The following is a 144,179-nucleotide window of genomic DNA, read 5'->3' as shown; positions in this document are numbered from 1 at the left end:
GCTGTAAGGGCAGCTGGAACAAATTACCTGTCCCCACTGCAATGACAGCAGGGCTCCGAAGCGATTCTCGCTCCCAGATGAGGCTCTTGTGGTTGTGGGAAAAACAAAAGGGAAAATATTATGGCCAAATTTTGAAGTGGCTCCGAGCAGGCTCCAGCACTGCAGTTCCAAGGACACCCGTGCCGGGCTAGCTGGCTTGCAAACCTCTCCCCTGGGCAAAGGAGGGGTGCACGAATGGGGGTGGCTGGACCAGGTGCTGCGTGGTCCTCTGCCACTCCAACAGTCTGATCACTAAGCGACTCCCTCCTCCTTTGAACACAAGGGCTGGATATCGCGCACGATGCGAAGGTCCCCTATCACCATAACACCTTCCCCGCTGGCTGGAAGAGGCACGAGCTACTGCCCTTTTCCCCTGTCTGCGGATGGAGCCCAGCACACAGAGAGGGTGACACGGTCACCCCGAGTCATGCAGGACATGAGCCACAGGGCAGCTTGCTGGCCTTGCATTACCCAGCTGCAGGCTAGCTGTCTAACCCAGACCATCCCTTCTCTGCCGCTCTCAGTTGTACTGGTTTGGAATACGTAACTCGGACAGAATTGCTCCTGAATTTCTTTGGTTTGCATGAAAGCAGCAGGGTGAAGAGGTGGCTGCAGTGAGTGCCGTACTGGGCTGTGTGAATCCTGGCTTCTGGGCTCACGGGAAGCTGAATTTGACATCTCTCATGAATTCCTGAGGACAGGATAAGCCAAGGATATCTAAATTCTTTTCAAGGATTTTAATTTGAAGGATGGATTAAAACGCTGGCTCTGAGTTACAAAAGACTAGTGTCATAAGCAGTCACTAATAAGAGCTTCAAACCAAAGGAGCAATAATGCAGCTTGAAAAATTCTAGTCTTGTTCTGTGCTAAGTAGCAAGATTAACTTTTGGAAGGTCTTTTTCTTCCCCAACCTGATTCACTTTCATGCGTCCTCTGCTTCTGCCTGAGAACAGCAGCAGATTTATTCCTGGGTAAAATGTTTCCCAAAACCTTGATATTTTATCCTGTGTTCTTCCCAGACCATTGATAGCGTACGGAATCACCTGCAAGAAAGCAAACGACCTTTCTGAGGGCAATGATCGACCTGGCACCTGGCTGGGAACCTGTTAAAACCATTCTGGACATTTGCTTTTCCAGTGCCATCCTGGGGCACAGTTTCGGTCTCAGTTTCTCAGCGTCAGGGTGGAGGAGGCAGGAGGGGATCCCCCACCGCTCGCAGAGGGCTTTGGTTTCCCTCGCCCCCGAGGAAATCCCCGGTGCCTGGGAGCCGAGCGGCCGCAGCGGGGGTGCATGCACAGCCTGACTGCAGCTTGCAGACAGCTTCTCCCGGGAGATGCTCCAGCGGAGGCTGACATTCCTGGGGAAAGTTCTCCCCGATGCCGGAGGACCCTATGCCCACGGGTCACACGCTTTGGCCCCTCTTGCTGGCAGCTGATGTTGCTGTGCCAGGGCTGGCCGGCGAAGCTGCAGACCTCAGCTTCTAGCGCAAATAATTGTAGTATCTTCTGTCAACATAGGAAGCTTTGGCTCATACCTGCACAAGAGAGGTGGCTGAGTCGTTATCCTTCTCAGCTGTCTCTGCAGGTATTCAGGTCTGACAGCACAGGAAGCTCTTCTAGGCCAAGGGTTAAAATATTCAGGAAAAAAAACCCTAATTAACATTGGCAGGAAAATTCCTGTTTCGTTTGGATTTCGGGAGTCCCCTTTGCAGCTGCTGTGTTATGGCAGTTTAAGCATGACAAGGACTATTAGCAAAAACTCTTTTTTCTTTTTGCCAAGAAATAAATCCCTTTTTGTTGAAGCCAAACATGTTCCAGGTCAAATGCTCAGCTGGTACGAATCAGCACAGCTCCACTGAATCCGAGGAAGTGTGGCAGGACACCCTGCCTGGGCTCCCTGCCCTGTTCTTACAGGGGATGTCAGTGAATTCGAGCTGGATTACAAATAATGTTTGTTATAAAACTAGGAGAATCCTAGAAAATAATTTGCAGGAGAAGAGCTTTTAAGTGATGGCTTAGTTCCACCTCTTCTACAGTAAGTAGCTGGGTTTGACAATCAGGACGTTGGCTTTTACGATGCATGGGAACGTTTGGTGCCAAATTCCACTCAGGACGGTTTCCTGGGTGGGGGGAGCTCCTCGGGGGGCTTGGCCTGTTCTTACAAGAAAGCAAAGGCAGGCACATCCCCGAGCCACCGCTCCTTGCTCATTTTGCTCCCTTGCTGAGACTCAGCAGCGCTGCAGCAAGATGTTCAGCTCCAGGGATGCACTATTTTGCCTTATGTCTCCGTGTGTCTCCCAGCAGAGATTAGGAATATTTGTTGCCACGGTCAATCCAAGGAGCATCCACGGCTGGCACCCCCTTGCCCTGTGCCTGCTGCAGCTCTGCCTCGGAGCGCTGCCAGATAATGAGTCCTGGCTCCCGAGGGGCTGGGGACTTCCAAATGTCTCCAAAAGTCTGTCAAACCTGAGAGCCCAGGAAACAAGAACAGCCACGGCAAGCCCAGACTCGGCTGAAGGCTTTCGGTTTAGGTAACGCGTGTCCCCTCCAGAAAAGGGGCTGGAAAGGGAACTGGAGGAAAGGTGAAGGGCAGAGTCGGGTGTTTCGTTTTCTGCCAAGGGGCAGGTCCAGGCAGGCACGCTGAGCATCCCCACTGCTGTTGAGTCAGGCACGTTTGCTTGCCCAGGTGATGGCTCAACCTCTCCTTCCAGATGCGCAGTCGGTCCCTGGGAGGTGCAGCGAGTCCCTCACCCTTGGACTTTGCTGGTGCCGGTGCTGCCGAAGTCCCGGCTCCCCGGTCCCTGCTCCAACCTCCTTTAACCCCAGCAGCCAGTCACGGTTTGCGCATGGGAAGAAACCAGGCAAACACAGAGGGAAGGGTTTTATGCAGGGGACGGGAATGAATCCAAACATTTCCTAAACCCCCCTGCACATGTCTCCCACCAGTGCAGCCTCCCACCCCGCGGGGGCAAAGGGACCTGCGCTTCCCACTGGCCGTTTGCTGTCACCGTGAGCCTCATTAGCACAGTCCCCTTCCCCAGGGTGAGGGTTCGGGGGGCAGGAGCTCTCCAGGGAGCCCAGGGCAGTGATTTATGGGTGTTTGCACTCATGTGTGCCAGGGAGGGGTGGGAAGAGCCCAGGCAATTCTGCCCGTCGGTCTGGTGGGAGCCTCCCAGCTGCAAATCCCCGCGTCTGAGCCCGGCTGCATGGGGGTTATCGCCCTGCCTGGCTTTGGCTGCCGCCCGGGGACGTTGCTCCCCTCTGCTGCACTACGGGATGTGGGTTGTGGGATCTGGGTGACAACCCATAAATCACCCTGGGGACAGGCAGGAAGAGGTGGATGGAGGGGCGGCCTGTCTGACTCTTCCCACAAAGAGCTCCTTGATACCATCTAATGCTTGTGCTCCCGAGACCCCAGGCTTCCCGTATCGCCGCTCCGCACGCTGCTGCTGGTGAGCAGCTGACTCAGCTGATAACCGGAGGATTACGGCTCCTCGTAAAACCCAAGGTCAAAAAACAGTAGGAAATTCAGAGCATAACAACTACCCCTAACAAAGAGCTGGGCACAGCCCCGACGCGGAGCATCGGGGTCCTTCCGCAGCTCTCCGTGCGCTTCCTGGGGGGGCAATGAGGTGGGGGGTAATGTGTTTCCCCTCCATCCTATTTCTCGGGAGTGTAACAGGAATGAAGGGTTGTGCCTGTCCTTCCCAGGGCAGCTCCACACGCTCACAGCCAGCCCCACATAGCACCCGCTCGGGTCCTGCTGTCCCCGTCCCAGCTCTGCCACCCCGGCCGCTGTCACCTCCTCAGATGAATGCATTCTTTCACCCTGCACGATAATGGCAGAGGTAACTGCTTAAGATTTCTTTTCATCTTTCACCTAAAAGAAAAAGAAATATCCCTGTTTCTCTTGCAGAGCTGCATCTGGAGAGGGCTCATGGGAGCCCTTTTGTCTGAGATTTTGCCTCGGCATTTAGTAGCACCCTCAGGTTCGGTGGATGGAGTTGTAGGTTCAGTACAGGGTTGTTTGGAGAAGGCACACACCCCCACGTGCATAAACACAGAACTCAGTTACATTTATAGAAACGTACCAAAAAAGAGAAGCTTCCCTCCGCTTCCCATTCCCAAACCCCCCAGCAACCCAAACACGGGGCTGGGCTGGAGCGAAGCCCTGGAGCAGGAGGAGAGGCTGCAGCGCCCGCGGGCAGAGGTCCGCGGCCCCAGCGCTCCCCGTGCTGTCACCTCCCGGGCAGAGCGCTGGAGCCGTCCTGGGCTCAGCCGGTCTCTCATCCACCAGCTACAGCGTCGCTCCTGCCCCGGGCTCCTGCCCTGCCCCACGAAGCCTCGGGGAGCAGAAGTACGTTAAAAGTGGGAGTAATCCCTAAATGAGTAAGAAGGCAAAAGATAATTTATCTGTCTAGCCTCTTCCTCTTCATCATCCGACATGGTGATACAGAGAAGCTAGAAAAACATGAAGTCCTTCAAGCACTTTTTAAAAAGAAAAAAAACCACCCCAATTTTCTGGTCAAACTTTCAAAGGCTCAAGGCTTGCAAGGCACCCAAAGCTAATGCTGGTGAACCGTGCAAAAGTGCTGGCGCAGAGAGGTAGGACACAGAGAGCTCCTCAAACACGAACGTCAAACGTCTCCGTCGCTCTGGACCCAAAGTGCTGGCAGTGTCCCCTGCTGTGGAATGCGGTTTGCTTCAGCAGCTGCAAATTCACCGCATCTCTCAAATACCGGGAGTGGGGGCAGCCCCGCTTAACCTGCAGGAATAAAACCAAAGGCTTTAGGCTAGGGAGGGATCGCCTGGGCTCATGCAGTCCCAAACTCCAATTTGGGCTGGGCACCAATCTCTGGGCTTGTTCCTGTGTCTCTTGGGATAAGCTCTTCATATCGAAAGCATACCAGACCTTTCTTACCCCCTTATTCACAGCGGACACACTGCAACAACGCAGTTGGTCCTGTAAAAACAGGGATGGGGTGAATCACCAATTTATTTTTTTTCTTTTAAAATCTGATCTGAAACTCTTTGACATTTTGATATGCATATTCATATTCTTGATTTACATTAAGATCCTCAAAAAAAGGTTGCAGAGGAAGAAACCCAGGGGGATTTGTCAGCAGTAGGATGCTGGGTTTTGTGCAGAGTTTGATCCAGAAATGGAAAGCATCCACTTCTCCGTGGCAGTCAGCAGCTGCCAGTGCTGAGCAGCACAGGAAAAAGGCTGGAAAGAGGCTGTAGACATGACATAGCATTTGCAGAAGATCATGCTTAAACTTCCAAGAAAGATAAACTCTCTTCTGCTGCCAGATCATGATGTAAACTTGGTTAAAACCCCCATTGAACCACCCCATGAGTAGCTGTGGTTGTGCTCGGCACCAGGCACGGCTCCCCACGCCGGAGCTCATTCACGAACTCCCAGGGAGCCCACCCAGCCCCACCGCCCCTCCCCAGGGCAGCGCAGGCATGTCCGGCTGTTCGGGGCAGGACTCACCGCTCGGAGCAGCGTCTCCGGGTGCTCTTACTCACCGCTCGATGATGCTGTTGTTGAACTGGAGATCACAAGTTACCGATCGCATCTGCTCCAGGAGCTCCTGCATCCTGCCGGGGACACAACCAGCCCTTACCCCCGTGCTCTCAGCCTCCTGCTCCCCGCGGGAGCAGCCCCTGCGGAAGGGCTGGCTGAGCTGGCAGGGACACCCCGCGGGTCACCGACGTGCGCAGCGGCGAAGGGCTCAGCGCAGGCTGTCCCAGCCCGGCAGAGGCAGAGCCCTCGCCCCAACGCTCGCCCTGTTGCTCGTGCAGAGGATGAGCGGTGGCAGGTCCCGCTTCTCCCCGGGGAGCCGGGCTGTCTCCAAAACCCTCTTCCCCAAGACTCACCGGAAAGCCATCTCCTGCCGTGCCTGGCTCAGATGGATGGGTGAAGGCGCGGGAGGAATCGGGGCCAAATTCCGTTTCTCCGACTGGAGAAACCTGTCCAGAGCCTGCAGAGACGGAGAGACTTGGCAGCCCCGGCAGGCAGCGGGCAGTTTGCGGTGTCCGACCCCGGGTGCTGCGCTGCCGGGCCCTCTCTGCAGCCCTGCGAGCGCGGCGTGCCTACCCCGGGGACAAGGGGGGGGCAAAACTCGCGGGGAAATTATGCCTACGTAGCCACAGCCAGCACGTCCACTTCTTCAGAACAAACAAAATAAAATAACCAAAGGACCAGGGCTGCAGCTTGTCAGATAGTCCACCATGAGAGCTGGAGGTGAAGCGTTATTTTTCTACTACTGCAATTCCTGTCTAGGGATACAGATTCCCCCGTGCCAGGCAGTCCTCGGGACCAGGGCTGCCACTGCCAAAGCTTCACCCATTCCTTGCTCTGCGCGGTGGGGAAAAACAAGATCTCCAATGTGGCTCACCCACAAAGGACTGCAGCAAGTTGTTTAAAAATACTCCGGTGTTTCCCTCCTTATGCACTCATGCGCACGCTGGGAGAGGGGAGCAGCAGCGTTATCTGGAAGCAGGGAGAGGCTGCGCAGCAGCAGCCCCGGGCACCTACACTCTGCAGGCAGTCCTGGCACTCCATCGTCTCCACGCTGCAGGCGCTGATGCGGTTGCTGAGCTTCTTCAAATGCTTCTTTATCTCACAAACTTTCCTAGAAAGAAAAACGATGACAAAATTCCCAGTCAATGTTCGGCAGCACTGTGGATCATTATAATTTTTTTTCTTTTTTTAATTTTGTATTGCTTTCTGCAAACCTTGCTGGATCAAATTTAAAATCCTGAAGGAAAGCAAATGAGTCACAACAGTGTTGTAATTACGGCTGCAGCTCTGCTAATAGCCACCGTAGGCCACGTTATCCAAACAACACTAACAGCAAATTAATTAGGGAAAGTGTTGCTTATATGAGAGACAGCTCAAGCCCATCACTCCTGCCCTAAGTGCTGCTCGGGCCGGTTCTCTGTGCCCCGGGGAGGACTGAGCATCTACTCAAAAAGGCTCCTTGGTTTTGCATTTCTTTTTGCATGCTCTCCTTTCACATTTGAAGCGTACGAAGGCCAGAGAAGTTCCCCCGCCAGCACATCCCTGGGGCCAGACTCTCTGCAGGCAGCACCATTGACACCAAAGCCCAAAACGCGGCGTCGCGGTGGGCTCTGCCGCGGGGGCTGAGCTGGGCCAGGGCGGTGTGACCAGTGCCCGCTGCTCTGCCCCAGCCTCGGGGGTAAATCCTGTGATTTTTTGGGGGGACCAACTGCCCTGTTCCTGCCACGCACCCGGCAGGCGCGCCCTGAGTTGTATAAAAAAAGGTTTGGTTTGGCTTTAAAAAAAAAAAAAAAGGAAAGAATATTTAAGGTGAACGGTCCGCCTCCAGTCCCCAGAAAAACAGCCACCACACCACAAACCCTGGCTGCTGGCAGGAAGAAACCCAAAACAGGACAATTAAAACTGAAGTAACAATAAATTAAAAATATCCAGTTGTGACTCACGATGCCTTCTCCCTAAGGACAGAAAAACAGATACAAAAATACTCCAGAAAAACATGAAGAAGTTTTTCCTCCCTTGAGCAAAGGTAAAAGCCTGCTTTGGTGCAGACGGGGCTCCTGCACTGCACGGATTTCGTAGGGCTCTACATCCAGGGAGGAATCACCCTGAGACAAAATTCCCACTGAAGCCAAGGGGAGATTTCACTGCCCTGCCATGGGAAAACCATTCTCCTTCTGCCTACACTGGCAGCCCAGGGGAATGGATGCTGCTCTCTAAAAGCAGCCTTGCCAGAAAAATCCCATTTCTGCAACATCTTCTTCCTCTGACTGCCTCCCCCTCACCCCTGCTCTTCGCTGCTGTGATAGGCAGTGGATCGTGCTCAATCTCTGCAAGGTAATTTGCTCTTTGCATTATTCCCCAAACGCCATTTAACAGAAAATCATTCCTGATAAGTAGATCTCTTTGTCTCAATAGTAATTTTGTCCTGATAAAATAACCTTGCCTTGTCAGAGCACAAGGAAACCAGCTGCTTGAGCTCAAGCTGCAAGTTTAGGGGGCTTTTTAAAAAAAAAAAAACCAACTTAAAACAACAGGGCAGAAATACATGGCACGGGATAAGAACCAGCGTACACAGCAGGGTTTCTAGCAGTCACACAGAGCTGCTGCTTTAAGGTCTTATTACCCTTTCCGAGTCCCTCAGCAGCAGTTACCAACCCCGTCATCTCCATCCGCATCCCAATACTGGATCAATAGCAGAGAGCATTCCGAAGCCCTGGTTGTTGGAGCATTACTGGGAAGTCCCCTCTCCCCTTCCCTGAAAGCCAGAGCCCCGAAACCCCGGGAGCGGGCTGGGCAGGGGCTGGTACCTCATCCTGCTGCCGTGGAGGGCCAGGGCCTCCTGGTACCGCTGGGCACAGTCCTCCTGGAAAATCAACAGAACCTTCCTGGCCAGATGCCCTAAATTCACCCTAAAACCAGAAAAAAAGAGAGAAGACTCTTATTTCCTTAAACGTATGAAAATGAACATCACAGTTCACATGGCAGGAGACCTAAGGCTGGTTCCCGAATGGAGAAAGAGGGACGGGATGCTCATCGGTGCTATGGAGAAAATAAAACCTAATTATGATGCAGAGGAGAGGGAGGTTTGGGGGGCCAGGGGACCCAGGCGGGGACGCCCAGCTGGGCTGTCACCCCCACCCCTGGGGCACTTCTTTGCCTTGGAGTTAAGGGAAATGTCCAAGGTTAGACTGAAGATTAATTAAGATAAAGGAGCTGCCTGTTAAATTTCACCATCCCTGGTATATATTGAAGTGTGCATTTTATTTCTTGCCCACATTAAATTCCCCTGGTTTTGGCAGAAACTGAAAGGAGGATTTTTAAAGGCACAAAAGCCATCAGACACTTTACTCCCACTGAAAGTTAAGCAGATATGAAAGCACGGACACTTCCTAAATCAGCATCTCAGCAAATAAATGGCCACAAACTGAGTAAGTACTGTGTGAGCCACAGCCTGCAATGTGCTTATCCCCACAGCCCCACGCAGGGATTTGGCCCAACAGCAACTCCCTGTCCCCGCATCTCACATCTTCCTCTGAAATCGCTTGTAGCTTGAACACTTTGCTGTGAAAGGTCCTGCATCGATGAACCATCACAGAAGCCGCTTATAGGCGCCCTCTCTCAACGTTAGTGACCCAGGAACATTCTACATCCCCTTCGGATTCAATCAGAAACACCAAACTCCTGCCTGGCGCAGCATGGGGCAGCTCCTAGAAAGGGGAGAGGGCTGGGACTTACTTATCCAGCTTGTGTATTTGTTCCTCATTGTAGCCCAGCCCTGGGGAGGAAAGACACCGGTCACCACAGGTTTTCCTGTTCATAACCCAAGAAATGGGCAATTTCACAACACACAGAGATCTCTCACGGGGCTTTTCAGGGCTGCAGCCCCTGGGACCACTGTCACGGCACAGAAATAACTGCTAAACCCAGCAAACTGAAATAACCCATTTTTCCACCGGGCCAGCGCAGCCCCGTGCCTCGTGCCCCCGTGGCTGCTGTCCCCGTCCCCGTCACTTACGCAGACACGTCCTGGCCTTCTTGAACTGCTTGTAGATCAGCTGCATCTTCTCCAGGCAGCTCTCGATCTGCCGGATGCTGAAATCGGGACAGGGAAGAGGCGTGAGGCCCCACAAGACGAAGGGTATGAGGTTGGGGTGCAGTTAGGACTTTGGGGTGAAGCCCGAACAGGCTGTAACTAGGGGACACTGCTGCTACCCACGTCTGTGTACAGGGACATCACGCAATACTCCCCGCGCGTGCACAGGGCTGTGAAAAGCTGTTTGCAAGGAGGGGCCGTGCACGGCTGTTTGGGAGCACGCCGCGGTGTCTGCTCAATCCAGCTGAGAACAGCGAAGCCTTGGCAGGGATTTCGGTAAAGCTGGTGCTACAAACCTTTTGTCTTCATGCACTTGTTGCCTGTGCTTCACCAGTTCGGACAAAATGCTGCCCAGCGCCCCTTGAAAGTCAAAGATGTTGTGGGAGCACTGAGAGAGCTCCTCGGCGACCTGCGGATGAGGAGGAGAGGTTGGGGCCGGCTGCTCCCAATGCTGCCTGCGGCTGCGGCTGCCCCGGCCCTGCGCGGAGCCGCCCCCGGGGCTCACCCTCTGCAGCCTTGTCTTCACCACGGCCACGTCCTTCAGAGCCGGCACCCCGCTGCCCGCAGGAACAGCCTCGTACCTGAAGAAAGGCAGAAAATGAATTTTCCTTAAGCAGAATATAAGCCAGAGGCAGCCTTCACCTGGGCAAAGGAAACCCATCCCGTGGTGGAGGCAGCTCAGAGTCCCTGGGGCAGCCGGGCGGTGGTTTGCTCGGACAAAAACTCTGCGTTCAGGGTAACGGATCTGAGCCACAAGATGCAAAGTGCTGATCCGGTAAAAACTCGCCCTGTTGTGTCCAATTTGTTCCAAAATTGTTAGCTTCATAGGGATTGGCTTTACTCCAGATGAGATGTTGTCTGCCGCCCTGCAGCTGGCATGAGAGTGTAACGCTGAGCGGAGCACGCTGGCTAAGTCAGCAGAAATACGCCCGATCCAGCCCGTGTTGGAAGGGATGGATAAGCCAGCAGCATCCAGCTGCTCTTGGCACTACAGCCCTGCGCTAATCCGGCTGAAGTCAATGGGAACCATGTGTCCCTGTCTTTTTAGATGAAATGGAAATGAAGAGACTTGCTAAATTGAAAAGAATAAAAGAACAGCAACGCAGCAGCAGAGAATTTTCAACTACAACAACGAAACAGAAAAGCAAAATAACTGTGGGACACTTTAGATAAAATGGGTTCAGCTTTCCCTGGGGGAGTGCGGCTGGGAATGGGTGCATTGGTTACGGCGAGGACAGCCCAGGGTTTCTCTGTAATTCAGCCTCCATTGAATGCTCCAGTAGTGGAGCCTCTTCAATAGAAATAAAAGACATCTCATCATGGCCAGGGTGGCCAGGCGGGATGCCAGCTCAGGGGGAATGCAGCACGGTGGGCTGCCAGCCGCCCTCCCTGGCACTGCCCGATGCTCCCCGCGCTCGGCTCTCCAAGGCTGTTTGCAGGGAGCGGGGCCGGCGGTGCTGGCCAGACCCTGGAGGGGACCCGGCTGCTGATGCCGTTATTTTAACTCCGCTGGCAGCAACAGCTCTTTTTCCCTTTCCCACGAGCTGGCAGCAGCAGCCGTGCCTCCTCCTCGCACTCCCTCTGCGGCTCCCGGGGTGTTACAGTCTGAAAACCCCCGAGCAGGAGCAGGGAGCGAGGACTAATTCTGGGCTCCCATGAAACCGGGGTCTGATCATCAAAAACTGAAGTAAAGAGGGAGAAAGCCATGGTGGCTCTTTTCCTGCAGCCTCCACATACAGTGAAAAAGCCTCTTACCTTCCAGGTACCAGCCTATTCCTGGAATTTTACTTATTTCTGATTATTCAGGCACCTTTGAGAGTCCCATATCTTATCTGCAGCAGCCTCAGGGCACCGCCGGTGCCTGCCGCAGCCCAGCGCCTGCATCCCCTCGGCCGCAAAGCCACACTTACAGCACGCGGGTCTTCACCTCAGTGAGCTGCAGGCAGGAGAGCACCGAAAGAGCCCCTCTCTTCTGCTCCAAAATCCTCAAGCACTCCATTTTCAGATTCCCACTGCCAAGAGAGAAAACAGCCCGTCCAACACGTGTTCCCCGGCAGCCCGACCTCCATCCCAGGGCCGGCCATGTGTGGCAGGGGGTTAGGATGGGGCTGGTGGCTCCTCTCTGGCTGCTCGTGAGAAAATGGGGGGCTGGATGCACGTAAAACTGGGTGCAGCTCCCGGGCGGGGGGCTCGTGCTCGCTGGGCACTGTCCTGCCGCTGCACAAGAAGCTCCTGCCCCAAGTGAAATGGGTAGGACAGTGAAAATGCATAATGATAATATTAATAGTAAATAATAGTAGTAGCAGTAGTAGTAATAATAATAATGATGATGATGATGATGCTGTTTTCCTCAGCATCTCCTGAACTGAAAACAGTGACTTAAAAGTAACAAGTGGGGACAGGAGCATCCTCACATCACCGAGTGGTATTTTACTACAGGTCCTCCTCCGGGTCCAGCCCCCTCGCAGCCTGGCACCCTGGCACCCGTAGCGTCCCTTCTACGGGGGCACACGCTGGCCGTCGTGCCGCGCTCCCTCCCAGTACCCTGTGAGGATACCGGTGGTCCTGCACTGCCTGGAAGAGGCTGGAAAACCCCGAGCAGTTGAACTCTTAACACACGAAGCTCTCGGTGCTGGGAAGGGACGGGTCACCCCCCCGCCGCCCGCGGCCGCGGTGGCTCCGGCACTCACATCACCCAGTGGAGACCTCTCGCCAGCAGCTCCCGGCAGCGCCGCAGGGCCTGGGCGATCCGCAGCGCCTGGTGCACGGCACCCACCGCGCTCTGCAAAGCAAAGGGCACTGCCGGGGGCTGCGCCTCCGTGGCCGGGGCTCCCCCGGGCTGCACGGGCACCCCCACCTACCTTGGCTGCACCGCAGTCGGCCACCACGTCCACTTTGGGGACAAACTTTGGAAACTCAAGTGCCGCTGGAAAGACAGACAGCGGTCACGGTGCTTTGGGGAGCCAGCCCGGAGCCCCCAAGCCGCGGCTGCGGACCCACAGGGACATCTCACACCCGCCAAAGCAAACCCCGCAGCCGCTCAGGATTTCAGGCACGGGAGCAGCTGCGATCCCGGAGGCTTAGTGCAGCTCTCCAAGATATTTTGGAAATGTGGATGAAGGCAGGAACTGCCTGCAAAGCCCAGTGTGGCGGGCAGCCGTGGAGCGACAGCACACGGCAGGGGAAAACTGCCCTGAAACCTCCTAACCCTGCCCCAGCACCGTAACCCCTCCACCCCCTGCTGTGCACTGGAGTCTATTAGGATAAGAATTGAAGCAAATCTCTCTTACGGCAGCCACCCTGCATGCCGTGATGCATCTCCACGCCAACGGTACTCACGGTCTCTGTATCTGACTCCTACCACGTCTTCTGCTTGCTCAGCGGAGCTCAGCAAGGTCAGAGGGTTGCGCTCTGTGGTTTTGCAGAAATTATGAGCTTGTAGATTAGGATCCAACTCATACAGATGACCTTCAAAAAAATATTCTTGATGGTGAGGGGCTATATTTGTTTGTTTGAAGACAGCATCTAAAAACTTGGTGGTACTGAAATGAAAAAGAAACGAAAGGATGGGGAATAAGCAATGAGGCGACCGCTCAGATTTCCATCGCTTTAACAGCCTGCCGCCCTCTTCTCGTAGCAAAACATCCCACGAGGTCAGCGCAGCCCCTGGGACAACCTCCCTGGGGCTCTCCGTGTGCCACGCCAGGAGCCGACGGCTGCCGGTTAGTGCACTCCCCAGCAAAGGCTGGTTTGAGCCCAGTTTGTTTTAGCCTGGTTTAACTGTGGTGCAAGGGGAACGGGCGCTCCCCCAGGGTCACCTACTGAAATGGGGGGCTGAGGCTCCTGAGCTCCATTCCCAAATTCACTTTTAGCACAGTCTTGGCATCCTTACGTGTTGTAGGAGTGGATGTAGATGCGATGCGAGGAAGCCTGCTGCAGGGAGAAGACATCGACCACGATCCTGTGCAAAATGTCATTGGTTTCTGCAAAAAACTGGTCGAATCCCCAGCACTTCTCTTGATCCGCCTCCAGGATGTTAGCCAAAATGGGTATCAGCTGGTCCTTCAGCCCCCTGCAGCAGCAGCAGAAGAGATGTTTGCACAGACTGGCATAACCCTGAGCCACAAATGCGGTGACCCGCGGGGCCGGGGAGAGGTGCAGCCCCTCTCCTGCGGCTGAGCTCCCGTACCGACGGAGCCGCTGCCCTGCCTTGCACCCCCTTCTCCCGGCTGTAAAGCAAAGCCCTGGGCTGAGAGCTGTGACATCGGCAGATGAAAAGCTCATCTGCCTCCTTAACGCGCTGTCTGAGGTGGGATGCCCTCTCCAGCCGCGGTGCCAGGGCGTGAGACCCGCAGCAGGAGCTGAGCCCGGCAAGGGGCACTCACGTGGAGAGCCGGCAGGTGACGGGCAGCTCGTAGCTCCACTCGATGCTCCCGTTCTCCTGCCTCTGGACCCCCGCGATGGCTCCGGGAGGCTTCTCAGTGGTAATTTTATACCTGTTGAAAGAAATTGTTTGCAGCTGAAACGAGCCAAGTGACCTCTGTTTGGGCACTACGTCCCTCGGGTTCAGCAAGGAGCGAAAGGGCAGAGCATGGATGGGCTGGGAAAGGCACGATTCACAGAAAGCAAAAAAACACACAGAGGGAAAATACTTCAAGAAACGGTCAAAAACTTTCAAGCAAACATTAACCTTGACTCCTCTCCCAGCTGTTTAGCCACAAAGTCACGAGAATGCATTCTGAGGGCAAATGCGGTAAATGTGGCACAGACCCTTCACCACACTCTCTACGGGCTACGTTTCAGGGCTTTCTGGGCTATATGGGATTAAATGAGCAGTAAACTACAGCGCATAGTCACCCGGTGCTGCTGGCACGCGCCAAGCCGCAGCCAGGTTGTCCTGCAGCCCCCAGGGCCACCAGCCACGGTCCCACCTCCCCACGCCGCAGCGCCCAGCCCTCCCAGCTGGATGCGGTACCTACATGATCTCCTTGTTCCTGCGAGGTCCCCCGAAGGGGACGAAGGGGAGGCTGCCGGTGGCAGCGTGGTAGAAGGTGACACCGATGCTCCAGAGGTCGACAGTGACGCCGTACGCCTTCTGCTGCGGCTTGCGCAGGACCGCTCGCTCGTACATGTCCGGGTGCTGCAGGGATGAAGCAGAGAGCAGCACTGCAACGCGTCCAGCGGGTTTGCAGCGGGCATCAAGCCTTGGACTTGAAAACTGACTGCTCGCTTTGACCTCTTCTACTGCTGGGTCCTCCAAACAAAGCGTGACCTGTAACTCTACAACAAAAATGCTGAGCTCCCCTCTTCGAAAAACGTGGCCCCTTTGAGATTGGGCTCTCCAAGGCACTGCTGCTCTCTACAAGTTGCCCAGCCGCTGGATGGAGGGATGGGGACCAGCTTCCCCCAGGACTCCCAAGGGCCACCGGCCTGGCGACACGCCGTACTCACAAGATATTCCTCCGTCCCGTAGACGGACACAAACTTTTCATCATCATCCAGCTCTCGGGCGGCCCCAAAATCCGTCAGCTTGTAGATGCTCTGCCCATCTTCCCCCATCAGCCGCATGATGTTCCCGGGTTTGATGTCCCTGTGGACAACGCCGTTCTCGCGGAGGTGGTTCATCCCTGCCACTGGGCACAAGGGGGGAAGGCAGCGTTCGTGCGTGGGGCTGGAGCAGTTTGCTCCAGCGGGTTTTGTTTAAACGTAGGAACGTGAGAAGGGACGGAGCGGGGACAAGCCCCAGGGCTGGTTGCATTTAAATGGGGACCAATGTGACTGGGGGAATGGAGAGGATGAGCCCTCGTGCCCTCGTGCCCCTCTGTTGCGGGGCACAGCCTGTTCCCAGAGCTGCTTCCCGGGGCGGGTCTGCAAGGAGAAACCCTCAGGCTTCCCCGAACGCGGATCTCGCCAACCCACCCCGTTCAGGGGTGCAATTTCTGACCGCTCAGCCCAGCCCTCCCGTCCATAGCCCAGGGCTGGTGCCCGCAGGGTCCCACCAGCACCGCGAGGTCCCCAGCCTGCAGCCTCTCGGCCCCGGGCTGCGCGCGATGGCAGGCAGCTGCCCGTCCCGGGCCGGGGCGCGGGGACCCCCGCACTCACCCACGCACTGCAGCACGATGAGGAACTCGGACTCGGCCAAGCCGAAGGCGTTCGCCGGGTCTTCCAGCACGTTCAGCAAGCTGCCGCTGGAGCAGTACTCCATCACCAGCACCTTCTGCTTGCTGCTGCCCTGCGGCGGGGAGCGGCCGTGAGGGCTCGGCGGCTCACAAAGCGCTCAGCATCGCTGCCTGGCCCCTGGCCCAGCCGGTGGCCTGTCCCCCCCAGGCAGGACCAGGTCCCCTCCCTCGGTTGGTGGGTCCCTGGGTTTCTCCTGCTCAGACAAACCAGCGCTGGAGAACGTCCCTGCTGTGCCACACGCCCGGCCAGGGGACAAGAGCAGGTCACGTCCGTGCTCCAGCCCAGTGACCCAGGCACACCAGTGCCACTGGTGACACACCAGTGCCTTCACCCAGTGCTGAAGGGTGGGCTGAGGCTTGGTGCGGAGCTGGAGGACGGCAGGAGAAGGCAGCCCGGGACCACCGCTCCCCTCCCGCGGCTCAGCCCAGTTCCCCCATATCACTGGCCCAGTTGGCACAGCTGGTTTCCGAGCTGAGGTCCCGCTTACCGTCTCCTCCACAGCAAATAATTTGACAATGTTTTTATGGTTCAGCTTCCTCAGCATCTCGAACTCTCTCATCTGGACCTCCTGGGGCCGGAGGTAGCTGGCGTTATTAAAGACCTTCACAGCAACCAGCTCCCCTGATTTCTGGGAAAAGAGGAAAAAGAGAAAAAGGAAATGGGAGGTGACGCCATCCGCGTCCTAAGCAGCTCCATCAGCTCCGTTACTGCTCCCACATCCCGCTCGGGATGCAAACTACGCTGACAGTGTAACGTGCTTTCTGAGCAGGCGTCCCGCAGCCTTCATTTTCTCCACTGCAAAAGCAAACTGCTGTTATTCGCCTCCCTTCCTGGCCCTGAAGCCCACGTGCTACAAAGCAGCGTGTTTATTCAGCTTCATAAAAAGTTTATAGCTGGAGCTGGGGCTGGCAGCTCCCCGCCTGCGCTCTGCGGGACGGGGCTGTTTTCAAACCATCCTCGAAGCCGCCTCTCCTGCCCCGCGCCCCGCAGAGACAGCTTGCTCAATAAACTTCAAAGGCCGGCGAGGCGGAGAATCTCTATTCCAACCCTGGCAAGTGTTTGCATGAAATATGCAAATTGCCAAGGATGGGGTTTTCAAAACCTCTGGGCATTCCCCTGAAAACAGCTTCTTCCCCCCACGGTGCATGGGAGCGCCGGCAGCCGACGAGCAGGACCTGGCCGTGAGCGCCCCGAGAGCTGCCCTCGACCTGCAGACCTGAGCTGGTGCCCGGGGGGAAGGAGCCAAATGAAAAATGAAAATAAAACCCAAAGCAGCCCCCGATGCTGCCAGGAGGGCGAGCAGAGGGGAGCATGGGCATCCCTGCCCCGTGGGGCAGGAGGGCTGGGGGGGGCACGGAGGTACCGGGGCTTTGGGGTGGCTGCCCCCCCCGCTGCCCCCCCCGCTGCCCCCGCTCACCTTGTTGCGAGCTTTGTAGACGCAGGCCGTGGCACCCTGGCCCAGGAGGTCCTCGGTGCTCCAGAGGTAGTTGGGGGTGCTCTGCATCTCCAGCAGCGCCGCTGCGGGGGGCAAGCAGACGAGTCACCCCGGGGACCGCTGGCCTCCGCCAGCCCCGCCACCGAACCCCAGCGTTTATCCTCCTCGCTTGGCAATGCAGGGGAAAAAAGCCGGCCGCAGGACATACCCCGTGGCAGGCGGCCGCCAGCCTCCTACCTCGCCGGCACCGAGCGGGCAGCACCACGCGAAGGGCTGCGCATGGACGGAGCTCTTAGCGCTGCCAAAACCCACCCTGTCGCTGGGACCTGTCGGGGCTGGCAGCGAAACACTGACAGATGCAAAAAAATACGAGCAAACAAACGCCGAGCTGCAAGGTGGTGAGCGGCACCTCCCCGCCCCGAGAACAGAAACCTATGGGATTGCAAAACCCGCTCTGCAAGCATCAGCTGCGGCTGGAGGAGGAAATGCTTCAGCTTCCTGCTCGAGAAAAAAATTCCCAGAGTTGCAGCCGTCCCCAGGCGTGCTGGGCTCCGCAGCCGCTCCGCTGGCTCAGCGGCCAGGGCCGGGACGGACTCTGGTAACAGCAAATGGTGCTGAGCCCTGGCCAGCACACAGCCCTGCCTGGGGCAGGGAGATGGGAAGCAGAGTCAGAGCAGGGTCTGCACCCAGGATCTGCACCCAGGGTCTGCGTTCAGCCTTCGCCAGCCGGGCCGGGCGCCCGCGGTGTGCGTGCCAGGCTGCCCCTGGCACGGGACACGGCCTCGCATGTCGGGATCGTTTGTGATGAGCTGCTGCCGCCGTTCCGCTTTACAGAGCCCCCAGCTGCGCTGCAGGGGTGCTCAGAGGCTGTGCCGGGGCCGGGGTGGTTTAGCTCAAGCCGTCCGTCTCCAAGAGCTGCTGTGCGGGAGTTACAGGTCCCAGAGGCTTCCCGCATCCAGCTGCAGGGATGGCTCCCGCAGGAGCGCAGCTCCCCATCCCTGGGGGCAGCCCTAGAGCCTGACCCAGGTAAAACTGCTCATAATAAAGCGCAGAAATGGAGGGAGGAAGCAGGTGCAAACCGAGCAAACAGCCCTGATCCTTCCCCAGCCACAAACCCATCCCCCATACGTGTGAAGCAACGGATCTGGCCCAGCCCCGGCGCTTGCAAACGCTTCCAGAGGGTTTCAGAGATGAGCAAAGGGCAGAGGGGAGATTTTGGGGCATTCACCAGCTCCCGCCACGGCTGCTCCCGCGCCGCACCACCAGCATCGCGCTCACCGGGGGTCACGCAGTGATTCAGATCGATCAGGTAGATCAGGGACTTCTCATCTCAGTGAGGAAAAGCGAAGGCGGCTGTGTGGGGGCTGAGCATCGCGTTTCCCGCGTGGACACGGACTCTGTCTATCCCACGCCGTCAGCAGGCAGCACCCCCCGATGCTCACGGCAGGGCCACGGCACAGCCCCACCAGGAACCAAACCCAGAGCTACAGCAGCGGCTCCATGGGGTGTCCCAGAGGGGGACCAGAACCAGCCCCAAATCCTCGGCACCCAGCCCTGCCGGGCGAGAGGCAGCAGGGAGGGCAAGCAGGGGTTCGCAGCGCGGGCCTGCAGCTGGCAGGTGGGATGCAGGGCAGGATGCAGGGTGGGATGCGGGATGCAGGGCAGGGCGGGATGCAGGGAGGGATGAGGGAGGCAGGGAGGGATGCGGGAGGCAGGGAGGGATGCGGGAGGCAGGGCGCTCAGGGCACACCCCGCTGCCTGCGCAGGGCAGAGCGGGGCCGCTCGCACTTCCTGCTCGCTTTCTGGCTCAGAGGCGCCCACGCCTCATCCTGCCCAGCCTCAGCACCAGCAGCCAGGGTCTCACTGGCAGGAATTATTTCGGACTGGTGTGGACGTGTGTACGTGTGAGGGCCCTGCCCTCACAAAACAAAGCCTCCAAAGCTATGCAAGCACATCAAAAATCGATACGATACTTCACCAGTCTGCACACAAACTCTGCGCTTAACTGGTTTGCTAATTACTGCTGAGCTTCATTCCAAGCCACGTGTGATTCTGCTTGAGAAACCCGCTGGAGAGCTGCTGAGCCGACGCACCGTGGGGCACGGGCTGGCCCTTGCCCTGAGCTTATCGAAGGGGCGTCGCAGGCTGGCGCCGGCGGGCAGAGCTCACGACAGTCTGCAGCTGCGGGAGCAGAGTGATGTGAGTCTAAGCGAAACTTCCAATCACTTCGATTAAAGTCATTTTGCTGCAGCTCAGCTAACAGGAAGAGAAAGGGACGGGGTGACTTCTTGAAGTCATTGCCAGCCTTATTTTCTATGCATGTGGTAACGGTGTCCTTCAGCCTGTGCTTGTCCCCCTCCAAGCGGGACCACCAACCTGGCCACGCAGCGCTGGCCACGCTCACGCGCGGTGGGTGCAGGCTGCAGATGCAGCATGGGTGCGTGCTGGGGGGGCTGCTGTGCCGCATCCCTCACTCACCAGACAAAAAGATCATCGGTTTGAGCCGGAGGTGCTTGAGAAGCCTTTCCCCACACAGAAAAAAATGCAGCTCATTTCTCATCTCAGGCCACCACTGAAATTGTAGATAAGAGCGGTTAACGCAAGGAAGAGGGGCAAGTAAAACCTCCGGAGGGGAATTCCAGCTGAGTTTCTTCTAGAGCTGCCCAAAGGCAAGGGGCCGCTGCGGGTGCAAGGGTGCATCGTGCACCACGTGCTCACCCCCGCACCCGCTGCGGCTCTGCAAATTCCTGCACAGGAGCCCCGGGAGCACGAGGAGCCCAGCCAGGGCCAGTGGGAGAGGAAAGGGGCCCGTCCTGCGGTTCAGCTCTCTGCTGCGAAAAGAAACCGAAACAAAGATTTTTACAGGCGGAAAACCCAGACTCAGGCGTTTTCTGAGACTTCTGTACACGTTGCTTCAGCTTTTGGTGAGCAGATTCGGGCTGGTGAGGGGTAAAGACAGGAAGGAAATAATTAAAGTATTTTATAACACCCAAAAAAGGTTATTTTCAGGTTGTGCTGCAAGTCCTTTCACACAGTTCTCCACAGGCAGTGCCCAAAAGGGAAACCAACAGGCCTTGATGCCAGGATGGTGCCAGCCCCCGGAGCCCAGGGACTCCAGGACATCCCAGTTACCCCAGCAGCTCTCCACGCTGGTTGCACAGTCTCGGTGGGAGATCCCAGTCCAACCCCAGGAACTCACCCACTGGGTTTTGCCCTTTAACAGAGCTTGGCTCCTTTCAGACCCCCTTACCCCTTCTTTTGCTGTCCTTTTAAATTTTATAGCTTATTTCCTTTCCCTGGTTGCCCCAACAGCAGGTTTTATCCTCCCCGTCTCAAGGCTGACACCCCAATCCCGTCTGACCTGCTCAGACCGTTCACGTCCATGGTCAGAAACCGGTAAATCCCACTTAGCACCAAACACGCAGCGAGACCCCGGGGCCGTGACGTGCCCACGGGGGATAAACCCTGCGTGTGATGTGAGTGCCGGTTTTGCACAGGCTGGGAGAGCAAAAACACGGCCTTGAAACCAAGTTTGTGATAAAAATAATTGTTCCAGCTGGTGGCAGCAAAGCCCAAAAAATAAAGGCCAAGCAGCGTGCTCTGCTGTCAGCAGGCACCTTGTCCTTGGGGGGCCTGGGACAGAAAACCGGGCACAGGCAGGGGAAGCCCACGGCCCCGGTGCTGTCCCCACACTGTCCCAGCTCCTCGGCACAGGCTGAGCAGCCCCAGGGCCTTCGCCGGGGCACCCGCTGCTCCCTGCCTCGCACACCCCTCGCACACCCCTCGCACACGCCTCGCACACCCCTCGCACACCCCTCGCACACCCCTCGCACACGCCTCGCACACCCCTCGCACACCCGGCTGCGGGCAGGGCTGCAGCCCCGGCTTTGCCTTTGCCTGCGGCGCGGTCGGTCCCAGCAGAACGAAGCAGGACCCAGGTGTGGCCCGGCCGCGCCTCCCGCCTCTGCACAACCAGCTCCCACGGTCCTGCCCGGAGCATCACCTTTCCCTCCCTCGCCGCCCCTTCGCAAGTGACGAATCCTCCCATCGCTTACCACGGGGTCTCTTTATCTGTTAAAAACAAACATGACGAGGTTTGTGAGGGGAGGGTCACTTTGGAAGAAATGGTGCGATCAGAAGGGTTTAAGGGATTAATTGCAGTGTCCTCTGCGCTGCTGGACAGCAGCGACTAACAGAAAATCAAAAATCACTTGTTATCTGTGTCACCCCGTTACCTTTCTGACTCCTATTCCATGCTTTAAAAAAAAAACAACAACCAGAAGCCACCTGTGTCCCCCAGAAATCAACGGAGACTAACTGAAGATTCACTCAGACGGAAGGGGAGCAGGATTTACCCCGGCTGCCAGTTTATTGAGGACGGCTCCCGGCTCGCCCGGCCTCTTTGGCGACCCCGGAGGAGGCAGAGCCCCGGCGGGCAGCGCTGGGGCCGTCCTTGGGCCGTCCTTGGGCCATCCACGGTGGGCGCTTGGCTGCACAAGCCGTGGTCCGGTTTCAGGGTCTGCGCTGCAGTTTCGGTGTAACAGGGATGCCGGGCAGGACCCTCCTGCCGGAGTTTGCTAAAGCCCTTCCAGCCGCCCCGCAGCAGGACCAGGCACTGGGGTGACAAAGGCACCTCTGCAAAGGCAGATGACAAAAGCACCATGACAGCCTCAAACTGCAGTCCCCAGGTAAAAAAAAAATTACTTTGTGTATTAGAGGCATAGGTCTGTCCCACCTTGCTGCAAAGTAGACCTGCACCCTGCAAAAAACTGGGTTTTTTTCAGCAAAACAAGCTTCTGCAGCGGAGATCTGAGACACAAGAGGCAGGTAGCACAGAACAGTTGCTGCCTCGCCCACTGCGGATGCCCAGCCTGCTTTAAGGCATTACCATTTTTACGCTGCTGTGATTTGAGCTACTAAACTAATCAGTAAAAGCATCCTGGCTTTCCAGCTCTTGAACCCCAACAGCAGCTGCTTTTAGAGCAGAGGTGGGACATAACCAGCACGGGGGGAGCGGTCGCCCGAGCCTCCTCCTCGCCCCGGTGCCCGGGGAGCGCAGGGATGCTCCGTCCCCGCAGGAGCTCACCCCAGGGACAGTGGGGTCGGTTGTCCCCAGCTGACTTCCAGCATAGCACAAAATGGCTCGGTTAAACATCAAACCTCACTGTAAATAATTAATTCCTTGAAAGCTAAACAAAGAGAATCCAAAATGACAAAACCCTGACACCGTTTCCTCACCGTGCTCTGAAAAAGGCATATTGAAAAACTGAGATGGGGGAACACCAGTAAAAATAATAATGATCTAATCCATAATCTCAATCTCAAATCCTCTTTCCCAGAGATAGTTGGAGACCCATCCTCTCCAGGAAAATGATGAAGATTAAGCATTCCTAAATCAGGTCATTGCAGGGGAAGTTCATGCTCTACCGAATCCTGTTATTACTGGTAGGTGTGTGCAAGCCAAGGGTGGGGAAACGCGGGGCTCTGCCTGCGGCTGGTGCCACCCAAAGCCGCAGTCGAGTCACTTATTCTTCAGATCCCCCTTATTGCCATGCTATGGACAATGCTCCTGCCCCACTGTCGTCAAGCATCCCAGTGCCTATGAATTAAAAAATTGTGTATTTCTGCATCCTGCAGATTCTTCCTCACCTACTTACCGGTGCCAGTCGCTATTCAAAGAAATTTCCCAAGGATTCCCCAAAATTCCCGAAGTTGGTGCTGCCTGCCGAGGACAGCACCCGCCGGCGATGCTCATCCTCTCACTCAAACACAGGCACCCGCGCTCGCAGACACACACGCTCGCTCAGGCAGACACGCTCGCTCTGTACATCACGTACTGGTGTCCATAGGTCAGTATTTCCACCATACCCAAAACATTTATTTCTCCAAAACTATTGCTAATGACAATGGATACATTTTGTTGCCCCAGTATGGATTTAACATTTCCAACACGTATACTCCTAATACTGTACAATACTGTACCAAAAGGAAAAAAAGGATGTACCTCCATATTGTACAGAGTTATATATACAAAGTACAATTTTACACAGTTTAATATATACACCATATATATATTGGTGTAGAAGACATGAAACAATGGAAACTGTTTTAGCAAGAACATTCCATCCCACCATCAAACAACTGCTGTTAATAAAAACCCCAAACCCAACGCACCGTACGAGCCCGAGCCCACTATTGCAGGATTGAGGTTTCAGACCAACAAGGAAAACAAAGATTTCCAGACTTTGCCACCGAACCTTCCTACAGTACAGCAGAACCATGACACCACTGGGATCCTTTAAAATGCGTCAGAGATGGTTTTCAATAATTGCCCTATTTTGGCTACATAGAGCTGGTCTTTTGAAGAACCTGCTGCTCACAAGTATTGCTCCAGCAGTTTGGCACTCTCACGAGTCCAATCCCATGGACTCCAGGTATTCAAATCACAGGACTCTGCCTGGAGAGAAAGGCTGGTGAAGTCCGCTTCAGAAGTAAGGTTGCTATAGTGCCTTTAAAAGGAAGGGTCCATCTATTATTTCCATTGCAAACTGCTAAATATTTACCCTGTATGAAGCTTGGTATATCAAGTATTAGTACAGTAGGGAGCTGCCCTCCCTCTCCACCTTCACCTCTTTTTGGCCCATCGTTGAAAAACAACACTCTCTTGTCTCAAACCGCGTTACAGGAAGCACAAAATATAACAGGAAAAAAAAAAAAATTCTTACATTTTCCAGGCCTTGAATTGCTGTTTTGGCATCTCTAGATCCACCAAAATAGACTCCCAGAACCAAGCCTGGAAAATAATTCATCTGCCTGCTGGCGGGGCGGTCAGCGGAGGCAGAGGTGAGCGATCAAAACCGCCCCTGCGCCGCTGGAGCGTCCGGCCCCGTCGGAGCCTCGGCGGGCACAAGGCAGTGGGTCAAGTATTTTTTTTTCAAGTACCAGGTTGTTGCACACACACAGAGACAAGCAGAAAGCTGATCAGAGAGAGGATTACCTTCGAAAGTGATATGTAAGCTCAAACCCCAAAGTTCAGTCCAGAGCACCAGTAAGTGCTGGGCGTTTTCCCCGAGCCGGAGGCTGGAAGCGTCCTGCAGGGAACAACGTTCACCCACGAGCGAACATCGCTGCCTTCCGCGAAGGCCTCTAGTGCTGCCGGTCGGCTAAAGAAAGTTTTATGTCTGTAACTGCATTTGTGGGATGTTAGCCAAGGCCAGATAAGCCCACAAAAAGGCTCATTATTTTTCGTGAAAACTAAAAATCTCAAAATAAATAAATCCCCAGCTTGTGAAACCCATTTTCTGTTCTGGACAGGTTCATTAGTGATGGGAGTGCCCCAATGCTTCTGTTTTCCTTTTTTTTTTCTTTTTTAAAGCTTGCGGTTCATAGGCCAGTGAGTAAATGTATTTATACTTTGCAGCACATCCCTACACAGTCAGGGCTTGATCCTGCCAAGCGCAGGTACCCCTGGCCTGGCCCACCAAACCAGCACCACACACTTGAACTCGGAGGGGTAACGGGCAGAGGCTGCTCCTGTGCTTAAACTCAAGCCTGTGCTCACCGGCGTGCTGGACGGGGGCCAGATAGCTCAACGTCCTACCGACCGATCGGACTAATTGTCTCGATGGGCATTTCTCCATCATTACCGTTGCCTTACTAGCAAACTATGCCCTGCTGAGAGCATAATCTCCTTCAAGTGTTCCCTCAATACGTATTTCATCAGGCGGCAGGGCATTCCAGTCTATCGGGCACACGTATGTAAAGCATCTGAAATGCTAACTAGAGACATTTATTCCTATTGAAGAACATCTCTCAAATGCTTAACAAATCCCCAGACCTATACAATGCTCAACTGAATTTGAGGTTTTGACACACAGAAGAAGAGAAATAAGGCAGAGAACTCCATCTGCAATGACCTCTTTTGTCTTAATATTGCTAGAGCTCTTCCAAGCGCGCAGGCGAACAGCCGAGCGGCTGCTCACCCTGTACTGACTGCAAGGTGGGGAACTGTAACAGATGGAATTTCTTGCCAAACTGAAGTGTTTTGATTCAGTAAATAAATTTATGAGAACTTGGTTATCTTAACCTACTTTTGTGCAAGAGCACTCTTGCCTTAAAAAAAAAAAAAAAAAAAAAATCAATGAAAACTCCCAAAACCCAACATATGAGGTATTCATCACAGGAAACCCAAAGACTCTTTTTGAACAGGTATCAAAATACATACATATACAACAATTTTTTTCTGCTGTCACAGTGCACTCTAATTATTTAATCACTTTCATTGCAACAAAATATCCAGTACAGATAAAGTGAGAGAGTTTGATCATGTCCCACTGCTTTGACATGAAGAACAAATTTACAAGTTATAAACTGCGAGCCTTTGGATTACCTTAGAGAGGCAGAAATTTAGCAATCATTAAAGCACACTGCTCAATTCCCAACTAGGGAAATAAAACATAAAAGGTTAGAGCTTCAGAAACTATTAAGATTGATCACCTAAAATCGTATTTTATTTTAAAAGTTTTGCTTTGGATTATTTCAATCCAACATCTGATGAACAAGAATCCTTTGTTCATACAAAGCACTATCAAACAGACATACGTTATTCCAGTTATCAAACACTTCTTGTCTTTATATTTGACACAAACATTACATAAAAGTCATGAAAGAGAATTTCCATGGAAGAGCTAATATTTCTTCTGAATATGAAGTAACATTGATACCTCCCCAAGCAAACCACTGAGTCGTACTTGTCCACTCTACATTGGTCTCTTCTACAAGATGCCCACTGGTTTTGCAGGGAGCGGTGCCGACATTTCCAGTTTCTCCTTCCCACCTCTCCTGCAACGACTGGTCATAAAACACTTGTGGCAAATGTTCTCTCAGCCTTGTATGTTCACAGAGTGAAGCAGACAAGCTACAAGTTTCCTTCTTTTGCTTTTTTATTCTCCCGTCTGTGTGTGTGAATTTTCTGCTGGCTGGCCAGACCCAGAGCACGTGGAAGAGGAAGGACGATCTTCAGCCTGCCATATTGCTTGCTGTAAGTGTAAGTGTCAATCACAGTGCACACCAAAATTCCAGTTGAGTTGCTCAATATACAGGTTATCCTGCTAAGCATATTCCCCGTGACAGTAGGATTGTCCCAGAGCTGTGGATGCTAGAGATAAGCACAGTAATTCATATACAGACAGTTGCTGTTACAGTAACCTGAAGTCTTTTTTATCTCTTAATTTCCATTCATACTTCAGACCTTGAAGACAGAAAAGAGCATCTCCTCCAAATGTGCTGTGCGTGGCTGGACACTTAACTCTTAGAAACATGAATGCTAGGCATAAAAATATAAAGAAAATAAGGCATTACAAATGAGTCGAAGTAAATTTACAGAGATCCTGCTCTTGACACAGATTAACTTTGGTCGTTCATGACCAAAAAGAAGACAAAACCAAGAACTCCCTACTTAAAGTAAATGCCAGAAAGTTCTGCCTGAGCAAAAAATTACAAGTTTATTTCTATTTTTCCCCAAAAGAACAAGTGATTCCTTGGTGGTAGAAGTCCATCAGAACCTGAGAGCAAAGGTTGCTGGTCGCACTGTTGGGGATCTTCCCCTGCGAGAGGAACAGGGTAAGGTCCAGTGACAGTCACACACGTACCGCGGTGCTTCCCAAGGGGAACTGCTGCTACAGATCAGCTAAGGAAAAACGAATAATAGGAGTGTTCTCACTAAAATCTTTCCGTGTTCCCCAATTTTCATATGTTCTTAAATTTAGGGCACAGAGAAAGTTGGTCTTTTCAAAAACCATCATTAATACGGATATATTACATCTGTAGAGATGGGGGTGTGCGTATGGGGATGGACAGGGACACAGTAAAACCCTGTTCATTTCTCGGAGTAACGTCCTAAATGAAACAGAAAAGTACATTGAAGAAACTGTTCTTAGAAATGTAAGTTTTGTTTCTTCTTTTTTAATTACTAAGTGCCAATTAAAATGACATTGCAGTCACAAGGAACCTAAGTGTGAGAAACCCACAAATTTAAAAGAAACTCAGCTACGCGGGAGAGGAAGATGACTTTTCTTATCTTGTCCTTGCCTGAATTTATTTGATGAAAACATAAGATGTGCAGCTTTTTCTTAAATCCCGGAAAAGTTTGGGAACAAGGTGAACTGAGGGTCAGCCAGAGTCTCCTCTCTTGCAGGACCGCGAGGTCTTCTTTACCATTGTAAGTGGCACATGCCTTTTTTTTTTTTTTTAAATTAAATAAATGTTAGCATTGAGGAAAATTCTCAGTGGAGTACAAAAGAGTTCATGCAGCCTGCTAGTGGATGAAGCATTTGCTGCCTACCATATAAATACAAATACTAAGAATTCATTCACATGTCTGCGGAGTCCTACGGAGGCATGCCGGTCTACCAACGAACATGTAGGGAAGCCACTCCAGAAGCTGCATGCTGTCACGTCACCGTCCCCAGCAGCATTTCCTACACTGCTCTATAAGAGCGGAGATCCCTAAAGCAGTTCACAGCAGTCACAGCCACCGATTGAAGCATTTGCAACCAGAAAGAGGGAGAAGATACAAAGCTTGAGAACTTCTGATTGAAGTTTTTACAGTGCTTTGTAAACTGGGATTTTGGTAAGGATCCATCTTGATACATGATCAAAACAAGAACGTGTGCGTTAGCAAATGAACTCCCGTCAGAGTACGCTTAGTTTTCAAAAGTTAACTTGTTTTTACATTCAGTCTCCCGAGACCACACACCACATCATAGCCTACGGGCTGAAAATTACACTGAAAAACAATAAAGCTGCTTTTCAATATGGGAGAGCAAAGGGGGAAAACAGCTAGATTGTCCATAAGCAACAACTGGGCTCTTTCTTATGCTCCTAAACCTCAGGAACATGTTTGTTTATATTTGCACAGACACATATTACGTATAACTCCACAAAATCTAAGAGTGTTCCAGAGTAAACTATTTTTCATGACAAGTGTCGACTAAAGGATGAGGCTGGATGGCCAAGAGCTTTGGCCCCAGGGGGAGGAATGGGGGAGCAAACAAACAAAACCAGAGGATGTGATGGACGTCGAGACAGACCCTTAACCACCGTGGCACCAGCGGGCGACGTAATAATAATAATAATGCACAAGAAACAGGCATGTCCAAGCTCCACGTAACCAGTGGCACCAAAACATGCAAGAGACTAAAATCTATCCTATTGTTTCCCTGTGATAAATGAAACACAGAATATATAAGTCACTACACCAGTATTCAAAACATGATGCCACTAAGTATTTCCTTCAGTGGCCAAACACTTGAACAAGGCATCAACTAGAAACCAAGATCCGACTCATCGGTTTTTTGTGTGTTTTCCTCCTCAGCTTCACAGTGACCCGATACTGGATTTCCTAAGCGTGGCATGAACTGTTTTGCCTTACGAACATCACTGGCGGGTACATGGGACGAGGTTGTTACCACTTAGTTTACTCCCAGGAAGCGCTCCCAGCAGTAAGTAGCAGTTCACAACTAACCTTCAGCAAAAGTTCAAAAAAATTAGTTAAATAGGAATTTTAATGTCTTTAACAGAGTGTCTTCATCTGAAACAACAAAGTTATATCCACAGAGCAGCATCAAGTTTATCAGACAGTACAGGACTTGTCAGTAGGCTGCTGAGATGCAGAGGAGGCAACGCCGGGGCTCGTGGCGTTTGTTTTGGGGAAAACTGTAGGCTTCGGCCGAGTTGCCGGAGGTTTCACCTGGGTGGCCATTTTGACCGACTTCACTGGCCTGAAGGTGCACGGTATGTCGCCGGCTGTGCTAGCGCTGCGCTGGAAAGCTGGTTCAGTGTCCTTGAGGATCTGAGTGTGCAGAGGGCTGGAAGGTTCAGAGGTGGGGGCCACCACTGGAGACGTTTTCAAAGGCTCCAGGGTGTCGAGGACAACATCTGGCGTGTGCTTTACGCTGCTTTGCCTTTCCAGCTCCCGCAGCTCGTTCAGAGCAGAGTTCATAGTAGCTTCAATATCCTGCAAACACAAAAGAGAAACCGAGTGACTAACAGAACCCAGACACATAAATACAGAGATAAAAGTCAGTCTTTGAGAACGATGTATTTGTTTTCAGCCTGTAAACACCAATGCTCAAATCAACTGGTGGGTCAAGGACCTTTAGGTGTCAAAGCGAAACCCAGGCCAAACTACACAGCATTACATACTGAAGCCAATAAGCAGTAATACTTTCCATCAACAGGGAGCAAAATAATTGCCAGCACTTTCTCGATGCTAATCTGGTCCTTTACTGGTCCCGATGCTGCTTGGACTTCAAAGACGAGTACAATCGCAAAATGCAGCAATGAACAGAAAAGCATGTGATTCAAAGTATTAGGATCCATTCTTGTACTTTATTTGGCACGTAAGATTCAGAAGAGTAAATTCTTGAAGAAAGGACTGATGATTTTGACACTGGCTGATGGGCCACACACTGAATGCTGAAATCCTTGTGTGCTCTTGCTGCCTCATTGGTTTTCCTGCTGTCCGAGTTGCCTTCCCTTCCCAGGAAGGTATTACATGGGACTCAAAATTTTAATGTTTCAGAAAACACAGAAGATATCAGAAACATACATAGAAATTCAAGTTGGCACTTCTTCTTCCTCTTACAAAATATTACAGTTATTAACAAAAAATATAGAGAACTTTTGAGACAAAAACGTGGCTTTTTTTATTCTCGGCTGTAGCAGGACCTACATGTTTGCTACAGCCTGCGCTGTGGAACCCACTGCTGCGCAGAATTCACTGGAGAGCAGAAGAGCTCAGCCTTTCTGTGACTCACAGTTTGGCTACAGCTTTTTAGCTTCCTTAGAGGTTTTTCAGGGGGTGGGGAAGGTAAATCAGTCAAGGAATGGTGGAAGAAACCAGAGACAGTAATCCGACACCTCCAAGTCTATCTTGAGGCCAGGCAGATTTTACTTATGAAGTTAGGGAAAATATGTAAAATGCGTGATGATTATTAGATGGTGTTTGAACAGATACTACAGGGCAAACAGAAACACTAATTTAACACAGCTTCCCCCCCACCCCTCGTTTTTTCTTTTTTTTTCCCCTCCCCCTTTCTTTCCCCCCCAGACACTTCTCCAGTGAAAACAATGGAGTTAACATTCTGGCAGGAAGAGGAGACAGAACTTCAGTTAGAGCTTAATTGCAAAAACAAAGAAACTGATTTATGTCAACCAAAGCCTTGGAAGGACAATGAAATATGAAGACAACAAGAACTGAGTATTATAGTTCCACTGGAATAAATGGGCTGAAGATACTCATAACGGCAAAATACAACTTTCCATCAGAGTACGTATCGGATTTTTATTTGGACCTTACTCATTACTTGACATTGCTGTTTTGTCAATAAAAATCATGTGTAATTTTCACATATCTTCCCCCAGCTCTTTGGAAACCTACAAACTCCTGAACCAGAGAAGGCAGAGAAGTCAGGTCTCCCAGGGCTGGCTTTGTAATCCGAGACCCAAGCATTCCTTGGCTTTAGATAGATCCATCGCATACTGAAAACAGTTGGTATAGGCAACATACATGTGCAGGCACATCTAACTGCTTGGAGTGGGAGAAAGGGAAGATCCTTCATGGAAGAGGGAAATCGGTAACATTTACATCATTCACCCCATTACTAGCTGTCACTTGTTCAAACCTAAGTCTGACTTTCAATTATTTTCTGTTCTACTTGTGAAAGCGCAGATGCACGGATGCAAAGACACCACTTGCGTTTTTGTTATCAGTCACTGCTGTGGCAGGTTACAGTCCCAGACACAGGAACGGGACGACACGTCTCTGCGTATGGAGATGCAGAGAATATGCAGAGAGACGAAGAATCTGTAATAAACCCGTCTGTGTCAAAATTAGCAAAGATGAAGAAAAATACTAAGAACACCTTTCCCTTTAAGCTGCAGAGAAGGAATTTGAGAAGACGGTTTCCCTGTTGTCTGGTCAGTGTGCGGAGTCAGTCCCAAAAGCAGAACTCTTTGCAAAGTTAAAACACAGCTGCATGTGCATCGGTAGCCTGCCCTCATTTTCAAGGCACTTGTCTAAGTAAATAACTAATGAAAACTAGCAGTATTATGTTCAAAGTTGGTTTCTAATCACACACTGAACCCTGTAAGCATATAAAGATGCCACTGTGAGCACTGTACAACTCAGCAGCCTGCTTTTATTTTGACTGTCCTACTCCATATGCTTCCAATGTCTAACCACAGGCAAGTTTGCACAACTGACAGGAAAATGTTAAATTGACACTAAATACTTTACTTTTCTCATGTCTTGAAGTTATGATTGTTTAATTTTTTGCTGACAGCTTTGGAATCTGTGTAACTTTCTGAAATGGACGTTTTTATTGTGGAAACTAAATTCTGAATAATGAACAGGGCCAAGTTTTTATGGAGGAAGGACCTGACTGTTTATCTTCACTCATGAAAGCAGCCTCAGTGACTTGCACAAAGTGAGGTTGAAAGACTAGACTCAAGCTGTGGAGCAAGTTAATATCGCATTGCGAGAAGGGAATGGATACGAGATTAAATCAGACTTCGCATTAGAACATCTCATTGTATCCAACATCCTTTAAGTTTCCAAACCAAATTTTAAGGCAAAGCACTCCTATTTACCTGTGCAATAACTTCAGGGTCCATGGGCCGATGGTTATTGAAGCTCTTGGACCTCCCTGCTGTCACAGTTTTCCGGATCTGCGGGCTGTCTATCCTGTTCTTCAGAGACGAGTGTCGGCTGATAGAATTGAGGCTGCCGTGGCCACTGATGGAGCATTTGTCTGGAACCTCCTTGGGAAGACTTTGGCTCATAATGGGCTGAGATGAGGGTCTGGAACCGGCTATGGCTCCTGGGGAGGCTGGTTCTGCCATTGAACTACCTAGTCCGTGGCTGTCACTTTGACGGAAGGCTCTTCTGATGCTGCCTGACTCTGGTTTCTTTCTTTGCCTTCAGTCACAAAAGCAAAACAAGTCAATACAAGCAGGTACACATAACGGGCTGTAATTTGAAGATATCCCCCCAAAACAACACAGAGGACAATGGGAAGAGACACAAATGTACCCAGATTACAAATACACCCAGGAGTCATTGTGAAACAGTAAAATTATAAATCATTCCAGTTTAACACTTCTAACAACAAGACTGAGTTTCTGGCAGCTGTGCACATTCATAGCAAAAACAGAAAACTTGGATGGAACGTAATTAACTTGGTCAAGAAGAAAAGAATTTATATTTGAACAAAAAAAACCCTCTGTGCCATCAACAGGTTTTGATGATGTGTTTTTATTACATTAGAAGAGCAGAGCTACAATTTTTGACTGGAGGACACAGTATAAGTCTACTAAGCTCCTGGCCCAAGGCATCAAGTTATTATTTTCAGAGATTGGCAAGCAAAGAACCCCATAGTTTGGGGTTAATGATCATTTTCAGTATTTGCTGGTGGTAATAGATATTTCTTTTTCATTGCTTTAGCAGGACCATGAGGCATTATCTATGTAGGGCTACTGATATAATAAAAGATGATGTCAAATGGATGAGCTGGTCCAAACAATTTGGTTTCTACCCCAGCACCATGTGGTCTGACAGCACGATTCCATTCAAATCATATGAAGGCCAATGCAGCAGAATACTTTATGCCATAGGTCTGAAGCTTGGCATCCATTATACAGGGAAGGATCCATTTATATATAGCACCAGCCCCATGAATAACTGCAAGGAAGTGTTAACTCCAGTAGGATTTTGGCATCCAAATAATAATTCAGTGGGTGGCACAACTGTCATTGCGAAACCATCTGATTTAATTTTGCCCAAGTCTGTTCACACATAGGTCAGAAGATTCATTCCTAAAGAAAAAACAACAAAATGAGTCTTATGCTACTATTGCTAAATATCAGTTTCCCTGGTAAAGGGAAAAAAACTGGAGTGGACATTACCCAGGCTTCTTAAAAACACTACATACAACACTACCAAAACCAGCAGATGGTGAAGCTCCAACACAGCTCTGTTCGTTATACAAATCATTCTGTAACTGGCAGAATGGCATACTTCATTGCTCATACAATAAATATCATAAAAGAAAGCCCAGATCCCAAGCTGATGCAGATTAACATAGCTTCACTGATATCAGTGGAGCTCTGCCAACTCCCATGAACTAAGGACCAGGCTTTGTGTAGGACATTAGCAGGTCCAAACCTTTAAAAAGGATGCATTTCTGCTAATGCCTTTATAGACCACATTCTGTTCAATTAACTGAAGGTTAAAAATATCCACTCCCATAAAACTGTAATTATCATATTAATATCTTCACTGCACAATAGAGAGACGTGAGTTTTTTTAATACTAAGGAAATAATCAGAAAGATATGGGGGATAAGTCTGCTCTAGAATAATTAAATAACAGATCAAGAAATTTAGTCTGTTACTAGCATAATTTCCCATGTTTTTTATTATGTTGAGTGTTGGCTAAAGTAACAATTTCTGGTTGAGGAGGTAAAGGTAGAGCAACAGGGAGGTGTGTTGTTTCACTGCAAGCGTATGATTAGTAACCTAAGGTGAAAAGTGCTGGAGAAACGAAAGAGTGTTACAGGCAATACCAGATGGTGGGACTTAAGGTATCTCATTTAGCACAAAACGTAACACTAGTTTCTGAAGAAATTGTCCCCCACCCCATAAAACAAAACATGTTAAATGTAAACGAAACATAACAAATCACAGAACATAACAAGGAATGGGAACACACAATTACAAGAACTCACTCCGCTATTCCCCTCCCTATCTCTGTGTGCTTTGCTTATAAAATCAGGCATATTTGGGAAAACGGGAACAGATGGCACCCTGGGGATAGGAAAGAGAAGCCAGTGGGATTTTAAATGAGCATTGGCCACACTGGTGACAGAGAGAGAGAGGACAGCAAAATGTGAGCAAGTTAGAAGACGGGGAAGCAGAGAATAATGGTGGCAGCGCTCATTAGTTAACCTTTTTCAGGGAAGGAAATATTTCACTGGACTCATCACCAAGATCTTTACAGTTAAGTAAAATAATGCAAGGCTGTTCTTACTTGTTGATGTTTGCAAGGTAAATATCTGCGACGTGACCCCCACTTGGGCAACTGGCACCAGCTCTAGCAGTCACTTTTTCTTCCGGTGGCTCAGAATTTATTTCTATTTCAGACTTCGGACTGGATCTTTCAGAGATACCATCCTCACTAGGAAGGAGGAGGGAAGGAAATCACAACCAAAACAGGACCAACAGCACTGAATTTCAAATACAGCACTGTGTATGTAAACATACGTACAGGACAACAGCACTGTGCTAGCATCTTTCTCTTAAGAATCATTACGTATCTTTCAAATGAGAGCGCCTGATTTCTGTGAGCAACTTGGAGATCCCAGCTCTGCATCTTTAACAGGCTGGCAGCACCAGAACAATTTTTATATCGTGCCTCCACATACGTGGACACCTACGCCTCTGCGGAGCTCTGCTTGTTTCAAGAGGACTCCCTTCTTGCAGGGAAGGTCGAAGGATGAACTCTCCCCACCTGCTGTCAACACCTTGACACAAACACTCCATTCCACACCTGAGTTTTAAGCCAGCCCATCTTGCAGATGGGCTTAAAGTGTAACATACGTGTCTTGAACGACGATATACTGATGAGGAATAAGGCCGTCAATTCCATTGTGGCGTCCCTCCCACCAGTCATCTGAGGCCCGCTGATAGAGTAAGAGAGAAGCTCCTTTTTTAAAGGACAGCTCTCGTGCAGTCCTGCCAATGTAGTCGAACTTCGCTATTGCTTCTATGGGCTCACACTCTAGGAGATAGAAGGGAATAAACAATAATTCACTAAACACTTGGGCTCAGGTAAGTATTCAACAGTTTAAACCTACCATAAAACAGCTTATGACGAGAGCATGGAAGGGGATAAAGGTTGCTCCTTGAGGCAGCAGAGGGTTGAAGCAGTGAGATTCAGAGGGGAACCCCTATAATAGGAGGATGTTGCAATTTCAGCATTTACCTAATCTCCACCTGGTGAACACGTTCACGTTTTCCAAGTCATAAACCCACTTACAGCAATTCAAGTGTACAAAGATAGAAGTGGCAATGGCAAAATTAGTATCTCATTAAAATAAAAAAAATTCAAAGCTGGGTAGCAATCAGATATGCTCCAGACAAAAATCTGCCTATGGTACGCTTTCTTAAAGGCAGCTAAACTAAACCTCCCGGCAGGCAAGCAGGAGTTGTTATGAGCATTTAGGGAGGGAAACATCCTCCAATTCCAAGCTGCTTCAGAAATAAAGCATCTATTCAGAAGGAAATTTCTGCTGCCTGTGAGGTTCACCTGACCCAGGAGACTGGATTCTGGCACCGTGGGAGGCCGTGCTATTCATCGAACTGTCATGGAAGCTAACAAAAACATTCAGTGCCTCCACCGCTGCGGTTTGTGCAGCGATCAGGAGAGCAAGCAGCTCCCCTGGGTGCCGTACAGCTGGGCTGCACCGTGCACGCCGAGCACAGCGGCACTGCGCTTGGAGGTGCACAACGTGCTCCAAATCTGACTGCTCCTACTTGGAAAGCTCACAGAAGAACTACAGCCATGCTGTGTCTGCAACCAGCCACTAATCCGGGTCCCTGTAGGACTCTGATTTTATACAGAGGGACAATATGGGCCTTTAGACACTCAGGAAAATCAGTATGAAATTCACGTGGATTATTTTTAAGACTTAGAAAAATCTGCCATTGGTTGAGTCTAAATGTATATTAAGCCAGCTCCCAATTCTAGGCAGGAATCAGGGGAACGAAGATGAGCTCAACCACGCAGCCCCAGTGGACTCCAGCCTCTAATTACTTTAAAAGAGCTTTAACACAGCCAAGCAGTCTATGGAAATTGAGTTCTTTCCTGGAGAAAGAGATTTGTGGTCCCTCTTCGTGGACAAGGAAAGATACGCCATTTCATGCAGAGATCTCCTCTGCATCACGAGAAGCTTCTACAGTGCAAGAGCCAGCCAAAAAGGAGTGGAAGGCCAAACACGAGCCACAGCTTTTACAATTATTCCTTGGGACAGCATACACTCAAGAATTAGGTCTCCAAGGCTGCCCGTAGGCAGGCAAGGTAGTAGCTGGGCTTGAGAAAATATATAGTGTAAATCCGTCTGAGCGAGCTGGTGCTGCAGTACCACCGTCTCATCAGCCGCTCTGAGAGCTGAGCAGAAGCATCCCCCACCAAAGAGCCCCATCAGGATCTGTAGTTACGAAGACGAAGTGACCGAGCGCTGAGGGTAATCAGCAACAGGATCTGCTAGACCGACCCCCCAACAATTAATTTCTCCATTACGAAACCAGACAGCTCAGAATTCTGTCAAATCACACATTTCAGGTAAGCCTGTGGTCAGCCTCACATGAATCCCGTTATCAGCCCTCAGCAACCAGCGAGAGATTTGCAAGGGTGAGAAAAGCCTGGCCCAGGTTTGCAGCTTGCGATAGCTGCCTCGCTCCAGACTCCCCAAAGCACATGGTTATCTGGTTTTGGCTCCTTCTTTCCTCTCGCTTGTTTTGCCTCTGGAGCCAGCTTCTTCATAACACTAAAAAAACGCTAATGCTGTTTTTTGGTGTCCCCCTCCATTTACGAAGGGGATGGGAGTGTGGTTTTGTAAATTCCATCTGTTTCATTAAGAAGTGTTTATTGTTCCAGATGAGTGCGGCACTCAGGTTTCTTATGTTTCCAATTTGCTTTTTAGGACTCTGGCTTTCGTCCAGAGAAGTGATTTTAGACTCTAATTTCCAGTAGCTTTTTCCTACTACACTTATGCTCAGAGAAGAAAGCTGTGCGAATGAAGAGCAATAAGGCTAAGCCAAACAATTATCCCTGCCAGTCTGACAGCCTGTGCAGGAAAGCAGCAGTTTAAAATCTTTCCACTCATATACATAATTTAATGAACACACGACCTGCTTGTCTTTCAGCATTTCTGACCTCTTATGCCTGTCTCAAACCAGAGCGTCCACTCACTCGTACCCTGAGGCTGACAGTGAACAGGACGGATGCTCTGCAAAACACGACCTCTCCCCCGCCCCAAAACTGATTCCTTCCTTCAGTGAAGGTGGCTGGGATGACAGCTTTACTTTGAGAGGACTACTGCCAGCCTCACGAAAGAGCTAAAGGAGCAAGTGCTTGGTCACATCTTAAGACTGAAGGAGTGAGAAAAACCGAAGAACATCCGTCCCACTGAGTCGTGGAGTTGTACGCTGCACTTCTGACAAGTACGCCCGAGGTGTGACACTGCTCCGCTCAATTACAAGGATGTGAGACTCCTTAGTTAACCAGACCTTACTGCTCCCTCAAAAAGATAGAGGCCCAACTCCCCCCTCTGCTTTGGTGCCAAACGCTCCCTCCCAAATGCTTCCTATGGAATATTCCATGTAGGTTGCGGAACTCCATCCAAAATGCCTCCAAATTTTACCTTGCTCAGGGGCCCCACGCAATCTAGTTCCAGGGGCTGTAAAACAGTGTCCTTCTCTAATCTCTAACTGCTCTTTTTCCTATCATTGTGCCCTTGCAGCTACATGAGCAATCGAAAAATCCCATACAGAAACAATGCAAGTACACCCCATGGTGTTTCAGCCTGCAGGCTTTAGTCCCAAGGTTTACAGATGCGGGAAGAATTAGCCTTTCCTTCATTACAGCAACAGAGTTGCTCCTTCTTTAGGTCCAAACTCAAAACTGACATGTTTTCACGCATTTTTAAGAAGCTAACACTTTTCAGAAAGAACACACTGTTCAGGACAGACAGCAAACTCATGGCTCATTCCCGTAGGCTTTGTGTTTCCTCCCAACAACCTTGGTGAGGAGTCGCTGTGACAGTGCTTGACCTTGCTGAGGGAGAACTGATTTTCCAGCGTTTCTAGCAGTGCTCAATATCGTTTCCTTTGTTATTGGTGTGTGAACACCATGAAGCCAGCAGGAGCACAGCAATGCCATGGGAAAGGTTTGTTAGGCAACTGCTGGAGGAAAGAGAGCAAAAAGCACACAGGAGCACATGGCAGGGCTATCGAGCAAATTCCTAAAGATCAGCTCAAAAAGGATGCCACCTAATTTTAAGGGTTTGCTACCTTCCCGTCTTTACAACTGAGGCCATCACAAGTAAAACCATCGCAGAACTTACTTGGACAAAGCAAGGGGCCAAAACCCAAGAATAAAACCATATTCTGTCCCGTTTTGGTCAGTCTGCTTTACATCCAGCATTCTGGGGACCACCGTTTCACATCAGTAACGTAATCTTTTCCTCTGCTCTGCATGGAGCTCACATGCAGCTGTTTCCCCATCACAGAAAAAGGCTTCGGAAGTATCAACAACAGACACTCCAAGACTGCGGTGTCACCTTTTCCTTAGGAAATATCGTGAAATTCTCAGCGTTGGCACCCCTTTTTTCACTGAGCAGACAAGAAGGGTAACAGAGTTTGCCCAAGACGATCCAAAAAATTAGAGGCGCCACCAGGACCCTCTAGCCTAAAACCTGGCTCCCAGTGGAAGAAAGTTTTGTACTTACTTTGCTTGCTTCCTTAAAACAGAAGCACTGGGGCTTACGGCACTCACAGTTCCCTTGCCTAAACTACTGAAAAGGGAAACGCCTGGCACATGCAGAGGGGAGTGGGAGCACACGCTGAAACATATCCAGCCTTTGGCTCTACACTTCCCCCATGACTTCCAACTCTAAGATCCTTCTAGGGTACAGATGAGCTCAACTCATGCAAGCATGGAGTGTGCCCAGGCCTGCTGCTAAGATAAGATACCCTTGAAAAAGGGATACTTTAAAAACAGTCAGGTAACTTCTAAAGATTCCTGTTGATGCCATACCTTTCTACTTTTTGGCATCAAATGCTGTTTGTGATGTTTCAAGTGACTATTCTGATTTAAGCTCCACTTTGGATCTAACTTTGAACTTAAATTGCAAGGCACTATCTTCTCTGCCTCCCCCACAGCAGGTTGCACCAGTTAACCAAGGAGTTAGTAGACTTCGCATACCATCATCACTGGTGTGGTGTTCAGCCGTAACGTCCTGAACTGAGTCTTCTGTTGAGGCTCTCTCTCCGTGAGGACTTTCGCTACAACAGAAGGAAACAGAGAAGATGCTTTACACTGGTAGAAATTGAGCTTCCTCATTTACAAAAAATCAAAGATAACTTAACTAGGAACATCCATATTGGAAGCCAATATCTAGGTTCCACTGTGACAGACACTTTGTGGATGCATTTGCACATACTGAAGTCAGTGTGTCTAAAAATCAAGCTAACTTCTTATTTGATCAAGCAAACTGAACATCTTTGTTAACCACCCTGTATGCTATCAGGAAAGTCCAACTTCAGATCTTATAACCCGGACCTCTGGAGATGTTCAGAAGTCAGATAGCAGTGGCATGTTGGGTCTAGCTCCTCTCTGCCATGCCAGAATTATTCCCTCAGCTGTATTCTCCATTGCTCTAATTAGCTCATTAGATGACTGATGAGATAGCTGCAACTTCCTGGGGGAAATTATTTCTCAATACATAATGATATTTCCAGGTCTGAGTTTGTCATCTCCCTCCTTCCCTTTTATCACAATCTTAAATTGTCCCATTCATTTCACTGAATGACTCCCATTGCCAGATTAATTGCCTGGTATCTTTATTTACAGAGCACCTAAACCACCACGAGTACTTATTTACGTTTTGCATGAAGAAAAGCTTTGAAAGGATCAACAGAAAACAAGTGGCAATCAAAGGTTATGTTTTTGTAAGAAGCTACACGAGCAGTTCCCTCAGGACAGGAGCAGAAAGGAAACTGGAAGAGGATCCGTTGCCTCTCCCAAGCAGCTCCGCAGACCTGCTGCCAGCTGGCAGCGCTGCCTGCCTGCCCTGCCTGCTCGCCTTAGAAGAAAAAAAAGTGCTCACTCCTCATCTTATCAGACGCTGTTGCTAAAGACAAAATGCGTTTGCTGCACTCTTACACTGTAACTCGCTAGAAGCGATTTTTAATTCTCTTCACACAGTAATAACTTCATCCCTCGTTTTGGCCTTGCAATGGTTAAGGTAAGTGATCATGGATGTAAAGTGTTCTCCTTTGGTAATCTACCTCCTATATTCTTCTAAAGGAGTGCAAAAAAGAAAAAGGAGAAGGGGTAAAAAGTTTGGATAATTCTGGCGTCATATTATGCTTAATCCACACAAAGCTGCCACACCATCTTCTGAGTCAGTACCTCAGGAATCAACCTTTCCCATCCTTTGCAAAGCCTTTATGCTACTTAATAAAGTTTACAGAAGAATTTGAAGCCAAATGGAGGTCCCAAGAGGAACACAGCATTGAGGGCTAAAGTTTCATGCAGACTGTGAAGTAATGTCGCGTACAGCCAATGCTAAAGATCCAAATACTGCACAAAGACCCTGTGCCTCTTCCTATCCATGCCTCCAACAGCACTTTCCACCAAAAAAACTGTCCTTGCTGCAGACTCAGTCTCTCTGTCATGTCAGCCCCGGGATGCCGCAGTGGTTAGTGGTAGGCTGCTGGGTTTCACCCCGAGGCCTCCGAAAGTGCAAGCAATATATACTGCCAGAGGAATGCAATGCAAGTTGAGTATCCATAAGCTATCTTCTTCCCTGCAATTCCGATGGTCTCACTCGCCGGTATGCAGGACTCCTGGACTCTCCCCGTGCTGTCCTCGTGCAGTCTCAGATGGACAGACAGATGCAGCACAGTCCTAGGCCTGACCCAAAGGTAGTATTTAAAAAATGCCTGCAGCACAGCCCTGAATTTGTCATAAACTCTGAACCTTGCCCTCCCCTCCTCTGCCCAAGGCAAGCCATTTCAAAGCTCCTCGGCAGCTGCCGACTCGAAGCGAGTGCCGCTCGCAGCAAGAGCGCAGGCACGGAGGTGCAGAGCGCACGAGCCGTGGCGCCGAGCCCGGGCAGCCTCCACGCCAAAGCACCGCCTGCGAGTTCCCCGGCACAAAGACGACTCAGCTCAGTGAAGTGGCACCGGGAGATCACAAACGTAGCAGGCTCCGTTCCCTGATGAATCAGCTGAACTACAAGCATTCACTCTGCTGCTTGCACGCTTTGCGGCAAGGCTCCCTACGGGCAATAACTAGCAACTATCTAAATACCAGGGCTATGAGAAGGCTTGAATGGGAACCAGATGCTTCTTCCTGACTTTAAACAGTCTCCCTTGCTTGCTTCTCCCCTTCCCTGCTTAATAGGGTCTCAGGTCAGGGTGGTTAGGAAGGGTAATGAAGAAAAACCAAATGCCTTCAGAAAATTGATATTACATTCCAGGACATTTTGCCTCCTACATACTCACGTGAAGCATCACCCATACTACAGAGTGTGCTGAACAGTTCAGATTTTTATTCCCTTCACCCTAAGGCACAAAACCTTTTGTCAAAGTTAATATGTTTCTCGAAGGTCATAAAGATTCTTAAATTTTTTTTCTACAATTCTTTCACATATAACATCAGCTAAAAACATCAGAGTGAAGGGTAAAACTAACAGAACTTCCAAAAGAGGTGCTGGCAAGTCTTCTGCATGCAGCAGTTAGTATAGAGGAGCCTCTCCTCACTGCATGTATGTCGAGTGAGCTGGTAGTTAAAGCTACTCTGAAACAAGTCGGGCAAACAAGGCTAGCTCTGTCACCAGAGTGACTTCATTTTTAAAATGTATTTATTTTAGTATATGAAAATAATAATTTGCATTCCTGGGACACTGGAGGAGGGAAGGAAGGGGGAGAGAAGCAGGACACAATTTAACATTCCTCATTTTCAGAGGGAGAGATCAGCTTGGCCAGTAGGAAAGAAAACACCTCCTTTCCTTCCCCCACTCCCCAACCTTCCACCCCAGATGACAGGAGCCGCTCTGGCTGAATTGTTTCCAGATGTGGCTTTCAGACTGAACACGCGGCCGGGCCTCTTGAGCTTTAAGCTGGATGGAAACGGTGATTTTGCATTCCTCCCTCTTCCCTCCCCCACCATCAGTGCTGCCCTGAAAATTAAACCATGCCACAGCTTTCTAGGTTCAGTTGCAAGTGACCCCCGCGTCTGAAGCAAAGGCACTCAAGACAAGCAGAAAAAAAGAAGCAAAAGCAGGAGAAAAAAGAAAAAAAAAAAAAGAAAAAAAAAAGATTGATTTTGGCAGCTACCGTACCAGAACATCCAAGAAAATCCCTACACAACCCTACCCTTCAAGATAAGCGAGCTAGGTTTGACAACTGAATAGCTACTTTCTACCAGCTTATTTCTTTTAAGTTGACGACTCTCCAGAGATACCAGAGCCATGTTCTCTTCCATAAAACAGATTTTTGAAAGGCTGGGCCAGATGCTCGAATCCAGAATTAGACAATGCAGAACGCATGACTGCAGCATGCTAATCCGTAAATAAATATCCACCCATCCATCTTCTCCTCAGTGGTATCTATCATACCAGTAATCCTCGGTGTTTCCACCTCTGCTATAGACTGGACCCTCCAGCTCCCTTGGTCCTGGAAAGATGTTCTCGTGTTGGATGATGATGGTTTTGATCAATTCATTGACATGAGCTTGGCAAGAGACTTGATCATGACCTTCAGGCACAGACATCAGTGTTGGCCCAAAGCAGATGGCTAAATTGTAGGGATCCATCATGTTCTCTTCACTGAACTGAGATAAACTGCAAGACAGAAGTGGGGAGGAGGATTAAGAGCAGAAACCAACATTATTATCACCATCGCCTGCTGCAAAACACACAGCTGAGCTGGGAAGGTTTGCTTTGGCCTTCTGCTGTTTAAAGCTGATCAGCTGGGACATGAATGTGTAAAAAATGTCTGTGTAAAAAATGAGATACTGATGGCATTTACAGAGAAATGAAATAGAAACCCCAAAGGGAGTTTGAAAGCTCGAGACTATGCAAGAAGTACTGGGTGCTGACTTTACAAGGGGAGGACATTCTTCTTTCATCTTCCTCTTTAATTCTTCTGTATTATTGTTGTTCATAGCCCAGCACTCAATACCAGAGTTATATCAGGACCTCTCTGCCTAAATGCCCATGATCAAGTGTGCCGAGTGTTACAACCTTTCTCCAAGGCTCAGGAGCTTCTCAAGTGAGCCTTTTTCGTGACTCTTCTTCAGGACTTCCCAGCAAATCTGAATCTTATAATTTCTATATGGTGCCTTTTTTTAAAAACACAATTTTTATCTGACTAAGTTTTGTCCCAAACTTACAATTTATGCCTTTCAGGTACCAATTAAAGATTGAACAGAAAACTAAGTTCCAATACAATTCCCCTTGAAACTCCCTGTTTTCTAGATCACTACGTAGAATAATTAAAAGCTACTGAGACTGGAAAGTCATACATTTCAGTGACTCCATGAGTGACAACTGTGAAACAAACCCCCTGCTTTCCAAAGTGAAATAACCACTTGAATATATGGATAGGTTTAGTAAGTGTCCTGCTCCATTTTAATACAAATCTTTTAGAAAAACCTCAAACCCTAACATTGTCTCATTTTAATGTAAGGAATAAGATGTTCATCAAAAATAGCTGATGAACTGGAGCTTTACAAAAGCAGACAGTAAGCCTCAGGTCTCTGTTAGGTCAAAATATTTTCTTACAGTTGTATTTCTCTTTCACCTAAATGGTATTCAAAGAGCTTTGACAATGTATATATAGCCTTCTGATTAGGACATTTTTCCTTTATGCTACCTCAGGTGTCAAGACCACATTACTGGAGGAAGCTATTGACTCCTTGCTGCCAAGCTATCCAACGAACCAGCCAGATGCAGTGGACTGTTTTAAAAAAATACACTCACTCTCCACCACTCACACTACTTGTACATAGTGCTCCTTGCTGGTGCAGAACCCCATTTCTGACTCTTTCATATCACTTTTTGCTTAGATTACCAGCACGTTATTCACTTTCCTTTCTGGAACTCCTTTGAGATTGCATTCGTATCATTGGGATGAATTTCGGCAAGGCTGAAAAGCCCAGGAAGGCAGATGCAATAGCAAGCTACTGTGGCATTTGTACCTTGAACTGTTGCTCAGATCACACGCAGCAATGTTAAGGCTGGTTCTGCCATTTATCATGTTTATACCAAGTCCTACAGCAGGGCCATAGTGCTCTCAAGGATACTCACTGATTGAGGAATGCAAAGAGGTATCTCATTACAATCAGAGTGGTCTTCGGCAGGTTCAGAAGCACTTTCCGGATGTGGAGCGCTCTCTCTTGTAAATTATCCATTGCTGAAAGGAAGAAAAAGCACCACAGAGTCATCGTATCACCATACCCACAACTTGCCACTGAGTCCAAATGCAACCAGTACACCATGATGGTTCCTGTGTAAACTACTAACAAGGGCAGCCAGCACAGCAGCAGCAGCAGGAGGAGGAAGGAAGGGTCTGCCCATTTTCCGGATCCTCCAGCACTGCCCAGCATGGGAACGCAAAGGCTGCAGAACCTGATGGCGAAGCCTTTGACAATGAAGGTCTCTGAACACGTGAAACTTCACTGCAAGTTCCTTCCTAGCGTGGGAGCACTGGATGTCATCTGTTTCAATAGTTCTGGCACAATAGCTCATTCAAGTTAGCTTAGAAAGGTGGGTGTTTAAAAAAGAAATTGTGTAACACTCAAAGGAAAATTAACATAGTTAAAGGGTGAGGCAAAAAGCTCTGTGTGCAGCAGCCTACTGAGAAGTAAGTGGGCAGCATAAATCATCTCAGAAGGGAGAACTTATTTGGAAGTAGATTTTTCTTTTCATATAATGTGAATTCAACTCTGTAAATGCATTTATCAGCAGAAGAAAACCATGAGCCATTTTAGAAGCAGTTATCTTCTGCTTTACTTCAAAGGCTGCCACCGCAAAGGCCATTTCACTACTTGGACAATAGAATCATTCTTCAATTCTGAAGGACATGGCAGTAGTCAGGCCTTTTAAAATGAGGTTGTTCACGTACAAAAAACACAAACAACCCTCTGCCCACCAGAACCACCTTTAGAAACCATCAAAAATGTTAACAACTGGACTGTGACTGCCCTCATGATTAATATTCTTTAACAGGAGTCAATAGATGGCCCCTCATGGTTATGAAGCTAAAAGGTATATGACTACTACCTTGCCAGCTAAAGAGAACATGCAGAAGCATGGCAGCAGACATACAGTGTGTATCTACCAACACTAAGGAAAGCACGCAGGGCAAGAAACCCTGCTGGCGATCCCTGCTTCTGAGAGGGCATTTCTGACACCTTCTGATGAGAGGTTTTAAAGATTATTTTTCAGAAGTGGAGGTTTTTGTTTTATTCTGTTTTAAAAGAATCCTGTCACGAAGCACTGTCTCAGAAAAATCCATGACATAGCCCTTAAAATCTATTCATTTCTATCTCCTTGTTCATTCATAAAAAAACCTGCTATCAGAATAAGGATGGCTGTAAGCACGTAAATGCCCAGACTACGGCTAATAGAGGCTAGGATACCAGTGCAACAAACCCAACCGAAGTAACCATAAAAAGATTATTCTGGAGCCAGGAAAAAGGGGGAGGGAAAGAGAGGAAAGTGGAAGATGAGATTGGAAAAATTAATCCTATCTCTTTTCAGATCTTCATATACTTACTGACACAGGCAATCAGATCATGAAAGATATCCTTGGGGAAGAGAGGGTGCTCCAACCCTCGAAAATAGAGCTTCAGAACTCCTGCTATTGAATCCATGTCATGGTCATTCTGGTCCCCAGCCAATGGATCTTCCCCTTCATGACAAGCAAAGAAAAACAGGCAAGAAAAATCACAATACTGCAGAAAGGAATCAGACTGGAAGGATGCACCTCAGCTGGAGAAAATGATTTATGCAGCACGAAGTTAATCCCACCTACTCCAACTGCACTACAACCAGCGTGAGGTAGAGAGAGATCTCTCCTGTGCATCGCAGTCGAGAAGGGAAGCCTCTGACAGCAACCCCAGGAGACCTGAGACAGCTTTCCATCAAGCAGATTACAGCCTGACACCGGAGCGCCTGGCTCACGCCCACGGAAGGTGGTGAGCTCCTAGAGCGGTAGTAACACTTCCAGGCTCTGTGATCCGGGTATTTTGGTAGGGAGTGAACTTCACAGATCCACCACGGAGGTGAGCATTACTCGAGTCCAGGAGCGGGTCTTTATGCAAACTCACAAGAGAAGCTAAGGTGGATTCAGTGCACACGCAAGAGGGCACTGAGCATCGTGCACTTGGCTCAGCAGGATGCAGACATCTTACGTTGAACTGGCGGGGGGGAGTGTTTCTGGGACAGATAATTTGTCACTGCAGATATGCCACAGTTTGTCTGTATTACAAAAGAAAAGATGCCCCCTTAACGAGTCGTTCCCTAGGGAAAACTCCCTATCAGATATAATTAGATTTAATGATGGGGCAATCCTCAAATTGAAGCTATATATATCCATTATGTGACTGAAATTACCAAAGCTTGCCTATTATCTTAATAACACACAGGATAATAAATGGGCCACTACAAACCAGAGCATTATCCTTGATATTAACTGCCACCAAGGGTTCTGGATGAAGTAATAAACTGCAGAGACATTATTGTTAACTTTGTCAGTTCTGTATATCATATGCTTTGCAGAGACAAGTGAGATGAAGAAAAATAAATAAATAAAAAAAAAAATCACCTTTTAATTTTTGCATGTTAGTGCTGGAACAACTGGCTATTTTCCCAAGATGACTGGTGTTTCCTTTATTTAAAAAAGAGGTCTTACATTCTCATATCAAGCCTTTACCTTAGGAAAAATTTCTTTACTGAAAGAGTGGTCAGGCCTTGGAACAGGCTGCCCAGGGAAGTGGTTGAGTCACCACCCCTGGAAGTATTTAAAAGACGCGTAGATGAGGCGCTTAGGGACATGGTGTAGTGGGCATGGGGGTGTTGGGTTGACGGTTGGACTCGATGATCTTAGAGGTCTTTTCCAACCTTAATGATTCTATTCTATGATTCTACCTGCAGCCTATGATACACATTTCTGCTTCCTCTATTCTTAAGGATTTTAATTCTCAGGTAGATGGAGATGAAGACAGGTGAAATTAGATGCCATGTTTCATACATGTTGTCATGAAACTTCTCTCCTCCCAAAAGCAAAATAAACTTGCTATGCCTAAGTAATTACTGCTCGGCTCTTCCAACAGCAAGCATAGAAACACACTAACTATATTCTTTTAGAGTGATGTATTCAGGGAATTAACACAAGCCCTGTTGTTTCCAGTGACCCAAGCAAGACTGGGGAGTTGGGCTGCAAGGGCTGCCTGAAGAGCAAGCTCTTCTGAACCTGCTCTGCTATAGAGAACAGCCCAGCTAGAAGCTGATGAGTCAGGAGGCTCCCAGCCGTTCTTTGCCTTTGTATGGAATGGTTCTTCACATAGAAAATCAAATCTATTAAAAGCTATGTCAAGTTAACAGTGTCTTGAAATTTACTCTCTCGCTTGCTGATATTTAGAATAAATGTAGCCAAGCTGTGCCTCAAGAACATGGAAAACACAGAATTTCATCCTCTATTCACAAAGAGCTGGGGGGAGAGGGTAGGAAAATGTGGTTACATTCAATACTGAATTCTCTATATTCTTTTAGGGTTACAAATAATCAATAAGCTATCAGACATAAGAGAAGATTGAATTCAGAATATTTATTACACGGACATTCTACAAGATATAAAGCATAATGCCAAACAACTGAGTATTCAAGGTTAATGAACACTAGAAAAGTGTTTGGGCTAGACTCACTTAGGAAACACAAAAATCAAACAAAATACAGCAAAGTTGCATTCAAAACACGCCATTTCAGAATATTTAAACAAATTAATACATTTGGCAATAATTTCCAAGATCCTCCTTACCTCTCTCAAATGCATTTTTTATGTCATTTACTTCAACTTGTGACCCAGACACTCTGAATATCCCTTCATGCTGCAAACCTGTAAGACAGTAAGAGATGTTGATAACAATAAGATAAGATAAGCTGGCACCTTCATCAGCTACAGCATGTATGATAAAGGAAACATAAGCAACACAGGCAAAAGTATGCTGTTTTAAAAGCCGTCTTTCCCTTATATGTCCAGGTACATACAGAATATGTAAAAACAGAACTCGGCACCATGGAGAAAAAATATTAACCCTTCTTCGTAAACTGACAGAATAACTGGGTTATAACAGCCATGCATGTTATCTTTTACCCTGAAGGATCCCCAAAGGATTTTACAACCCAGAGAAAGTCATAAACTAACGGTATATCAGCCAGAAGTAAAATATGGCTAACTACACAATTAAGCAGTTTATTTTGCAAGAGCAATACCGCAAAGGCCCAGAGCAAATCAACCAATTGAAACGGAAGCATTTAATTACCCCAGCATGACCTGCTATCTAGGGTTTTAGGATAGTCTTTAAGACATTCTTGCTAAAAAGCAAGCATTAGCAACGTCATTAAAACCAATTATCAAGTAGGCGAGATGTTCCAATATACTACCATCATAACAATTTTGTTGGTACATGTAAGATGAGCAACAACCGTTACAAATCAACTAACAATGTATATGCTTCACGTAGGGAAATCAACTCCCATTCATTCAAGCCTTTTAACTGTAGACTTTCTGAAACAGGGAATGCTGCAACATCTTTGCTTTATTTATAATAATGACTATAAACTAGTAAGCTCTCTTGAATGCCTCTCTGGCCTCTTCCTCTCAATTTCTGTGACTTTTTATCACAACGCAATGAAACCTTTGCAGTACGTGGCTGTATCTGGTAGCTGTAACACACAGCTATAAACAGTGAAAGGAAACAACCCCAAGTGCAGAGAAGCAAGAATGAAAATGACATTCATCCCACACCTACGCAGCAAAACATTTAGAAATGTCAGGCTACCTCCAACAAAATTCATTCCTGCAACATAAGTGCGTCAGGCAGGCAGTTTTGTCATTTCTTCTGCCCAGACTGGATTTGTTGTATAAAAGTACATTCCTTCTAATTACAAACTGTACCTGTAAGGCCACAATCTGACATTCAGAGCAAAAACCAGTTGAGTCTGTTGGAAAATCTTTCTGTTGGGAATCTAAGCTAACCCAGGAATATGAGTCTAAAAAATAAAATCTCCTGATGGCCCCAATTTGGTTTGCATTGCAATGTGGTTTCAATGATTTTTCCAGCAAATGTCCAAGTATGGCCTTAATGAAGGATTATAGCACTTGGTTCTTCCAAGTGATGATGAGAATGGGACTCTAGATTATAGTTTCTAAAATGGTAATTAAACAAAGAAAATGAAGCGGGACCTACTATCTGGCTCTATGTCTTGGTTAATGAAGATAAATTCAACCTCTTTCTACATATGTTAATTAACAGCTGTTTCACATGCTACTAACAAATGATATCGATTAAAAATGAAAACAAATTACAATAAACCTATAAAATCTTTTACAGCATTCAAGGCTGCGAAGTTAACCTTCGAAACAGGTATAAATCATCTCATTGCGGCAATAAGTAAGCAATTAATTCACTACTTGACCTCCTACATTCAAATACTTAAGAGTATTCCTCCTCCTCTAGGAAAAGCATGATTGTTGTTGGGGAAGGCCACATTTCAGGGCTCAAAGCAAGGTGAGTGGAGGTGAGGCATGAGGATGGGAACCTTATTTTACAAGAAACAAAGGGATATTGGAAGAACAACATTTGCAAGGTCAGTTATTTGCAATAACCATTTGGAAAAGTGATCTCACACACAATACCAACAACAGAGCCAAAAAGTCAGTGATAATTTCTTTATATTGCAGTCTCTAGGATTCCTCTGCACAAGCACCGTACCCCGAGCTACTCTGAACATTTTTCAGAAGGCTTCTATATCACCATTCATTTTATAGAAATATGACAGGATACCTTTTGTCCATAAACTTACCATGTCTGCTAATGAATCGTATGCAGCTCTCCACGACCAGGGGAATGGCTTGTGAGGAATCCTGCACAAAGAGAAATTTAAACAAGAAGAGCAGTCAGAATACAGATGGTAAAAATGGAAGGGAGAAGAAAAGAAAAAAAGGGGGGGGGGGAAAAAAATGGAAAGCAAATTTATCCTCTCATTTGCCATATTCTTCTTCCATGCAGTTCCAGATGTGTTTAATTTCTGGACTGATTACCAAACATCTCAAATATGAGCCATTTCAGGATTGCATCAAACTCCTGCTTTTTGTCACAAACATCTAAAATAGCTCATCAGTACCCTGCGGTCACAATCCACTAAGCAAGGTGCACCATACAGGTACCTGCTCCTGGAAAACACTGTCTTCAGTACAAACCTAGTAAAACCTTCTAGATTGCCAGTTTCCAGCTTAAACAACGTTAAGTGAGACTTTCAGTATGGAAACAAGCCTTTACACTTCCCCAGTCTCTGCTTCACAGCATCACAGATTACTTTTCAGACAACTGTATTTCTGCAACGTCTGCAGTTAGTCCTCCCATTTTGGGGAACGGCAACTAAGCAACAGAAAAGCTGCAGTTGCTTAAGGTCAGATGCCAGTGATTAAAATTACCATTAAAACTTCCAAGTTTCTGTTTATGTATAGCCTCTTCTGCAGTAGTTTGGGACAGCAATGCCTCTAATTTATATCAAAATGCTCACTTGTTAGGATGCTACCGTATCGCATTTCAATCGGCTCAAAAGGATGAGAGTCCTCTGCTCAAAAATATATATAAAAAACCCCAGTTCAACCATTTTCCCAACTTGTTTAGGTTTAATGTGTTTTTGTTTTATTGAAATGTCATAGAACTTGGTCATATAGTGACAATTAATAATTTCCCTACTAATTAGCCATAGCCAGTTAGAACTAGTTTTCTATATGCTGTACAGAACACCACCAACCAATTAAGAATACTTCAGAAGCCATTCTGCTGTCAACTGGCCCCTGAGGACATGCTTTATTAATAGTCGTCCAAACAGCATTATAACTCCCCTAGACTTATTCTGGAGTTTGACAGGAAGAACCCGCAGAGAAGCACATATTCTGGGTCCCCAGCAGAGATTAAAACTCTCAGAGCAGTTTTGTTTCAAACTGTTAGGTCACAATCAAAATAACCCATTAAAACCACATGCAAGTGATTTCATGTAGGTTACTGCGAGCTGTGGATTCAGTGTTTGCAGACAGATTAGTTTTTAACTTAGGTTTCCAAATCAGAGATCAGTCTGTCAGCTCTACTTGAGTCAGAATATGTTTGAGACACCTCAAAAACTACTTGTGAAAATGGCAATCAAGACACACACATACTTGCTTTTCAGCATAGGAAAGGACCATTTTTAGAGCATAAATAAAGGAACAACTAAGCTCAGAAAATGAAAAAGGTTTGCCTCTGCACACCAAAAGCACAACTGCTTTCTTACTTAATTTCCAATATGCAGGGATCCTAAAAACTACAAAGCAACACCCCAAGACAGACTGTATGAAATGAAATTCCAAGCCAAATTTTGTCTTTACAGTATCAACAAGAAATATTTTGGTTTTTCCCCTATCTCAAAGAAACATATTTTAGCTCATCAGGTACTAAAAAGTAACAGATTATGCACCACAGCCAGGAAAACAAAGCATCGCTGTTTTAAGTCTTTATTACAAGAAGGCACAACAAGCAAGCAGTTACTGGTGTATTAGCATTGCAGTGGGATACCAGTGAAAATAAAGGAAAAGAGGACAAAAAACTAACAGCATGAAACCCATAAACCGTGACTGTCCAGACAGCTCAAGGCTGTTTGCCATTTTTGGTTCCAGGTCTGTCAAAAACAGAGTAAAATGATTTAAATTTTTGTCAGAGAAAATCAATCAAGGCTGTGGATCCATGTTTTACTGATTTCAGTTACTGAATGAGCAGACACCAGTTCCACTTGAACAAGACTGAAAAGGTCCATGTAAGAGAGAGAGGGAAGGATAAAACCACTTTCCCGTTTTCCATCCATCCTCCTCTACACAAACACACACCTACCCCTGATCTGTTACTTATGGAAATGTTTATTACCTGCTTCCTTATGGTGGAGCTGCGCCTGCCGCTGATGAGATCAGAACCACCCATTGGTGCAGGAGGGAAAAACAGAACAGAAAAGTCAAGACAATCCTCTACTACCATCATTCTCCTTCGTTCGGTATTCCAAACCACACATACTTCGGAGGGGGGAAGGAGCCAGATATACATGTCAATCATAATGACTTAGTCTCATTCAATTTATGGAACTTCAGAAAGATTTTAAGCGACTTTAAATCACTAAAAACCTGAAACAGACACAAGGGAGTCCACTGCTTTGACAAAAGATTACCCTTAACATTTTAATTCCAACCATATGGAATTCTGTTATATAGGGGTCCTTGTTCAAGATTAAGTTTGTTATAAATCGCACATAGCTGTTCTCCGAAAGAGCCACTCTAGAGAGGGGAGAAGCAGGTGGGAGCATGCTGGTTCCTACCGTGCTGTTAACAGTGGCCATTGTGGAGTCTTTATTATAGTTTCTGATAAGACTTCAAATAAATAAATAAAACCAACCCCCTCAAACACCAGCACACACTAGTCAGGCTAAGTCTTTTCAGTATAAACTGTGATGGTCTCATTTATGCATGTCGGTAGACCTTAATTGTAGAAAAATAGGAAAAAAAGCCTTGCTTTGCCAGGATTTTTCCCTCAAAATTTATTACTGGGGTTTAACATTCCTATAGTTTCTTGTAAAAATGAAGCATGAGAGATGATAGTAGAGAGGCCCTAATGTATCATTCAAGCCAATTCCCTGCTAGGGCAGATGGTTGCTGCATTATAAATAAGGTGATTAGAACTGTGATTTTTAAAAAGACTGTACAATGTGTTAATTCAGGGGAAATTCCTTTTATAAAAATCAAAAACACTGAATGAAAAAAAAAAAAGAAATCAGATTCCATGGGCTGTCACAGACAATAAGGTCTATTTTAAACTATTAGCAGTAATGATTCTTTGATATTTAAAATTGTTTCATGATGAACAATATTTTATTATTACAGATGTCAGGCTCTAATTAGGACCTGTCAGCTTTGCTTTGCTGTAAGGAATGTGAAAAGTAGTAATGACTCCAGATCGGTAGTAATCACCTTCCTTTTGTTAACAAGGCAGGATGATGCACAGCCCCTACTCCAGCTCTCGTGCCCAGCGGAGCCCCTTGAATCCATCACTTTGGAGATGGAGATTTGTTATGTTTTATAAAAACCCCATCAGGAGAAGCTTAGTTACGGTTCTGCGATTGGTCCTAATTATAAATGAAAAGTTTATTCTGTATGACCTCCATACTGCTGCAATCCAGTTCCACAGCACAGCAGAGAGCACCAACAGGATAAAGAGTTTTCCGATTTATGTTACTCAGCCCCGTACACCAACCATGTGGATAAACCCTGCAGAGTCACGGGCCCATCTCCCTTACAGAAATAGGAATGCGTTTACAAAAATCTTAGTTCGAAGAATACTTCTCTGGGTGACAGTGCCAAATTAAACAGTTTCTCACACCTGCCCATCCCCTTCCTGATCTGGATTAAATGCACCGGGGCAAGAAAAAGTGCAAGATCTCCATGTATCTTTTTCCCCCCGTCCCCTTGGTTATTTTTAACTCCAATCAGCTTCCCAACCTGTTGCAACAGGCAGCCCTGCCAGCAGGTGTACGGTCACAACTGCAGCTGCACAAGGCAGCAACCAGCAAGGAGAGGTGTTTAAGCAGGCACTGCATCAAAAGAAATATTCATTACTCAGCTGACCAGAGGTCACTAAACATACGTATAAGCTGTGCCATCACCTTGCACTGATGCAGGTAATAGCGATGGTATTTAAAGCCATATTAACTTGCAGGAATTTGCTTACATATTAGCTAAATGAATATCTTTTTCTAACAGATACATATCCTCAGCTGGTAACTGATCTGGAATGGCAGTGACCAATTTGCATCCGATTATCCTTAAAAAATGATTCCCTGAGCCGCACCTACCTGGCAAGGGAGCAGTCAGTCCTTTGACCTGTTAAGATGACAAAGAAATACAGCATTAGGAGAAAGAAACAGGAAAATACTTTCAACTGCTTTGTAAAGCCAGTTTTGGAAGGACGTGGAGGAGAAAAACCATCAGAGAGGGAGGGGGCAGCTCTGAGGAGCCGGACAGGGGCTGCCTCCCCGAGGAGCACAGCTGGGGAGACCACGAAGCCCACCCCTGCCGGCACAGCTCCTCCGTGGCCGACCAGGAAACACAGCAAACAGCTCAGGCTGCCCGAGGACTCTTTCTTTGGGAAGCATTGTTTTTGAAAATTAGTTCCCTGTGCATTGTAATTGTTGACTTCTGCTGCCAAAAAACTGGGCTTGTCAACCTCTCCCTCCCTCCCCCTTCCCAGGGGAATTGGTGGGGCGAGAGATTGTACTTTATAAAGCCACTTAGTAAGATTGAAAACATTCACGGATTTGTTAGCCCCCAGACTGAACGTGCTGGCATTAAGCTATTTTGGGAGACAGACGTTTAATGATATTTTCCACAAACATATTTATAAAAACGTTCCATTAACTTGCACTGAGTTTGCAAGGAAGCAGCCAAACTAACAACTACTGCTAATGCAGGCATCATTTTAAAATAGCACAAGGACTAAGAGAGACAGAGCATGTGCCTTTGGGAATTGTACAGGCCAGATCTTTTGCTGGTATAGATCATCATCAGTGAAACCATACTGATTTACAATAGCTGAAAATCCACCTTCCCTACGATGTCTTCCTGCTCCTGGGGAGATGGAAGAATGAACAAGGGAAACGTCTAATTGCTGATGGCTGACAATTAGTTGAACACATCTCGATAGCCACTTTCCTCTCCCCATGTAAAGCCAAAACAGTGCATAATTTACATGAAAATGTTATTCTGAAGCAGAATTTCCAGCCATCTGTCCCATTTCCATCATAGAATATTCATATATATAAATTACATGGCTGTGGCAACATCAAGGGGCTCCTACGTTAGGGTGACAAATGTGTACAGTAGGCAGGGACATAATTACTTGCAGATAGGAAGACTTGCTGCTCTTTTTATTACTGGAACTTGTCATCTTTAGATTAAGGTAATTTGCAAGAGGACTAATAAATGTCACCTGAGGATGGGGCAAAGAAGAATAAAAATCGTAACAAAAACATGAATTTTCCAGGGACTGAAGACACGCAGCTGTATGCACATTTTTCAGTAAAGCTTCTAACCACGCTCCAGGGACTTGTGAAAGGAACTTTATTTGCCCATTTCCCAATTAAGTGACATTTTATGGATAAGCTTAGGCACAGTCCCCAGTTTGTACCATTAACCTGCTAACGTGGTTTTCAAGACAAAAATGTACCTCCCTTTCTCAACTCCTTTTGATCTCACAGATGACAGAAGCGATTTTTTTCAGAGGCTGCTGGAGCTCACCCTGACACACTGGATCCCTTCACAGAGTGACTAAGAAAGCTCCGGTATTGCAAAGCAACCACAAAAAACCCAGAAGCAGCCTTTAAATCTACATAGCGATACAGAAATCACATTTATTTCCTTTTCTTTTCCCCCCATCACAGCTTGAGATGGGTTCAAGGGGCAGGCAGGTTAAGAGGAAATAGGTCTCGGTATGCAGAGGTCAGCTATGATCCAGGAATGTGATTAGTCACAGGGGCAGCATGGGTGTCATTTGGAGATATTTAGAGGCAGAAGAAAAATACCCTAAGGACACAGATCTTTGGCTTCATCTACCCTTTCTACAGGACAGCTCAAGAGACGAGCAACTTTAAACAATAAAGCTCAAAACGATGGCAACATCCTTTCCTTACCTTCTAGTGGTTTGGGTCTGATAAACATGAAACTCTTAATTACTGTAGCAATAAGCATTTTATTTTTATAGTGCATCTTTAAACTGAAAGCGAAGCACTTCAAAGACCACATGCTGTTTAAGTTTTCATTCAGAAGATTTGCACACCATAAACTGTGGGGAGTCCAGTTAAGTTACATATCAAAATATAAGCCCTGCTCCAGCATATAAACCCAGGAATGAGTTGAGCCATTTTTTGACCTGACATTTAGACTGTTAAAACCTTCTTCTCTGCAAATACGAGGCAGATAGGTTTCTATGGAAACTTGGATGCATAGTTTAAGTGTGTTTGGCCAACAGGATTTGCCTATACCATGAAGGGAAAGAAATCTTCCTTTGTTCTGACGCTAATAGCAAATGCATATTCAGTTCTGGCTGCTGCCCCTTGCCTAATGCCCTCTAGATAGGCAACATATTTTACATGCTCTGAAATTTGTTTGTTATTCTCCTAATAAAAGCCCAAGCTCACACACATTAGTTTGGTCTGGATTGAACCCACAGAGGTGAGAAGCAGCTAAACTACCATGCAAATGAAACTTCTAACCAGCCTAACAAGGCAATACTTCTCAATTAATCCATAAACTGTAAATCACAAGGTTTACCCCAATACAGATTATTAAGTGAGAAGCAGAATGTGCATGTATGGGGAGAGGACAGGATGAACAAATGGGCACATGCTTCATTTTAACAAATAAGCGATGCACATTAGTGATTCATTAAGCATTTTCCGTTCACCATTAATCAAGCAGCCATGTAGGTCATTTGGCTTCTCCATCATGCAGATCGGAAAAATAAATTCATAAAACATGAGTATGTCCACTTTGCATCAGTAATCCAAGACTGTTACACTCAGTCAGCAGACTAATTCAATAAGTGCAATAGCCTGGCTAATAGCAGTGACGAGCGGGTCCCAGACTCACTTTCTCCCAGGGTCTTCTGAAGAAGGTCGTGTTTGGCTTGGAGCTTCGTTATCAGGTTCCTGCCTTCCAGATACTCCTTCATTTTCTGTGAAGGTGGAAAAAAACAAGATCATGAGTGGGCAATACATTTCTTAGATTGCATCTTTAGGTTACTGGATTCTGAACATAACGCTGAAGTACAGAATTACACTGAAATCTACAGTGCCAAAGATGCACTAAGTCCTCCTGCTTTATGCATCTATGCAAATCTGAAGCTCGGTCCATACGTATCTGCAGTGCAATTTCTATTGTTTCACTGTGGAATCAGCTGAATGTTTGGCATCTTTTAGACATCTGAGAAGCTGTCATGCACCTCTCCAGACAGGGTGAAATGGAAATGCACTTCCCTCACGCGTCACAGGCAACTGAATGAGCAATCTGTTTTAACAAACTAAAAGGCTGCTACTGTGCTTATTCTCTCACTTAACCTCTCTCACCCCACTTTACTTGTCAAATAGTGTGTCTGCCTCCACGCTGGATGATACACAGGGTTGCAAGGGGGGGCACGAGACAAAACAAATAAAGATATTATTTAAGTTCAGATTTGTTCTCTCAGTGAAATATTATGCAATCATGCAGTCATTTTTCCCACTTCTTTCTGATTTTTCACAGCTCTGCAAATGCCAGTTTTTTACAGCTCTTTCATCTCTTATTTTGCAGTTCAGAACAGCATTATTTATCTTCACCGTGCTGCAGCGCACAAAATACTCTGCTGCAGCCATCCACATTATAATTAGGACATGTTTACACTCAAAAATACATAAATAGCACATAACTCTTCAAATACCACAGGCCATTCTTTAGAAACATGAGATATTTTAAAAATTCAGCTAGCAAAATGAACACAAAAAGGATTCTCATTTGATAATGAAATGATCCAGTTCTTGTCTTCACCCTTCCCCAATTCTATCCACTTTCTTCCAGTTCTGGTCTAGCATTGCCAAATCAGACTGCAAATCCTTAAGGTAAAAAAATGGTATTTTAGCTAAGAGAGTGCCTGGACCTTGAGCAATATATACATATACTGCGACACTACTGAGGGTGGGGGGAAACCATCCAGGAGCTAATGGAGTTTCCGCTATGGGCTCCCCAGCAGTAGCGTGTACCGACACGACAAAAATGGCTGAGCTGGGGCTTTAATTAACTGCCAAAAGTCTGTGTTTTATGTCCCTTTGGTTGACAACATTAGAAGAAAAATTTCAGAAGAATTAAGTCCCTTCAGAGACTCTCAACACTTCCTGTTTCCTATACTAATATTTCAACTTTTTTTTGTTGTTTTAGAAGAAAACAGGAAGCGTGATCACTGTGGCAAAAAAAAAAACCAAAAAAACCCCATTTTTTTTGGCATTTCCCTGTAGAATCTGTTCGCCAAGCCCCACTGTGTATTTTGCTAAATCAGTTAAATTTTTGCATCAAATTTTGACAGAGGAAAATATGAAGAGTATAAACTGCAAAAATAACCAGAGAATTTGAAGTGGGGATTTGAGGATAAATCTGGTTCTGGGAGGTGCTGAGCTCCCCATCTCAAAGTCACGATCAGGCAAAGAGACAGAAGGGCTAGAAAGCTCAGCTCCAAATAGCTCTAACAGAAGCTCAAAGATCAGCACATCAACTTGATTTGGAAGAGAGTTAAGCTTCCCTTTGAAGCAGATATAAAAACTTAAGCTCAGCCTACTGGTGGCTGCGGTTCAGCGCGGGGCAGGCGGATTCCCTGTGCGGGGCTGCGGGCAGAGGCACGCTGCTGGCACCCGCAGATGCTGTGGCTGATCGCTCCGGCTTTGAGGCATTTGCAGCGGTCACATTAAGAACATCCCCTGCCCGCAGACGGGTACCAGGGATTGTTCTAAAGGAGAAAAAGATAAGGTTCCTATCCAGTGCAGTATTTCATGCGTTCTTTCTATTTCCTCATGCCTAACATTCTGTACCCTGCCTGTTACCAGTACGCTTATGAAAAAATAAGTAATTTCAAAATAAGGCTTCAGGCTTTTTTTCAATGAATTACAAAGATCCACTAGCATTTGATTTCTGGCTTAATAAAAACAGTCAAAAAAAAGCAAAAAAATCAAACTATGGGAGAACTCCTAAGGATTTCATTTCTGACAGAGCACAGCTGGAGTCAGACTAAGTACAGTCAGACACAAAGCAGTAGAAACATCAAGTCATGTTATTTCTGCGTTGTAAAAATTAAGAGGTGAAGATCTGTTATTAGCCAGAGACGGTGAGCATTTTGCACCTACCATCTCCTCAAAACCACGCAACTTTGACATTCTACCCAAGCCCAAACTCATTGCAGTATTTTTCCAGCGAGAACCAGTTGTCAGGTGGCATACATAATGAAGTGAAATGCAAACTAGACCATATCTTCCTGCCTTGTGGGAAAGGAGATTTTATGCTTTTGAGGCTATAAAGAAAAGCAGTTTCTGTCACTATCCCACATCCTTAACTGTCTCCAATCTGGAAAGCTCAGCAGTTTTCCTCCCTCCCTCCGCCCCCCAAGAACGACTTCAAACAAGGCAGTCAATTGAAGGAGTGGGTGAATCAGATCCCCGCTCCCCTGCGCCGCTGCTAGAGACTGAATGTGGGAACAGTGGCACATTGACACAACCAGCATGACATTTCTGCAGGATTGATTAGCGGGGGAACTTACCCATGTCTTAAGGGTTTGGTAATAATAAATTTACATTAATTTTTACAGCACTTCACAGAATGAGCATTGTACTGGGTTTTAATCTTCCTAGAGGAAAAAATAACATTTCGACCAAGAACTAAAATTGTCCCGTTTTAGAGGTAAAAAGAATCGACTCATTCATTCCCCTTTTCACTTCTCAGGTAGGGCGGAGTGCCAGCTGTATTACAATTAGCAGTACGATTTCAGTTCTGACAGGCATCCTCACGCTAGCTCCGACGTTTCTGGCTCGGGAAGCAGGACTGTAGCCATGGCAGCGGCGGTACCCGCCTGCCAGGCACCCAGGACACCTCCCCGGATTTTGGCTCCCTGAAGTCACTGCTGCTTCCTTGCTTTAGCTACCTGCATTAGCTTAGCGCTAAGTCAATCATCATTCCTATGCTCTTCACTGACACGGGGAAGTTTAAGCTTCTATTCTGAATACAAATCTTCCTTCAAAGCCCTAACAACAGAGCCATCTCGGCACCAGCGTGCAATGAGATGCCTCTAGTGGAAATGCAGCTTATACCAGCGAAGAGATACTACAGTCAGTACGCCTGCAATTAAATTCCCATGGCGGCATCACTATATTTACCTAAGAGCTCTGCCTAGCTAGCAATGCAGTACATGGAATTTCCAACTTGAGTTACATAGTAATAAGGAATATTCTTTCAAATTAGTATTTTTCTTTCAGTTCATATCCCTCAGCGTTTAGCACATCTTAAGGTATGAAGGGATTTAAATCTCTATTCTGCACTACACTCTGTTTCTCCCCCCTACAAAAAGAATGCCTCGCCCATATTGCTACCCAGCTCTGCCCTCAGTCTCATTAATATTCATCTGAGCATTTTCTCATACACTGAAAAAATTGCTCCTTATAGATTCAAAGCTTGAAATCCTTATAAAGGATATTTATAAGTCTGGTCAATAGTAGATCAATCAAACATCTGATTAGGCTGGTTAAAGAGAGCCTCCACGAACAGCTTCGTTCTGTGGATAGTTATTTTACCCACGTTGCGCAGGACATGACAGATTGCACCTCTGCTTACTGAGACGGCTCCGCAGTCCTGCTGGGACCTCCCTGCGCTGCAGCAGGATACTAACACGATGAAATGGAAAAACATTACATCCAAATAAAGTAAAGGGTTCGGTCTTCTACTTGAACTTACAATAGTCCCTCTCTAGAGAGGGAACGCTTAGAGTTCAATTAAAAAAATCATTTTTCTACTTTCATAACCCTAGGCAGGGTGGTCAATCCCTTCTTAATTGAATCAGTTTCTCCACCCACTTTTCTCAATAGCCAGTTTCACCTTCTACAAAGGCTTTTTAATTTTTCTAAGTCAAGGCCTGACAGAAATCATCCTGCCAGCTAGTGTAATTTGTGCAGAAACTCCAGACTTTTAATCAGCGACACCATTCTTGGAAGAGGAATGTAAAGGGCAGTAAGTATAGCAAAAGATGCCCAAAGGAATGACGAAGTAACCAGGATAAGAGGTATGATTTTCATCTGCTATTTTGAAATATTTTTAAAATGGAAGCAAATTCAACAGTTTAACATAAACCTAATTTAGGAAAAAACATATAGTCTAGTATGAAATTCAATATAAAAAGCTCTTAGCATCTTGTAAAAATGCATCGATACAATTAAAAGCTGAAAAAAGTGAGCTGAAATTGTAAGATGATAATAACAAGAAATGAAACAGCTAAACATTCTTTTAGTTTGTAATATTTTTGAAAATCAATATTTACAAGCTATTAAGTTCTTTCTCAGACAATTCCTTTTTAGCTGCAGAAGAAATCAAGTTTTACACAATTTATCCACAGACTAAGTTTGCATCAACAAAGGTATCCCAATATATTTGTAAAGAATTCAAAGCACCCGTTTTTAAAACCTAATACGCTTACTCTGCTTGTCCAAAATCAATTACAGAAGCATTTTTGTAAGATGATAGCCTCATTTTGCACTCTCTTGTGAGTATAATTCTAAATACATTATACATGCTAATACTGAAAATTAACTCCTTACTGTGAAATAGAACTGCTCTGTCTCCTGCTGGTTGGCCCGTCTCTTGGCAATGCTCGGCTTGCTCATGAACGTTTCCGAGACAGTGGATTTAACAGACTCCATAGAGTTGCTGTACTGAAAGCAGTCAGAGACATCAAAGTCCTCTATCGTGACTATATCCTGGATTGTCTGGAGTGTAGCTTCCATAGTCTTCTTAACCTGTCCAGCAAGAGAGTACTTAAAAAATGAAGACAGTATGTTGAAAGTAAAAAACAGAGGTAGTAAGTACCCTGGAGCATTTTACTAATAAACAGATATTACTGGTTTCACTTCCTGTGTGCCATAACTAAGGTGCAAGTTTTGCTCATTAACAGCACAGTCCATATAAACAAAGGGCTGGCAGTACACAGAACCTGCCAGCAGTAGGAAAACATGTGTAATCTTACAGACTGGGATGAGAAGGAGATGTAAGGAAATTTAACCTCAAAGCAAAGAGTGCTGGAACAAAGATCTTATAATTGTCTTCTGTAACTACATCTACTAGGCGTCAAATGTTAGATATTAAAAACAGGACTTTGCGGCACTGTAAATTTTTACTGAAGGCCAGAATCATCCTCCTAGACTTAAAGGAGTCGCAAATTTTGCCCAAGGAGGATTAAAAATGCTTGAACACCGAGGTGCAGATTAGGTATTTTGACCTGTTCCCAAACAAATGCTATTGATCTAGTCGTCTCATCTTAGATGACCTATTAAACAAAAATTAGCTCTTACCTTAAGTTATGCAAATTCACTGCCTTTACTTCAAAACATTAAATTCCCCTTTTTCTATTAGCTATTCAAATACAACTTTTGCAACATAGCCAGCCCTATCAACTTAAGGATGGGAAAAGAGATACGTGTGGGTATTTTAAAGAATCCTCTCCGTGCACCCAGTTTTCATGTGAAATCACACTAATACACTGCTGGCCTCAGTTGCCTTATTCTTGAATTTTACAAGTCTTCATAGAAGAGGATCACAGAAACTAGATTCTTCCTTAATTAGTCCCCACTCCCTACTGGAAGTAGTAGAAGGGTTTTTGACTGTGGTTGTTTAACTCACCTCTTCATTTTCAATCTTAAGCGTGGATAATCTAGACTGCAATTGTTGGCACCTCTGCACTAACTCACTCTGGACTGGTTGTTGGGCACATAGCTGCGACTCCTGGAAAAGAAACAGCACGTTTTCAGAGGGCTAGGGAAAAAAACCGACAGAATCAAGAACATTGCAAACAGTTCATTATATTATTATAAACAAACATCCTCCAAAGTGCTTAATTTTAAATCCTTGTAGCCCTGGATTTCAACCAGTGGAAAAGGCCTGTGTTCTACCAAATAGTAGTTCACTTCCCGACTGTGCTGAAAAGTGAACAAGAGAGAGAACATGAACATCAAAGAAGAACTAGCAAAAAAGGTACTTTCAGTAATGTAAGCTTGTCGTGAGTTTTGAAAGTCTGAAGGTCCTCTATCACAGATATTAGGCTAAATCATACCCTAAAACCTCAAGGAGAAGTGAGTGTGCTTGTTAGCACATCAAGAAGAATTTGGTTCAATATATTATCCAGGCACCCTGAGGCAGAGGTATGAGTGGCTGAGCTTGTTCAGCTGAACTACCTGTACACAGGTACGATTCACTATTTAATGAATGCAGTGAAGTAAAAAAGAACAGATTAGGGACCTGTCAAATATGCCAGAACAGTGGGCTTCCCTGTACTGTTAAGAACGAGTCTTATTTCACAGCATGAGGGAGCTTTTCCTTTTAGTTTGGTATTTGGGGTATTTTTAAAGGAAAACATTGACCGCATTGCATAAGGCTATTGTTTAAAGACAAAAATTGGAATTGGAGTTTTATCACGCACATGCACATATACCATCATATATTCAATCTGGTATATGCAGGACCATTGCAGTAAGACTGCATTTATAAACATTCATTCGGCCTTGAGAAGAACCAAGATAAATGATTCAGTGGATGTGAGCTGTTAACTGAATGACAGTCTGAAGGTAATTCTTTTTCTTCCCATGATCTTACAGGATAGTACCAAAGCACAGAAAAACCGAGAAAGGTCATTTGCAGTCTGAGGGTTTCACTTAAGAGGGAAGAGACAAAGACAAGCCTTAAGCAGTGACTGTAAGAAGAGGCTGGCTGCAAGAGACCATCCTTACAATTTTTCCTCAGTGTTCAGGAGGATAATCTAGAAATCCAACCAATTGACCTAAATTATTACATTATACATTTAGATTGTGAACCGGTTTCAGCTTGTGTGACTTTAAACAGTTCCCAGACGAGTAACCACATCTTGATAAACCTATAAAGAGATTTTCATTGCCAAAAATGAAAGTCCTCTGACGGCCTTGTCTCACAATGAAGATGCATAAAGCACCACTACAAACCATTTGTGCTCTAAGATTACACAATCAAATGCTTCAAAAAAGAGCATTTAAGTCTCTTATCTTGTTGCCCCTTCAAATCTCTAACTTCAGAGTCTGTTTCAGGGTGCAGACGTTAACTGTGGCGTGAATGAGAGGTTAAAACAGTGTTTCCTTTCTACATTTAGTATTATACCTAATTAAGCATTTTCATCTTCAGTAGCTTTAATAGCCAAAAAGTGAGAGTCAGTCGTATTCAGACATCCATGCCATGAGCCTCTGCTTAATCTTCAAATCAGCTCCCTTTTCCAAGGCTCCCTTCTATCTCCCAAAAATAGAGCCAAACAGGTGGCCTTTTAGTGGGCCTATCTATCAAAGACGAGGGAAGTAAACAGGCGAAGCTGCAAGTGTTTACAGAGCTAGAGCCGGAGGAGGAATATAAACTGACCATATCACCCATATGCGGCTGAAACTCGAACTTCATGGGCGGACAGAAGACATTGTTGTACATCTCCATCAGGCGCTGCTTATCACTGTTGGCATCCAGGTTCTCAACGGCGTTTTCAATGGCATCCAGACCCTCATGCTTTGACTGCTCCAGGTTTAGCTCAGCAGACAAGAATGTCCTGAGAGCTCTGTTGAGGCTAGCGTGGTATCCCAGGTCACAACACTGCTGGAAAAAGACACACAATTCCATATGAATAAGTGAAGAAATTCTGTAATGGAAATTAAAATGTTTCCGAAGCCAGAAGTTACATAAATGGATAACAAGTCGTGGATATTTTATCATCTTCTGGGTACCAGAGCGGTCTCACATCTCTCATTGATCACAGAGGCATCTTGATTAGGGGTCCTCAAAGTTGGCCCTAAACAGAATTCTCAACCTCTAATCCCATACAAATTTCAACATCATGTTATAATTAGTCTCCAAGACAAGTACAGCTTAAACTATTATAACACTTTGTGGAGTTCTCATGAAGTACTAGAGAGTTCATTTCATGCTGTTAAAAAACCAAAAAGTAACCTAGAAGTGGGTATGTTCAATGCATTTCTTTAGATTCTAACCTTACTTTCAGGGGCGCTGATTCCCATTGAAAACACTTCAAAAACCTTAAATAAAATTATTCAAAGTAAGAGGAAAACGATGCACTAAAGTACTACCAGGAAAAAAAAGACACAGGATTTGGATCATCTGCAAAGGTTAATCTGCATCTAAATTATTCCACCCAAGATACAGAAAACTGCTTAATACAGTGTACCTCAGGAAGCAAGAACATGACCTGTACATCACAGACATAAAGAACAGAGTCATCCAAAAAGCAAGCAGCGATCAGTTGTGATGACTTCACTGCTGGGGTGAAAGAGAAGAGCAAAAACTTTCAAGCAGAAAGTGGTTGTGGTCAAGAATTTCCTGGCTATTACTGACACCAGGATGATGTCACTGGAAGACAATCAAGCAGCTTCATCTCCACCATGGCTACGCAGCCAAGTCTTAATGTTTCAGAAGGGAGAAACGCGTTTTTCATTAGCTGATCAGAAACAGCCTGAATTTTTCAGACATCTAATAAAGTGAGCAAGAAAGGAGCCCACCTTCTTGGAATTACAAGCAAGATTACATACGCTAGGAGAATATCCAAAAAGAAAGAGACCATCTGCTTGATTGCTGTGCTGCTCTGTAAGCAAAATTCACATGAAATCTCCTCCTCACCCATCATTTGGGTCTCATCACTGTCATTGTTTGCAAACGCAAAAAAAAAAAGGGGGGGGGGCAGGGGGAGAAGGGGTGGAGGGAGAGAGAAGAGAGAGCAACTACTGGACCATTCCCTGCTTTCACAGAATTTGTCACCAAGCGCTGCTAGATGCCTGGCTCCTGTGCCAACAAGCTGTGGCAGGTGTGGAGGCTTGTAAAAAGAGCTGCAGTTGCTGGTTAGGCTGGAGGCAGAGAATTAAAGGACATTACATTCAATCAGAAAGAACAAAACTAGCCAAAAAAAACCCAAAAGAAGCTTGATTGAGAATTTGCACGTGTGGAGGCAGTCTTGGATCAACAGCCACTCAAAGCTACTGCTCTTTTGCATGCACATCACAGTGCCATCCTCTGCAGTAATTTGGGGAAAGCTAGTTGGGCCAACAGTCCAGCCAGGATTAGAATCAGCTCAGATTTAACAGGAGCAGTCGCTCCTTTTCCCCTCCTACTGTGGGCCAGATGGTTGCACACCCACCCAGGGCGACCAGCTTGTCCTCCCTGCGCTCGCCCTCCTCCAGCACACATCCGCGTCCAGAAGGAAGGCTGATCTGCTGCACAAGGGGAGTTCGCTGATGGGACTGCGAAGTCAAGTGAGACTTAGTATTTTACACCCTACCTCACTGAGCAGCAGGACTACATTAAGACGGCAAAGTTTTTTAGCTTTATGTTATTGAAGCCAGTGACAGAAAACATTTTTCAGCCCACTCCCCCACTTTAACATTTTTAAGAGTCCGGTGTACCATATTTATAAATGTATCAGTCTTGCCATCCCTTTTCTGGGTTATATAAACGTTTGATGGAATCGTTCTCCAAGGAAATAAATTTTTTATACGAATTTAATGATAACTCATTCAAATTCACTTCCCAACATGACAGCTGATTAACCCTTTGCCAGTTAGCAGTTTTCAAACAGGCCCAAAATAGAAGATTTAAGGAGAAAGAGCCCTCTGTTTTAAAATGCAATTTACATTTGGAAGGTAAAGTATGAGATCCTGGAGTAAACAGCAATAGTATACCTATTCCTAGAAAAGTAGAGGAAGCTTTAGGACTCACACATACACACGCATTTTTATCTTTTTTAAAATTCTGTCCTAGTGACCCTTTCACAAATATGAGTTAATACAAACTTCCCCATTACTGTAATATTTCACTAGCATCAAAGAGCTGCCTCAGTCCCCAAAGTCAGGAAATTCAAAACTACTGGGTTATGTCAGGAACAATTTATTGCTCTTAACTCACGATGAAGAATTAGCTCACTGTTATCCTTCCATGCACATTGGAGTGGGAACACAATGTGTTGCATAAACATGACAAGTTTAATGCTATTTGGCCTAACACAATCTACTTCTAAGTAACTTTGAAGATCGCTTTTATATTATATTTCGAAATTCAGTATCAAGTGATTAGGTCAAGCAAAAGAATTAAGACCTGGCTTAAAAATCACATTTTTATTTAAGTCAGATGCATCAGATAACCATCACTGGTTATAATTGTTAATTTTCGATCCTTCGGATCAAAGGCATTAGTAAATCTATATTCCCTGCGTCTTAACAATGAGATAACTGGATTCCATCTCCTGTGCTCCCTGGCAAGTCCCACATTTTTCCATGCCTTCTGAAAACAGAGCAGATAATACTTTTCTTTTAAAGATTATAAGAACTTGCAATGTAGTGTTAAACTGAATGCTTCAAGGAACACAAAGGGGTTAACATGGGCACGGGCTCACCCAGAGTCACGATGGCTCCTCTCTAGGAAGTGTCAAATCCACGTACTGCAGAAGCTTGGCTTCTTGTCTTGCACCTACCATGCCCCAGAGACGGCTGAGACTATCTAGTGAGCGGAGCACTTCCTTCAAAGCTGGATAACCTACATTTGTCAATGTACTACTTAAAAGATCTCAGGTCTCTGCTTAAAAATTGTTACGGATTTATGAAATCCAAATGGATTCTTTACTATATATGACTCATGAAAATGTACTAAGAACAGTCTGTTAGCAGACAACTGAACCAAGCACATTTGCAGTATTTGGGGGAGACTTATAGATAGGATTTTAAAAGAAAAAATTAAGACAATTGAATTACGCTGATGTCAGTGAAATGAATCCCTATCTTGTACGTTTCAATATAAAAATATACAGAAAGTTATCATTTGTTAAAAAAACAAGATGGCACAGTTCAAGTTGAGCAAATGTTAACCAAAAAAGGTCTCCTAAACAGGCAGCAGGTATAAACCAAACATGTCTCTTAGTACAGCAATTTTGCAAAACGTGACATTTCAAAATAACAGTATTTTTCAAAACCACCTAGCACTGACAATCCCGACCTCCAAAGGACAAGTTTAAATAAATACCTAGCAGAACTGCACTTCATGAGATTTTACGATCAGCTGAATAAATGTATTACATATACTGCTAGGTATTGTAATAGCTGACTAATTAATAGTGATCTGAGTGCTCTTTATTGCCTGTGTCTGGAGACACTTCTGTTCATTACTCCCCCTCTCCCTCAAAGAAAGTTCCCTTCAGGCTTTGCAGTTGAGTGTTTCTGACAGTGGCGGCAGCGGGCTGTCCTTGGCAAGCAGAATAATATCAAGCAACAGTCAGTGACCGAGACACAACACGTTTGGTGCATTCGGTACTCTAGTTCTGCAGGTGGGTAGTTACGTATTTGTGAAAAATCTCAGGATTCCTAACTGGCTTTTCTGAGTTTTCAAAGAGGAGAGATTTGGGTTTTTTTGTTGTGCATTTTACTAAAAGCAGAATTGATGCCCCCTGAATATCGGGGGCATCATTCAGCTGCAGAACAGAGAGCTTGCAGGCAGCTGGGGAACGAGCTCCCTCCACCTTCTGCTCCATTACCCAGTTTCTGCAGAGAGCAGTCTAAGGAAAGGGGGGACTGGTTGCTATAGCCAGTTCACTTCTTCGTTTCTTTGCGCAGACAGAGAGGTGGCGGAGTGGAAAGCAGTGGAACCTCCATCACTGTTGACACACCTCTGACACCTTTCAGAACCGGACTGAAAGTGCTCTGCAATCCCAATGACAGAAGAAATGCATCAAGTTGCTGTAGAGCTGGTGGGTCAGGGCATCAGAGAATGGAAGGTTTAAAAAGCAGGGAGGTTCGTGCCTCTTGTGAAATATGCTAGAGAAAGCATTAGCCTTGAAATATATGGAATTTTTCAAAACAAGTTAAAAGCAGCTTTCGAAAATGCTTCTGTCCTCGATTTCTTTTACCAGCCAGTACACTGTTTCTACAGTTAACCTTCTTTTTTTAAATGTGCTTCTGAGTTACAATCTTGCAGGTTTGCTTAAAACAGTAAATAGAAAATGTCAAGCAACAGTGTGATACTGAAGCTGAGTTTCATTTTAACTAAGCAACTCCTCCTTCTACACATCTCAATGCCAGGTTTCTTGTGCAAGCTTCTACCTGTTAACCAAGTTAGCCATCTAAGAAAAGCTCACTTAACAGCTTAATGACCAATTATCACACCTATTGTTACCCTCTAAGCTGCCCATCCAAGACCATCATTCCACAGCTGTACAGAGGTTACCAGTTCTGCTGGTATATAAGATGTTGAAGGAGGCGGCACATATGAGGGTTAATGGCAATGATATTCATTGCAGGCATCCAAGCAGCAGCACTTACATCAATGAGATCAGACAGGTCATGAATGTAATACTTGAATACAGATGCATTGGTGGCTTCCAAAGCTAGCAGATACTCGTTTCTTGCCTTAATAGCCTTCAGTCTATTTTCTGTGTACTTTGCTTGGCGCTAGAAGAGAAACCAAAACCAGAATATATTTTAAAAACAGGTGCAGCAGGAGTAATAGCATTCTTAGTAACACCAGAATATACTGAACAAACCTTACCCTGCTCACACAGTTTTTGTTCATTTGGATTCCAGTTTTATCAAGACTCAAAGACTTAGAATTTAGATTAATTATTTAGATGTTTTTAAGCATTACTATACTAGACAGCTTTGCATTTAAAGTCTTCTCTTAAAACAGACCGCAAGTTGGGGCAGATTAAGGGAAGAATGAAGGAACAAGGTGGGTTTATGAGGTTATGGCCCAGCTCCAGCACTACCGGAGTGGCTGCTAGAAGCCCATAGGGGTAGTCTGAGGGCTGCAGCAGGCACTCCACCTCTTCCAGCAGAAATTAGACCTAAACTTGGTCCTTTCAGAGCCTAAATCAATCCAAAAATAACTCTTCACCTTCTATTGGCTTGAATCTTAGCGCTGAACTACTTAAGTGATTGACTGATTGCTAAGGCAACTGGTTCTGCCCATGAAGTCAGTTTGCGATTGCATGTCTCCCTGTAGCACAGAGCAGATCCTAAGCTGGCATGAAATGGTAAACAAAAATCTTGTACTCTGTACAAGAAAAAAATATGTTAACCGTGACTTCCAAGAAGGCAGTTGTTACCTTCATACTTCAACCTCGTTTTAGCTTTCTGTGCCACGCCTGTATAATCCGGGATAATATAAAATGCATATCTGATTGTCCTAAAAGAAACCTGGTGCTAGCTTTTGCCTTTCCTAAATCTGAATGTTTGAAACTTGTACAAAAACTGAGACTTGCATTTGAATGTCACGAAGGATGGAACTCAGTAGCTCCTGTGCTGAACTACCGCAAGGCCCCCTCCTCAAGCACTCTACACAGGCAATAGCAGTGCTATGGAAGTACCTTCTCCTTCATTTTCTCTATTTTTTTGACAGAGCTTCGTCGAACATGTTTTTCTTCAAACTTGACGTTGGAAGTTGAGTCAGGGGAGCGTGGCGTCTGCTTCTCCTCTTGTTTCACCGACTTCCCAATCTGCTTTTCTTCCTGCTTCTCTGCCTCTTTCAGTTTGCTCTGAGCACTAATGCTGTCAGCGTTGTACATATGGTAGGTTTTCATAACCTGCAGAAAATGATACACAACAGTCAGAGAGCACCACAGTTTGATTTGCTGAAGAAGAAATGGGCTTACCTACCAACAAACTAGGCATGTTTTGCCTTACTTTATCTGTATGACCAAGTCTCAGGGAGAACAGTTATACACATATCTGGAAAGCTCACAGGCTAGGAGGGAGGAAAAAATCCTAAGAAAGAAGTCACAAGCTGCAACACCTTTTGTTTTGTTTTGTTTTTTTTAAATTTGGCCGGTGCACTCCCCAAAACTGTACGTTTCTTTAACATAACTATTTCATAATAGCTGTCCATCATGTTCATATTAAATGCAAGATATCATACTAACTAAGCAAAGGCATTTGGACAGTGACCAGCAAGTCTGGTTGCTAGCTGGGAGTTAGAAATACCTACACAAGCAAAATACTCAGGGAAATTTCACATCTCAAAAAAGCATGACAGAAGATGCACAAATGAAAATGGGTCTCGAAATGAATCTGAAATCAAAATGGATTATTTTGCAGCTGCTTCTTTGTTTAACTTTGGCATGCGCCTTCTTGTACAACCCAATAAAGGAGTCATAAAAAACCAAAAAAAGATACAGACTAAATCCAGCCTCCTTACTATTCAAAGAAAATTATATGCCAATGTTGGAAAATGATAGCTTTTCATCAGCAGGTAAGGTTTCAGAAGGGATGCCTATCAGTCTTTCATCTGGATGAATCAGTCCTTTAAACATCACAAGTCTCGAGGAACTATATGCAAATCAATAGTCTGAACACAATGGCTGCAAAAGCAACTCAGGTTCGATTTGTTTAAATCAAATCTGATGTGTAAAAACACCTCTGTTCACCTTATGTAATAAAAATATTAATAAAAGAGTGTGGTTCTTTCGCTCAGGGAGACCTGGACCCCGTACTATACAGACAACCTTTATTATAGCACATTTTTTATAAGTAAGTATAGATAAATATCCCCCAAAGTCACAAAAAAACCCCATTTGTTTCACAGGCTATTCATGTCTAGCTTTGTGTTCAGAAAACAGAACCAAAAAAACAAAGGGCATAATATATAAACTAGCTTTTTTTATCCATGATTGCAAAGCAATTCAATTCACCAAAGCAAACATTATTATGATATAATTTTGATAGGGGCCAAAAAAATGCAAAGTTGCATAAAGACACCCCAATAGTGTCATTCCAGAATTATTAAAGTTTCCACTTGCAAATCGTTTGATTCATTTTAGATGAAAACCCATTTATACCTATTTCACCTTAGTTTGAACCATAACATAATTTTACATAAGTAGAATGCATGCTCTCTCTTTATGCAGTGATCAGCAAAGGTTCTCAGATACAAAGAGATGTTGTATTTAAACATGAAAGAGAATGTGAACGCAGCCAGTATTAAAGAGAGACTTTCTGAATAATTTACACACACACACCCTTTCAGCTCCTGCATACGCTTAGACTATAAAGCAGGCATTTATAATAATAGATGCAAAGTAGTTTCTTTTCCTCTATCACTGAAAGTGGAACCGGCAGAAAGCAAGAGAAGCAGAAAAAGAAATCACAATTTTGATGATCTTATCCTGCTGACAGTGCCACATTGGCAACCACAAGCTCTGCCTGCCCTGTGTTTGGTGACGGGGTTACTGTTGACTCACTAGTGCCTGCTGAGGGCAACAGCACAGTCAAGGACGGATTGCACAGGACAATTCAGGACAAAAACTTACAAGTAACAAGCCTCTGGATTTCATCCGTGCAGGGAAACTAAAGACTTTGTCCATTTTCATGGACATGCATTGTGCCTGAAAACATGAATACTGTCAATCCTTTAAATACCCAGCAGAACAAGAGGTTGGTTTGTGGAAGTACTTCTTAAAGTACCAATGAAAGCAATTCCACCAGTGATTAAATTGAGTCCAGCAAGAAATATCTTTTAATATGATGAGCAGAAACGGCTTTTTCAAAGGAAAAGAAATTTTCTGGTGAAGGGACAATTTAAAATTTTACAGCAGAAGGAATGAATAAATAGATACCAGATTCCTAGAGCTGACATTAAAAAAGTTAATACCCCAGCTTTGGTTATCAAAGACTGAATTCTGGAAGATCTTCCTTCCAGTGATAGAGAAATTATCAGGACTCAGTATTTGGCTCAATGATCTGTCAGAGCCTGGCATGCAGAAATTATTACTTATGTCTATGTAAAATCCACTAACCAGTCACCTTATCAACTTAAATGCCATGTGAACTTGGATTAGAAATAAATCTCAGTTCCTAAAAGCCTGTGTTTAGAGACAGCTCTATATTCTTCCTTAGGATCCCATCCAAGTACATGACTGAAACGTTGAATCAGATTGTGCCCTCAAATAAAAAATAATTTCTAGAGTAGGCAGCACTGATGACATTCACAAAGGCACTGCTACATTTACAAAGCCACCTTCATACCCAAAGTAAATTCTCTGCCTTTCAGGAACATGAGCACAATGCAGTTTGCTCATACTATCGTAAACCAAGACTGTACTAACAACTACAGCGACAGTACATCGAACACAGGTCAGCTTCAAAACGCCTTCAGCTCCCACCGTACTGCTCGTTCTTGGCTTTCCTGTCGAGGAACACAAACCCTCTTTGCCCACAGAAAAGACTCAGTAATGCTAAACACTCTAACGCAGAAGAGGAGGAAAATCATAAACTGGATTCACAGTCTCACCTCTTCAACTGCCACTTCAGCAGCAAGAACACTGGTGCGTAATGAATTCCCTTTTCCTACTCCTAAGTTCTCTTTTTTCCTAAAAGATTAGTCTGAATATTTGGCGTCGATGCTTTAATGAAGCAATTTCCTTCTATACCTTTTGTTGATACGGGAAGTTTCAGGGACACCCCCCCATATGCTAGCATTGATATTAATACCGAATTTCATCACAAGATTGATATACCATGGCTCGAGAAATATCCCTGGATCATCTTTTGAAAGAATGAAGGTGGTAACATGTACCTCAGTGTAATGACCCAATATATCATTAGGGGAGGACAAAAGAAAAGACATTTTGAGCAACAAAACCGTGTGTAGGTTCTGCTTTTAAAACAAGAACTAGCTCAGTAACAGCTGCAGAAAGCAAAAATTTAATCAAACAACAAGCTTTTCCATTCATCTACGTAAGGAGAAAAATCCCCAAGCAGCATATGAACTTTTATGAACACATTCCTTCTCCTTCCCGAGGCAATGCCTCTTTCTTGGTGTCTCCAATGGATATACTGAGAAGCAAAAAGCACAGATGGAAGACTATTACTCTAAAGGGAGCTGTTTTGCTGAAAGAGTTGAGGAACAAATAAACACAGTAGGTCCCCCCGCTGAAGCTGTATGCTGCCTTTTGTATGCTCAGACCACACAAAACCACGGATTGAAGATCTTTAGCGCATTTGGAAATGATTCTAATATCTCTTACTCTTTTTAAAACCAACACTGCAGCTAGTAGCAGGTGTGTGCCAAGGTGAGATCTTTGAGAAGTGGAGCCAACACTTACAGAGCTGGAACAACGTAAGGATAGAGTCAAAAAGATTTATGGTGCTCTATAGACTGGTGAACACAAGCTGCCTCAAACTGCAAAGACTGCAGACATTTATCAGTCTTGGTGCTCAGTCTCTGCTGTAAGAGCAGGCTGGGAGAAGTCAAATACTTCTTCCTTCTGCCTGAAATGGAGATGGAAATTGCAGATGCCAAGAAGTCAGTTTGATTTACCGTATAGAGTTCATTCAAGACCTTCATCAAGTCTTCCTGGAGCTGCAATCCCACTTCCTTGCTCTGCAACAAAACAGAGAAATGAAAGTTAATTGGGGAAGACGGTAAAAAGGCGGAGGAAGTGAGCATGCTCCGCATCTACAAATAATTTAGGCTCAATTAAGCACCGCTATTTATGCTAGCAAATCCAATAGCTGCTCAGCCCAGAGCAGCTGGTCAAATTGCACAAACAGTATTAACAAACTGAAATGTTATATAAGCACAGTGAGAAAAGCCTTACAGTATGGAGACAGGGAAATTTCCAGAAAACGTGGGATTTTCAACATTACAAGCCTGGAAACACACAGATTTGCCCATTTTAGCAGGATCAAGTAAGAATATGAATATAGGACAGCTTGGTATGGAAGCTGAAGAAATGCAGGATAAGAAAGCCAACAGGAATGATTTTCCTTTATTGAACATCATATGACAAAACAGGTAATACTTCAATTTTGCTGATGTAAGGTACCTCTTTGACAAAGCCAGACTCCGAGGCTGCGATGACAGTGGGCCACCACCTCCTTCACACTCCCATCTCTCTAGGCAGTTCTGCTGCTCTTCCCTTTGACCTTACATCTCACTCCCAGCCCTTCGGTACTGCCTGCCAGCCCCTCCTATCCGTATTCCTTTTCCCTCGACCACAGGCACATCACGAGTTGCCAGTTCCACCCCATCATAACAATTCTTGAGGAAACGAGGTTGCTCAGATGGGGTCTGGCAAGGTGTTACAACTTATGGAGACAGATCCAGGAGGGAAACCTTATCGCAGTGTCTGCCAGCTCTCACTTGATAAGCCTTGTGCACAGGTTATTATCTATTTCCCAGATTCACTAGGGCAACAGTCACTCTTGGATACTTTTGGATACTGGAGTGCTTGCTGAAGAAGCAGTGTTTGTCACAGAGAGGTTTGGAGGAGCAGGGAGATGTGCTCGACAGCAGGTCTTTTTGCCTGTTGGTACTGCAGGAGATGCTTTGATCCAACTAGAGTTTGTGCTGACTGTATTTGAAAGACCACACAGAGCCGCAGTCTGTTTTTGAGCACAATGTTAATGTCAATGTATTTATTTTTTTAGTTTTGTATGATAAAGCCAGAGTTTAAAAAACAAACAAAAAAAGAGTACATGCTTTCAGATGCACAATCTCTCCTTTAAGTCTCCATGAGATTTACCAAAAGTTTACCTCTTCTTCCACAAACATCAAAATAGCCCGCTACACCCTCCAGCCTCCTCTGGCAAATGTTCCTTCACTTCTGTATTTCATCACAAAAAGAACCACCACATCAACATTGGAAAAAAAAAACAACCCACATTAATCTGACAGGGCTTTACATTCCCACTTCCATTCTAATTTTAAATCAATATAGGATTTACCTCAATAGACAAAGTAATTGGCTTTTTTTTTTTTAAAAAAAAAAAAAAACTACAAGGATTACAATACAATTTAACCATATCAATACAAATCATTCTGTCCTGGGGGACACTTCCATTAGTCTGCTGCCTAGTTAAACCTAAGGCTATATGACTCATGAACTTGTTTCCTTCACTAAAACAGTAGAATGAAAACAAAAAAAAGGTGCAGATAGACATGATTGGTTGTCAAAATTAGCTGACACCCAAACTAGCCTGCAGCTGAGTGTCAGATTTTAAAAATATATTTACTTATTTAAATTCCCTGCTAGGTAACGAGCAGCCAGCACTTCTATGTTGTGTGCAATTGGACTCAACTACTGCATGAAGAGCCAGTGCTGGCACACATTTGGCTTTAGCTAAATATAGGAACAGATAAGCTTCTGGGTTTTTAATAAAAACACTGGAATGTCCAAAGATGCGCATCCATAATTACCGACGGACAGTACCTCTGTGTGCAAAGCCCTCTTTGAAGAGGCATTTCTGCATGCCATATAGCTTGTATGCAAAGGAGAGCGAAGCAACTTAACAATGGTACAATTAACCTTCACTTCGTTAGAGACAGGATTTCACGCTAAATCTGACACTGTTCGCATTCTGAAGAGCTTCCATGAGAAAAGCTGAGAAATTCAGACGCATCAAAAAGCACATTGAGCCAGCATTTGCTGACACACCTTGCAAAGCAAAGCGAAGGTGCAGCCGCACACTCCAGCCTCGCCATCTCCAGCTGCCACAGCACAACGCTGCCATGCACACAAACCTTAACAAATCCGCTTTTTCTATCGCAGGAGTATAAATGATCAAGAAAAATCTCTGTATTTGTAATACAATTTACATCTTTCAGCCTACAGTTATTGAAAGAGAATAAAGCCAATAGTTACAGTTAGACCCAAACAGATGTTTCCAGTCTTCCGCTGCAGACTCCAAGAAGTGATGTCCCAACTGTTATCCTGTTCACCTGAACAGGCTGCTGAAATGGTTTTAACTTACTGCTTCAACCCTGTTCTGTGTCGCACATTATCACGCCTGATCATCCCTTTGAAATTCCAGGAAAATCCATACCCATTCCGAGGCGGAGCTAGTTATCATCCCAGCCTCGTAGCAAGCAGCCGAGATTGCCACATATTACAAAAATACCAGAGCTGCTGGGTTCAGAGCATTATGCAATGCACCCTTTAAGGTGAAAACAAGGAAGAGGAGGGGAAATGGGAGAGATCAATCATCAACTATTTATAAAGCCATATATTGGGCCAAAAACACAATTGAAAGGGAAAGCTCCCTCAAAAAACCCAAACTTACGGATAACGGGCAATTATTTCTTACATGAAGCGTGGTACAGCCCACCACAGGAGGAAGAGGCCTTCGAGTCAACCTCATAAGCTGGGTACCAGAGAGCGGGAAATGGGGGTGGGGAGAGAAGTATAAAACAGAGCTGCCTTTGTCAGCCATCGGACATAATGTTTCTCCCTGTCTGGTGGAAGGCAAGGAATCGTACCAGCAGCTCCAGAGAGCGCAGGGAAAAGCTACGGGGATGAGGTCTATCCCCAACGTTTTCGTTGTAGCATCTCCTCCAACGGTCGGAGAGATGGGAGCAGACAGACACACTGGGATTTGTTACCTTGTCAAAAACAAAAAACCTGACCACACACACTATCCGGATGGAAAGGACGGATCCATCTCCAAGTGACATTCACTAATGACGTCTCTGCTCGGGCTGCACGGGAGCCAGCCAGCTTCAACAGCTTTGCTCCTATAAAATGTTTAACCAGAAAAAATCCCAACAGTTACTAGCATTTAATGACAGAAATCGCAGAAATGCAGTCTTAGCTCTTGCAGTGCAAGCTTTAACGTTTTCAAATCCCTGTCTGTAATTTCATAGCTTTAATCATTCTGAGGTGCAGGAAAGAGATAAAGCACACCGAATTCCACTTTTTCTGAGATTTTTTTAATAAAAGACATCCAGGTGACTAATTGGAGAAGCCAAGGAAGAGATCAGATGTCTTTTTTCTCTACACTAACATTTCTATTCACAAAAAAACAGGCAGGCTTAAATACTCATAATCTAATAACTATGTTTTCTCCACATTTTCCCACTAATTAGAAAGTGCAAATGCATCTACTACTACATGTAACAAGAATAACTTTATTCAGATTTTACTCATTCACTACCTACTAAGGCAGTGTTTGCCTGATTGAACCTTCATGCTCTGCATGTTATAAGTATATAATATCTACTGGGTCAAGCAAATTTGATAGGTTCAAGATTATTTATGCCTACAAAGTTCAGGAAAAGAAAAAGATAAAGAGGTAATGCAGACAAACCCACACTTACACCAGCATTTCTGGCTAAGAACTCAAGATAGCGTTAAGCCATGAGGAAAAAAAACCATACTGATAAATTAAAAAGCAAAAAGAGAAAGATTATCTAATTCAATTTAAATAATTTAATTTTAAATTATCCTTTTTTGAATACCATCCAGTTCAGCAGTGCTCAAAGTTTACTGTGTTTCTGAGATGATAGATGTTTTATTATAGACTGTTTATGTATGTTGTGACCCATTCAGACCAGCCTGGCATCGCACTGTTGGCAGCGCAATGGGACGTACAAGCAGAAGCATCCAAGGTCAGGTCCTCTGCATTTTCATACGTTCCAGTCCCATGTTCCTAAACCTGCTCCCCAGGTGGCCAGATGTGCTACTGCAAAAACAAGGGTCTGACGCAAATGCTGACAAAGGGGAGCATCCTGCTTTTTCTGAGGAGTCTTTAATTTAAAGAAAAGAAAAAAGTTGGTGATTCCCAATCTCCAAGAGAGTTTGCAGAAACAAGATCTACATTTTTTCCATCTCTGAAAGCAGAAAAAAAGCTGAAGCTGCTGCTTATCACTGCAGTGATATGGGTCGCAAAGATTTTATGACTGCCTTTTTCTCAACATTGGAGATGATTAATGAAAGTGACTGGCTGGGTCTGTTTTAAATGCCCTGAGCGCTGAACTTTTCACACAGACGGAGCTTTTCAGCAGCACGCTTCACTGTGCTGGTTAAACTGCCTGGACTGGACCAATCATCTGCCTTTCACCCAGCTCTTTTCAGCCCATTTGCTAATTTCTTGCATAAAATTGCTCATTCACTGTACAAACTGCTGAAGCATCAATTATGCGAAATAGATTAAAATGAATATTTTAATGCATATTCAGGTTGAAGAAGAAAAGAAGAAGTGTAAGTGCCAAATTGTCAAAACACAAAACTCTTTGTGCTTCCAAATGAGCTCTCAAGAAAGAAACTGCCAGATTGCTGGACTGGAAAAAACCTTACATTAAGATGAAGGTAAGATAGATCACAGGTGTCATGAAAACAAGAGCTATATGATGAACACTGTTAATGTAATGCTGCTCCCCGTACTGATTTCACCAAAAAAAAAGGTTTAGGAAAAAAGCTGAGCTAGCTGACCCTGATAAATGAAAATACATTGGAGGAAGCAGAACAGTTAGCTTGGGAAAGTCGAAAGAAAATGCCTTAGACATTAGCAAAAAAGCTGTTGCTCAAGTGTTGTAGAGGCTGGTGGACCCGATGCACAAAGAGAACTTTTCTGGGGTCCCATGGAGTTCAAAGTGCATCCAGATTAAAGTTTGCTGATCTTAACCATTGCCATACAGGCATAAGAGATTTCAAGATCATGCTAGAATGTGGCGTGGAATTACAAATAAAATGCATGCCAAGGAAAAACAACAACATAGTCTCCGCAGTTGCAAACGTCTCCAGATATCAATTTCTATTTCAACATCAAATTCTATATAATGTTTTTCAAAGGCAGACAGAGTTTAGAATGATTCATTTTGTAAACAATCTTCCAGGAAAAAGCAATAAACAAAAGCAAAAGAAAATCTGATAAATTTTATTATTATCTATTCCTGGCTGTACCTGCAACTAGAGTCTATCTGTACATCCTTTAAAAAGCCTGAGGAAAGGCTTGTGCAACAAAATCTTATCTAATTGGCTCCAATAATAAACTGTGTGTGTATGTGGGGAGGGGGTGTCCCCACAAACCTTGTCTCTTTCTTATCCCATCAGGGCTAAACACTTGTCCTCTTGATCTGGGAGATTATCTAGTTTGATATGCATCATTAGTGCTCTTGGAAGATGGCAGAGCATGGGAGCCCACCGCACGCCTGAGGCTGGGGAAGGGGGAGAGCAGGGCGCCAGCACAACCTCACCTGTGCTGCTGCAAAGGTACGCGCTGATCAGTGATAAACACAGGCTTCCTTTTCTCTGCAAATCAGGAAAATTATCAACAGCACCCAAGAGAACAAGAAAGTTATTTCAGCAAGGTGACAACAGTAACTGTTGCCCAGGAGTGCTAACTTGCAACCTCAATATTTTTCTCGCCAGCTGCCTTTCTCAAGCCTTTTCTTCAGCCCAAAACAAGAAAGCAAAAGAAGCTGCCCTAAGCATGCGTGCGTGCACATGCATACACATACACGCTCACACATGCACACATACTCCTTTGTTACAACAGGGTGTATATGCACCATGTGCAGAGCTGTAGGTTGCTGCCACCCCTCTCTGGAACATAAATTCCCAGTACGCCGTGCCAGCTTCTCAACGGCCTCTTTGTTCCAGCCCTCCTCCCCTCCACCTCCCCTCTAATTTAATCAAGATGTTTTTGGGATCTACTGCAGCACTCGCTTGGCTGTTCCGCATTCCACCAAACATTAACGACTTCAGCTTCAAAATATTTAGGGGGGATAATAAATATGAGAGCTAAGGAATGCTGTCAACATTTTATGCCCCGGATCTCAAGCCTCAGTAACGCAGTTCCAAATCTGATAGAAAGATGGTACGGCTTCAAAACAAACATACCGTGAAGTTCACGAGATGCTTTCTGTATAAACTCAACAACAGCAAGGAAGCACTCAGAAACCATTGGTGGATGAATGCGTAACACATTGAGATAAGAGATTTTATCTAATATGTTGCCTAAAATTATGTCAGCTAGTGACAGGGCTGGAACTGGAACCCAAATCTGCTGATTCTGAAAACAGCTCTCTAACAAGACCATTTCTCTACATCTTTTAAAAAGGAATAATTAAATATACATAGGTGGAAAACAAACATAAAATGTTCTCATGTTTTTCGAATCAACAGTGGGAGCTGGGAGGCAAGTGGATTGAGACCACTTGCTGAGACCAGTGAGGAAATTTGCAGAAGTGCAAGATCCTTTTTATTCCTGTCTAAATCAAGGTTACAATACAGGGTATTTATTACGCATTAGTTAACATCTACTTACAAAGTTTGTTAAAGAGAAGGCTTGCCAGGTAAAATTTTCCAAGATCATACATGTAGCACTGAAATAGAATTTGCTATTTAAAGTTCAGAATTCTTTATAGGTAGATTCTTGATAATGCTCTTTTTTTTTCTTTTAAACAGGCCTGCCTTTAATTCATTTGCATGCAGTAGCAAATATGATTTATCACCTTCATGTTCTCATCTAAACAATCAAGTAGCTTCACTGTACAGAAGTACTCCATCATCACCATCAGTTTGTTATAATTGTTTGTATTTGTTATAAATGTACCCCTTATTCTACAAGGATGTACTCTCAATGAAGCCTCTAACCTAGCTGTAGCCTGTGCAAGTTTTATGCACATTTCTCTCACAACTTTCATGGATAAAGTGCTTGGCCATTTATCACATGGCCTGACAGAACAGGAATTCTGTAAAACTTCTTTTAAAGCTTCAAACTCTCCAGAATTTAAAGAAAAGCTAGGAAAACAAAATCTATGTCATACAATATACATGCATATTTTGGGTGATAGATCATCAGTTTCCAGTTTAATGATCCATTATGCACTGGTCAGTCATATTTAAATTACAGTTGTATCATCTAGTTTTCTCCACCATTTCACTAGTGATTTGTTTCACCACTATGTCAGTAATAAGGAATTTTCCTTATTACAGCGGAATACTGTACTCTGAAAAGCCATTCCTACATGAAACCACGTCACACCGCTGCCTCCCATACTCTGGGCTGAAAGAGTTGCTTCCGAACAACCCCCACACCCCCTTTTTCTCCTTTTTTTTTTTTTTGCAGAATTCTGTGCTGATCCAATTGAATCTTGGGCTTCAGGCACTCAATCCCAACAAACCAAGCAATTTTATGGCTGAGAGCATTCATTCTTGTTGTGAAGCCAGCTACATTTGCCCTCATTGAAGGAGCCGCATGTGAAATGGGTTTCAGAAGGTGGCAAGACCTACCAGCAAGTAGTGAAGTCCTGTAAAATATTGGAAGTAACATTCTGTAATTCTGCTCACAGTTTTAATGCTCTGCACGACAGTTTTGTGCTGGCGACTTCCCCCAATAGCCTTTTTCAAAGTGCTGTGATTTATCTCTAGGAAAAACTGACTGGAGGGATCAGAGTCAGATGAACGACCTGGAGTGTAAAAGTGCTGTTACCTTGTTCCTGGCTGACCTGAATTCACACTGCAGCAAAATAAGCATTCTGGTGTAGTGAAAGACCACAAAAGCATACAGGAAACCAGAAACAAAATGCAGTAACAGTGGACTACCTGCACACATTAAAAAGGGCCAAATGCATCATATTCCTTGCCCAATCTATATGCAGGAGTGACATTTTTAGCCTGTAACATATGTCGTAAAATTACTCCAGCTGTAGCCTTTGGTATTCAGTACATCATCCTGGGCAACAGACTCTGATCACATCATTATGTCTGACCAGGTACAAAGTGTTAGCAGCGTAACAGAAACCATCCACTGCAATTACAGGTGGGGGGAATTAAATCTCTAACTCAGAAGCAGATTTATGTACTGCTAACTCAGATAACAGCACCACACAAATTATTTCACTCCCTCTCCCTTCCCCCATTCCACTTGTTCTAAAAATAAGCAGGTAGGAAAACTGGGAGATTTCATTTCCCCAATGAGAAATCAGAAAGTATCATTTCACAACTGGCCTCTGTGTCCTTTAACTTTTGGGAAAACAGTAAGAACTCAACATTACTATTGCCTAAGGCACCTAAGGCAGAGGAAGACACAGTGGGTAAGGATGCAAGTGTGAGAGCAGGGATATAGCATGTGCTTACCAACTCTGCTCCTCAGTGACAGTTTTACTTATGGCATTTGTATATTTACGTGTTTACACTGTTATGGAGAAATATTTTTACAAATGCCCAGCATTTTTGCCAGTGCATTTTTTTCAAGTGCGTGGCTTTTCCACGTGTGGTGTATTTTAAGATTTTTCATACCCTGGTACCAATGCAGCAATAAGACATACTGCAGCTGTAAAGTAGGCCATCTTATGCATGGACCCCTTAAGAGAATTAATAATTCTTCTTCCTTGATTACTGCAAGGCTTTTAACCAACTCATTGTGCATTTTTCATTTCACACCAAACACTGTGCAGTGTACTAGTAGATAAACTGGTTTTTTCCACGATCGAAGGTATTAAACAGGAAGCAAATTTCAAATCCTCAGTTTTGTTTTCTTCATTCTTTACAGGGTTTTCTCCCCATAAATATCATAACTGAATTTGATACAATAGTGTAAAGGAATGCTACGCTCTCAGAACAAGATCTGTAGGGCAACCACCCCTCCCTGTCCCGACTACTCTATACTGAGAGGACACGTCTACCTGAATGAGCCAGAAAGCAGGGCAGGAGAGGGTTACTGCTCCGAGCATCTCCAGTGAGCCTCCCAGTTAGCACTGCTGCAAAGAGCCCCAGGTTAAAAATAGAGCAGAAGATGTATGTTTTAAATGCAGTAGGACCAATGCTGCACGAAAGGTACATGTACAGCAAGGCAGGCAGATGCTGAGAAGGTACCTGGCCTTGTTTAGAGAGACAGCTCTAGAAAGCAGCCGATAACAGCCACTGCCTATCCTGAGGCCCCTCTAGACACAGGAACTTATGCATATGCAGAATAAATCTGCCTTTCTGCCTATTAACACTTTCCAATTACTTCACAATTTTGTTATGTAAAAATCTGTCAAGTTGAAAAAAAAAAAATCCGTTTGTTCAGAAACTACTCAAAGTGACTGAGGCTTCCACAGTCCATTCTTTTAAAAGGGAGAAAAGGGGGAATCAAAAGGGGAATCAGCTCAAATGGAAGAATATTTTGAATATATGTGTATAAATATATAAACAAAAGGGCCACACTGAAGGAGGATAAGCAGGAAGAAATCAAAGGAGTGCTCTCTACAAAAGTAGATGGAGGAATGAAAAGGAGCGTGCATGAGAACAGGCGCTGACATCAAAGCAGGACGGTCTTCCAGGAGAGGGAGAGGTGACCAGAATAGCAACGCCAGGTTGGCACACGGGCTTTCAACTTCAACCTTGTACGAACCCCAGGGCTAAATCATTAACTGTTGGACAAATAAGAAAATATTACCTCCTTCCCAAGGTGTAACAATTTGTTGTTAGGACAATTCCACCAGTTCCCTCCCAGTTTTACTTGCTCGAGAGAGCGGTTATTTAATTCACCATTTATCTTCCTTTTCTTCTGTAGTAGCACAGAATTGCACTGACACCATTCCTGGGGCCAGCGGTGCCGCTGAAGCCAAATGCCAGATTCCCACCGACGCCAACGGGATTCATCTGCAAGACTGCTATAGCAGCAAGCCCCTTATTGACAACATCTTTTACTGAAACTTAAAAGTGTTTCCTCAGGAGCAACCAAAACAAAGGGCACAGAAAGAGTACAGTGTTCAAAGAATACCTATACTTTAGGTTGCAAGTTTCCAGTAGGATATAAAACCATGTTTGGTGCAAACAGCCCAGCGCTCAGACATGTAAAGGTTTTGCAGGGAGAGCGAACCGAGGAAGTAAACAAATCCAAGAGGCAGGAAGAAACGGGGCTGACACACACTGTACATCCAGCACCACTTCAGTGCTGACTTTGGCAGCAAACACAGCATGCCTTATCAGCAAAGATACGTTTGAAGTGGCTGGCAAGCTTCCATCTAACACTCAAACAAATAAGACCCTCCACATGGCAACACAGCCCTGGAGAGGGATCTCTTCATCATAAGACACGAACAGAAAAACTGCATGAGACAAAGCCACAGACCATGCAGCTTCCCATGACACTGTGAATCCAAACACTGCAAACATAAACCCTCTGAAAACCTGTGTGCAATGCAGGCACCACCGCTGGAATTTCAGAAGTTCACCGATTTCAAGACAGACCCGTCCAAGCTCCACCGTCAGCACTGCTGTGCCCTTCGTGTAACTGGTCCGAGGGGTCCAAGAGTGAACACGCGAGAATCAGTCTCAGCCTGAGGATTCTCCACCACAGCTGGAAGAAACAAACCCCATATTGCCACCACTACTGATGCTCTTCCGGACAGAGAGAGACCTGGTTTGCCCACCTCAGGCTCCATGCTGCTCCAGCTGCAACACAGCCAGCTCCCACCCCGCTTCCCTCCGCATCTCCGCTGCCCTTGAGGATGTGTTTCCTTCCCAGCGCAGACCTTATCACATCCATCCAGGCCCTTTGCAGCCTTAAAGCTGGATTATAGCTGCGTGTGGTACTTGGATCTCTCTCGTTTGAAATAGCTCACCACTTCAGACAGTGCAAGATACAGCAACTCAAGAGTTTAGCCACAAAAGGGATCTTAAGTACATCCTTTTTACCCTGTCTGTCCTTCCTAGCTCACCTGCTCAATCCCAGCATGATACAAAGCACTGATTCGAAAAAGCCCTAAATTATAAATGGCCCCAGAAAAGGATCTCATGCCTCAGGATTTTACTTCAACAACCCTCAGCAAACGAGGATCTCTATATCACTATCCTCTCCATATTTCATAGCATTATTTACAACCCAGCGAGTAGTTCTTAAATGTAAGTTACTAGAGCACCTGCAATCAGACACATGTATAACTTCTTTTAGAAGGTATTTTCCAAACAGAAGTGTAAAAAATAATGTTCCTCAGACTTTCAAATAATAAAGTGTCCCTGTTTTTGACACAGATTCCCTGTGTAGCATGAGACAGAGAGCTCCCAAACCTGCAGCAAGATCAGCAGCACAATTCCAACAGCTACAATTTCCATTGGAAAACAGTAAAACCCAAGCTCTTGTGTTAACCAAACTTGAGTGCCCTAACAGCATCACAGCTAAGGCTCTTCCTCCTGCAGGCTGCATTTGATTAAACTGCAGTGCATTTTAGCTTGACTGTACTGCATGCATTAGACCAGCCAGGACATAGTGTAGAATCACTGAATGAGCTGGAATGACCGCATGGCACAAGAGAGGCAGGAAACTCAGGTCTCAGAAGTAATACAGCCAGTTATTTCACTGATGTAGCCTGGGTACGTAGATCTGTGGAAAGCTACATAAATCTGCTGAGATGTAGCACCGCACTAATTCATCTATGCCATTCAGAGCTTGTTCACATTTGGTTTTTGATTGGGACCTCTGAATTTGCCTTCCACAGCTTCATGGAAAGTTTTGCAGCATAGAACAGTAGCATTATTTTCCATGTAGCTCTTGTATAAACCACATCTGTTTCAAGACTGCTAAAAAGTGCTCAGTTTTCTGGGCTGTCACATACTATTGTTGCTCTTTTCCATTAAAAAATGAGAAAGGATGTCTCGAAAGTTTAAAAAAGGATGGGAGAAGCTAAGGGGAGAGGAAGGAGAATGTTCTTTTAGATTCTCATCAATATGACTAATTTCCCTTTGGGCTAGCATGGTTTTAACTTCTGGTTAGAGGCACAAAAATATATGCCACTCCTAAATATCTTGCTGAGTCACCTAATTACTCCCCTTCAATACCTACAGATACTGATCAGAAAGGCATCCTGGCTTTGCCAGCAACTTGCTGAGCAACCCTGGATAAGTGACTTCATCCACTTGTCCCAGTTTTTTCATCCAGGAAAAGGTACCATTTGTCTGCTTATGGTCCAGAGATACGCTGACGATTGTTTGTACTGCTCTTGGGATATACTGAGTATTACAAGCATGCTACATAGGGGTTTTATAAATGGATAGCATTTTTTTAAATCCATGGAATATAAAGCTGGTTTGCAATATTTTAACCACACACCACATCTGTTTTCTAGCCTACAGTAGCTTCCGTACCAATTCATGCTGCTTCTTGCAGCTCAGGAAGGTAAGAGATTCTAGTGAAAAAGCACAAGTAGCGGCAGACCCAAGTTCAGCCCCAAATTTCTCTATTTATCATCTGCTATCTTATTCAACTATGTGACACTTTAGATAAGACGGGACGCAATTTTTGTTTTTAACCACCCAGCACAAGTGGAATAGTAATCTAATACCTGTTTTGGCCTTCAGCCAATTTGGTATGCCTAGCAAACAGTCAGACAAGAAGTAGTTGGAATTTAGTAACAAGTGCCTTTTTGTTTGCACAAATTAATATGGAGTTTGTGTTTAGTCTGTGAGAAAGAAACCAGAGGGGTATTTTATTGTTGGTCGGTTATTTGTTTGTTTTTATTCAAGTCCTACTGCCCAAAATAAAACAGGGCAAAGCCATGCTTATACAAGGGGCTGAAAATTAAGATGCTAGTTTCCAGCCAAACTGGGATAATATCAATTTCCATGTGCTTCTTTGTCGAGGCATTTTCTCAGCCACCTTCCTCAAGCACAGCCGTTGTTGAAATTCAGTGGGGAGATTACTTATCCTTTGGAAGGATTAGAGGAATTGAAGAGTAACTGCCATTCAATAATCCCGTGTAAGTACCTAATCAACCATAATGTAATTACCAGAAAGTTTTAAAAGGTCAAAAAGGCCTTAGCGTGACGTTACTTGAAAAAGAGAAGGTTCCTCCTCTGCTTGGGCAATGTCTCAAAAAAAGAAGTCAAAGAGAAACAGAATGGAACACTTTAATATATTTTTCATGCTCTGTTGCCATCCATTAAAAACTCAAGAAATACTCATAGCAAAGACCAGGAACAGAACAGTGCACTTGCACTTATTTTCATTCTCTTATAGAAATCAGTTGCCAACACACACAAATACCTGCTGTAAAAGAGCAAATGCATCCTGCTCTCCAGGTAACACACAACAAGACGCTGCTCCTTCAAGTGCATCTTAACATGAAACATCACACACAACATCAAGCACTGTTCATTTTCTAGCAGTCTAAACTGACTGCATTAGATAGACTCTATCATTTAAAGCAATATAGAGATGTTAAAAAATATCTGAACGCTCTTTCCTCAAGACATTTCAAAAGACTGTCAAGACCAGAGCGACAAGCCAACGAGGCCTCCAATTACTGCCAAGAATGGACCTAAACAGATTTTAATTTTAAAGTCACACGCTACTCACATGACTTTCTTTTAATATACCAACTGACACCACTGAAGGCAAAAAGACAAAGATGAAAGTACACTAGGAGTTCTTTATTGAAAGTATTCCTCCTCCATTTCTCTCTCAGAGACAGTGTGATTTAGGATGAGTCTCCACAAAAGTATTCTTTAGAAAGCTCGAGTCCTTCTGCAATCCCCTTCTCTAGGCCTTGCAATAGCAGAAATAACTATCCAAGATCACGACACATTGCAAGGGGGTGGGGAGCGGGGGAAGAGAAATTGCTTTGAAAGTTAGAGTTGCAATGTTTTTAACGTGTTAACTAGCAGATGTTACAGCCATTGACAAATCTCTAAAGAGACTAGGCATTACCATTTAATAGGAGTTTCAAAGCTTCCATATCGTGTTTCTTCAACTGGAAGAACAGATTCTTAATAGAAAAATACCCTCCCACACTGTCCCACCTTTTTTTCGAGGTGGAAATCAAGGGGAGAAAAAGAGGACAAGGCTAACAAAAGAGACCTCAGCTGCATTTTCTCCTTTTTCCAGAGAAGGACAATACATCCTTTTATTATCTGGCTTAGTAGGAATTATCCCTAATTTTTCTTTTAACAGTAGTTTCTCCTCTGCAGTGGATATAAATTTGTCTTTGGAGAGTTGTTCGTGATTCAGAGTTGAAGACCTGGAGGGTTTCTGCTTATTTAATAAAAGTTTCAAAATGCATACAAAACTGTGAGCAGGTTAAGAGGAATTTAGACCAACAAACCTCAACTGATCACTTTCAGGAAAATCTAAAATACTAAAACAAGAAAATAACTACAGAAATCAGAGGTAAGTCCAGCACAGTTATCGACAAAGAGGAAAAAAACCTCAACATGTGTTAGGCACAGCCAACAATAAATTGATCCACCAGAAGTAATAGCTAAAACTTGGTATTTCAGAAGGGCGAAACAAAAATACATGCGTTGTAGCACTCAGTTACCTTCTTGAACAGGCGCCCCGAATCTTCGCTGACCTGGACAAAGCGCGGGATGATGTTGTTGAGATAGATGTCACTTAGGGTGGTGTGATCCCTGCTCTCCCGCTTCACTTGATTTAGCAGGAGATTCCAGCAATTGACGGGTGATAGCACATTCTGATCCTTCCTATAAAGGACACAAAATAGAAACAAGAATTGGATAGGACTTTACCTGAAGTGGACAAAATGATTCTGTTCATGATGTTCTTTATCTATAAATGCTAGCTACAGGATGTATGGATTTGCTGAGGGAGAAGAAAGCAGACAAAGGCTATAAAATGGCTATTGCACATACAGAAAACACGCCCTCAATTACACATGACTACATTCACATGGCCATGGGCTTTTGTCCCCCAACAAACACATCAGGCAAATGCAAGCTACAGTATGCCAAGTGTAGGCTCTCATTTTTTTCTTTTGAATCCAAGATTTTGTGCATAAGTTACAGTGCCTGAGGGAGAGCGATGGCTCCAGTGTCTGACAACAGGTTTCACAGAGCTGTCTCAGCCATTGTGACTTAACCACAATAAAAAGATTTCAAGCATCCAGTTAGCTAAATAGCATCTGCATAGGAAACAAAATGTTATGTTTCATGTACAAAAACAATTATGTGCAAGCATGTATATCTGTCCTGGGCAAAAGAGAAAGCAACATTTATACAAGCTTTATTTTCGCATCTTTGAACTTTCTCCACCTTATTACGGCTGATTCACTCTGCACCCTGCAAATAAGCAATACAAAGGGCAAAAGGGGAAATGAGATGAACCTCAGTTTATTTGGATCAACATCCCATCTACTGAAAGGAGTAAGTCATTTCTTAAGGCACCATCTCATACTAGATGAAAGCAAGGACGTTAGCAGTGATTTTGAATGGTCCTCCAGCAGCCCCACAGCAGTGTTTGGAACTGGCAGATCTAGGTGTAGTCTTAACTACATCATTTACTTCTCTCTAGATCTGTTTATCATTTGTTTACAGCACAGTAATATTTATTTAGAAAAGAGTAAGTCAGAGCTCTGGTGGAAAGCCAAAGCTCTTGTTGGTTATTGTACACGATTGTATCAGGTTTCTTTCCTCTTAAAAGAAATGTCGTTTAATTTCCATTGAAAAAGGGAATATTCTGCACTTAAAAGAACAGCAATCTCTGCTGCAAGAAATGTCTGACATTGTGAAAACGTGAAAATTAAGCCATGGCAGACTTTCATTACCCTTCTCATGACATCAAGGGTTGGATTTGTAGTGCAATATGGATAATTTTAGATAAAGAAGAATAGTTTCAGAACAGCTGATCTTGATGCTTTGTTTCTTTTCCTTGAAAAAATGAAAAGCTCAGGAAATGACTGCAGCTTGTGATCTGGACTGCTTCAAGGTTTGGAGCATGTGTGTGTGTGTATAGTGGGAGGGGGTATAAAAAGGATTCTGGGCTTTTGGTCCTCCTGGTGTTTTGGGTTAAAAAAAAAAAAAAAAAGAAAATGTGAGTAGGCATTGATTTTATTTAGAGACAATTTTTTCCTTCGTACTCTAGTGTCCTGTATTGCAGATACTGCTGACATGCAAAGCCAGATGGAATGATCAAAATGCAGAACTGTACAAGGTTGAAACTGCCAGATGTTAAGCTATATAAATCAAATAGTTGCCCCCCAATCTGCAATCAGTGCTTGCAGCATACCGTTTGTTTTGTTAATATGCCAGAGAGCTAATTAGTAACTGCGAGACCTGGCTAATAGAATTGTGAATCTACAGGTACTGACCAGGCTACAGCCAGCCCTCGAAGGGCACATGCGCAGATAAGGAGCCATATGCTCTGACCCCCGCTGAAACAGAGATAAAAGCTGCCACCACAAGAGAAGGTAACATACACATTAAGGTTGTGTTTGTTTTTTTTTATTTAGGTGAGATAAGAAACAACATGCAGCTTTCTTCCACTAAAAAGAGGGCAGGAGGAGGAAAGACATCTCCAGAAAGAGCTCCTCCAAGGAGCAGTGCCAGGTCAGAGGTGTACACACCATCTCTACCAACACACTGTGGTTCAGGTAGAAGGCAGGAAGCAAACTAAATAAGATAGTATTGTGGATGGTAGTAAAGAGAAGTTCAGGAAGGACAATATTAAAAGATGTTAAAAGTTGGTTAGTTTGCTCCTTTACACCAATGATATAAAGTACTTTATACACTGACTTAGTATTTGCCCTCTAAAGCTAGAAGAGGTACTGCAAGTGAAAATTAATCACCTACCATAAAAAGTTTGGGAATGAAACTTAGGAACAAAAAGCTCAGACTCTGCACCAGCTGATCTTGTTCTAGCTGTTCGAAATCATGCCTCAAAACCCTTAACAGCCTGTTACTGCTTCATCACTTTGCTGCTTCACTCTTTTCCTAAGACCAGTGCAGCCGCAGATCTCCTCTATGCAGCCAGAAGTTGTCCAGCTGCGTGCAGCCTGCTAACTTGCCTTCTCAGGCTTCTGCACGAAGCTGCCAACCCAAAAACTCAGCTATTTTGATCCTTAGTACCTCCCATCGCATTCTCCATCTCGTTACAAATTTTTGCTATCTAAGAGCACCTGGCTGTTCATAGATGCCCCCACTGCGGTATCAGTCCAACCCCTTGAACAGCTTGAAAGAGCTGTGAGCAACAAGGACCAAGGGTGATGACTATAGACAAGAATACATGCAAGGGACCAGAGAGCAGCATGGGTCGAGTGCCTTGCTTTCCAAAGAAAACTGAAGCACCAAATGGGAACCAGAAGAGATGCAACAGTTAACTGGACAATTCCCAGCTGTCCAGGCTGCCCTACCACAACACCCAAAGCTATTCTAAGGCAGCACATAGCACGAATACCAAGAGCCCATGAAAAGCATGGTGAGTAAAATTGCTGGTGTCTAATGGCGCCAGATGGGTTGTTGACACACTCCGTGTGGTTAGACATGAAAGGCCATCCTGCAGGAAAAAATAATCACAACCCCACATGCTTCCAATCCGCGACCGGGATTGTCACCTTCGGGTCTGCGCAGCGAGTGCCGCACCCTGAGCTCAACCTGATGCAACCACAGCTCTGCACGCTTCAAGATTTTTTGTTTAAATTCCTTTAATTTCTTGGTGTCTGTTGGTTTCACTAACCCCTTCAGTACTTTGTTAAAATGGTCTGTCTTGGTTTTGTACAGGTTCAATGTTTTCACGGCGAGGTTTTTGCAGGAAACGAGACAAAAACTCTCCTTCATGATTTGATAGTGACAATTTTCCTAGCACTGGCAAAAAGCAGATAAAGGCAGGCCTTAAGACAGAAATGAAACAGAAAAGGAAAGAGGCAGTTACTTGCTTCAAACCTTCCAAGTAGCCCTTAAAACTACACACACATTAACTGTTAAAGCACCTCTAAAAACGCAGCATTTTCTGGGGTGGAACATGGCAACAGTTTTCACAACACAGAGCAGAAGTTATACAACTGTTTACAACAGACCCTTTTCTATCATAACCACAAGCAGATGGCAGAGAAGCAAATTGCGATTTTCATTAACCATTTCAATTCTCAAAGGAGCTGGCAAATATACTCTGCTTCCAGTTTCATGTCACCACAGAGGAGGGATGAAAAAGGGAAGAAAAATATGCAATAGGGACCGCTGGGTAAAATCGAGAGTGAGCTCGATTTCCACACATTCTGCAGAATGACTGGAGTCAGTATTCACCCTTAAGAAGTAAAATTGATGAGATCAGCCCAAAACTTTAGGACCTGGATATGAACTTTCCCAAAGTGCTGGCGATTTCACATTCATAACAACTGTTTGACTCAAATTTCCCCCGCAAGGAGAGGAGGAGGAAGATGCCAAGATCCAGGTTTATTTCAAGCACTATTTATACTCGTTTAAAGATTGTGTGATGATAGTGAATCTGGAGAGTTTATTTAGGTTAGCCTAAATTACACCAGATCACAGCAATTGGGGGTGTTTGGGAGCAGGAAGAGGAAGTTGTGCACAGATTTTTAAGGAACCACAAAGTATGAAGCTCTGTGGTTTCTCGGGTGTTATCTTGATTGGGTCCTGTGCAACTTCCACTTCAAAGGTTTCAGTCGATCTCAAAAGATCAGAAGGGAAGATTGAGTCCCAAGTATCTGAAACGTCTTAATTAAATTACTCATTCATACAAGGAACTCACAGACAATCCAAGATTTATCTGCTTTAAGGCAAGCAGGAGAGAGCGACAAAGGCCAGCGACGCTTAGTTGGGCATTGCAAGGTAACCCCATTCAGAGCAACAACAGAAAAATTATCTTAAAAAACAACCTCCTCCCTCCACACTAGATTAAAAACAAAACAAAAAAACCCACACCCACAAACCAGGAATAGGAATATTGGGTTTCCATAAGGAAAAGACAAAGGAATGAGTCAGATGAGAATGAAAATATTACTAAATAGAAAGAGAGAAACATTTAAATTAACACAGGCACGTCACATCATCCGTGTGAACAGAAAACTTCTCCGACCATCCTTCCTTCGAACTGAGGTTTTTAAAGCAAGTCTCCTGCTGGTACATACAAAACCTGAGGTTTCCTGTTCCACCTCCCTGCCCTCCCCAAATATTTGGGATCTGTTTCCTAGAGGTGTGCAACAGACATTTCCAGACCTGGTACATCCCAAAATAGCGATCAAGATTCTGGGAACTGAGAAACTGATTTATTTCCCACTCTGCAGAGTAACCTGCACGCACTACCTTTCCCATCTCAACAGTGACCCACGGGCTCAGGTCTCTGAGCTCTACAGGGTGCACACTCGGCAGTATTGACCTCATGTCCACCTGAACTACCCGCTACGATTAGATATGAGGTGAAGGGAAAGATGAAAAAGTTATTTTCAAGTCCACCCTGCAAACCATCAGAGCTAGAGCTAGACCAAGGGTTAGAGCAGAGACGTAATTGTTTCTGTGTATACTTTTTCAAACCTGCCTGAATTTTGTCCTCTGCAGTGTGCTCCGTAAGAGTAGCTAAAATCATACCAACCAACGCAGCGCGATACTGGGATTGCTGATATGATGAAAAACACCACAAAGATCCTCCCTGGGGTTTTACATCAATTTTTGCTGGTCATGAATCCCTAGCTTTCTGGGCTTAATGAGGTCACTGAATAAATGAATGCTTCATGCTTAGAAAAATCTTCCAAGTGTTGTTATTTGAAAGACTCAGAAAAAAATGTTCAGCACTCAGCTCCATCAAAAAGAATCACAGATCAAAATAGCCTATGACAATATTTATCAATTAACACAATAACAATAAACAACGTAACTGAAGTCCACGTGACCCAAATGCTTTTGTCAATACCTCCCTCACAGCCTGTATCATCTCTCCTTTAAAGAAATCATTTCACTTTTAAGAAAACTGAAGTTGAACTTCTCTGCAAGCTGCTGATTCAAATCAACGTTTGATTTCCTCTTGAAGTCTTCCTGACACAGCTCACTGTTAACTGCAGATTTTGAGAATTACAAGCATGGACATACATGCTGCTCCCTGCCCTTCTCTTCCAAAAGATTCCAGTTATGAACATCTGTTGTTTACAAGTGCTCAGCCTGAAGGTTGCCAGACTTATTCTGCATCTTCTACTTCAAGGAAAAGGCTGCCAGAAAGCCATCTGAACTTCATGCTGGGATATCCTGGACATTCAGCTCCCCAGCTGACAATTGCTACTCAGTATCCTACTTCCAAAAATTATCTTGATTTAAAATATGGCCTTAAAATAGCATTGTCTTTTCTTTTTTTTTTTTTTTTGCTTTTTGCTTTTTCTTCTCCCCTTTTTTTCAATTTTCTCCCTTGAAAGGAATCACTCAAGGTTTGCCATGGTTTTTATATTGTTAACTAATTTTTTGAATAGGCAAATGCCTTTAGGACAAAATCACATGAAATAGGAGAACTGAAGTCTGGAGTTAAAGGTCGCAGGGTTTCACTGCAGTGGGAGAGAGCCTTCCTCTGAGGATGGAAGTCAGACCCACACCCAGCGCTGCTGCCTGCAGGGACCCCTGAGACCCAACAGACAAGATGGACACCTGCTGAGATGGGTGCTCTAATTTAACTGCTACACAAGAGACCTTTAGTTAGAAGGAGCGATGACTATACCGAACTTGTGACCACCAAGTTCTTGTAACAACTGGAGTTGTAAGACTTGGGCTGTGAAACGCATTTTTTTCCCCTCCAGTCCTTACATCTTGTGCAAGGATATTTATCAACGGGTATTGAAGATGCCTTACCAAATATATAAGTTTTATATGACTATTCTCTTTAATAGTGTGTTCTAATTGAAAAAACATTTTTAAAAGTGAATAGGCAAAGTGAGGTCCAACAGCCATGACAGAATAGTTAAAAGCAAGTAAAACCTGGGATATGTCCAACTGTCATCAACTCGTATGTCACCTTGGCTAAACCAATCTGTTCCCCTTCTTCAAAGATATAAAATGAGAATAACACACACCTACCTCTGTAAATCATTTTAAGATGGTCCAGGGAAGCTAGCTTCAAACTGTGCAATGTGCAAGCACCCTTTAAGTCCATCACCAGCTACACACAGTTTGCTGTCAAGACCCAACCACCTACATTTCAAAACCCATATGGAAAACATAGCCACCTGACCAGCTTACCCTCTGATGCAGCCACATCTAAGAAAAATAAAGCCCATGCAATGCATTTGTTAGAAACCCAACACAAGCCTGCACTTCACATTGCTCTTGCTTTTGAGTGTGTGCTTTCACCAGCTTGGAGATGGATGGTGGAGGAAGCCACACAATCCAATTTCAAGGGTCAGACTGAAGCCTCCTGCCCTTGACAGCATTCCCTTAAATGAACACATTCGGAGCAACTTGGCAATTACATAATAGCTATTGAGTATGAAATCACATGCAAATTACAGGGTTACTGCCTGACAGATTCCCTCCTTGACAGTGTGTTATGAGATCTAAAAACGGCAAGTGACATGGTAAGCAGTCACTGAATGATATGGTACCTTCCGACATAATTATCATGTTATCGAAAGAACATGCTATTACTGTATATTTATAGGGCCACAGCCAGGCAATTACAGAGTAGCCACCCGCCTGTGCACATCTCGTAGTCATGTAATACCAGGCTCCTTAGGAGGAGAGATCTGATGGTTGGCTTTGATCAAATGGTCTTTTGGGGGCTTCCAAATGAGAGTACAGCTTCAGCATCTACAGAAAAGATACCAGCCAAGTTACTCTTCACTATTCAGACAGAGCAGTGTTGGGGATAGGTAATTATAATTGGAATTGCTTCCTTACTGATCCCTGTGGTATTCTGACACATTTCTGAATGTTACAGCCAGCAGACACAAATGACCGAACCAGTAATAGATGGAGCTACCCAGGACAGGCAGCTTTACAACCGTGTGCCACTGCTGTGACAAATACTGCCCACAGTCCCTATAGTTAAAAGAGTTATTTTTTTCCGTTATTCCAACTCTTGACCAAATTAACAACTTGTACATTTGGGACTTAAACCTTGCAGTGGTGACATATTCCAAGATCAAGATGCTTTTCTGCCAGGAGCTACCTGCTGCTAATGTAAGCAAAATCAGGAGCCTGAGCAGTGTTAGCCCTCTCTCTGCAAAACGAAGGGAAACAGATGCTCAGTAACAGGTTTCAGAGTATTTCGCACAATGCACTGGACTTGACCAGAAGAGCATGGACATTTAATTTAGAAATTCAAGTGAAAGTTTTATGTGCTGATAAAATCACCTGTCCAATTCAGGCTACACTCAATAGCTAGGATATTTGAGGTCAATTTTGTCCAGGTACAACTTTATAAAGCCTATCTAAAGTACAAACAGCTTAAAAACTGGGGGCATGGGTCAGTGAGGAAAATGCATTAGAACAAACAAACAAAAAAATTTTTAAAACCTGCAGTATCACAGCCAGCATATTTAACTCACATGAAGCATGACACCATGTAGGATTCTGTTCAACTATTGTAAAACCTTCCACATTAAAAATTCTCTCTAAATCTCAAAACAGGAAGTAAGCTGTATACAATTTTCCCAACACTGAGAGCTGAACACAAAAGCGTTTCTGATGGGATGTTTCATATCATGTAATATAAAGGAAATCACCTCAATTTTCACTAGGGATAACAACGAAGTAAACTGAAAAAGACCAATCATAATGCAGAGGAAAACTATAGTTCGAGACACCATTTCTTTAGTGACATCTTAAAGGCATATGCAGAATATGCGCAGCTTATTGTTATAAGAACACTTTCACTGTAAAGGAAAAGAAAAAAATACTTAAGACAATTACAGCTCTATAGATATTCAGAATAACTCTTCTCCAACCTGTCAAATAGCTATGCTTGGGAGTCCTGCTTTCCCGCCAATGTAGCACAATGTGCGTTTTAAATGAGAACTAAAGTAAATGACATCAAAGCTGTACAAAAAGGAAACTAAAATGGTGCCTACTTAATGGCTTTCACAAAATGAGTTTCTAGTGGAAAGGGAAAGCTGATATATCCCCATATCCCTCCAAACACAGCAACAAAAACACAGATAAGGACCTGACCCAAACAATGCTAAAAGTTACATTGCACTTCGGGCGGAGGCAGACCCAGATGGATCCTCTCAGACCGATCTGTCCAAAGCAGAAATGATTCACATCCCAAGGCTGCTTTTGCTCGGTGTTTTCCCCCAGCTGCTACCCTGACAACAAAACCCAACAAGCTCGTGCACTGCCCAGATGTCAGCTACAGGAGACCCGTGGCTGTGGCTTTGTGTTGGCCACCTGCTCACTGGGCTGATGTCTCCGTGCCCTTCTTCACCCACAGGTCCTCTCCTGCATCCCCCTTCCTGGGAAAAGCACCTGCGTGCCTTCCTCCAGGCAGGAGTCAGTAGTAAATCAGATGGCTTTGAATCCACGAAAACACGTTTGATACGCGTTAGCCATCCCAACTCAAACAGCTAAGCAGGGAACAACCAAAGCAGTATGGTCAGACCTACCTGTAAATAATGTTTCAAGCAGGTGAGACAACTGACTGTCAATAAGGACATCTTTAAATTTTAATTGAGTTCCATCAGCTTAGTATCTAGGGATTCCCTCCCCCCACCCCACCCAAATGGCACAGCTCTATTTGGAAGTACTATTGGCCTTATTTCTGTACTGTTTTGAAGTGATAGTAGCAGAGATACAACACTTAAATCCTACACTGAGTATGTGTAGGATATTGAAAACAGAGTGCTGCAATGGTAAATCACAGCGTATAACAGATTAGAAACAGTTACTCTTAAAAAAAAAAAAACAGACCAAAGCCACTGGCACTGAAGGAAATCCTGGCTTTGTCCATCAAATCTGGCGTACAGCTTTGCCCACCTTCCCAAGAAAATTACTCTTTTTAGATTGTGCCAATTTTTACTGTTCCATTACCTATTGACAACATATGACCTACCAGGAATTACTGAAATGAAACTAGCGACCAGGCTGTGTGGAAACATGAAATGGGTTCTGCGTTTATCACAAACTCGGGAAACATTTTATTCTGACATCAACAACAGTGCTGACACCTACATTCACTATATCAGCTCTCTTTTTGCATTCCTACCCTTGCGACCACATCTGTAGGAAAAAAGGGCAAAAACAAAAGGCAAATACTCTACTTGAATTGCTGGTCTTTGGTGCTCCTAGTTTTAGCCAGGAATCTCTCAGCCAACTTCTCCAAATTCCTTGAGTAATCCATCTCAATCTCTGCCTTCTTGCGGAAGAAATCCTGCAAGTCCTGCAGTAACTGGACCCGAAGCTCACACTGTTGGTCAAGGCATTTCAGCTGCTCTACCAATTGGGCACGGATCTCTGTAACAAATAAAAGCACTAAAGATTAAACAAAATCCCATTAGAGAAAAGACCATAAAAATTCTCCAGTAAAATATAGTTAGAAATATATTCCCTCATTAGTAATATGTCAGCAAAGCTCCATTATGATTAACTATATCTGCAGACAGAAAATAATTGCGATTGCATCTCGGATGCACCAGTCGCAGGAAAGCCATCCGCCAACCTGCAAGCCGGTGCACACATCTACAAGCAACGCTTTTCTGCTGAACAGTGCATCAATTACAAGCGTCAAGTGCATTTTTGGCATCAAAAAGACGTGGTCACTGCCTAAAAATGTACTGAATCTCAGTCTGGAAAAAGGACTGAATGCTGCAATACCCCACGTCAGCTCAGAAAATCACTTCAGGGAATTTCTGTCAAATTCCTTTGCAGACTACTCTTGATGCAGAAACAAGACGTTGCGCATACTGTGGCACTCCCCAAAGGCACCAATTTCGGATTATTCCGTTAGTTACTGAGTCTCCAGCCATGCAGCTCTCATTACAAACCAAGCCATCGAAACAGATAAAGACACCCCTTCGGAGAGCCAAATGGTAGCACTTCCCATTAGGGAATTATCTCCAGGAAGACTGTTTTTCTTTTTAAAATATCTGCAAGTAAGATATCTATGCCTAAAGGACCCATAAAACACACAGACATAGGTGTTAATATTATTATTATGCATAATTGTTACTGAACATATCTATCTGTATTTACACAATATTTTACAAACAGTTTTCAAACATTTCACAAATATGAGAACTTCTCACATTAGCCCTTTAAGCCAGGGTGGTGTTCTCCTTATCTTACCAATTCTGAATTTGAGGGACAGAATAGCGAAGTGATGGACAAATAGGGCCAGAAAACATTGCAGAAATGCATCAGTCCCTTAGGCTAAAAATGCAGAAATATTCAGTGATGCAGCTAGTAGAGGTTATTTGGGTTTTATACAGGCAATAAACTCAACATGAAAACAATAAAATATGCACTTTCATCTAAAGATCTTTGAGCAATCAAACTTCAGGGATGCCTGCTATTGCTTGACTGTTATTGCTGCTCTTTCCAAACATGTGTTGTTCCAACCTGAATTCAGAATCAGCAATAAAATAAGTAACATTCAGGTCTTCAGAATGCACAGCTTTGTTTATGTCTATGCATTGCAACTGCAGGCACTCACAACTTTGTCAACACAAGTGAAGATGGGTAAGTATCAGTTTCCAAATGCAATTTTTTAATCAACTACTTCATTGCTAATTCCTGAGATATATAATAGAGGCCAGCTTGGCCTCCTCAGTATGCTTGTCCCTTTGCCCAGAAAAAGCATACCATCTGGACCTCCAAGAGCTTTACTCTTGCCATGCACTCTAAGTATCAGTTGCCTTGAATTGTGCTCACATCTGCGGGAACAAACAGTTTCAGGGGGTCCAGGATTTGCAATGAAGAAAGCATGCATCTTTATTTTAGGGACTCCAAAAACCAAAACACGTGGATACAAATACGGCTTCTATTTAGGCTTGCCAAAAAAAAAAAAAAAAAAAAAAAAAAGTGGCGTTTTAAGCTTGAAGATGACCTTGATTAGCACTTTAATTCAGTAGTACCACTTCTCTGAGACTGTAGTACCCATGAGCTTCTGTAGCTTTCACTGCGAGGAGAAAATACAGGCAGCAAGGTCATAACACAGAACGAAACGTAGTCATCAAAACCGCGACGTGTGGGCAAAGCTGGTCAAGTTTATTTTTTTCTCAGGAGAGAATTTTAGAAAATGGAAAACTTCCATCTCTTCATCAGGAAATACAACTACAGGCAAATACACAGGCCTGAGTTGTCCACATACTTCTTTAATCAAAACCCCTTCATCACGCCCGTTTCTCCGGGCTCAGGGAAGCCCCAGGTACACGTCCCTCTCCAGCCCCGGCGGCTGCAGCAGGAAGGGTGCAGGTTCACCCCTGGGCAGGGCCCAGCACCATCTGGCCCTCCTGCCAGGGCTGGCTGCAAGGCCACTGCAGAAACGAGCCCAGAGGAAGCTACGAGGAACCTCTACCCTACAAGCGCTCACAAGGGCACAACCCTCGGTCCGCAGGGAAGGTGACACGGGGAGGCATGAGCAACACCAGGTAAAAACTGTGCATTGCGTTTCTTGCAAGTTGTGAGATTTCTTTGTTGTTTGCTCAGTTCCAGCTAGCAAAAGTATTTCAGGATTAGTAGGGGCTGGAAGGGGCAGGGAAAGAACAAATACGTCCATTAGATCTGCTAGCACTTATTTAAAAATTTGCTGCTTGATGCTCAACATATGCTACCTTCTCCATTCAGCTTAGTCCCCAATTACAGAACTACTAATGGATTTGCAAAACTCTGCATGAGTGACAGGTTTGGTCCCGTGCAATGCAAACAAGACAACCCCATTCTACCTGTGGCGTTGTCATTACGACTTTCATAAAGAAAAGAAGGTGAGGTAGCTAGACGATAATAGCACCAAAATGCGCAGTAACGTAGTGTTTCCTTGCTGCCTACTCCTTAACCTTAACACTCATCTGCAGGTCTGATATTCAAAAAAGAACATCCTTCAAGGAAAGAGGTAGTGTCTTCTCCTCCACCCTTTCCTCAACAAAAGGGATGGTCCCAACATAAAAACAACTCTATGACCGTTTCAGAAGTCATTGGGCAAAGACACTAATTTTAATAAGCTGTGGCTTAGTTCCTAGACCCATGGAAAGGTATCACACAAAGAAAATACTTGAGCAGATTTGGCATTTTCTGCTAAGCAGATAAAGAACGAGACACGGAATTCAAATGCAGCAAATACCTTCATTGAATATGATATATTTGTGCATTTAGGGCTTGATCATCTGCACAGTGTTGTTTTTCAGAAAAAGTCAGCTACACTATTAGCACGGATGAACAGTAGGCACCACATTTAAAAAGAAGATTGGAATAGAAATAGAAAATACCAGATACCACTCAGACAGGTAATGATGTGGCTACCTACCCTTCCCTGTGCTACAACTGATGGATCTTTGAGGGTGACAACCTGGCAAACTCTGAGGTTCTCCACCAGTCAGTTTCTCGACTGAGAAACTAGCTCCAGGAGAAAAAGCAGAAAGCCAAAGGACCATTTCAAAAAAGCTAGTAGTTCTCAAAGACTAGAAGATCAGCAGAGCACACGTATTGTAATATTAAAACTACAATGAAGCTCAAGGTCTTGGTTCTCAAGGTGGGATACTTCACACACAGCTCTCCTGCTAAACAGCAGTAAGAACTAGTAACCTCTTCCTTTAGTAAGAAATGTGATATCAGTGCTTTTTCTTTATAAATAAACTCAGTGTTTTTTGAGGGGAACAGTGACAGCTGATCGGGCTGCCCACAGGGGAACAATAAGCTATTCAGCTCCCGCTTATCGAGTCTGTGGCACTGGGCTGGAGAAGGGCAACCTTGCTCATCTTTTAAAAAACACACCACACAGTACTTTGCCACAAAATAAAAACAAGAATGCAGGAATTTCCTGAGGTTTACTGGGCTTTCTAGAGTATAAAGTGTCTGCTTGTTTTCCCATTGCTTACACAAGCAAAAGATTTTTTTTTTCAGACTTACTCTGAGAACATACCATGGCAGAGTCAGAGGCTGTGCATGCTCTAACCCCTGGGTCACCCTATTACACAGGACCTTTTTATGTCTGCAGTCACAACAACCACTTTAATTTTGAATTCACTGCTTTCGCATCTTTTAATTTACACAGGTTATTAGGTTAACAGCCGCTTTAAACACCAAAAGGCCTTCCACCTCCTTTCCTCTTCTAAAACTTGTAGACCTTAGCGATCCCACCCACTGTGATCATTCAAGACAAGGAACAGCATCCTAAAGACTGTGCTCCTGCTGCCAATGCTTCAAGTGCCTGAAGGTGAATAAGCACATTTAATTCAAGGTCAAGATGCCTGTAGTAGAATTAGGATTAAACACCAGGTATTCTTATTCTCACACTAAGCCTTCTGTATTGCAGAATCCTTTCTATTGTATTTCAAACTCACGTGGCTGACAACTACATAATTAAAACGTCCCTAGGAGCAATAGAAAAGTTTTCCATCTGTTTAAAACAAACCATTTATTCACTTCCATCACCAGATCATAAAGTCACCTAGGTCACAGAGGGACAGAGTATTGTATAATGCTAGACAGTTGCATAATTTTACTTTTATCCTTTCTGCAACTACCTTTTCAACATTCCCTGTAGCACTCAGCAGGCATGTCTAGTTATTAATGAATTCAAAGGGTAAGGAAGGATCTTCTACCTTCTATATTTTAGTCACATTTGTCATTCTCAACATCTACAATCTATTTGACTTTTTTTTTTCTTTTTAAACTTTGAAGCATATAAAGTATTGATAGGCACAAACAATACTGCATTATCATGAAGGTAATTGTCCTTGAATAAAATGCTGGTATTTAAGCAATGATGCCTCTAATAGTTCCATAGAAGTATATACTTCCAACATCACCAGTAGTTTCCATCATAGGCAAGCTAAGAGAGGCACTACATTTTAAGGTACCATCATACCTGGTCATATCTTTAAAAAATCTGGACGATTGCCGTGAATTGATTGTTCATGCTTGAAAAAGCGCGCTAGTTTAAACTAGATGAGTGTCTAGGTGCCAGGTTACATGACAAATCCAAGGTCCCAAAAGACACCTACCCTACAATCTTGGGAAGGACCCAGTAAACGGAATTAATAGTAGGTTATCCTTAATTTTAAAAACTGATACTTTTTTTACACTTGAGCAGATTATAAGATTTGTGGCGCAATTATGGACCTCTACTGAACAGTGGGGGCTTCCCAAGCTACAACACACAGGAACAGTTTTCTACAAAGCTCCTGGCAAGAATTTGCACTATCATAAGACAATTACGCCCGGGGCAAGTGGATATATACTCTTTTGACTGGAACTATACCTTGCTCTTCTACAGCATGCAACGTTCAGCTTCTGCAAAAGAATTTACCAAAATGATTTTTTTTTTAGGTTTAAGCATCCTATAAACTAAAGTTGGAAGTACGGAAATAATGACATTTCTGTACCAACTTGTTCATTCCTTGGTAGGTCATGTACAGAGCTAGGACGAACTCAGACCCAGGAGACCTCCTTGCCCAGTCATCCCGTGAGCTCTGAGCAACATTCCTGCTCCAAGCAGGATCATCTCCCTAGGCGGGGTTTCAACTCTTCCCAGTGATAAGCTTTAACTGCTCTAACTGGATAGCAACACGGTGAATCACAAGCCTGCACAGCACAGAGTACCAGGAGAAGGCACAAGCAGCCTGAGCTGCTTTTCAATATCTAGCTGCATCTCCATATATCTGCACTGTAGCTTTCTTAAGATGTTCCCACCCCATCCTAAATGCCATGCTGTATAAAAAGATGACAAGCTTGGGAAAGGAGTGGGATGACAACAAAACAGAACCACCAACCCCCAGCTCCCGCCCAGATTAAAGAGCAATCCCTCTCACCCACACAAATCCGCTCCAACTGGCAGAGCTGAACTCCAAAACCTTCCACGCTCTCGCCTTGACTTAGTGGTCCCCTATGGCTGCTTTGCAAGGAGCAGTCCTCCTCCCATGTTAATGCCATATAAGCTCAATACAAGCAGGAGGCACGTCCAAATCAAAGCAAAACAAAATCAAACCACAAATGGGAAGATGGAAGTCAGCAGATTCAAAACCTTCGCACGTAGCTCAGTTACCCCTGACTGTTCAGGACCCCTGCCCAGCACATAAGCAGCAATTACACAGAAGGATTGGAAGTCACCAAGCATTAAATTGCATGCACAGCTCTAACACAATCTTATCTTTCAGGCTACTCAGCAGCATATGAAAGACAAAACAGTCCAGAATGAACAAAATCTCCACTTCATACAGAAGGCTGAAGCAGTAATTTTAGATCTTGCGCCTTGTCTGTGATAGGTTTCCTAAATCCCCATCTCCTGAAAGCTGCCATGCACTCGGGTGCCGAACGTCAGAGTAAGACAGCAGTGGCACAGCATCCACCTGCCTCCCTTGCCAAGCCCGCTGACGTTTAGGTTAAGATTACAGTTTAGTTTGAAGTTAACACTCCATTCAGTTTCAAAAAATTAATGACAATGAACACTACAGCTTCAAGTAAAAGTTAAAACCATTTAAATATAAATAAGTTTTAGAAAATGGTTTAGATTACATATTTTTACATATTTCCAGCACATTACTAATTGTTCAGAATTGTTCAACATTTCCCCTACCAACATATATAAGAAAGGCTGTACTCCAAAAGTGAAAAGCTTCGTAGTTTTGTGAAAACAGCCTCAATATTTTTTTGGTACATGATTACAAATAGGGTTATGACAAATGACAGACAACAACTCAAAAACCCTGAGCTATGGCTGGGAGGTTTAATGACTTAGAAAAGCCTTTATACAGTAACAGTGAGAATTTCACGGAACAAACTGCATTGCTAGCTGAAAGCTGTTGATCATCACAGTCTTAAAAATCTCACTAGTAATCTAAAAACTAGGCTTTGAAGTGAAAATGATATAAGAGGAGGAAATACAGTCTTTTGTTTAAGACCAGTGCCAGGAGGGAGATTCAGGTTCAGGTTCATAATCCTGTCAGAAACTGCATGCCCTGGAAAAGGTAAATTTTGCTTTGAAAAACAGGGTATTCCTTACCCATTTGAGAAATATTAGCATTGGGTAATACACATGGACAAGAATCCCTTTATAGTTATAAATACATAAACAGAATTGTAGGAGTTAGTAGCTGAAATTCTTTCTAATACAGATTGATAAAACTGTTTTGAGGTGTAAAATGAGTACATGAAGTTTTGCATTAGTGAACTAAAAGAAAAGGACTCGAGACATGCATAAAAGCAAAAATTAAAGCTAGTCTCAGTGAAGTACTGAGGACACTCATCTTTTATTTTCATACCTACATCATAATATATTTGCATCACTAATTACTTGGGTCTACCAGCTTTTCTAGGCACAACAAAGGTGTCACTTAAAGGAGCGAGGCAATCGATGCTTTCTGCCTTTATTACAGTTGTATAATGCCTCCATCATAACTGGTAGCTTGGAAATTTTATAACTTTAAGCACCCTTCAACTAGAATTCCATTGAATGCAGCAAGCCTATACACTGGTTTTCCATACCCATACAAAAAAACCACTCATCTGCAATTCACAGACTGCAAACTGATGCAAGGCTTCAGATCTGCAAAGCTTTTAAGCAAATGCTCAAAATTATGCAATTAAGCATGTTGACAAAGTTGCCAAGGCATTTATTTAATCCACACAGAATTCAAATTAAATATTTATATTTTTTTTGTCTAATGAAATAGCTATGAAAGTCGTCTTTGCTATTATCAAAACACAGTCCACGCTGTTGACTTTTCAGGGAGGATGTTTAAAAACAGAATCCAGATTAAATTACCCTGTGCAGGGATTCACTGCCCTAAATCCAACAGCAGAGCATGGGTAACTCCTCCTGTGCACAGGAGCGAAGTCCTCATCTTTGTAACTAATCCAGAGTGCGCATAAAAACCCTGATAAAGGTAACATGTCTAAGTACATCAGGCAATATTATATTTTTAGGTTCTACAACTGTTTATTCAAAACAAATAGAAGTTTATCAATACATTTCAAATAAATGAAAACCCAAAACCTGCATGCAAGCAGCAGGCGCGTTACAACTACTTCTGCCTACAGGAAGTTTCACAGCTATTTTAGGATTGTCTGTACTCAGTTAAAGGTTTCCCCCAGATGACATCAAGCCAAAAAAAACCTCAGACAAACCTTTGCTTATGCTTTCCCACTTTCTGAATGCTGGATAAAATACTATGGACAAGTAGTAAAACTACATTTTATCACTGTTTTGCGGCATGGATTTATATAATAAAGAATTTAAAAGTCATTTTGACACACATGGACTATTAGTGTAATCAAAAGCAACACAGCACCCACCCCCCAGTTCATACTTTCAGTACTCAGAAAATAGTATGAGCTGATGAACTCTTCGTAGCCTCCAGTAACGAGCATCCCGAGTCCCTGTGCGCTCTGGGAGGCAGAAATCGCTTTGGGCCCATTAAGCAACCTGAAATAATACGTTCTCCAAACAACTTTTTAATAGTTATTTGAAGGGCTTCCTCTCATGCAGGGTGACAAAGCCAACACTGCATAGATGGCCAACAAACTGGTGAACATTTTTAGTGTAAGGGGTTTTTTGCCTGCTTTAAATGCCCCTTCTGCTTCTGGCCCAGGGCAAACCAAGTCTCCCGGAAGCACGAGACTCTCAGGTATTTTCCATCACACTCTCTACTGACCGCTCAAACCTTTCTCCCAGAAAGAAGAGATTCTTTCCCCAAACCCTGCTGTGTTAATTACAAAAAAAGGTGGTTAGCAGTGCAAGGAGCCTGGACGTGTGCTCCCAGTTATAGGAAGTCAACAACAGGGAATAAATGCAGTAAGGAATAAAGCTAAGCACATGCTGGACACATTTTCAATCAAATTACTCCCGATTTCTCACGAAACCAAGGCTGGCTACCACTAAAATGTAAGTTTCTGGGTCCTTTTTGGGAGAGAGGACAGGCGTGGGGATTTCCACTGGGTATTGCACAAGGCATTTGTGCTCCGAGGAAGAGCAGTTTAACTCCTGCTCCCCCACCAGCCCCAGGACCACCCCTGTCCTCCCTGACCACCCTCTGTTTCCAACACGGGCTGTGCTGTCCAGCACACTATTGACACGACCATTTAACATTTTAAACACCATGAGAAAGTATGAAGGAATGAAATACCAAGTCCAGGGAAGGTTCATAAGCAGTGATCATCTTGGGCTTCCCCATAGAGCATCAGAGTGCGAGAATTAATCAGACTGACCAAAAAGTGTGGGAAATGTACAGAAACACCCTTCAGAAACCACGTTAATTCATTTGCAAGCAATGAGCCGCCTGGGCGTGGAGAGAGGGAGGGAGGGGAGCCAGGTACTCCTGGCTCTTCATTTCAAAACAGGAGGAGATTTGAATGAAGAATGCTGTACTGCAGTGTTTCATGCTGCACAAAGGAAGTTAAATTCCTCTGTAAAGGGAGAGGCTGGCACTTGATTTCAACAGAAATCTCTCTTTATTTTAGAATGGAAATCCATCAGGAAGAGACAGCAGAACAGGTCCGTGAGACAAAAGCTGAGTTACGATGCTGCTGACCCACCTGAGCTCCGCTAGCACAGGGCACACTGGCTCCCGCCCCACGGTTCAGAAACACCCCAGCCCCGTGCCAGGCGCGGGCTATGGGACACCTCTGCACAGGACCAGCTTCATTCATTTCTTGATGCTATCATGAGTGTGCTCCACAGAAAGCAGGTTGGAAAACTGTACCTTATTGAAGAAAGCCAGAAAAAACAAAGAAGAAAAACAAGCAGCTAGAACTACGTCCTGAAATCACCATGAAGCAGGAGACATAGGATCATTCTCCACTTCATCATTCTGCAGCGTGCTAGTACTTCTCCTATGCATTACACAAAACACACACACAAAAAAAACCAAAAATGGAAAAGTGGATTGTAAAATGCAGAATTATCAGCATTATCTTTGGTTTCAGTTCAAATGCAACAAAAGACAAAGTGGGCTGGTTACCTCTGCTTTGGCCAGTCGATGAAGAATCAGCCTTGATGGTCTATGCCATTAGCTACCTGACATCAGAAGTTAAAAAAGAGATTTTCTATTCCTAACTTCTGCAGCCCTGCTTTAGGCTTTTATACACCCATCTTCACAGGCAATATTAGGTACCTAGTGGCTCTTCCTACTGTCCAAGTAGGACAACTAATTTCCATTCCAAACACTCGTACTCCTTTAATAAATAGTTAAGCCTGTGCCTCACTTTCTCCACTTTTAAAGCTATGCAGGATACCTGATACGAGAGCTCTGTGAGCATTTAATAAAACTGAAGCCTAAATAGCATCCAGCAGCTGCAGAAATGTTCACTTCCCACTCCCCAAAACACACCCCTCGAGTCACAGGTGGCAGAACTTTTTTCAAAAGAGCTCAAAAATATTTGGGTGTCTATTTTTTTTTCCCAAATCTATGAGTACTCTAATTCAGAAAGGTGGACTTTAGGGTTAGGAGAAAGGATAATTTTTTTTTCTTCTCATTTTTAAAAATAATTCTCCCAACTATTGTTTCTAGTAGTTTCTACTGTGCTTTCCTGGCCTATTTTAGAAATAGTTTCTCTTTGCAGCTCCACAGCAGCCCTTCATGACCCCTGGCCTTCCCCCTGAAGTCTGCTTCCCTGCTACACAACGTAGAGGAACTGTTTAATAGCCACAGCTCCAGCCCAAGACTTTACATATGTCTTCGTTCTAAGCGTTAAGATTTCCTCTACCGGTGGCAATTAAAACAGAAGTGAAACAACTGCTTCTTTTGCCTTCCAAAATTTTTTCTCAGTGTTTCAGCTGCATTATGTCAAATATTGTGAGGGGTTTATTTTAATGGTGGAACAATACTAAACTGAATTGAATTATTCATCAGAAACGTGTAATGTGATCATTATTTCTGGCATTTGCCATATGTTCTTACTGCCTCAATTCATTTCAGGAATTCCCAGTTAAACTCACTATATGCTATACATCACTAGACTACCATGTTCATACGCATGCACACACAGAAACATAGGTGAGAAAGTAGCATCCATACCCACACAGACAAATGAAATCCTCCATAGTGCTAATTTTTTCCTCAGGAAAACAGCCCAGGGATGAACCAAATTCCCCAGACCCAATTCCCAGCCGCCTTTGGTCCTACTGCAAAAACTTAGTTAATTTGACATTATCATTTTCCATTTCTCTATCTGTCAAGGGTGCTCCAAAGGTTAAGTAAAGTTTGGAAGTGCTGAAAGATACAAGAACCCAGAAGCAGTATTAATATGAAAAATTATTACCTCTTCCCAATTCATAAGATCTGATTGTTACACTCTTACACATAAAGTATTTCATGCAAAGTAACATCAAGTGTATTCTTCAAATCAATAAAATCGCTAGAACAAAAGTGGCAGTTTATGACTTACATGTTTTAATCTCTTCAATGAAAGGAAAATCCTTTGGTGAATTATGTCATATATTTAGAGATACAAACAGAATGACTAATGCTGGTGTCTAATTTAATTTCACCTCAGGATTTCTTCTCCTCCCTCTCCTCTTTGGTAACTAACATGTTAACATGCATAAATGATCGAGAAATAAATGAAGAGGAACAAAAAGGGACATGTAAACACTTCTCAAGCACAGCACAGTAAATTTCAAAATCACTTCCAGTAGACTGCCAAATTCCACGGTTGTCTTAGGCAGCTAGGGGAAAGACACATAAATGTGGGGTTGGTTTTTTAACTGCATCAACAATTTTCATCCTTGTTTTCTGTTTAAGCTGACATTTTAAAGAACCAACACCAATTTACCTGGAATATTTCTTAAAGACCCAAAAGAAAGCAAACAGGATGAGGCTTCATTTTAAAATCTGGTAACTATATAACAGTGAAAGATAACCCTGTGTTAGTACCACTATTCCAGAAGCATCCTGAAGCTGCCACAGAAACGAACATCTTTCCCTGGTATTGCCAATACGTTCCCCTCCCGGTTCTCAGTCTCGTTTAGATAAACCACACTTCAGAGCTGCTGCAGTCCGAAAGCGGACATCTGATCTGAAGCCCTCCCACCTCCTCGCACACCTCCCAACTCCTGTAGCTGAGGGTCCCCAGGAGATCCAAAGCTGGATGTGCTCCTGACTGACTGTCACATCGCAGCGGGGACAGACCCACCTGGTCGGTCACGAATAACCCAGCGAGCGCCCAAGCCAGCTGCAGGCCAGCAGCCCGGAGACTTGTACAAGTGAACCATGAAGGATCTCGGCAGCCCTCCTCCTTACGTTCCCGTTTCCCTTCCCGCTGCAACACCAGGTAAGGCTCTCAGTCCATCGAGAAGGAAGACGACTGTCCAAAGAAGTCAACAAGGTGAGTCAAATATATCTCAGCAGCCCGATCTAGTCGTCACTGCCTCCCTGTCGGTCCCGGCAGAGACACTGCCGTGCGTGTTTCTGGGAGGTTTTGAGAACTATTAATTAACCATAAACATTCCAGGAGAGGTGAATAATAAGCATCATTACAAACATTTCACAGATGACTTCAACAAGATCAAAAAGGTCCAAGTTATTTGCCCGCAGTACCAGCAGACACTGATGACAGAGCTAGTTTCCACCGGAGCAGCCTCTTATTTTCCTCACTGTAATAACTAACACCTGCCATTAAACCAAAACCATTACATAAAATCAAAGTAATGCCTCTTTAAACTGGCATGAGAGTTTATGATAAATCAGTCTTAACTGTTTACATAAGAAATCAAATTGGAGCATTGTTTTTAATTCATATATAGCACACCTAAAAAATAGCAGATATAAGCTTAATTTAAAACCACAAAAAAGTTTATGTAAAAATCTTGTTCCAGATTCCCTGTTGCTTTCTGGCTCAGTCTTTGTTCACGTTCATAAGACGTTTACACCAGAAATACTCAATGAAAGCAACGTATCCTAAGCAGGCTTTTCCTATACAATCATAGGAAACACAGAAGTCATTCCTTTAGAGTTATAAATATTCAGCTGTGTAAGTGGAGAACTGCTGTCTTTAAGGGAACTTACATTTTACTCTATACCACCTCTTGTAAAGAGGGGAAATGAATATCTGACAGAGCCTGCAAATCTCAAATTATGTGAATCATCATTTTTCTATCAGTTCTTTGTCAGCTACGGCAACACCCATTAATCAGTGCAGCTTAGACCAGACCAGGAAGAAGAGATGCTTATTTTTCATGTGTCTTTGTCAGAAAAACTGACATTAAAACTCAGGTCCTCCTTTTTACACACACACACGCACACTTTATCATTTAGAAATCATTTATGTGGCTCCAACTTTTACAATAAATTACTCAAAGTTCAATAAAAGCAAACCATACCACACCACATAACACTCTTTGGAAGATGCATACGGTTCTACCTAGTTTTTGCACAGTAGGTAACCTGCAATAAAAATAAAATTAAAATTCCCTTTGCTTCCCCCCAGTCCCCTCTAGGGAAAACCACCTACTTCCCAGAAAAAGCTTTTTCCAAAGAAACACAGATGCAACCCACCACACAAATTGCAGCCATTCATTAAGATGATCATGTAGAAATATGACTAATAGTCAAAAGAAAAACCCCATTTTTTAAATATATATAACTTTGAATCAGTTGAAGCCAGAGCACGAGACACAAAACCAGGTACTAATCTGGATTCCCAGTATCAATTAGATAATAGAATCAACAAAGTATTCCCTGAAATCAAGCATCCTGTACAGCAGACATCAAGTAAGTGTTCACTGAAAAGCAGAATGTTGTCCAGTGTCATTTCCTTCCACTTCTGAGAAGTCAAAAGGAGCCTTTTAATCAAACAGACGGAAATGGGAACAGAGGGAAGGAAATAATCCTGCTCTTATAGAGCATTTGAAAGACTAGGCAAAATCAGGGAAAAAACACTTGTTAGAAATATCTGAATAAAGCTGCGCAAAAGTTAAAAGCTTTGCAGGATCTGATGCTTCTAGAAAAAAATCAACCCCTAGATAACAAAAATTATCACTATTAAAAAAAACACATTAGGAAACTAAAGTCTTTCAGCACCTATCAATGTCAGAAAGCTCTTCCCTCTAAGCAGAAACCAGAGCAAGTGACGACCGCACACATTTTCCAAAGGCAGGAACAAAAAGCCCTTTTGTGCAAAAGTGGGCGAGAATCTTGTGTCTTCGTACGTCTCAAAGGACGAGGAGGGGGAGCACAGGCAGGGAGGTTCTGCTTCAGCATCCTCAATGCACAAAAGAGTCTGCAACTGGGAGCTTTACTCTTCAGATGACAACAGGTAGATTTTAGTTTCTGCTGCTGATACCCAGAGAAATGGAAGAGCATAAGTACATCTGATAAACTGAAGCCTCTGCCTGGAGATCTGCCTCCGAGCCTGAGCTGGCAGCAGGCAGATGGGCATGACCGCAAGTTGCGGAGGGGCTGGGGTATTTCACAGAAAGAGTGGAAAAAACCACCTGGATACACAGTATGGGGCATGTCCTGGCTTCCCCTCATGTCTGCAAGCACAGGAACCTTTCCTGACCTCTATGCTGCACCTAAGGAGTTTCCATGCCTGGCCAAGTGCTTCTGCTGCCAGTCCCCCAATATCTGACAGTTTATCTTCAGTGGTTTGAAACCCCTGAAGATCTGCACTACATCTCTTTTTCTTTTCTTCTTCTTTTTTGGATTGGACCCCAAAAGACAATACTGAGTTTAGAAATTTTATTTTTCCATGCAGACTGATCCCAGCAGGGTAGGTCCCGTACTGGGTCTCCTCCGTACAGCTCGAGCTCTACTCAAGCCTTGATTAGCAGCTCACTTCATTTTTCATTTGCTTAATGCAACCCCACAAGAAACAACTCAGTTTCTACGAAACGCCACCAAAAAAAAAATATTAAGGTTTATTAAAGCCATTTGGGCAGGAGGAAACCAAAGCACCCGTAACCCATTCACTGTTGCAATTCAGATACTGGGTGTGACTTATTTACCCTTCCTATTTGAAGTTCCAGCCATCTGCCAAACGGAGCCCCTGTACGAGCATCGTACAGCACCAGCCAAAGTCAACATGGAAGCCAGGAGCGAAGCGTTCGGCTTTGGATCTTCCGCCAGCCTTGCTACAAGGAATGTTTACGTTGGTTCATTTACCAGTGACTTAAAACAACACGCCCGAATAAACCAACCAACCAAACAGCCCAGCGCAGAAATAGTAGAAATAGCTAGGAGGCTTTTGAGTGCCAACTATTTTATGAGCCAGTCATTCTCAGTTTCAGTGTGAATTCAGGTTCAGGTTACTTCAAGACATCTCTCCATCCTCCCTTTGAAAAAATCACTTTGAATTAGAGAAAGGAAACATCGCTCTGTAAGTCTTTCAGTGGCATGACAGTTTATCCAGAGATTTAAGCAGCCCAGGAATATCCATGTTTCACAGTCTCATTAAAATGCCAAAGATGGTGGAGCATTTTGTTTGTTTTTTGGGGGGGTTGTTTTGGGTTTTTTTTTGAAATGTACATACTTAACAAAAGCCTATGTCAGGAAGGGCTATGAATAACACTGTCTTAACAATACGGAGCAAGAAAATAAATGGTGTAGTAAAATCTCCGTTGATAAAGTTACATGTGTAACTTTCAATAAAACTTATTTGATTTATATGCTGACAACACCTCAGATAACTTATGAAATCCAGTTATTGACATCCTTGAATTATGAATTATCAATACAAGACATTTCATTTTCTTTTATTGCTCATTGCATGTATAAATCATTAACGCCACGAAGCTGTGACTGACATTTGTAAATTTTCATAGTGGTGGACCATTATTATCACGAGACATTCCTGCGAAGAGCCAGGACAGATGGATTTGTTATCACCATTTAAAATCCAACATTTTCACAGGAACATGAGAATAACTTACAGTGGGAAGTGAGCAGTGAAAGCTTCAGATGCTCTGGTACTATTTTTGTTTTCAAGAGAATGAATGGTAATTTCCCATTAACATGAGAGATCTGTTCTTTTACTGCTATAAAGCCATCAGCTATCTGAACAGAACGAGTAACCTTATCAAAGCAAAACACTGTACCTTACAGTCGGACTCACACCGAGACCATCTGGACAAAACATTCAGACAAGAGCTTTAGAAAAAAACAACATCTTGAAACAAATTGCCAGACAGGATTACACAAAATGATCTGTCGAACATGTTAGAGACGGCCAGAAAATCTTTGAAAGTAGACAGAGGGTACGAAACGTGTATCCTTTTGGGATCCACATACGACTTCTCTCTTTACATTTCAGCGTTTTCAGATATAAAAACCCGAGAGCAGGTAATGCACTGGGGATTAAAGGAAGCCCGTGGTCCTAAGGTGCCTTAAGAGCCATTAAAGGATCAAGTCACCATTTGCCGTAAAGAATCAATCCCCACCCACCCCCTTAAGTTATTGCCACGTAGGAGCAACTCCGGACCTGATAGCCCATCTTCATCAGCTGCTTTTCTAAGTTAAAACAGCAATCCCCAACACGAATGCTGCGCCACTGTTTCTTCTTACCAGAAGAAAGAAACCAGAAAAGAAACACTCAGACCCCGGCTATTCTTGCTCATTTCTACCTCAATTTCCCCTGACAGCAATCAGCAATGGCTCTAGCTACTAAGTAAAAACCCAAATCTTAGACTTGATTACCCAGGGTAGTTTTTATCCTTTATCTGCCAAAGCAGATGCACTGATACAGATAAACCACTGAATATAGTTCATTTCATATTTGCCTTTTCCATTAATGAGTCCATACGTCATTTGCCAAAGGACATACAGATAAAGTCAGCTGAACTTTCCACTACTCCCCCTGACAGCTTAATTACTGTCTCAAATTTGGAGCAAGCCATGACAACTTCACATTTGTTTCCATATTTCATTTTTATGACACTCCAACATCTGCAGAGGATGCTGTAATTAAAAAGGAATAAAATTATGTTTAAAAAAAACCTGGACGCAATCAGCTTATTTGCCTGAAGAAAATGGATTACATAGCAAGTGAGCAAGTACGGATGCTCTTCAGCAAGAGCGAATAGTCAGTCAGCAAACTTTAAAGTCCTGAATTACACTCACTACTGCAATTCCAAAAAATAAAGCTTGTGAAAAGCAAAGTAGTCTTTTTCTTAAGTATTTCATTTTTTTAAGAACGCCAGGCTTTTTTATTTGATAAATTCCAGCAGTTTGTTGGTAAGTCACTTTTAGGGGCAAGCCAGGGTTGAGGGGAAGGCAAAAGGACACCATGTAGAAGAAAACCAAAAGAGAAAAAGGATAAATTGAAGTGTATTTTTGCTATTAAATGTCCAGTATCATTTCAAAAGTAAAAAAGACACTAGGAAATGCAGTGAAGGGGCAGTACTGATACTGCAGTATCATTGCAAAGGAAGCAAGAACACAAATGTAAAGTGTTGTGTGTACCAACATGGCAACAGCCCATTTCACTGCAGGACAAATTCCTACCCCTTGCCCTGTCCCATATTTATGGAGTACAGCAACTAAGACTCCCGTTCCTAACCTTGCATTCTCCCTTGTTCTTCCTCCTGTGTCTGCAGACAGGGCAGACAAAAAAGAACTGTAAGAAAATCCCCTGCATTTAACAGCACTATGTTCAGCACAGCTGCTGACGTTACATTTGGCTGTCCCATAGCATGGCTGGAAGTTTACTCTGTGTTGGACTGGGAATACCATCACACTAATGAGATAAGCATAAGGCATCAATCATTGCAGCATTCCTACTTACAAGTAACCTACACTGTAAGCCAGAAGTGCAAAACCTCCTCAAGAACAGGATGTCCAGCTTTTAATCTCCTTCTAAAGTATAGCTAAGAAACCACTGCATGGGAAGGAATTCAGGCCAATCAATCTGAAGACAGCCTGATACATTCCAGCTTTCCACCTCACCCCACCTGAAAAAATTCATTTTTAGCCACTGTGACACTCAGCAGCACTCCTGTGCATCCTTGTAGATGATGTACAGAAGGACTGGACTGAAACGAACAGCTCCACATTTGGAGCTTGCATCAGCAACATACTCAGCAATGCAAATTATCTTCCTCAAATTCAAGAGCCTGCAGAGGAAGAAGTCAATGCGCCTGGTGACAGCAGCTGCTTCCCCTACAGCCAAGACCAACAGCAGCCACTGGAAGCAGAAGCATGCAGCAGCTTTCTTACAAAAAGCCCCAACCTAAAATTGAAGTTCTAAGAGAAGCTACTTCTTCCCCCTACACTCTGTAGGGAGGATTTTAGATGACCATCCGCCAAGAGGAGAGTTTCAAAGCAAACCCCCACCACTGCAGATCACTCTGAACAATGTTATGGTTTAACCCCATCACTTCTCTGCTCAGTATCTCTTACTGCAGTTCAGTTCAAAAACCTGTATTTCAGCACAATTAAAGGGCTGCTAGTACAAGACTGCCTGATGGATACACTCTCCTGATCACCATATGCTTCACCCTAAGTGTTGATTCTTGCTGCAGCATACAAACTACCTAAATTTTAAGTTTAATATTAGTTTGTACTTTCCTTGATTTCACAATAAACTCAAAATAGAATGAACAGAAAATTCTTTCCTCAAGAGGTTTCAGTTCCCTCTTTTCGAAAACTGCGTCAATGACTTATGACAAAACTGTCCCTTGTCCGACATGTTCAGATCTCCAAAAGCGGACACTTGCCAATTATTCTTTGGGGCTCAACTTAATATTTGTGAAAGTCAAAGATCAATTATCATTAACCATATAAAACTCCAGATCAAAAGAGAAGAAAACAGGATACAATGCTGATTTTGGAGAAATAGACCAAGATACCACTCTGTAAACAAGTCAGGTAAAGAGCTATTAAAACTATATTCAAAAAATAAAATTCTATTCAGTGCTGTGGGACAGTTGGAATTGTTTCTTAGGTGCCTGATATGTCACTTCAGGAGACCCAAAATGACCAGAGGGCTTGCACTAGGAGATGTTCCACTTTGTAGCATCATGCCTGAAAAATGCCTTTATCAACTGTGAAACTGGCAAATTTGTCTTCTAGGACCTCCTCCTAATGCCTGAGAAAATGATGTTCAATTGGTGTAGTTGCTGCTTTTTTCCTCTAAAGCTTGGGAAGGTAAAGGGAAAAAAGCACATTGAGGAAACCAGAGTTGAAAAAGGCACTTCCTACAGCATATTGTGAAAAATATAATGCAGTTGTCTATCTATGGCTTCAAATAAGATTTTATTTTGCAATATAAATATTTAAGCACTCTCTTTTTCCCTGGCCCGTGCAGTTGTCAGAAATTGCATGCCCTTGAAACTGAGGCGCTCTCTTGCAGGGACACATCTGTGGAGATGCGTAACTCTCGTAACCTGTGCCAAAGGAATTACGAACGAACAGCCTACTTTCTTGCAAAGAAGTTACACCGGCTCAGTCAAAAAAACCTGTTCCTTAAAAATTAAGGCTTTGTTACTCCTAAGCAGAGTGATGGACTGAGTCAGCAAAATGCCAAGAAATCCTCTTCACTTCTAACATCAGTCAAGGTCAAGATGAACTCTACTCAGCTACATTAGCTTCCCCCGGAGCCCTGGGAGTTTTCAGCTTTTGAGTAATACATACACACATCATCACCCTTCTTTTGCATGCGTGAACCTCCTTTTGAAAACAGAAACATTAACAAAAGAGTATCAAGACAGCCATATTTTGAACTTAGTTGACTCACCTTTGCAAAAACTGTCACCTTCCAAGCACTCAATGGGGAAAATGCATACAGCCTGTCTTAAACCTTATCCCATACAAGCAGAATTTGTAAGTCTGCTTTAAAAGCAGTGACTTAGCAGCCGTTTTCCTTCATAACCTCCACTGTCTCCAGCAAAGAAGAATAGTAAGAGGTCTCCAAAGAGGAGCATAAGAGGAGATCCTGAAACACCTCTGGCCCTCTGAATTAAAAACATCTCTCCCACACAATGGCCCAAACGCGATACAGCATCTACAGCTTTTTATTCCGGCTATTGTCATCTAATAATAGCCCTGCAGAGCCCCCACAACCCAGTGCTGGCCGTATTGTGAGCTCTCACTATCCACCACCCCATCAGAGAGCTATTTAAAGTGTAAAACAAGCAAGTTTCTCTTTGAATGTCAGCTCTGTATGGGAAGTCAGAGCTAACGCAGTCTTCCAAGATTGCTGGATTTTAAAAACTCTACCCACTAACTAAGCAGTGCAGAGCGGATCTCGTACTTAAAAACAGTAGTTGAGGAAATAACTTCCTAAGAGAAACGCACTGGTGCAGGTCTGGAAAGCTGCACACGACAACACCCGTGTCCGTAAGCCAGCATCCTCCCAACGGGAGCCAGCTGCTACTGCATCCAGACCACCGCGATTTTCAACCTCATTAAGATTTTAAAGACCATCCGTGATAAATAGAGGCACAGAGAACTACAGGAGGGAGCCTGCGCAGTGAATTGTCCTCATAAGGTACATATATCCCAATTAGAATCATAGAATCATAGAATCATTAAGGTTGGAAAAGACCTCTAAGATCATCGAATCCAACCGTCAACCCAACACCACCATACCCACTACACCATGTCCCTAAGCGCCTCATCTACACGTCTTTTAAATCCTTCCAGGGATGGTGACTCAACCACTTCCCTGGGCAGCCTGTTCCAAGGCCTGACGACTCTTTCAGTAAAGAAATTTCTCCTAATGTCCAGTCTAAACCTCCCCTGGCGCAACTTGAGGCCATTTCCTCTCGTCCTATCGCTGTTACTTGGGAGAAGAGACCGACCCCCACCTCGCTACAACCTCCTTTCAGGCAGTTGTAGAGCGCGATGAGGTCTCCCCTCAGCCTCCTCTTCTCCAGACTAAACAGTCCCAGTTCCCTCAGCCGCTCCCCATCAGACTTGTGCTCCAGGCCCTTCACCAGCTTCATTGCGCTTCTCTGGACACGCTCCAGCACCTCAATGTCTTTCTTGTAGTAAGGGGCCCAAAACTGAACACAGGATTCGAGGTGCGGCCTCACCAGTGCCCAGTACAGGGGCACGATCACCTCCCTGCTCCTGCTGGCCACACTATTTCTGATACAGGCCAGGGTGCTGTTGGCCTTCTTGGCCACCTGGGCACACTGCCGGCTCATGTTCAGCCGGCTGTCGACCAGCACCCCAGGTCCTTTTCCTCTGGGCAGCTTTCCAGCCACTCTTCCCCAAGCCTGTAGCGTTGCATGGGGTTGTTGTGACCCAAGTGCAGGACCCAGCAAAATTACCACCACTGCCTCCTAGTATACCTGCAATGAGCCAGCAATTCAGTAATTTTCTGTTGAATTATCTGAAAAGGTTTGTGAAAGTATTAAAATCCCACTATGCTCTCTGATTCAGCACCATACCTATGCTGATGAAGATGACGGGTACTAAGTAAATCAGGCAAAATCATACAGCATGTCAGTCACAGAAGTTGAAATCAGAAGCCACAGCTGTGCCTCTGCTTTCCAAGAACAAGACAACACTAGCTCACCTCCATCATTTGTAATGAAGTCAAAATATATCAAAACCAGTAGGCACATACTGGGAATGAATGCCATCGCCTAGGGATACTGCACACATCTCAGCACGACTTCATAATTATTTATGAAGTGATATTCCATTCACAAAATAAAGCAATGTACTTGGGCTATTTCTATAAACATTAATTTTTTTGATTCGTAATTGGCACAGAAATATCAGCCTTTTAAAAAAACACGTTACTTAAGCCCCAGGAGCCCCCATCACAGCCTCAGTGCTCATAAGACATCTGCAAAAACCCAAGGCAGAATTTCTCCTTCTATCTGCAGCCGTGCAGAGCCAAAAGCTCCTCCCAGCTCCAATCTGGGTCCAGAGGAGCAGAAAAGTGATTCATCCTCCCACTCTCCATCCAGGCTCCTGCTTCGCTGCCAGGAGGAGTCAGAGCCCACCACCTTTGGCAGCATGGTGCCATCTATCATCGAGACAGGAGTCACTCCCAGCTCTTCCGACAGTGTGAACATTTGGTGACATTTCAATTGCTACAAACACGGAATGAATTTGAATCGGGACCGAAAAAAGATGAAGGTTGAGTCATCCACACTGACTTCTCACTCATTAAAATAGATTTTACTTCTTCCCAATTTGCAGATCACTACGTGTGAACACTATATGAAAGAAAATATAATTGAGGAACACCTCAGCAAGCAGAGAAAAAAGCCAGCCCCCAAAAGTGAACTCACCGATACCCAGCCTTCTTGCACTTACTATGCTCACTGGACTTCTCACTTCATCTAGAACAACAGGAGAAAATCGAAACTAACCTCTACCCAAAACAAAATGACAGCAATTAAGCCATAAACAAGTTGCTCGGCTTGATAAAAATGAGTTCAAGCCCTGAGCTTGTAGAATTCAATGGCATTTTCAAGCCTTCCTAGGGAGGAATCACCACTTGCTGTTAAAACTCTCCCAAGGCCTGAGTGGATGGTTACAGAACTGATGTACAAAAAAAGCTGCACCTAGCTGAGCAAAAGAACTAAAATTAAACTCCCAAAAAACCCCACACCAGAAAGTAGTAGGTGTATAAAAATATTAACTTAGGCAATGAAAGAAACATTGCACTATTAGTTTATTTAGACTAACCACATTATTAACCAATTTGCCATCAATAAAATTAGACATACCCACTGTCACCACTATGCAGAGAACATCCATTTTGTAAAACATGTTAGCATGAACAGTCTAACCTCAAACCAAGCTAAGGCACGTAGAAAATGAAATCACCAAGGAGCCAGGCACTTGCTAAAATTTTAAGTCCACTCTAATTACGAACAAGGCAAAGCGGATTTTTCTTCGCTCTTGACACACTCTTCCTCAAACACATCCGATTGCTTTGTATCTTTTACCTTGTCTATTCTAGTCCCAACTGACAAGAAAAGAAGAAAGCATTAACACCTTCATCTGGATTAACAGCATTTGGGAGCATTGAGAAAGCTTCCTAAAAACACAGCTTTTGACAAGAGGGGGCCCCGCAGCAGCCTCCCTGATCCTTTTCTTGCTGGACAAAATAAACGGTCAAAAAGCAAGAGGCAATTCCCAGCACCGTGCCTTAAAACCAAGCAGAAGGTCTCTGCAGTGCAGGGGCTCTTCTGTTTGCTCTGGCACAACCCCTCTTCACTACAAACACAAAAAAGACATCCCCTGGGACCGGGCAAGGCCACTCCAAGGAACCACAGCACTCTATACACAAGAAAAGGACAGGGAATCAGCCCCAAATTGTTTGCAGTGACAAGCGTTTCCTGCTTGCTCTGCCACCAAGAGAAATATTTAAGGTTAACAAACTTTCTCCTATTTAAACTGAAAATCTTCACAAAGCTCTGAAGTTCAACTTCAATGGGAACAGTGAAGGTTTGCTTCAACACTAAGTATTTCTCACAGACATAGGAAAGTGTCAACAAAACCCCGGTAAAAGAGGCAGCAAAATGAGCATCTCTTTCAATATATTCAACTGGCCTCTCTTCTTGGCAGCTTAAAGATTTAAAAATTTTAAAATATAAATTTGACGTCTAGGACTGGCAATCTAGTATCTTTGCCAGCACTGAAGTTCACATAAGCCTTTAACTCCTAAAAATAAATCTTAAAGAAAACATTCATTCACGACTCAATCCCAGTGGACCAAAAAGAACTTTGGAAGAATCATAAAAACTGGCATTAAAAATAGCAAACCTGTTTATTTGTGTTAGGAAATTTCAGGGGAGTGTTTATTTCCTACTTATTACCCAAACCATTTCCCAATGGCAGAAGTCAGGGAGAAAGAAAAGAGAAGGGAGAAAGGAGTCAAAAGAGGGGACACCTATAGAGACATTTCAGCCACCTGACAATCCAATTCAAGGCTGCACAAACTTCGACTCATTCATGGAATTGTTCTTGACTGTTCTTCGCAGTAAACTCCACTGAGTTTTATTTGAGCGGTGAGCTGCATTCCCCCGCTCCCTGTTTCCACTCAGACCAGCGAGCGCCTCTTGACTTGACAGCTGTCTCATTCAAAACAACACTGGGATTTGTCATTCCATCACCTCCAAAAACACCAAACAAGAACAAAAAATAAAAAAGTAAAAAACCCACATATACAAGTATGCAATTATCTCCTCTGTCCAAGTAACTTTTCTTAAAAAGAAGAGACACAGCCACGCAGGCTGCATTCCCAGACAAAAAAAAAAAAAAATTCAATGTTCCCTCAACATCTTTCAAGATCTGTAACTGAATCCCATAAATCTCACTGGAGACCTTGATTTAGGTCATTTCAAGTAATTCACTACCCTTTACTCCTTTTACCTACTTTCAGTCTACTTGGAACACAATGCCATTCAACTGTGCAAGATCTGCTGAAAGACCTAATTCAGCAACCTAAAGAACACAGACTCCTCCAAATAGACCTGAATTAACAGCACCAAATGCAGAAGGATGCCTTTCCTCACCCGAGGGGAAAACAGTACCTACAAAGCTCTGACACTGTCAAACCAGTAAAAATGCTAATTTAGGCTGGATGTTCTTCCAATGATCATAAAACACGTAAAGCTATTCGAAAGGAAAATGGATGGAATTTTGAAGAGGAAAGTAAGTAAATTGTCGTGTATTTATTACATGCATGTTATAAATACATCTACAGTTATGCCCACAGTTATACCCAGAAATAATTTGCTTTACTTAGCTTCAAAGTAGACAAGGAATAACATCTATAATGCCTAAAATATGCTACAGGAAGTTTCAGAATCAGAGAATTCTGCAAAAGACAACTGGCTTTTGGGCAGCTTTTTTTTTTTTTTTTTTTAATATCAGAGATACAAGAGTTCTCAATTATAAATATTATGTATGATGTATTAACATCCTCACTTTCACTGATAGGCGAGGGTTCATCACAAAGACTGAAAGTAGATTTAAGATATTAAGTGAAACAGGACTTTAGAAAGTGATGTAGTAATAAAGCAGGAACCGTAAGAGACTTACGATACAGCTGAATCACTCTTTAGCACATTGAACAGAACAGGCATTTTGTTTGGGCTACTTAAAAAACAAACTCACCTCTCCCAAGTAAATAAATACTTCATACATTGAAAGATAAAAAAATAAAAATAAAAGAGCTTTCCACATATCTGATAAAAACCACTCTATGTAAAAGAAATGAGAACACCAGTGCTCTAAAAAGTTAATGGTCAACAGATTTTAATATTATTGCCATAAGCTAAAAGCATGCGTAGTGAGGCTTCAGGGGGATCGTTGTTTTGTTAACAAAATAAGCTTTGAGAGAGGCACACGACTAGATGCCAAAAAAAAAAAAAAAAAAAAAAAGGAGGCAGGGAAAGACAAGGAACCTGTTTTCCTTGTACATCAGAGAGCCCTTAGTGCAGAGAGTTGAATTTATTCTTACTATCGCTGTCAAAGATTCAAAGTAGTTCTGTAAGCACAGCATACTTTTCCATAAGCAAGGCTGGCTGAATACTGATCGCTTTCAAAAAAAAAAAAAGAAAAGTCAACTTACTCTTTCCCATAGCTACATGCAGCTGTCATCCTCTGCATGCACCTTCCCATGTAAGGTCTCAAAGCAACCTCCTTCTTGAAAGGAGAGGCAACAATCTTTTAGAACTGACAAATGTGTTTAAATAGTCAACATATAAATAACTTCTTACAGTAAGGACAACAGCAAACCTTTCATAAGATCCAGAATCCTTAAACTAAAGGTAACAGCAAATTAGCAGCACTTTCATCCCAACCATAGCAGTTGGCCATGCTGCTCTGGGTTTGGTAGAGGGTGGGGCATGAATGAGAACTATTTGCATGAAGCCTAATCATAAAACCACTGAAACGATGTGAGTGAGCTGGAAAAGGCAACAGAGTACGGAGAAAATTATAGCTGATCTTTCGACTTACAGCAAGTATTTATTATGGAACTTCACAAGCTACAGATGCTGCTTTCTGGAGAAACCTCCAGCAGCAGAAAAACAACATACTCGCCCAGTCCGTACGTGTTGGTCTGGCGATCGCAAGCTCCTTCCCAAAATGCCGATGGAGCCTTCTCCTGTATACTGTAATACTCCTACCATGGGTGCTTCTTAAGCTTGAGCTAGAAATTAATCAGTAACAGTCAAGCAAATTTATGAATCACAGCAAGAACGACCAACTGTTAGAGTATGTTAACCAGAAAATAACTTGAAGTTTCAGAACAAAAGAAAACAAAAACAAAAACCCAAAACCAAACCAAACCAAAAAACTTTCTCATTTGCTGGCAACAGCTGTCACTGCTTTCAAGACATAAAAGATGACTCTACCTATAGGGATTTTCCAGAAAGGCCAGTGCCAGAATTTGTTCCCTTGTTTTAAATCTGAAACAAACCTACTACCTGAACCTCTGGGGGCACGTCTGGGGGGGGCAATTTTTAGCCAAGATTTCTGGGGAGAAAGAGTGAAAGGTGGAAGTTAATGGATGCAAGGAACCGTTACAGCTATCTTCGGTCAAGTTCATTCTGATGGGGATGGGGGAAATAATTTGATTTAAAGCCTAAGTAAAGATTAATTCCTTAAGTATGAAGGCAATGCATATGAATGTTTTTGGCATTAGACAACTGGGCTAAATAAAAGGATTTCTCTTACACTTTTGGGTAAAGTAATTTATCATTACAGGCAGAAATTAATCATATAATGGAAGGTAACAACAACATATGGATTCATAAAAGATCAAACCAACCTCAGAGAAAATACAGACAATCTGGACGGGATAAGAGCACATGGAGAGAGAAAAGGCAATTTAGCAATCAGTAACAAGACTTGACACCACACAGGAAATAAAATCAACACTCAAGGGGTCCAAGAGTTAGCTCCAAGGGGTGCTTAGTCCAAGTTCTGAGTTTATCCAACAACCCTGGTCAGCGGTGCTGACATCTTTGGTAACGTAGTAACTTTCCTGCTAAGAAACCTTACACATTTGTTTAGCATAGACAAAACTTTGACTTGCAAACAGTTTTACTAGATTAACCAGAAACTAATAATGTCACAGCTCTGATTAACCCAATAGAGATTTGTGTATTTAAGCCTCTCCTAGCATGCATGTTGGTGCCGTCCATCCTCCATTTTTCCATTTTTTTCATTTCTATAGCACAACTCGTGGAGGCTCACAAGAGCCAAAAAAAGAAAAGGAAAAAAAAGAAACAGAACAAGAAGTATCCAGAGTTTTTAGACATTCAGCTCCAGGGGGAAAACACAAGAGCACAATTTCATTCATAGCAAGTTAAGTTTCCATCCAAACATCATTACTGTATCCTGTGACCTTTGTAGTGTTGCATTTGTTCCTCCCTCCATACAGCGCAGAAATCCTTTCCCCCTCCCTTTTCCAGCTGCACACTTTTAAGTCGTTTACTGGCAAAGTCTTTTGTTCATATTTCAGCATCTTTCTGCACCACTGGAGTCCGCCCGTTGAGCTGGGACACAGACGGGTACAAGCAGCCCACTATGCAGCAGAAATACTGGTGGTTTACCCATTTTTTTTAAAGGGTAAATGGGATGAAGCAGGCTTCCTTCTTCAACAGATGGAGAGAATACAGAAAAGTTAGGAAGAGTTACTTTCATTAAAGAGACCAAAGCAAAACCAGGCTCCTTTCCAAAACCACTTCACAGAGATATTAATTTATTAAATTTCTGAATAACTGGTTATCGAACACAGGGGAAAAACCTCCACGGGCCTGCTCAGAGCTCTGTACTTCTACAGTCCATAAAACACTTTGTATGCTACGGTTTGTCATTATTGTTCATTAATATATCCACTGCACATATTAACAAAAACGGAGACAATTTTTTTTTCACAGTAATAATGGCTGCTTCGTATTTACATGTTTTCTGTCCTCAGCTTTCAAAGCACCTCATGTTCATCAGACAGGACTCTTCAAAACATACCTGTAATATACCCACTTTACGGTCCAGAGAACTGAATTTACATCTACTGATGACAAAACAATAAAATAAATAAATAAAGAACCCTGTCAGTGGATTTGCCAAATGCTCCGGTCAGGAAAGCAAGCCTTTCAGAGGGCAAGCATGTCAGCATCTTAGTAAACTTCACTCTGCCTCGCCTTTGTGCTGCATGTCCAAATTCTGTTTTAAAGGCATATGATACCACTGTGGGTTTCCAAGAAGGTGGAAGAGCATCAGTTTTCTAGAAAGCTTCATTACTGCTCACTGATCAAAACTGCCTGGATGGTTATTCGTAGTGCCATCAATAGCCTGAGAAGAAGTTAACTCGTCATAGTTGTGATTTCCAAGTAAAACACTTAAGACAGCCCTCCCCAGATGAACTGGGATGGAGGAAGGAGAATTGCCACATGCTAGTGAGCACACAACAGCTACCATCTGTCTGTGGTTGCCACACTACAGCCCAAGTTGAGTAACTACATCTGGTAGCTGAGTGGAAGTTTCTTGCACCCATAATCCTGTCCCTATGTAAAATTTCTTCATATTTTAATTACAAGTAGTGTTAATGAAATATGTGAATAACTCATCTTCCCCTCCCCCCCCCCCCCCAAGCACAAACATCACATAAAATGTGTTTTTTGATACCAGGTACTCAGCAGTAGAATAGCAAGAACACTGCCCCAGTGTTAACCTGCATAAAGAAAAGGATTTTGTGGAATTTCCTGTAACACCTAACTTCGCAAATTAAGTGCTAACGAGTAGGAGCATCCTCAAAGACACAAGAGTAATTTATCCCACTATATTTAAACCTCATCCAACAGGCATCTTAAATATTCCCCAAATAAAGGCATAATCACACATAACATGCCACGGCCCAGAAAGCTCCTTGAAATTGTCCGTCAATTTGGTTTCCGCCTGCCCTGCATAGATCACCCCCTCCCTGCTGAGAAGGGGAACAAGGGGATCAATTAATGCCTAAATATAATGGCTAATACAGGGAAATTACAATCCCTACCTCATTTCATTCAGATCACTAAATCAACAAAGAGCAATTGCTGTGAAAGACTTACTACCACAAACTGGGTTTCCGCTTAAGATTTCTCACCACTAAGCCTCCATCAGCAGCAGACAGTATTGTATTTTATTATTGCAATACCCAGACACACTCTGAACAAAATTGAACGGGCTGGTGATTAAAACACCAGCATTCACCTCATTACCTGCAGTACCGTCCTCACTATTTCTGGAAGTGGTGGAACAGGATGGATGGGAAATTGGGAGGGTGAGAAGTGAGAAACAGAATGGCACCCCATCCATCATTACCAAGTCTCAAGCTGCAAACGCAAGGGGGGGGAACTTCACGTGTTATAACAATAGCTTAAAGCCCTGTACTCTCCTTTACTGTAGGGATCAATGATGATGTGACCAGCAGCTGAACAAATGCAGCTTTTCAGCCTTCCCTCATGCCATGGGCATGCCATGCAGAGGCTAAAAACCAAAGAAAATGGAAAAATATCTTTCTAAACAATCCCGTTTGTAGAATAAGCACTAGTTTGTGCTGCTAATCATCCTCTCCCTTTTCAGGTACCAAATAAAAGCTACAACAAGAAAAACACATTCATTACCTTGTATAGTTTGCCTTACGAAAACCCGCCAGTGACACAGAACTGTTTTGACTGACTGAGGCTTAGGATCTTTGGTTAGAAAACAATCGATCCACTTGTTCAGAGCGAGCAGTTTAGCAATTCTGGCACCTACAGGTCTGTCGGGAACAAAACCCCCTTCCTCGCCGGATCATCAGAGCATGCCCCTGCCATGGGACTGAACTGCTGTCCAAAGAAAGAGTCAGGGACTAATTCCCAAGCAACAACTGTCGTTATTTTAAGTAGATTCAATTTGCCAGCACTCCCCATCTATAAATTGCATAGCTCCATGGCTTACTCTCTGCATGAAAACTCTTCTCCAACAACAGCGGTACAAAATCAAACCAAAAACCCTTCCCTACTTAAAAGAAGGGAAGCCAAAAGGCTTTTCCTGGAAAGTCCTACGATAAAAAAAAAAAAAAACCTTCAAAATTAGTAGGACTGACCAAATCACCCTGCCGCAGCACTTCACGACTGTAGATTAAAATCCACTCTTGGTTTAGAGTTAATCTGTTTATTTGGCTCCTTCTCAAGAGTCAAAAAGCTAGGAGCTGCTTATGTGCCACAGGATAGGCAGCTCCCGTGGCCTAATAAAGCCAATTTCACAGAAATAAATGTGAAGCAAAAGTTGTTTCTGCAGCATGCTGAAAACACTTAAGACCTAAGAATTTTTGCACCACATTCAGCAACACCTTGAGAGAAAATGTTGGAGAAAAAGCACTCGTTAAAGCAGAGGGGGAACTCTATGAACGTTTTGAGAATTTGCTGCTTGTAGTTTATGCCAAAGATTTACTGCACTATTGTGTGCAGCATGCTGCAGCATACAAAAGGGTGCACACTAGATTAAACCACACGGCTATGCCAGGCATATCAGCTGTGATTTACCCAGGCACAGCTCACATTTACATTTATACTTGCTTCCATTTCTGCTGCCTTGCTTGGTTAAAGAACAGCAAATGCTGGGCTCGTTTCTCTTGACGCGAGCATCCTCACGACGCTGCCTGTCACTGACTCTTATCTAGGCTCACCGCAGGCTGCATACTGCCATCCTAACATCATGCCCACGCTGCTTCAGAGTGCAAGCAGCACTCCCGTATAACTCTAGCTCTTGTAAACACATGATCCTTTCACATTCAGAATTGCAGAGGAAGTGATTCTTTTTTTTTTTTTTAAATTCCCAGCCCCTTACTTTTTTTCCAAGCAACGATTAACTCTCACCATACCAACTCAAAGCAAAATGACTGGGTCAGAAGCTTTAGAGTTTAACAACAGTAAGTGGTTACTTTGATGGCAAAAGAATTGTATTTTAAATGGTTCAAATCCATTTGCACCATCTACTTGGAAAAACCACCAGCTGAGCTTCCTTGACACAGCTACTCTATATCCACATGTGTTTTCTGACTTTAAACATTCACATCAAGAGTTTCACTGACCACTACCTAGAGATTTCACAAAAAGAAGGTCCTGTTTTGTCTTTTGTAATACTGCTATTTTGGAAGAAAAGGAGAAAGAGAAAGCAGAAATGAAGAATGGTCTCTAATGATGGAATTACTGTGAAGTCAAGACCCTTTCTCCCGTTTTCTCCCATACTTTTTTATCCCTCAGCAAATCAAACCATAACTCTGCATTTGCTTCCATCGCCTACAAAAAGTTGACAATATTCAGAGAGCAGGACTCCCATGGTGATGTAGAAATTCTCAAAAAGAAAGCATGAAATCTGCAAAAGTCATACAAAAATGAACTAAATAAAGTCATAAGTAATGAGTATCAACTGTGCATGGCATAGCGAAAGCTATTCAAAAGAACATGTGCTTAAACATACTTTCCATCTCAACCAGGGTTTAGATTTTTCACTCTTCATAAAGACAGCTGAAAAAGTTGACCAGGCAAATAGGTTTTTCCAAGTGAATTCCCAAAATGGGCAAAAATTAGGAACTATTAAAAACAAAAGAAGAAAAGTCAAGCCTTTTAAGTAACAGAAAAAGGAAAAGATACTAATGTGTACCCTTACCACGAAAGGAAATCATTTAGAGCTAAGGAAAAATGTCATGGGGCTCCCTTAGTCGGGAGTTAGGGAAAACTGGCTATCACTAGTAAACTTTTTATAGAAACCCTCCTGGAGTTACACCGGCAATTCTTTCTGCTTTTGGAAGAAACTGCAACACTTAAGTGGCCTGAGGTCTTTTGGTCAGCTTTGGTCTCTGGCCTTGCAATACGTGATGAATCTGCAACAGAGGGATATTGGAGATGGAGAGGAAAGAAGGAAGACTCTGCATTCTCTCACCTCTTCCCGTCCTCATTAATAATCCATTACTAGGAACTGTACATAGGACAAAAAGAAATACAAACTATTGCTGTAACATCAAACCAGTCTCCCAACAACCCCTTCCCCCCTTCTGGCAGGAGGCTGCTTTGTTGGCCCAATCCAGCTCCAAAACTCAAGGGATTAGCACTATCAAGAACTGCAGAAAAACAGATGATTCTACAGCAATTCCATAGCCGGAGTTTGGAGCAAGTCATTGTTGCAAACAAATGGAATCACTTACACGCACAGAGTAATGATTAACTGTAAAAAACCCTTAAAAGGTAGTTTTACATTTTCAGTGTAAATGGTAATCCAATATATACAAACTCAAATGTCAAAACTCAAAACTATTCCACTCAACCACACCAGGGTGCATGGCTGAAAAGTCTATTTACATGGCGTATTAAATAGGCATTGCCAAAGAAGTGGCCAAGAGCTCAGCCCTAACTCTTGAAAGCACACATCCGTGGTGCTAGGATCTGCCCATAGTGTGCAGTGACCACCTTGGTGACCTGCACAGAAGACGAACACAAAAGAGAAATCATCATACACACGGAATGTCAACAGTACTGAAAATCCCCAGGTGCACAGGTTTAGCCACAAAATAAATTACAGTGGTTTCAACTCATTGATCTAAAAATCAAAAGATAGTTCTACAAATACCCTCTTTCTAGACAAGAGCTGCATGTGCAATGTTAACAAGAAAACTTTCAACAGTTGAGAGAAATCCCAATTTTGTTTCAAATCACCACCAAAAGCATCACACTTCCTTTCTAGCCCCCAAATTACAGCTGCTGACCCAGTCACAGCTACTTTTGTAATCTTTCACACAGAGAAGGTCTGTACCACTCCTAAGAGCTTACCAGGATTAGAAACTGCTGACCATCACTCAAGGTGGCCAGAAGATGTAGCATATGCAGCATTTAAGGCATTTTTAACCAGTATTTAAGGCAAAAGATCACAATCAGATCAAATAAACTATCAGCCATTCAACCCAGAGAGGAAAAAGGGACTTATCTGAAATTTATCAGCAATTTTGGGGAGATTAAAAACAAAGTTTTAGACATTATAGTAGCGTGAATCTGATAGCAGCTGGGAGGCTTGCCTGAAGTTCTTCTTATCAGGCATCTTCTCTTAGTTCAAGACACACTCTGCTAAATAACCACGCAGCCACCTCTGTGCTGTGCTCGCTCCTGCTATAAATTACCTCATCTATTTTTCATATGCCTAGTGCTTTTTGGACTGTGCTGCAAGATCTGCAAAAGATGCATTTTAACCTTTGCTAGAGACTACTCAAGGACAGAATTGGCTTATGAACCCTCGCTGTGTAAAAAATTTCAGTATTAAATTTCTGTAGCCCAAACCATGAAGCTATTTACTGAAGCTTTATACAAACTAATTAAATATAAGGCTCTCGTGGGACATGAGGAGAAAGAAAAGAAGAATTAAGAGATAAATCACTGGCTTTTCTTTCCTCAGCAAATGTACACTCCAATTTAATACATTAAACCAAAAAACAGTCTGACAGTCCTTGGTCGGGCATAGATAGGCAACGTTCAAATCTCACATGGAACACACTGCACAGCATAAATTAATTATCTCTGCTTTACCGCAACTTGCACAAAGGAATTGGGAGAGACAATCCAGACAAGGGGATGAGCTTGAGATATCAAAGGCTCCATATGGAGCCCACAGAATCTCACTTTCCAGCTTCACAGAACTCATAATCTTTGTAAGCACATGGTACAGAAACATATCAAAGCGGCACTTCCCTCCCCTGCTGACCCCATGTCATCTTGTCAGGAGAATTCCTACCGCATGACACGCAGCCATTTCAGAGTTTCCTCAAAGACAGAAGCACTCTCAGCAAGTCTTGCAAGAAGACCCCACTAATACCAGCAACCTCTCTTCTCCTCGCCAACAGCATGAAACATTCAAGTGCGGATAGCACAGCCAGCCAACCAAACACAAGGCAGACTTTGCTTGCATCATCTAAAGGCAAAAGACTCAAGGTCAATGCAGTTGGTGAGGAAAGCCATTCTGTCCGGACACCTCAGCGAGTTTGTAATCGAACCTCCAGATACTAGAGACCACAGAATTATTGGACAATTCAAGTTGGGAGGGAGCTCAGGAGGTCATCAGCCCAATCTCTGGTGGTCAGCTGCAAGGTCAGACCAAGTTACTCAAGACTGTATCCAGTTTCGTTCGAGTAACCTCCAAGGATGGATGCACTGCACCAGTACCTACAGACTGCAAAGCTTGTCCTCAACCACACTGCACAAGTAAGTAGGAAGAAACACATCGCTCGCTCCATGTCCCCTGACCACTGCACAGTAAGTTTGATGAGTAAGAGGCAAATCGCCTTCATATTCAGAAATTCATTTCATCCTAATGTTGATCCCCCCTGCCATTAGCTGCATGCACAAACCCCGGGAAGAGCTAACTCCAACCCAAAAGAGGCAAAGAACTGGCTGTTGGAAGAAGACAACAAATACCTATAGCTCACGGCCATAGGAGAACAAAACGTTTCACTTATCAACACCCTGTCGCCCCTACACACCTTTTACAAGAAGAATTACCAAGCTCACTCAGCAACAGAAAACCAAAAATTTTGCATAACAATGATCTATTAATCATAAACCATACTATTCTTTAAATAGTTTTTGATTAATAACTGAAGACTATTACATTTTTAAACAAAGCTCAATCATTCTAGTATTAATAATTTAAAGTGCTTAAGTACATGTTTGTGGAGTAATGGTTCTAAATGAAGCCTCTAAACACGGTTTCCAACTCACAGGCAGAATGGAGTGTAGCAAAAAATGTAGTAAGTTTCTAAATGCTAGTGAAAAATATGAGAGTTTTCTCAGCTGAGAAACAGATGACACCTTACAATTTATGTAGCACACCAACACCTGATTCATCTCACTCCCACAGCGACTGCTTCACGGCATCATTTCACAACATGAGAAAAGATACCGAACAACCCACTATCAGAGTTAACACTATTTCTATGCCATTCCTGCAGTTCAAGTCAGAATTTGATCAGGACACTAAAATTTTTTATGCAAGGACCATGATATGTTTTGGATTTAAGTGTGTCTTTAGTACCATCTCATCTTCCCACCATCTCTGGAATTAGAGAGGCAAGAGGACTTACCACTCGTGAGTTTTCCTATAGAGCCAAATCACTATCCAACTCAGAATCAAGGTATCTATGAGATGTAAAGCAAGTTTCATGAAATTTTAAGAGGAGCTTACAACTTCAGTCTCCCCCCAAACTTGATATCTAAAAGCAGAGGAACGACGATCCCCGTTGTCAAAGCAGCTCATGAAGGCTTGAAGCCAGGTGGAGAAGGGAAGCTCCCTGCTGTACTTTGAAACAAATGAGGTGATGGGGGAGAGGATTGTTACTGTACCGTCACGTGTATTTTTGAGCTGTTTGGCCTATCTACACCCCTCTCTCAAGGGAAGAGCAGGAGATGGATTAGCACCTTCCATTAGCCTGGGAAGGCCCCAACTTCTGGGGCTGTTTCTAGGTGTCCAACACAAGGCTTCCCCAGCGTCACACAACTAACCTTAACCTCCCTGCAATCCCTCACAGCAGGCGTGCGCCTCAAGGAGTCCCCTGCGCAGGGAAAGCTGAACTGTGAGAGGGAGGAATATCCCCGAGACAATCTCATAGCTGCCCTCGCCACCTTCTCCCAGCTCCTCGTGATCCATTTACACAGTTCCATTCTTCTTAACCTCACGTATTTAAGATAGGAACATTTTATAAGGCAAAAAGAAAAAATATCTATATGCCATGACAACAGTTCACTTTTGGGACCACATTTACAGGCTGAATTGACAGGTCTCTGCATAAGCACCTTAAAAGATGGACTGAATTTTGGCAGCAACGGTCTCTGCACGCAGGGAAGGCTCATTTCAATTTTACCCATCTTGTTGGTCTCTTTTTTGAAAAGGAAGGGAAAGATTTCTTTTCTTTTCTAATGCATGAAATAACTGAGAGGTGAGAAGACACGCTTTACCAATTCTAAAGCCTTGTTTCTTATTATTGCATCCAATTCACAAATATTGTGACTACAAGCTTGTATCTATCACGCACATTTTGATGGGGTAAATAATGAAAGAACATATAAGCCTCTAATTTTACACTGACTTCAATTCCCATTTCCATCAAAGACAGCTAGAAAACAGGAATAGAAACTAAACTAGTAAAAAAGAAACCCGCTCTTCTTCATTTCTGACTTTAAGAACCCGAAAATTTAAAAGAAAAAAAAAAATCAAAATAAACACCTACCCAGCTTTACATTTGCTCAGATAAGCATTTTTAACATAAATGTCAAAACTACTTCTACGTACAAAGTACTAGGGTCAGTATAGGACATGCACCTTGTAGAACAACACATTTTAATGATTTGCAACCAGTGAGCAGCCCCCCCAGTAGGAAAAATAACTAAGTACGTAACTGCAAAACAGTATTTTAATTGTCACTTTTAATCTAGGTTTCCTACTCAGATTTAAATCGCATTTTTTTAAATCGCATTGATTTAACTCAATCAACCCTGCCCGAAGGCCATCTTTCCTGCATGCTATGAGCATACCAAGCAAGTTTTAAGTGATTAGATAAATCACTAAATCTCGTAACTTCCTAACAGCGATATATCAAGCCATACACAAGCCATAATTATTTTTTTAAATAAGTGTTATCTTGAAAACTTTGCAAAAAAAAGAAGCTAAGTAGACATTTCACCATCCTTTTTTTTTTTTTTTTACCTAGGGCACATGATAGCCTCAAACCTAGCCAACTGAATTCTGCAGAAGACTTGCATGATCATTGCAAATATGACTCTGACTCTTTATTGCCTTCCTTATGATGATGGGAATAACACTGATGCATTAGTTTTATTCATTTATATACATATGCATATATACGTGTGCATACACACACGCTGCAACCTTAAGGTGTTACACTCAAGAGCACAATAAGAAAAACCAGGCAGTAATATTATGGACTCACCAAGAACAAAATCCTGAATAATGGAACTTTCTAGCAAAACAGCTTTCCAGGGACCCTCGGCACAGTCCCCGTTACTACCAGTGGAAATATGCTGCTCTTCGACACTACACAGATTTTAAAAGATTCCCATGATAGGAGGAGGATTAAAAAGCAATTAACTGGCTCTCATATTTCAAATGCAAAGCCATATTTTAGAACAGCAGACAGAAAAATATGAATCTCTCAGAACTCAAAAGATTTGTTATATTCTGTAAAAAAGCCCTTACCGTGATACCTGAAAACGGCAACACCATAGTAGGAATCTACCCCATAGGGACGAGAAAAACCATTGCAAACCCGATCCAGCATTGTATTACGAAAAAGCCCTGCAAATTCCAGGCAATCTGCAAATGATTTCCCCTTTCCCCACCCAAACATCTACTGCAAACTCCTACAATTGCAAGTCAGGACTGCAGTAGTGAAAGAGACGAAAATAAAACCATTCCTACCTTTAACTTGAGTGTCATATTCAGCTATGATCTCCTTATCCTTTTTGAATTTTGCTGGCGACGTCATGTTTTCTTTTCCAAAAAGATTAACCTCAAAACAGATCCACCAGAACACAAGATGTAAATGCAATTTCGCTCCTCTCAATGCAATTGCCTTGATTTTCCGCTTGTCCTCCCCCCCACAAAAAGGAAAAAAAAAATCAGTCCATGGAGAGAGGGTGTGAGACGGAGCACAGCAGCAGCAAAATGCAGATGTTAAGAGATCAGTGGATGGAAGAGGCAGCAGTTTTGTCTCTCTGCACCAAAACCTTTAGCAGCAGCATCAGACTAGCGAGATCCTGCAGCCCCCAAAGGCTCTTCCTGATTGCTAACGTTAATAGCACAGCCAGGGAGTGGAAGTCCTTCCGCACAACATGTTTTGTGTGGGTTTGGTTTGCCTTTTCTTTTTTTTTTTTTTTTAATTTTAAATGTGCTCAGAGATGATGCAAATCAAATCCCAAATGAGAGCAGAAACGGAGGACAAGAAGCCGTTTTCTTTGGTTTGCTTGCCTGCAAATGCAAAAAAAAAAAAAAATATATTTAGAAAATTACAGCTTGCAGCCAGCAGTCACAAGATGCGCAGCCAAAATTTCTGATTGAAAGAAAAGCTGCCCTGACATTGCAAATTGTCCTTTAAGCAGCAGCATGAGGTTAGAAATGCAGACCGGCCAGGTAACCAAGGGAAAACGCCTACACGGCAGCCAGCCCCAAGGGGGGAGAAGGGGCTCATTTGGAAAGCGGGGTCCCCACGGGAGGGAGGGGAGGGCGGGGAACCAGCCTGCGCAGAGAGAAAGCGCTTCTCCAAATGAGCAGCAATGCGGGGGGAAGAGCAGCCGGAGCCTGGCCAAGCTGCAGCATCCTCCGCTGGAAAACTGCACCCCAGCGCTGCTACACCGGCGGCGGGAGCCGGCGGACGAGCCCAGGAGCTCCCCGACACACCAGACCCGTCCCCGCCGGAGCGGCTCCATCCGCAGCTTTTCCTTCGGCAGCTCCGGGGATTTTTGGTTATTTTGGGTTTTCCGGCGGCCCCTCGGCCCCTCGCCGGGGCACGGGTCGGAGCCGGCCCGCAGCCGGGGCGCCGCAGCCCGGCATGTGCGAGGCAGACGGCAGCCTGCCCGCAGGGGGACAGCGGGACACAACTTTTCTCCCGTCTTTTTTTTTTATTATTATTATTTTTTCCCCTTTTTTCGGGGGAGGGAGGGGGAGAGGCTGCAGCCCCCGCGGGCGGGCAGCCCCCGCGGAAGATGCGCGTATGGGAGGAAGAAATAAATAAACACGGCACCCGCCGGATCCGCATCCCGCCCGGGAAGAACAATGAGGGCGGCGGGGAGAGGAAGCGGGGGGGGCCGTGGGGGGGTCCCAAGGGGGGGCCGGGGCTGAGGGACGCGGCCCCGCGCCCCGCCTCAGGGCCGCGCTGAGGGGAGGCTGAGGGGAGGCGGCGGGGCCGGCCGGCGGGGGCAGCTCGCGGCCCCCCGGCGGGCTGGCAGAGGAGGGGAGGGGGCCCGGCGGCCGGGCGGGGCGATTACCTGGGCGCTGCGGAGCCGCCTCCCCGCCTCCCGCAGCCGGGCGTCCTCCGGCCGCTGGCGCCCGCCACACGGTCCCCCTCACCGGCCCGCCGCCGCCCCGCCCCGCCGCGCGGACCGCCCAATCGGCGGAGAGCGCTGGGCAGGATCGACGGGCGCCCCGCCCAACCAGAAGGCTGTATCTCTCAGTTGGGTCCACCCCCTTTCCCGCCGCTTGGCACCCATAGCACCGCCCCGTCAGGACGGGGTGGGCGGGGCCCGGCGGAGAGCAGTAGCCTCCGCCCCAAGTACTGCTCAGGGGCGGGCGAGTCATGGAAAGAAGCTGCCGGCTGGGCCAATGGGAGCAAGGCAGGGCGTGCCCCTCCGCCAATATCCAGGCGGTAGGGGTAGTGCCACCCGTCTCCTCCAACGGCCTGTGGGGAGAGGGTGGGCCCCGCCGCTGATCTCCACTAATCAGATCGGGCAGGCGGGTCCTCCCGCGCCCAATGGGAGACTGAGGCCGGGAATTCAAACTGACAGGTGGGAGCGTGGCCGTTGGCGGCGGACGGGACGGGGAGCGGCGGCGGGGCCCGGCCCGGCGGTGGCCGCCCGCCATGTCGGCCAGCAGCTGCACCTTCGAGGACCGGTGCGTGGCCGTGCTGTGCTGCCGCTTCTGCCAGCAGGTGCTGAGCTCGCGGGGGATGAAGGCCGTGCTGCTGGCGGACACCGACATCGACCTCTACTCCACCGACATCCCGCCCTCGGGGTAAGCGCCGGGGGTTGGGGCGGCTGGTCGCCACAGGCCGCGGGGTCCCTCCGGCGGGGCAGGGCGACAGCCCCGAGGCCCGGCACGGCCGGCCTGGGCGTTGCAGCCTGTCAGCCTTGGGGCCGCGGCCTCCCCCGCAGGGAGCTGCCGAGCGGGGCTGACAAGGCCGCGGGGCCCTCACCGGCAGGCCGGCTACCTGAAGGTCACCCCCGAACTCTGCAGTCACCGGGAAAACGGCCCCAAAGCGCACGATTCAACCCGTTCCTCCATTTCCAGCTCCACCGGGCTCTCCTTCAGCCCTGGGGAAGCCACGGCGAGAGCAAGGCTGTCCCTCGTCCAGCAAATCGAAAGTCTAATTTAATCTATTCGTGGGGAAGATGTAGGCTCAGGAAGCCACGGGGAGTTCCTCCAGCTCCTTCCTTAAGCAAAGATTAGAATTTGAAATAAATATCTGTAAACAGAACAAACCTGCTCTTGCACTGGATCCAGAACGACTCTCCTCCAAGTTGGTTGTGTGTTGCTTTCCCATAACAATATTTGAATACTAAGGAAATAAGATTGCAAAATAACATGTTAATAAGTAAGTATGGGTTAAAAAGGAGATAAGAAATCAAAGGTTTGGTTTTAAATGTCCTAGCCTTTAAGCTATTGTTCTGTAGCCTTAGCTGAGATTTGCCAGGAACTAGGGCGATGTCTATAACCAGATTTCTGACTGATGGTGCCACGCAGCCAGCAGCAGGGCCCGAGCATGCAAGCGTTGGTAAGTACTAAGAGAAGCAGTGCTTTCTGGCCTACTTTGAGAGGACTTATGATATATTCATGTAATGTCACATGGGTCTCTCTGTGTTTCCATATGAGTATGGCTGGTAGCTGATAGGAAAATGCAATTGTGTGGTCTGGGGAAAGTTGAAAAAAACCACACAAGACTGTAATGGTAACACCACTTTCTTGTTACTTCAGACCTGTATTATCAAAACATTACAGTTGTAATCATAGCCACATCTAAACTTTTGTATTTTTACTTTTTTCCCATCTAGTACTGTTGATTTCATCGGAAGCTGCTATTTTACTGAAATCTGCAAATGCAAACTGAAGAACATCGCGTGTTTAAAGTGGTAAGAATGCCATTCAATGACACCAACACCTCCTCAAGCACGCCGCAATACTGCTTACCTTCTCACTGTAGACTACTGCAGTGCAAGAGTTAAGGGATGAATGAACAGATTGCATACTCTATTTCAAATTTAATGCTGCTTGATAGAAACTCAGCCCGCTACTTCTGGGCATGGCTGCCAGTCTATTTCTGTGCAAGTCCCAAGTGGAAATGTGACAACCTTGTCAGTAGTCTCAGTATATGGGAAAGCTTGCATGCCACCTGCCTGATTAAATGTCTGCTTCAACACTGAGATAATTGTGTGAATAAGGCCACAGTAAGAAGTAGTTACTCATATTCTAATTAATAGAACATCCTCTTGGCAGATCTAGTTGTTGCTAGCAGATGGAACATGCTGTCACTAAAGTTCTTGGAGTTCTTTTATCCTCTTTATTAATGCCTGATATTTAAAAGTAAAAACAACAACTCTCAAATAGCTCACAGTTATTTGAGACGATCCTTCCAGCTTCATAATCAAGACTTTTACCTTGTTGAGATTTAAACAGTGGGGGGTTGTGATAGGAACACAGTATTTTATGTTTTAGACAGAAGTAGTGAAACAGAAGGATCTCACCAGAGTGTGTGACTGAGAAAGTAGAAAAAAGGTTGTTTCAGGTTTCAACCTAGGAGAGTAGATAAGGCTTTGATATTCTTGGCCTCATTACTCCTAGTACTGATACTCTCCCGTGCACAGTGCTTCTGTACCGATGGATTTTTTTATGTGCGTGATGAACTTCTACATTGATCCCAATGGAATCACAGGCCTTGCAAAAAAAAAAAAAAAACCACCACCATTTGGTGGTATGTAAACTAATCTGAATTACACAATTTAGGTTACTAAATGGTTCTCTGTACCAAAGATCTAAAATTTAGATATTCTGTAGCTCCTGACAGATGTTCCCTAAATATTTAAGATGCTTGTTTAACTATGTTCTCTCAACTTTATCAAAATAGAAGCATTACATAACGGTCTTGTACTGTGGCTATTTAACATTAGTTTGAGCTGGAAAAGCCAACAACATCTATCTTCTCATCAGGCATTTGTGTTGCTCATTATTTCACTTGTCTTTCAGTGGTAACATTGTCGGTTATCATGTGATTTCTCCCTGCAAACCTTGCCTGCTGTCCTGTAATAATGGCCACTTCTGGATGTTTCATAGCCAAGCAGTCTTTGGCATCAACAGACTAGACCCTTCTGGTAAGGGACACATATGTTTCCTTCTCTTCCCTAAACTCGTGAATTCTAAGTCCTCCGTCTAATGAGGCATCTCAATATAGTTAAAGCATATGGAGGGAATGTAACATATGGAGGCGTAAGGCAAGCGTTACTGGATTGCTAATCTAGCAAACTACTTTGGGGGAGGTAGTTATACCTACTTTGTAAATGAAAATTTCTAAGTGGAAATTTATCTTCATCAGAAAACTTAACCTACCCCTTCTGTGGGCAGAAGTCAGGATTTTCTGAAGCAATATTATAACTAGTATAAACACAGCCACCAGCCGCTATTTATAGCGGTATGTATAGCTTTACTGTGCTATTAGGCAGCTGTCCAATGGGCACTCTTTTTGGGTGAGTCATGTTGTCACTTTGACCCTATACAACTGAGTCCTCATTAGCTCAAGCTGAAGTTACAGCTCATGGTAGCTAGTTCCTTCAGCTAAGTGCTGTTTGGATGCCCAGTGTCTAGCATAATTTGCCTTAAGTCCTCAGGAATGCATAGCATTCTGACAAATCATTTCTCCTCCTTGCAGATGGGGGTAACTTATTGTCTAAACCTTTCAGTGTCACCTGTGTTTCAGATCAATGCATTTAAAAATAAATCAGCCATGAGGGGATTATCAATAGCTACATGAATTAGCTATATAAATACATCTGTGGGCAGGGACTTATTCTTTGAACTATGCTGTAAACAACAACACTTAACAAGATCACTTTGGAAGAAAAATAGGAAATAGTCTAGATATATTTATCATGAACGTGACTTACCAGGTTCTGCAATGATTAGAGTAGTTATTTTCTCTGAAAATAGACAGTTGTGCAACTTAAAAATAAGGTCACAATCCAAAAATACTTTTTTTCCTCCTTTGTCTTCTTACCTCCTTCCCACCAGGTGTGAATGTATTGCTCTGGGGCAACTTGCCAGATTTGGAGGAAAGCACAGATGAAGATATGTCCTGCATCTCTGAGGAGGAATATATCAGATAAACATTATCTACAATATACTACAGTATCTTCCCTCGATTCGTTGCATTGCTGTTTGGTTTGGATTTTTTTTTCCCTGCTGGCCCATCAGAGCTTAAACAATACAGGAAACCAGGAAATCTGGAAAACAATCCTAAAAAAGGAAGGTATCATCTTCCTCTTTCACTGTAGCCTTCCTTAGACTCTTGAATCTGCCTAGAGTGTATCTTCTGAGACATGCCTTGGTTAGATATGGAAATACAGATGGAAGGTGCATTTACTGACGTCTGTTTTGGTTTTTACATTTAAGTCTCAACAATTGATAATCCTTCTTAACTGTATTTTTTCTTCTTTCCGAAAACAGTATTCACAGAGCAAAGTCCTTCAGTTGCTCTAAGTACAGCTTAAAAATCCTAAGAAATAGTGAGTCTGGCTGATGAAGTTCTGAAAGAGCTCCGCTTTTGTGGTCACACGAACCATTGCCCAGAGCTTCTATTCTGAGTATACAGAGTTGCTGAGTAAGTGGCTTAAAGTATTGGAGCTTTGGCTCTACGATCTGGCTCTCCTGCTTTTAGCAGCTTGTTCTCTGGGCATCTGAGGCATGCTAGGATGCTCCTGAATGTGGGCTGGGGAGCTATCTCACAGAGTCTTCCCATCTTCATCTTTCAGTACTTTTAGGATCATGTTTCTGTAGAGATCAAGTTCGTTCTTTTTTTTTTTTTTCCCTGATAAAACCTAAATACTGAAGTTACTTAATGTGTAATATAACTTCAATACTACACTGGAGTTTTTATTAAGGCCAACAATAAAATCCATCCAGTTCTATGTATTAATTTTTTCCCCTTATAGGATAGGCATCCCTCCAAAACAGAACTCATCATCCCATTGGGTCTTTTTAGAGAGAGAGAGGGGGGGGAAATAAAAGAGATCAGGTTAAATATTTGGTGTTCATGCCTAACCTTACATCCTGAAGCATACGGACAATCTGGTTCCCGTACGAAGTAATGGATTCAAAGCTCATTATCTGAGTCGTTACATCTATAGTATTTAACTTATAAACTAAATACTGTCCCCTTCAGCTAGTTACCTGAAGGATCACCTTTAGAAAATTCAAGGTACAATCATGTAAGAGAACAGAGTACACTTTTAAATTTGGATTGATGTTGAATAAATCGTTCTATAGCCTCTTGTGATACTTAGAGGTGCAATGAAGGCAGATCTGAATTGTCTTAGTATTTTTACTGTATGGTATATTTTTCTTAATTAATGGTACTACCTCTTCTGCATTGTTTAAATGTATATTGGTATATATATGTATGTGTGTGTGTATGTGTATGTCTTGTTTTGACTTCCAGTGTTATGTCTGTTCATTAAATAAGTTTTGGACTACATAGTCTTCCGGGCTGTAATAAATATGGATGTGTAATGATATCAGATAATCAAAACAATGAAATAGCATCTTGTACTCGTATTAAATTAGTTGAATAATTAGGTTCTTACTACTATGATTTTGCTTTAGAGACACCCAAAAATCACCTTTTTAGGTTGACAAACTTGACAGTTTCTCAGTCTTAAAGGTGTTTAGTCAGTTAACTCTTCTATAACACAACATCCCATTTTTGGCCAGTTTTCTATGCTGCATGAATTTGCTCATGTTGTGACTACAGTATTAAGCTGGCAAGGTGACATCTCACACAAAGATTTTTCCAACAGAATTCATGAGCTAAAAATACATCTGATTGTTTTTGTGTAAGTAGCACAACGGTTCAAATAAAATTCCCATAGTATAATTCTCTGTTGCAAGTTCAGCGCTTGCCATTTATAACCTTCACAATTCCGAGTCAACTCTGTGTCAGTGGCAGAGCTGACTGGAGAGCTATTCTCCCACAGAGGAGTAGAGGACTGTAATTTCTTCACATCAAGACAATAATTCTGTTTTTGCTCCCTATCTGTTTGTACACATAGAACTGGAAGTTCTACTCTGAACTACTTTAATTACACAGGCCTGTTTGAGCTAGTTCATCTCAACCAGGCATCAGCTTGAAATAAAAAAATGAGCCAACTTAAAAGTAAGTTCAGTTCTTTTTTTTGACAATAAAGAAGTTGTAAGTATTATATACAATGTAAACAAACATCATCTATTGCCCCAGCTGTCATGAATGTTACCAAACAAACTAATCATGTCTAGGGCTACTTCTATGCTTTCTATCTGAAATTAAAAAGAGAACTGACTAAGCAGTTTGTGGTAAAACCACTGCTCTTTATTCACAGGGCCCTAATGTTTTGGGTTAAGTTTCCAAGGATTACCCTGTATAGGGAAATTCTTTCCAGGTTGATAGATACA

At 44.1% G+C, this 144,179-nt stretch overlaps 3 protein-coding genes across 3 annotated transcripts; 1 reads left to right on the top strand and 2 right to left on the bottom strand.

Annotated features, from left to right (window-relative positions):
- Positions 1-4,514: 4,514 nt before the first annotated feature.
- IKBKE (inhibitor of nuclear factor kappa B kinase subunit epsilon) lies at positions 4,515-17,631 on the bottom strand. The gene is made up of 20 exons (XM_075173940.1): positions 17,259-17,631; positions 16,329-16,469; positions 15,764-15,893; positions 15,113-15,294; positions 14,641-14,801; positions 14,047-14,157; positions 13,554-13,733; positions 13,001-13,203; positions 12,523-12,587; positions 12,352-12,443; positions 11,572-11,673; positions 10,167-10,242; positions 9,958-10,070; positions 9,584-9,660; positions 9,304-9,343; positions 8,376-8,477; positions 6,583-6,679; positions 5,922-6,025; positions 5,571-5,642; positions 4,515-4,803 (listed from the first exon to the last, which is right to left on the bottom strand). Exons 1-20 carry the CDS (start codon positions 17,343-17,345, stop codon positions 4,770-4,772), a joined length of 2,169 nt encoding a protein of 722 aa, XP_075030041.1. The 5' UTR covers positions 17,346-17,631; the 3' UTR covers positions 4,515-4,769.
- A 9,900-nt stretch (positions 17,632-27,531) lies between these two features.
- SRGAP2 (SLIT-ROBO Rho GTPase activating protein 2) lies at positions 27,532-137,848 on the bottom strand. Its single transcript, XM_075174480.1, has 23 exons — positions 137,759-137,848; positions 136,194-136,742; positions 98,943-99,135; positions 89,280-89,442; positions 74,574-74,636; positions 70,627-70,842; positions 69,584-69,712; positions 64,644-64,868; positions 62,889-62,990; positions 61,811-62,008; positions 57,081-57,165; positions 54,290-54,317; positions 52,318-52,348; positions 50,216-50,276; positions 48,168-48,245; positions 45,906-46,040; positions 44,435-44,540; positions 42,743-42,967; positions 39,322-39,401; positions 34,935-35,115; positions 34,366-34,512; positions 31,929-32,256; positions 27,532-29,292 (listed from the first exon to the last, which is right to left on the bottom strand). The coding sequence occupies exons 2-23, from the start codon at positions 136,258-136,260 to the stop codon at positions 28,909-28,911; spliced, it is 3,225 nt and encodes a 1,074-aa protein (XP_075030581.1). The 5' UTR covers positions 136,261-136,742; positions 137,759-137,848; the 3' UTR covers positions 27,532-28,908.
- A 264-nt stretch (positions 137,849-138,112) lies between these two features.
- Positions 138,113-142,747, top strand: FAM72A (family with sequence similarity 72 member A). The gene is made up of 4 exons (XM_075174230.1): positions 138,113-138,500; positions 139,538-139,615; positions 140,727-140,851; positions 141,765-142,747. The coding sequence occupies exons 1-4, from the start codon at positions 138,349-138,351 to the stop codon at positions 141,857-141,859; spliced, it is 450 nt and encodes a 149-aa protein (XP_075030331.1). The 5' UTR covers positions 138,113-138,348; the 3' UTR covers positions 141,860-142,747.
- The last annotated feature ends 1,432 nt before the right edge of the window (positions 142,748-144,179 follow it).

Source organism: Calonectris borealis, chromosome 26, assembly GCF_964195595.1.
Source record: "Calonectris borealis chromosome 26, bCalBor7.hap1.2, whole genome shotgun sequence".
Taxonomy (NCBI): Eukaryota; Metazoa; Chordata; class Aves; order Procellariiformes; family Procellariidae; genus Calonectris; species Calonectris borealis.
Note: the sequence above shows the minus strand (reverse complement) of the source record. Positions and strands in the feature narration are given on the sequence as shown.

Excerpts from the sequence above, each read along its gene's own strand:
- SRGAP2 (XM_075174480.1), bottom strand. The coding sequence starts at position 136,260 with ATGACGTCGCCAGCAAAATTCAAAAAGGATAAGGAGATCATAGCTGAA. Across the intron at positions 70,843-74,573 it reads TCTTGAATGAACTCTATACG|GTTATGAAAACCTACCATAT; the intron begins GTAAATCAAACT and ends CATTTTCTGCAG. Across the intron at positions 52,349-54,289 it reads ACTGACTGCTCCCTTGCCAG|CGGCAGGCGCAGCTCCACCA; the intron begins GTAGGTGCGGCT and ends TGATCTCATCAG.
- IKBKE (XM_075173940.1), bottom strand. The coding sequence starts at position 17,345 with ATGCAGAGCACCCCCAACTACCTCTGGAGCACCGAGGACCTCCTGGGC. Across the intron at positions 13,734-14,046 it reads GTCACCTGCCGGCTCTCCAC|GGGGCTGAAGGACCAGCTGA; the intron begins GTGAGTGCCCCT and ends CTGCTGCTGCAG. Across the intron at positions 6,026-6,582 it reads GCCAGGACTGCCTGCAGAGT|GCTCTGGACAGGTTTCTCCA; the intron begins GTAGGTGCCCGG and ends CCGTCTCTGCAG.
- FAM72A (XM_075174230.1), top strand. The coding sequence starts at position 138,349 with ATGTCGGCCAGCAGCTGCACCTTCGAGGACCGGTGCGTGGCCGTGCTG. Across the intron at positions 138,501-139,537 it reads ACCGACATCCCGCCCTCGGG|TACTGTTGATTTCATCGGAA; the intron begins GTAAGCGCCGGG and ends TTTCCCATCTAG. Across the intron at positions 140,852-141,764 it reads CAACAGACTAGACCCTTCTG|GTGTGAATGTATTGCTCTGG; the intron begins GTAAGGGACACA and ends CCTTCCCACCAG.